We start from the raw sequence: 131,831 nt of genomic DNA, 5'->3' as shown, positions 1-131,831 counted from the left end.
CATCTGAATGATTCCAATGTTAAGCCAGTTTATTTTGTGGGGATCTTGTATAAGGGATGAATTTGTCTCTGTTTTTCCTAACTGGATGTAGAAAGTTCCTCTGGTCACAATTTTTCATCACATTTGAATTAAAATTCAAGCACCCAAGTTCATATTTCGACAAATTGTGCAGCATGATGATCATCTGGATGCAGGGTCCCTTGATTCCACACTCAGAGTCTCAGTGTCGCAGTGAATGAATTCACCACTACAGGCACCTTAGTTCTTGTATTTCAGATGTGATTTGATTACTGCAGGCAAAAGCAGTCGCTGTAACTGTATGCGCAGAGCAGCTGCAGAAGTGTCACGCACCAGCTCCCCACAGTCCTGTCAACAAGGAACTGTCATTGCTTTTCCTATTCCTCGCCCAGCACAAACCCACAGATCCCCTGCTGGCACAACAGCCAGCACCTCTGAGCTCTTCCCGGGGATCACAGGTGACAACAGTCACAGCACTCCCATGCGCATGGGAACTGATGATTTGTCTCTCAGCTCCAATTTAAATGAAGAAAAATTGCCATGTTTGCACCTTTATGAATAATATTAGGTTTTGTGTCTGAATAAAGAGGAAGGCAATAATGAGTCACTGAAATGAATTGTTTCCTTTTTCTGTCTGGAATTATTTCTCTCCTTTTTATACCCTACTTCAAACAATATTGCTGCTTGAATCAATGATACTAGCTAATGTACAGGATTAAAATACTGTATGTTTAGTGTGAAGTGTGTGAGTTCCTAATAACAATTTGGCTTGTACATTTTGCAATATATGAAGAAAATCCTGGGTTTAGGGTGTGCGGTGTTGTTTAGCAAAGATTTTAAGTCATTGCATATTGATCTTAATTACTTTCCCCATCACCATTTGGTATCTAGTTCTGCAGTTTTCCCTTGTTCAACATTTTCATGTACAGTTTATTTTCAATTTTCATTCAGATGAACAAAAATGTCAGTCCTTTTGCCAGGCCTGCTGTTAGAGATTTTGTATAATAAGACACTGAGAGCACTTTTAGTAACTTTACATTTACTAAGTTGGTCCTGTTATTAGCAATTACTGTAGCTTTTATCCCAGCATTTGAAATGCACTGCATACATAAATGAAGCCTAACCAGAAATCTGAAGACAGGGAAGTAACACCAAGGGATCACTTTATCCAGAAACTAAGTAAATAATAAGAATTTAAATGATTTACAGAAGTGTTATATATTTAAAAAAAAGGAAGCAAAAATCTAATGTAGAATAAGCAGAACGGATTGAAAGCAACACCTATTTCAGTTTCTTGATACTTTACATACAGGACATCAATATAGACTAAGCTGAAACAGGAGAAAAAGTGGATGTTAGTCTTAAAGACATGTATGATGACTGACCTATAGGAAGAGGTATGAGAAGCTGATTTATGTGGCTGGCAGCCAAGGAGTTGGCAACATTATCATGGTTTTAGCAAGAATAATTTCACACAGATCAAATATCGGGATCTCACCATTTTTATATACTATATGATTTTCAACACCAAGTAAAAGCCAAGGCTTATAACATAATTATTTGTTCAATCTGATTTACTCATTAAAAGATCGGCAGGTTAACTCCTCCAAGATACCTCTGGATACAAAGCAGATCATAGGTTGTGAATGGCTTATGGCTTTTTATGTTGTAGTCCTGGAAAAAGGACTGGTGTGATGGTCTGGGGAGGTGCTGCCCCTTGCAACCTGTTATAATTTGTCTGATCCTTCACTAAAATACATCACTACTGCATCAAAGTGGGCAGCGGCCATCCTCCTCTGTAAAAGCTTTTCAGTATCTTTTGTGGGAAAAGCCAGAAAACCTAGGAATTGTGAATGGCTCCTACACAAGTGTTTCCAATCCTGGAACTGATCTGGCTTTCTCAAAGAGCCTTAAAGGATTTAAGAAGCCAGAACCAGTGACCAACAGTCTGGTTGTAGCTACGCTCTGAATACTTGGGTCACGTCAGTCCTGACTCTGGCTATTGTCTAATTTGCAGACTTTGTATTGTGGCTAGAGATGCATATGGATCAAATGCCAATTAGCTCGTGGGACTAATGGCCCAGTTACTTGCTTAAACAGATGGAAGATTTGAAAAAGGACAAGTCACCCCAAATCTTTGATTGCCCCTTCCCCCACCCCCCATTTAGTCATGTTTTATTGCTGAGCCATGCACAGTTCTTGCTGTAGCATTAGGTGAGAACAGTGTGCTCTTACTGACAGAGGTAACAGCAGCTGTGAAAACACTGTAGCAATGAGCTTAGCTTGTTCCAGGCTGATGAGAGGGCAAACTTTTCAAAGATCCATGAGAACACTCTGGTTTCTAAGGTGTACTAAATCCAGTGCTTTCACATCTTCATTCCTAGTGTTGCCATTGTTAACTCATTTATGACAAAATTTGCTATAATCCCATTATGTTAAATTGACGTGTAGGCTTATTGGATGTGGTATAAACTGTACTGAATAAAAGTAGAAAATTTTAGAGCCCAAAGATTTATTTCACTGAAGCATACAATTAAGATGTAAAACTAACAATGTGACGTGCTGAAAATATAATGGCAATGAGTAGCACACATACATTTTCTAAAGTGCAAGAGTAGGTGGGACATCTGAAAGTGTTCAGCAAGGAGTTTGGATAAACAAAACTCATCTTAAAGTCTTTTCAAATTCATAAACATTATGCATATGAGAAGACTTAGATTAATGTTTGATATCTCCTCTAGAATGTTATCAAGAAAGTTTTAATGGACAGCTCTTTGGAGAACTAGTATTATTTCCTTATGTCCTGTTTCAATTAATTCTTTAGCCATGGGATTTGAGGAGCTGTTCTCCTATCTTCCTGTGGCATGTCAGTTTTCCCTTTTCATATTTGTTTTTTGGTTTTTTTTTTTTTTACCAGAAGAAAACCCATCACTGATTTTGTAGCCTCCTCTTGTGTCATATTCAAGGCTGTGTTAAGGATCATCTCATGTGTGATTCAGATTGGGTTTGTTCTGTGCTAATAAACCTTGAGAGTTTGGAGTACATTTTAGAAGAGTTCAAGATGAGCTTGAAGCTGTTGTCAAAACTTTCTTTCCCCAGCAGCATGTCAGGAATGCACACAGAACAGCTCCAAGGTCAGTGTTAGTGTCCTGCCTTACAGCAGAGGCTGAGCTAGGAAAGATGGAAATCTGCAGAGGGATCCTAAAACACTCCTTTCTAAATCTTTTAAGGCTAATGTCTCCTTTTCCTTTTGTATCCTGACAATATTGAAATTAATGATCTTCGGATTTAAATTTCACATGGAGTCAAGCTGAGAAGATGTACCTTGACTCCAAGTTTCTTCTAAATGCAAAGTTGCTGCAGCTTTTGTTCCAAGATAATCTTTGTGTGACTCATATGGCAACGCTCAGCAGGCCTGGGCTCCTGAAGATGTTCCTTTGAGGTCAGCAATTGTCTCAAGCAAATATTTGCCTCTTCATAAATCTCTGTTTGTATAGGCTGGATTCTATAGCCTCTCTTTTGGGCAGTACAAGATTATACAACAGCCATCATGCATCACCAGGGGAGGAACAAATTCTTTTAGAAAAGGAGAGTAGATACTCAGACTGAAACACAATGTTTTTTGTAGCCAAACTAAGTTTTAGATCAGTCAGATTGTCACTTGAAATAGGTAGAAATTTCAGGTCCAACATTTTAATGACTAAAGTAACATGTTGTGGGGGTTGACATATGCAGCCAGCGCACGTTTGAAAAGTGAAGGAGAAGTTTGAAATATTTCACTGAATGTATGATTACAGTGGTTGGGAAAGTTTATGTAAGAATATTTAAAATTATGACCATATTTCAAAAATTGTTATAATGAAATGTATCAAATTTGTTCAGAAGTCAATGTTGAGTTAGAATTCCCATTTAGCCATTTGTACCTTTTAAATATATATATCACTAGACATTTTGTATATGGAAAATTTGATCTATGATAATTGCAAAAGAATATGGAAAAGAACTGGCCATTTTTATTGGATTCTCTCTGGTGTGACAATACTTTTTGGCTCAAAAGAGAAAGTAATCATTCAATTTTTATTTAATACATAGCCAGAAAGTTATTATTTAAAAATAATCAACATAGCACTTTAGTTTGAGTTGGAATTTCAAGCAGATGATGATTTTTAGGGGCTTTTGGAAACTCAATGGGCTGACATAGTATGAAATATGCCACATCTAGCTAATTAATGTTGATTATTTTAGAAGTGGCCTCCATTGTCTAATGCCTCCTGATTGCTTTTCACTGCTGTACTGTGTATAATGAAACCCTGTGGCATCACTGGGCAGTTGAATGTCTCTATGTAGTTTATTTAAAGTGTTCTTCAGTTTTCTGGCATAACTTTGTATTGACTTAGACTGAGGCTGCCTAAACTTGACCATGGTGGCCAGTTTGGGATTGAAAGCGAATGCCATAATAATGGTATGTTATTATATAAATTACATTTTGTGTTATTATCTGTATCTATTTTGAGCATTTAGGACAGCAAGTGGCTGTCTGAGTGTTCACAGGGGTAAGGATTGAGCCTCAGTTGTAACAAGTTTCAGCACTACCAAATTTAATTGAACTACTACAGATCATATTAGCTAAAGAATGGTTTCTTGCAGCAGTACATGAACAATAACTCAATTTCATTCACGTGATAAGAAGCTGAGAATTGTAAGACTTGATGTCTTATAGCAAGGCATGTTATTTTACATCATGACACGCTACAGGCATTTTTAAATTCTGTAAGTTGAGGGAAAGATGAAGTTTCAGAAGCATACCAGATTCTGAGCAATGGAACTGAAAAACAGGATGAAGGGAAAGAATGGTGTGAGGAGTTGAAATTTCTTTCATTTTGTCACTGTTTGTCTGCAGTTTAGGGATAACCATTGCTCTGGACAGCTCCCATCCCATCTCATTATTGTCCCTATCAAACAACACTAACTCCTTGCAATTTTCTATTTAAGAAAATGGAACAGAATGGCAAAAGCTTTCCCCACTTGATATTTGCTGTCGTGTTCATAGGGCTCTTTCTTTAAACCCACAGGACGCCACAGTTAAGCTGTGAAAGTGGTGTTATTTACACTGAGCAGAGTCAGCCCTCACAGCCTGATTACAGGGCCAGTTAGGATCAGATTTAGATTCATCATTCAAGAGACAAAGAAAGCATTGGGGTAGAGACAGGAGAGATGCTATAGGAGAATGGTAATGGGAAAAGTAAAATATTTTAGCCTGTTACCCCCAGCCTCCCTGGCTGTCCAGTCACAGAGTCCAAGGTGCCTTTCCAGGCGAGGTGGCCAAGTGAGAGATAAAAGTATGTGGTTTTATACAAACTTCATAATTTGCAGCTGAACATTATTTATAGATATTAATTAGTTCTCTGTCTTTGCTGTGTTGTTATGAACCTCTGTTCAGTTTCTGACATATTTTTCATTAGGTTGATTCATAGCAAATTTTAAAATTATTTAAAAACTAACTGCCCTGCAGGAATATGTAGAGAGCAGAAAGTTGATAGTAATGCACAGCCTTATTGCTAGACAAACTGCACGTTGAGAATAACTGTGGTCATTGTTGCAGGTGGCTTTTTTTTCCTTTGAAAAGTTTTTCTGAGCTTAATATTGATATTGAAAAAGGTGATGCTTTAGACTTCACATTTCAGCTGTTGACATAAAGTGTGTTTTATTGTAAACTGAACTGAGCAAACTCTCTGTAAACCGTGTGTCTCAGACCTTACTCTTGCAAACACCTCCTCATGGGTCTTACCTCACCAAATTCAGCTCTTTATACATATAAGTGTGTTGATTTTCTTTCTTGGTGTAAATCAATGAGCTAGAAAGACGACTGCCTTAGGACACTGATGGTTTGTGCATGTGAGCAATAAAATATGTAATGTACCAGCATCCTTTCAAAGTGCCCAACCAGCTTTATTGGGACTTTTATCCTGCTCACAAAGTTTGCCTTACAGGCCCAGGTTTCAACACTGATAGACTTCCCAAAAAGTGGCTGGATTGTTTATTCCAAGTTAGCTAAACCCCTACATTTCTTAAAGAGGCTATTTAGATTTATCTTGGAATTTCAAATTAATTTTATAAAGGGTTTTTGTTAGGACAGAAAGGGAACATAATGCAAAAGCCTCTGAACTTTATGGAAGTTTTTAGCTGATTTCAATGAGCTTTGAGTTGAATTTTCAAGGGATGTTTTAGAGAATTAGCTCACTTAATTACATACCACATTTATGAAACTGATAATAATTTTTTCTGTCATGCTAAAAACTCCATGGTCTTCAGGATCAGAATCCTGAAATTTTTGGTGCCCAGTAACAGAGGTGAATTAGTAGCTCATAATTAATTTTACCTTTGTTGTTGTTCTTAAAGATCAAAATTACATGTAAAACCCAAGACACACAAGTGGTGAGACTAAGGGACTAAGAATGGGACTAAGCAGGATCAGCTGCTAATCATGTCTCCAGCACAGGTAACTAAACCCACAGATAACTCATTCCTTCACCTGGCTGATTCCTCTGTGTCTTAGGTATTTATACTGAGTGCTTGAACGGGAAAGGATTCTCTCTTGCTAACTGTTTGTAGAGGGTACAGACCCAGTTTCAGCAGGGTCTCTTGATACTGTAGTAATAAACTGTTAAAGCCTAGAATAATTGCTTTAATTAGATGGTTTAGCGCTGACCAACTTCTGACTGCAGTAGAAATGTATGCTATGCTGGCCGCTGTACTAGGGACAGAATAACTGGTTTGTGTCCTTAAGCTTTCCAACAATAGTCTTTTCAACTGGAGTTACCTTTATTTCCCCCAAACTGAAATGCAATACCAGTATGGTAACAAACAGAACAAAAATGCAAGCCATGTGTCTGTGTATTACTAAATTGTTTTATTTTGAAAAAAAACAAACTACTTTTTAGTGTATATTCCTTCCCCCATCCAAAATCTATTGTGTTAGGGGTCTCCACAGACCTTAATTCAGTCTTTGCATTCAACAGAGCCTCTATCATTGCCTTCATATTTCTATATTGCAAGCATAAGAGTAATTTTGTTCAAATCCAGAATTTTTCTCCTTTCTAGAAATTCTGGTTTCTGTCCATAGTTCTGTGTTTTGTAGAGTTAAAAAAAAAAAAAAAAACCTAAATAATAACAGTTTGTCATTTATAACGTTCCAATTTGGATGGATGTCTGAACAACCTGGCCTAGAAAAAGGTATTCCTACCCGTGGCACGGGGATGGAATAAGAGGAGCTTTACGGTCCCTCCAAACCCAAGCCGTTCTCTGATCCTATGATTTTTACTGAATTGGCATTGTCAATTTTTAATAGTTCAATGCTACAACACAGAATGTGCATCATGTTTGGTAAGTGTGGGAAACTGGAGAGAGAGACTCTTTGGTTTTGTCCAAAGATTTACTGGAATCTTCTGCTGCCCTTGTCTGTCTGGCAAGATCAGGGAAGTTCTTGTAGACAATTTAAAAAAAAATAGACTCAGGAATAAATAAATTATTTCCTTCCCCTAACAAAACATGAATAGTTTGTACATGGTTCTACAGGTGAAATTCACCATTAACAGTTTCCTGTTCTTTGGTTAAATCTTAAATGGGAATGGAGAGCTTCCAAAAGTTCTCACTCATGGTTCTTACTATGACCACTGATAATGGCTTCCCCCAAACGTGGGGTAACGTTCCCTGTGTGTGTGAGACAGCTCTGAGTGTTGAGAGATCAGTAGGTATTTCATAAAATAAGAGCTTGTTCTCCTGTACAAGGAGTATTTTAAAACAGTGGCTTTTAAAAATCTGTTTTTCTTGGGAGTCACTTCATTTCTTGATTTAAAGGTTGGATTCAGAGATTTGTACAGGAAGAACTGGTTTATTAACATGCAAAACCAGGCACCAGCAGACACATAATATACCTGTCTGAAGATATTTTTGAAATGTCACCTAAGATAGGTAATAGCTAATAGCTAGTAGAAAAATTCTGCAAAGGAAGCTAAGGTGTCAGAGTCTGTGTGCTAGAGAATGCAGCAACTCTGTGTGGTCACTTAGAGCTCTCAGTAAATACCAGGGAGTTTATTCCACTTCCTGAAGATTTGGGGCATGGTGAGCAGATTAACACAGGGAATTTCTGCTAAGGAATTGGTATGTTGTAAATTTTTGTCTCAGAGTAATTTCCAGTAATTTCCTGGATAGACAAATGCAACAGAAAATGAAAGGGAAATAAAGGAACAGAGAAAAGCCAAGCAAACCTCAGCTTGCAATCCAGACTGCAAAGCTGGAAAAAAACCCCAGTTTCCATCTGGCTGAACAGAAAGGAAACACGATCCATAAAAGTGGATATTGAGATCTCCTACAAGTTCAAACAAGGACAGCTATGCATCCTTAGAGAAACCATGACCAAACTTGTATGGGTAGAAATGTAAAAATAGCCTGCCAGCGACTTTGTGGGTTTGAGTTCATGTTCTGTAAGACAATCACTGGTGGCAGACAGACCTCCCCTCTTTGCATCTCACTAATCTACACAGGAGGTTCAAAACCTCCAGAAATATGATTTTGGCCTAGTTTCTCCTAGTGAATGGTTTGTGGGGAGGGCTTATACCTGGTCAGACATGTTAGGAAATAGTGGCAAAAAAAATTATTTGCTAACCACTATGAAAATGAAATGCAGCCCCCTCTATGAGATAGGTGGAGATTTTTGCATGTAATTCTGTTTTAGTGAACTGCAGCCTCACAAACTGCTGTTGGTGTAGGAATGGGACCATCATTTCTGCCTTGGTTCAAAAAGATTAGAAATGGCTCACATAAGCCAGGCACCTGAGCATGTCTTCATTTTAACTGTTGCAGTCTGATCTTTTCCTAAGTGTTTTCCAAACTAATTCCATAGGGACATGACATTAACTGGAGCAGGAAAACAGCTCACAGGTGGGTTCACTGTCCCTTCCTCACTACATCTTCCAACAGAGCTATCATCAGCATTTTGATTACAGGATTTTCTGCCTCTTAAGTATTTATTGTACTTTAAACTTTTATGTCATTAACAAGACTGCATCTATTTAACATAAGTGCATCATTTAGTATTTCACTGCTTGGGAGAAAAAATATTTTCCCATACTGATTGAAAGAATGCTAGAAAAGAGATTAATGCAAGTGGAGATTCCAGTCTTGTCTTACTGACTGCTATAGTGATGCTTGCCTACTTGTTCCATGAAATCAGGATCTGAGCCAAATTTCTAAGTGTTTTACAGCGTAGATTTTCACAGTTTGCAAATGGTAGAAATCTGTTGCTCTGAAACTTCTAAGTTGTTTTCAGGCTGTCAAAGATCAGAAAGAAACTAAAAACTGAAAAGCCAAAAACTAAGTGAGAACCCAAAGCCTGAAATTTTCACCAAACTGGAAAATGGGTTGAGGTTCACTTGTCACAGTGTAGAACATTGAGACTGACATTTACAGCAGAAAATACTCCTTTCCTGTTTAGAATTGTAAAGCTTTTAAAGTAAGGTTCTTCAACTTAATCATGGTGACTTCTGTGAATTTCTTCCAGTTTTCAGCTGCAAAATCATTGGGTCCCTGGAGAAAAAAAGTAGAGGCTTCTAAATAAACCACTTTAGGTTTTCAGAAATGACCATCTCCCAGTAAAGGATTCTTCAACTGGCATAATAAATTCCCTTTATATTTAGGCTTTCTCTACACACCAATTCTGTTGACATCAGTGGATTCTGTATATGAAACAGGATGAATGTACAGTGGAGAAATGTCCTGAACAGTAAGAACAGCTTTTCAGTAATTGAACTTGCATATAGAGCAGTGAAGAATTTGCATGATTACAGATGTTGTAGAAGATTAAATATAAAGGCACTGTTACCTATAGGAATGAAATCCATCTTGTCAGCTAGTTGGAAGACTCATGAGCAGGAATTTCCTGTTGTGGCCAATTTCATCCCTTCTTCCTCCGCCCCCATTACGTCTTTGCTGTGCCTCCCTCTCCAGCTCTATCCGAATATATTTTCACTACGGCACATTTAGTTATCAATCAACAGGAATCTCAGCTGCTGTTGTGCTTAGGGGACAAACTGTTCTTTCTTCATACTAACAAGGAATGCCTGAAATAGCCAGACACACAGTACTGATTGATGCAGCTACAGTTTATACACCTAGATTCAGACAGTCTGAAACTGCCAGAATTAATGGCTTATTATTAGAAAAATACTTCTGCTAGACTTATAATTTAAAACCATTTAAATGCCTCAGACATAGTCACTGAAGTTAAAGTTTTAGCTTGTAAAGTGCTTGATGGCGTGAATTAGACACATCTGCCTGTCTCAGGTGCATTTGCTCTTAGTGTTTTTGCTGTTTGAATGGGTTTTTTTCTATTTCCCTGGTGTGATATTTGGGATTATGAAGATTGATGCACATCTTTTTATAGATTAAGGTATGTCTCCATATTAACAGTTTAATTTGGGGCAACCTGGAAGAAAGAATATGGGACCCCAATAGTTTAGGATTCTTAATGTTTCTGCATGAACAGAAAATGACCAAACATTTTCACTTAACAGCCTTGAGCTGTGCGGTTTGCTTAGCTTGTGGGTGCCACTGCTCAGGGCAAACACCAGGAGGATCCTGAAGGAATCCTACATTTGCTGTAGTGTTGGCAAAAGCAGCAACCACTGCTTCTCCTGGATTTATTCCATGACATATACCAGAATTAAGGGCTCCAAAGAGAACCTGTTGGCAATGAAGGGAAAGTACCAAGTGAGGTGTGACAGGAGTAAGATACTACACAAACAGGGACTATGGAACAAGCAGCTCAGTTTTGCCACACACATGCTTTGCCTCTGCCTGGGACTCTTAACCTAATGGTGAGCCTTTCTAGTTTATACAGGGGAGTTTAGGTTTGTGGCTGGATTTCATCACAAAAATGAAGCATGATTTAAAAGCTATGGCAGCACAAAATGCAGAATATTGAGCTATGGGAAGCCTGCCCAAAGGCTGCATTAGCCTGAGTGCTCAGAAATAGGCCATGGGCTGCCCGGGAGGGGAAATCAGAAAACATGAGGGACTAAAAGAGGTTTGTGACTCCAGCTGAGATTCAAGGCTGTGTGCTGCAAAAGCAACAGTCTGAGCTCAGAAAAAGCTGCCAAATGTTCAGAGTACCAGGACACCTGAGCAAGGACTGTCCCCTTCCATCGTGTTGAGCTGTGGATGGCTGCAGCTTTGCCACCTGTGCTAATGCAGTACTCTGAGTTTGTGTTACTGTGCAAAATTGTCAGAGAAAATTATCACTGCACTTAAGGAAGCTTTTCACTGATGGAGTTCTATAAACTGAAAAACTTTTCTGGAATACAGAATACCTCAAAATATTTATGAAGGCTGATGGAGATATTTATTTATTTATCACCTGATGGATATATTATTATCATCCCTATTCTGTTGTAGCCTTGTCAGTCAGAACATCTGCTTGAATCATGTAAAACTTGTGAACTGATAAACTAAAAAATGGTGCTGTATGCTGAGAAGCAGATTTCTTTCATAAAAAGTTTATGCTTTAAAAACCTCTGGTTGTGTTATTTTAGCAATTCTCTTTTAGAAGAGGATGTTTTTCATGGTCCACTATCCCACTCTCTCTGTCATCAGTTAAAAAAAAAAAAGAAAAGTCTCTTCATTATTGTATTTTACTTTTGAACTGTACTATTCACCAGCTTTCAAAGAGAGAGGAAGAACTTAGAGTTGATGCAGGGGGGAATCAGAGCCTCCTGTGCAACCCTGAGATTGTGTGGGGCTGTGCCTGTGTACTGGGGGACACAATGTCAGCCTTCCAAATTGCTTGCAAAACCAGATTATTTTCCTGCTCTGGAAAAGGACATATTTTTCTCCCCTGTTTTTACTCCTGGTAGCTGAGCTCCGTGTGTTGGTCTGTAGGGGCCAGCAATCCCCACAGTGGTGGCTGTGCCCGGCCATTGTCCCCTGGTCTGTCAGAGCACTGAGTCACCCTGTAAGCAAATGTGGGGTGTTCAGTACATCCCTGTTCTCTTTCTACAAGAACTGCTTCTGAAAAGGTTCTTTGAACTCGAGCAGTGGTAGGAAAAACACGGTACTGATTTCACAGGTTATCCGAGGCAAAATCTTGTTTTGCATTCTCTAGATAATTTGAGGTATCCTTTATAACGAAGACTTTCAGACACCCCTCAGAAAAGAAAGCATTTCAGAGCCTTTTTTTACAGTTAATTCTGGTAAAACTCCTTTATATTTAGTGTGTCTTGGTGAATCTCAATACATGTGCTGTATTTCAATGAAACGTATATTTTTTCTCTATTTATTTACATTTCATTTGTTTCAGAAATAAATTCCTGCTATAGTCACAATATGCAAGTGTTTGTGGGTTTTTTTAAACCTGGCTCTGAATAGCTAATATACTTTTATATAAATTAGGGCTAAATTAATGACATGTTTACATTAGGAACATTAGGACTGTTTGCGCTGTCAAAGCACTAGGAAGTTCATGCAAGGACATATTTCTTATTTTTATTTAACATCACAAATTTTTTTGACTCAGAGTCTTAAGGTTAATAGGCATATTTATAAATATAACCACATCAATCTATATTGTGGCTCTCAGTAAGTGCTAGAGAAGAGTTGTTTGCACAGGAAGTTAAGACAAATTAACTAAAGATATGATTTTAAAGTATATTAGTTAAAGTGCATTAAAGCTTGGTGTGAATGTTCTCATTCAGAAATAAAGTGACTGTAGTTCACTTTACCTTAATGCACTTTAAATTCACACCTTTCAGCTAATTTAGCTTAACTTCCTGTGTGGACAAGCCTTAAGATTGTTCCCATTAAATGGCTCTGCTGAGCTTTATTTTCTACTTCTTAAATCCAAACACGTAAAATAGTCTTACATTCTAAAGAGACTATGTTTTAAAAAGAGAATTTGTTTTGAGTCCTCCGGTCATGAAATTTGCTTGAATGGAGTTGTAAGTGGTAAATTTTAAAACAAACTATATTTTGTAATTTTTATTTTTAATTTCAGTGAGAGATAGGATGTATTTATCAAGCAAAAATCATAAGACCCTATGGGCAACACACAAAATTATGACAAATCATACTATATGAGTCTGGATTATTTTTACTTAGTAACCTATTGGAGCAGAATAAAGAGAGTTTGAACTATTTTTTTTTTCAGGATTTCTGAACTTTTAAAGCTTTGGAGAAAAGATGCTGCACATGAACAGATCGACTCACACATGCACAGTGATTTTGGTGCTGTGAGGATGTGAAACTTTGAGTGAAATCTACAACCAGGGTTCTGCCCACAACCCCTGGTCCCTGACATGGCAGTGCACAGATATTTTCTGTTTAAAAAAAGCTACTTCCTTTCACTATTGTTTAGCAGTAATTTTGGTAGAAGTATTCCACCTTAAAGATAGATGTTTGATGACTATTTACTGCAATACCTTTGTGTATTTTAGGGTGCTTGAAGTACAAACTACTCATCATGTTACTCAGAATAGATTTGTCATTACTTTAGGTTTAGGTTTGTACCCTTTTGTTCTCATGTTTATTATCAGATAATAAATGCTTCTGTAGTTCCCTGTAAGTTGATGTCCCAAGCATTGCACAAGGCTGGGTGATTGAAATGGAACCAAAAACAAGGATGTGAATTAGTGGTTGGACCTACAAGGAGTGTTGGTCCCAATCCAGCAGCCTACCTGAGCTTCCACTTAATTTTCAAGTATTTAAGTGGTCTCATTTTCAGTGGAATACTGAGACTTTTGAGGTGTTAAAGAAAATCATGTGCTTAATGGTTTCCAGGGTTAGGGCCAGAATGCTGAACACATTTTAGGGTTTAGTACATTGCATTTGACTCTGCTGATGACATGAACTGTAACCAGGGAGTTTTGATCAGAGCTGGCACGTGGCTCAAAAGAGACTGTGGCAGCTGATAGCTAAGTATGTGTGTAATAAAAACTGTTATTCTGGTCTTCAGATAATGGTGACAGAGCCCCAGTTATCTTTTGCCATTTCGCTTACTGTTCACATTCTTAGGAAGCTGTGGTACAATCCTTAGAGCAGTCTTTATTAACTTTGAACATAACTTCTGTTCCGTCTTTGCATTGTTGATAAAAGTTACAAATGTTTGAGACAATGAAACCATCAAGTACCAGTAACTTCTGATGGCTTTTTCCATAAAAATCAACCTCTACATGAAATAGAACAACAATAGATGAAATTGTGGGTTTAAAATATGGGTAAACAATAGTAAGCAGATATGGTTGTGACCAAAGACCAACTTTTTCACACACTTCAATAAGTAAGATAAAATATATTAATTGGCGCTTGAAAATGCATTAGCATCTGATATGTAGTAAATTTACAAACTATAAAGGAAACAAGTCTTTAGCATCATTAATGGTTCATGTGTTTGTAAGACTATTTTGCCACTGGCAGTTAGGATTATAATATTGTTTTCTGTGAGTCTGACAGTGATGTATTGCCATATCTTGAATCAAACCACAGAATATTATGGAGGTAACATGTCTTAATAAACATAGGCAGGAAGTATTGTACAGATATTATTGGTGTTACAAGATCACCTACAGACCCTATCTCATTAGGTTTTGCCTGTAAGAAGGCAGGCTTGCTGTGCAGGGAGATGATGGATGAGGCTGGAAGGGGTCAGAGAAACATGAAGCAACTTGGTTACAGTCATGTAACAAGAATAGAAATGGAGTCTCCTCACTCCCAAGCCCAGTGTGTTATCTAATGTTAAGCATTCCACACTGCTGCTCCACCTCTCTGCTCACATGTTTCTTAAGCTCAACCATTGCTGGAAATTGAACCCCCTGTACCCTGCATGTGACAAGGAGCACCACCAAAATGTTTGGTGGATAAGTTGAATGAGCAGGTTTAGCACATTACTTAGTAAGTGTAATATCAGGTTTCTAATTTTGTCTGCAGAAACCATCATTCCAATTGTATTTTAACACCAAAATAGCACATCAGGCAAAATGAATTTGGCACAAATAGTGAGTTTATAATCTCTTTGTTTCCTCTCTACATATGATAGGAACAAAGTTACATTTCTAGTTACTTCCAGACAAAAGTGTTGTGTGTGGGAAAGACTGTAAATTTCTTAGGTTTCTGCAGCCAAGTATTTAGATAAAGGGATGACTGTCAAAGGAAACCTTTTTTTCAAGCTGTTTTAGCTTCAAGATGAATAATTAACTTGTACCAGCTTTTAAGTTTAAGTCATAAACTCTGTGGACTCTTATCCCTGGTACAACCTTTTCATCTTACAGTAAGTTATTTTGAAAAAAAAAAAAATTAATTCTATCATTCTGAATCAAGCAGTCAATATTGTATCAAGCTGTAGTGAGAGGAGAAGCAGTAAGATTGCTTCCTTTATGCTGCAGTGTGAGAGTAGCAAAGGGTACAGGAAGAGAAATGAACTATCCCACAGCTACAAGAAACATTGTCCATGCTGTACACATGGACATGAGTTCACAATTCCAGTATGGGAAAGTTTAGCTGTTGTACTTAGGTCACAACATACTTTAATGTTATTGGCATTACAGAAACTCAAGAATTTCTATTTGGAAATAATTATTCATGCTGGCATTTACTGTGAAGAAATATGGGATACCACACCTCCATATTTTCCTTTCTGGATCAAAACTTTAGCTTCCAATATTTTGACACATTCAAACGTTTATCCAGGTACCATGAGAGGCCAACTGGAGCATCAGCAACTGTGTCCATTGGCAGTTCCAGTGAGACAGTTCTTACAAGAAACCTCCGAGTGCACTCACTACGGCTATCATCTGCCTGCACTAGAGCTGGCACTCTCCAGAAGTTTTGGGCGGACCTGCCCTACCACATGTGCTTTCAATTCCAGGTACACTCAGTAAGTCACATCCTTCAGGAAGGACCCAACCCACTCCACAGGCTCTGTCTGGTTTTTCCCTGCTCACCCAGATTTGCTCCATTCCCCATGTGCACAGCAATGATCCCCACCCAGGAGGTCTGGCACGATGTTTCCCAGGTGTTGAGCTGACAGCACAGGTGTTGCACAGCACATCTGTAAGTATTGCAATCTGGATTTACTGTAGGAACCCCAAAGGCTCTGTCTCACATTTAGCTGAAGCACTTGCAATCTGAAACAGAGCACTGAGTTGTTATAGTATGGATGAATGAGAGATGAGGGAGGGAAGGAACACCTCAAACCTATCTATGGTGTCACAGAAAGTGCTCCTGACTCTCCAGCTTTATGTGCATGTCTCAGGTAACCACAAGCACGTGTGTAAATGCAGCACTGCTCCTCAGAACAGGAGATGGGGTCAGGGCTGGACACCCCAGCAGCTGCTGTGCCTGGGGCTGAGGGTGTGTCCAGCGTTAGTGCAGGATCCAGGGGCAGGTTTGCACAGGGCAGCGCTCAGGCTGCAGCAGCACCGGACACAGCCCTGCTCTGCAAACACTGAGAACCTGAGAGTGAGCTGCAGCTTGTTCTTCGCTTGCAGTGTTATCTAAGGATTATTTTTCTTCTGAAATACAGAAGAAAATTCTTTCCTGAATGTCCATAGAAGAAGAAAGATGACCTTTTTACGTATGGTAGATTATTTAATTGCTGGTGGAAATAATTTGCATTGTGTAGCCACTCCTATGCATGGTTTATTTGCACTGCATGTCCTATAAACATATCAGCTTACTAAATTCTCTGTTTACTAAAAGAATGTGGCCAGTATGTTCAGATGTGCCTGGTTTTTACTTTTTAAAAACGTCTTTGTCTGCACTTAAGAAAATTGATTTGCTTTAGAAATTACACTTTCATGCAAATTGTTGTCAGATAATAAATACAGCTTAAGTGTCAGCTAAAATACACCAAGGCTATGGCTCTCATATTTGCATTCTGTATTCCTTCACTGTCCACTAAGGCAAATTAATTACCCTGTGTTTCTTTTGCAAGTCAGTAGGAGGTAAATTGGTATTGTAGAAATGAAAGGGAAGAGTCTAAAAGAAAATTGTCAATCAATTTGTTAAGTTTTAATTCCTCTTTACTGTATTGTTTTGCAACATCAAAGCCTGAAAATTAAATGCCTGTCATTGCTCTGAGTATTGTCCTAGTGCTGTTGGCACAGGAACTGTTAGCAGTGAGAGAAAATGTCAGATGGCTTTTTGAATGGCAGCTAAAGGGCATCATGAGAACTTGAAAAATCTGTTTCCTTTAAGTTCTAAGAAATAATTCATTATTTGTAGAGCTGTTGAATAATATGAACTTCTTCTTTTTTTTTTTTTTTTTTTTTTTTTTTGAGAATTCTGGTATCTTGGTGTTTCCATGTGGGAGGAATTCCATTTAGCTGTTTAATGAAGATGATGTTGTGTCTTTTGCCAGTCTAGGTCATCTTCATTTATATTCAGTGGCCTTTAAGTGGCTTTATATATATAAAAAAAATGAAGTGTTCTGGAGTGTGTGCATTGATCCTACTCTTTAGACCTGGGTTTAGATTAAAGAAGTGAAGGATGAGGCACAAGCAAAGTGTGTGTATATAAAGGGGAGAGACACTAGGGTTGAAAGGAGCTGAAAATATTAGTAAAGCCTATTTTTTTTTTTAACTTTACATTTAGTGGTAAGTTTGGGGGGGTTCACAAAAGCCAAGTGGGTTGCTTCCCTTATTGAAAGGGTTAAAGATCTGACTGATTTGAGCCTTCAACACTAGTGCAAATTGAGAAATGTAAATCTGATCTCACAAGTCTAGACATAACTGTCAGCTACTTTTAGCCATTGTTCTGTATTGATTTTTTTATATTCTTATTTTTATTTAATGAACAGGTTATTTTTCTCTTCCTCTGTAATTCTGACCTCATTTAGTAGAATCTCAGTCTGGAACTCCCCTTTAACTTTAAAAAAAATCTCTTCCAAAACAGGTTCAGAAAGCAGTTTCCTGTGAATTTTTATGAGGATGTTATGAAAATTAGGGTTGCATTTTTGACCCCAGTTAATCTCCAAGCATCTGGCTTGCACTGTTCTGCTTGGTGATGTTTCTTTCCTCCAATATGACTTTGATAAATACTTTTGGTAGGCTGCTTACCCTTTGCAATTCAAAGCATTAGAGTTATTTACTACACTTCTGCAAACTTTCCTATTGTTTCCACTGTCCTTTGTATCAAATAAGTTGGAGACCAGCACCAGCTTTGCAGGAGATTGATTATGTGGCTGTTGATGGCTGCTTCTTTGGTAGTTTTGAATTTCAGTGCAGAGTAAGAAGAACTGTGCAAGTACTATAAAATTATATCTTTCTTGCTTTTATTTTCCCTTTGCACATGATGCTTTTATTAAGATGATATACTATTTTTATTTGCCATGAAATCTTAGTTCTACAAAACTAATTTAGTTCAGATGGAAATACTTGACATATGAATTTTTAAGAACTTTGATGTCCTACAGGACAAAATTCTTTTCACGCACCTTTAGTCGATGAGCTGTATTTTTACCATCAGTAATATTTACTTTTTTTTTTTTTTGTAGCATAGTAGTACCCCTCTGTGAGAAGATACCCATTGTAGTAGGCACTAAACCAGCACTGATCAACAGAACTCTTGCTCAGAAGAAGTTACAGTCTGAAAATTAACATAGAGAGGAGAGGGAAGGAAGGAGGTTTTTTTTTTTCTTTTTCCTTTTACAGAGGAAAAACTTGAATGGCATAAAGACATTTCACTGCTGTTGAAATCAACTAATTGATTCAAAGCCCACAGTCACTCTCTGTATAAGTAACAGGAGTGAAGACACCTAAGTTAGATATACATGTCTAAACCAACATACTGGAAAAAATTAGCATAATATAAACGTAATATAGTGTAAATATAGTATAAATACCCCCAAATACATCAGTTTACATAGGGTAAATCAGGATGTGACCATCTGCTGGTGGAAAACACTCTTCCAGTGGGAGTATTGGCAGCAAAAAAACAAATTATATTCATGGAAATTTAGAGTTCAGTGCCCTGATGATCAAAGAAAATTAAGTGTCATCTCAGGTCATTGTGTTCATCCTTAGAAATTTGTTGTAGAGCCTTCAAAGTTTGTTGACCCAGACACATTGTGGTGTGGTGGTTTTGTGTGTTCTACAGCAGGGTTATAAATACATAGTTTATAATGCTTTGGTTTACTGGGAAATAGCCTTTGGAAGCACAGAAAATGTGACCTGTGCAGTGTTTTCCTGCAGCAAAATCTTTCATTTACCTGTGGAAAATCTTGGTCTGTAGATCTCTCCTCTCTGGATACCCCCCCACACACCAGGAGATAACATGATGAAAATAAAATCCTGATGTTTTTCTAGGTACTTGTATAAAAAGTCCTTTGGATTGAATAATCTTAGAAGAAGATGGAGAGAAGACTCACTAAAACAAAGCACCCAAAATGAAAGGAGTATTTGGGAAACTTGTAATGTGTGTGGTTATGTCTGCCAAAAAAAAAACCAAAACAATGCTTGAAGACCAAAAATTATATATAATCTTTGGTTTTTGCTCCATCACTTTTAGTAGCCAAGCTGATGTAAGCCAGCTCATTCTCTGTAAAACAACAAAACTCCAAATGGCTTCCTTTCATTGAGCTATCTAAACTAATTTTGTATTTTTGAGAAAATTAAATGTCTCATAATTTGGAGAAGCTTTGCCTTGTTATTCTCTTGGCACAGATTACGACATAAAATAATTATCATTTGAAGATCTGTGTAAAATCTCAGAAGTTAATTTTCCCTAAAATCACTTCACTTAAGCCGTATCTCTGTACTTAACTCACAGATCACTCTCTTTCAAGCTCAGCAAGGAACTGCTTTTACATTATCTCACTGGATAACAGACAATCCCCAATAATTAATGCCAGATCCTCAGCTCTGATACTTTCATGGAAACCATTAGGCCAGTGCCAGTTTACATCATTTGAAGATCTGATCCAGCAGGTATAAAAATGAAAATGGCAAGGCAAAAAATATGAGCAATTTGATATCAATAAAAATGTGCATGAGGTCAGGGAGGAGAGAGTCTTTTCAAGTTTTCCTTTGACTTTTTACCCTAAAGAAGAGCATTGGTTTTTTCCAGTCATTGAGCAAGATAATGCACAGCAAATGATAAATTACAAAAGAAAATAATCTGTTGCAAAAAAACCTGGGCAGAGCCCCAAGTATTTGTTCCCAAAGTATTTATTTATCCCCAGCTGTATTTATGTGTGAATTCAATGATGTTTGTAAAACAAATATTAAAAATTGTAACATTTGGAGTTATGCGTGTTTCCAAAAAAAAGTTTCTCCTCTTTCAAAATTCAAACTTTGACCTTTCTGAAATTTCACTATCACAACTAACAAGGTCCAACTGTTTTTATTTTGCAATGTTTTCAGAAAAAGAAATTTCTATTCAGAAGTTGGGATCAAATTTCTAATACAGTAAGTTATTCAATTGCCCAGAAAAGAAGCTGTAATAGATCAGAGAACAGAGAACAAGTTATTGTCTCACTTGGAGTAGCAAATATATTTTGGCTTGCATTTAAATAATTGTTGCCATAACTTATGCCCAGAAAAGATATACTAATAATTATTTACAAAGCAAAAATTGAGACAGAGACAAATACAGAATTAACTCAAAGAGGGGATGTTTTCTTTTTATTTCACTGTAGCACTTGTAGAAAACCTTAAATGCAAATTCTTTTGAGGAAAATTACAGTCTCAATTATGAAGTAAGTGAAAGAAAAAAAGAAAAAAGAAAAAAGAAAAAAGAAAAAAGAAAAAAGAAAAAAGAAAAAAGAATAAAGAAAAAAGAAAAAAGAAAAGCTCAGTTGTGAGACCTTGTAGTGGTTTTGGTTTGTTAATTTAAGATTTTTTTTCATTTTACATTTTTTTTTTGGTTTAATGTATTAAAGAGTGTGGTAGGTTTTGGTGTTGGTTAATTATTAATGTATTTATTTTTTGTTGTGACATAGGATTAGGAGAAAGGCAAAGTAGGTTTAAAATTTTAAAAGAGCATAAAGAAAATTTATTAATAGTAATTAAAAGTAGGAATTAAAATAAACTTTTTTGAATTTTTTTTTTAATAACATTTCTGAATGTAGAAAATGAAAAGTTAGGATTGGGCCACCTGCTGTGGGGACAGCAGCACAAAGGCAGAGAGCAGCCAGGCTGTGCTTGAGCCCTTTCCCCTCGCGCTGGCCCTGAGGAGCCCATGGTGACGCCCTGGCTGTTCTGCTGAAAGGCACGGCTGGCGCCTACCCCAGCGGGGAAACTGAGGCAGGAGGGCTGGGAGGTGGAGCTGCTCCTCGCAGGGCAGTGAAACGCTGCTCAGTCCTCCTGAGCCTGCGTGTGACCCCGTCCAGCTCTGCTTTGCCTTCTGCTCTGCTTTGTCAGGAGCCGTTCTCCAGCCTTTTGCTGAGGTGGATGACAAGGATAACCCTGACTGGTGGGAGCTGCACAGGGAACCTGGGAACAGAGGCTAAGACATATTTTCCATCACAGTGGATCCTACAGAGGAGCAGTTCCCTGTCTGGAGTGGTTTGGGTGTATGCTGGGGCCTAGCCTTGTTATAAGGAATGGAATATATGGAATCAAATGAAATTCTATATGGGACAAGAAATGGGGTGGTCTTTATAGCAGGGTGGTCTTAAACTGAGGTTTAATGTATGTACAATATACAAACATTTTTGACAGACCATTAACACCTATAATCTTGTAAATATTTGCAATTTTCTAGATCATAAATATAGCTGCATAAGCAGTTCTTTCAGGACATCATTTATACTCCATTAAAGGTTAATTTACAAGTTAGTACCTTATAGAAAGAAGATATGTGTACTTTTATGTTAACTTTCTGTAAAGGGAGACTGGTGTCTCCAGCAGCAATTTGTAATTCTCCTGTGACACTCCCAGTGGCACTATTCAAAGCACTATTTGAATTCTTTTCATCAGCTCATGTTCACAGCAAACTTAATCTTCTGTTTTGAAGGTGCAGGGAGAAAGAAAAGAGAGGGAAAAAAAAAAAAAAAGGCAAGCTAGATCTTAGCTCTTGTGTCTGTGTTCCCAAGCATCCAACTGTTTGTTTGAACAGCCTCCCCTGACACACATTCTCATTTGTCACAGTGCTGATGATACCTGCTGCTGTCTCTGAGCCCAACTGAACCAGCCTGCCTGGGCTGGGGCTGGCTCGGGAAGGGGGGAGGTAAATAGTAGGGGATTGACTCTGTGGGCTATGACTTTATTCACTGTAATGGCATTTGTGCTTTCTAAAGATCAAAGGCCAGAAAAAAAAAAAAAGGTGGGGGCAGGGGAAGAGAAAGAAAATTGGTCACTGTAGACCTAGTCAGGAGCTTTCAGAAGTGCCTGTGAGAAATTAGGTGCCTCTCTTGTGCATTTGATCATCTAACATTGAAATCCTGGTGAGAGAACTTAGAGAAGGATCTGAAGAGAAAGGAGAGTAACTACTCGTAAGTCAGGACTGTTGGGGAAGAATGAACAAGGAAGGTGCCAAATTTAACTGGATTTTGATTTATTTTCTTTTTCTAAATGCCAACTTTGCTTGTTCAGCCTGGTAGTTAAACAAATGAGAGGCTTTAAAACTGCAGTTAGCTACAGAGTAAAAGGGGAAAAAAAGAAATCTGTTGTAAATACATATATTTTGTTGCCAGCTATTGGGATAAAAGAAAGTTTTCTCAAATGGTATAGTATGGGTTCCTAAAATGGTCTTTATGGGTTTATTTGCCTTCCATAGGATTTCCCACAAAGAAAGATGAAAGCTTTATGCTCATTAGTCACCATGTACTAGATGTTTATGTTCGTTGTTCATATCTTAATACTGTAAAGACTTCAGCAGCACTTTTTTTCCTGTTTCAAACCATTGTGCACACTGCAGAATGTTCCAAGCTTCTGTATTTCATATATGGAGTTTCTTTCAGCTGGTTTCATGTACAAAACAGAGGGTGGTCATTATGGTGCATTCACATCACACTGAATAGGAGTTAATGATGTATTCTTACTGTACTGTTTTCACTGAAAGTTCTTCATAAAAATTGAGGCTTTTATCAAAACACAATGATATCAACACTTGAGTAATTTTCTTGGGCTTAGGGATAAATTTCTGACTAAGGGATGTGAGAACTGGAAACTTTGACCACTGTACTGCAAAATTGCTTTTGCAATTTTCCAATCCATACTTACATTTCTTCTCTGAAAAAGGCAGATCAAGGAGTAACTAGAAACACACAGGCTGCAGACTGGAGTGTAACCTCAAACTAGTTATTCCCAATATTTTTAAAAACACATCCTATAAATCCAGTAGCACCAGCAGAGTTGAATGAAATTACTGCCTTCTTGAGGCCTGAACAAATGGGGATATATTTTGGTACAAAATTTAGTGAAGAGACTGCTAGTATGAATATGGCTGGAGTTGTACCAAGCTCCAGGACAGCACTGTGAATCCTGGTGTCACACCCCACTTGGAAATCTCAGTATTTTTTCATGACCAAGGGGGCATCTTTGATTATTTTGACAGACTCATTGATCTTGATACCAAAGAGCAGCTGTGTAGATGCTTCTGCTGTTTAATGCCATGTGCTGTGTGTCTCAAAAATCCCCAAAACAGGTTAAAGAGGCACATATTAAAATGGCAGAACTGCACCTCTCAGTCACACATCAGTCAGTGCCCTCCTGAGGCACAAAGGTTTTTGCTCTGTTAAATGGAGCGCCGGGTTTTTGTATGCAAATCACAAATGTGCGTTTAATTTATGTTGTAGTAGTTACCATAAATAGCCTTATTATAGTGGATGTTGTAAGTGGGTGGGCAAAACAAGAGTAATCATAAAGGAAAATCTAAAATTATTCATTCACTAGGGAGGTCATCAAAGAACAGTTTCTTCCTACAGTCACTGCTGAAGCGGCTCTAGGGAAGGAACGTGAGGTTTAATGGCTGTGTAGGTGCTTTAATATAATTTAAAAAAGAAATCATGAGCCTAAATGTGTGCAAAGCCTCACATTATTTGGTGGAACTGGGCCTCTAGGTCTATTTGCTGTTGCAGGCTGAAGGCAGCTGAAACAACTTTAATAAAAGCCTGAAAATGTAGATTAAAGCAGGATTCATTCTATTTTTTTTTTTTTCCTAGGATGGAAGTTATTTCAGCTACATTAGAAACTTAAAGGACTGTCTGTTAACTATTAAAGTCACTGTTTAATAATCTAGCAGACTTGCTTGGAATTGCATTAAAAATGTTTTATGTAAATTGCCTCAATTTTTGAAGCAGTTCTATGTCACAACATTATTAAGCTTCACAGAAGGTTACTTGAGGACACCATTTATGTGGGACATCTTTCTGCTGATAATTTTGTATATTTTATCATGAATCTGTCTCTTACATTTATCAAGCAAATGCCTTTTCCCTTTTAATTTACAGAGTAAGGAATGGATGTAAGAAAAGAGTTTTTCCTTGCTGCTGTGAGGGAAGGGAAATGTACCAGTGCTTATGAAATTACTGTTACAGTTTGTTTAGGGCATAATTAAGACATCAATCAGAAAGGATTGACTCCTTCAGTAGCAAAGTTAATAAGATATTAACCAGCACTTTGAAGCTTGATCCAAGCTATCATTCCACTATTTCAAAAATCCTCCAAATTCCTACCTTTATGGTCAGTGGTAGTGGGAAATAAGACTTTTTAATGTTTTCCTATAATTTTAAAAAATGCTTTATTTTAAATTCCAAATGCAAGAAAGCAATTTTGATCATTGCAATAAATTTATGGGTGTAAGTTATCACTGAACTGTTTTGCTTTAACCTGCTTGCAAATTGACAGTGCAGTGTCTTTCTGGGTGACAGCCAGCTCTGCTGAATAAGAGCTTGCATGTATTGAAGGCACTGACAACTCTTGCTGAGTGAATGCACCACACTTCTGATCATTCAATAGAAAGCACAAACAAAAGGAAGAGCTCCCAGAGCAGTTTGTCTCAATCCCTCTCTGAAGGACTGTATTTCACAGGAATATTGTCACGAAGATGACCATCAAAGGAGAGAGAAAATCAAGAATCTGATTTTCTGAGAGAGTGACACAATCTAACAGGTATCTAAATATTTGCTTTAGGAAACTTGATTCAACTTTTTAAAAGGAGTCTTCAATGACCTTATAACCAGGCAGCACAGAGGTGATAATTGAAGCATCTTCAAACTGTAATGAACAGCTGCTGAATTGCAGCAGAAAATTGCAAGTTAACAGTTGCACAGATTTCTTATAATAAATTACCTTTTTGTTACTTAAAATCTTCTGGACAGCTCTTTATCCATCTCTTTAATAAATTCGTATTATTTATATTTCCCTATATAATAGTTCATCCAAATGACTGAGTTTGTGGAGGCTTTCCAGAAAGACAAAAATCTTGAGATAAATACATGTATACCCATACTCAAGCAGAGATCCTGGATTGTTTGCTTATATTCTCAAGATCCAATAAATTAGTGTTGCTTTCATTGTTACACAGAATCCATGTAGTTTTGCTTCATTTAGCTTTTAGAAAAGCAGGTTCCTATTTCCTCTGGCACAGAATACACTTAACAAGGAGGGTGTCCTATTTTTTCAGTTGTTTATTAACTGCTGCTGTAATTGAAGAAATGTGATCAGAAGTTGCTTTTAGAATTCCCCTGAATGTTTTCCTTACCCTGTCACAAATCCATTCTAAAGATACATGTTAACACATCCTGCACCATTTCTTTTAAAGTTTTCTCATTTAATGATCCAGATACGCATCTGTAGGGACTTACACAATTATTTACTAAAACAGCACCTCACTTTCTTCTACTGACTGAAATTATATCAGTTTTAACTGGTGAGAATGATTTATCTAAGAATATGGCTACTCATAAGACAAGGAATTATTCCATCTCTGAAATTAAATCTTCATCTCTTTTGGTTTCTCTGTAATCTATCCTCTGTCTGTCTTTTGGTACTGATTCAGTTTTCAGTATCTCTTCCTGCCTTGAACTTTATCTTGAAGAAATTGTGGATGCAAGAGTGATTTCCCTTATTAAATCACTACTGCTAAGCCTTTGCAATTTTTAAAGAAAATGTGTTTCAGGATTTAAAATAAAAAAAATCTATCTCCAAACAAGTCATAGGTGGATGCTGCACATTTGGATTCCCCGACAGCTGCTGTGATGGTATCAGTGGAGGTTAAAGAGACTTTCTGCTTGGCTGTTCAGATTTCATACAAGGTGCCAATAAAGAACAAAGAGAGTTGAGTAGTGGGTATTAGCAAAAAGTTCAGCAGAACGTTCAGCCTGTGGCTAAGAAAAGTCTTCCACATCTTCTGTGCTGTCCAGCAAAAGAATTAAACCAAACAAAACGTGCTCCTGGAGCAACTGCCTGGCTCAAGGCTTGTTGTAGTTAACAGCGCTCTGTAGCTTTGGATGGGAATTTCTGATCCTTGACTGATCATATTCATTTCTCATTTGTTAAGGTGTTTTGACTATACTTTTGTATCATTTATTCTTAATACAGTGCAATTTTCAGAACAAGACAGATAATGCAAATGTCATTTTCTGACCTTTTTTAATCATAACTCATCAATTGTAAAGAAACATGATTTGGGTTTTTTTGTTTCCTTATCCATTTGTTCCTGGATTTTTAAAAAAGTGTAAAATCGGGTGTTATTTCAAATAGGTGATATTGTGTAACAGTTTCCTGCTTGTTTTGTCAGAGACAGAAGTGAAAATGAGCTTATATGGAACTAATATAACATACTCTTTATAGAGAGAAAATGGGGAAAAATCCATTGTAATTACTTTCAGATTTCCATTCCTTTCATACTTCACTCATAAGCTTAATTTTCTCACCCATCTGTGCATTCTAATTGGCTGTATTAATTATTTCATATTGAAAGAGACTACTTCATAATTAGTTAGTTGTATAATTTGAAGCAAATGCTACAGTGAATTGTACCATTTTAATTTGGAAATAATCTGCAAGAAGTTTTCTCAAAAGTGCTATTTACAGCAAATTATTTACCTGGTAGTTATACTTCAGGAATTGATATCTAATAATGTCTGCAAAATTATTTTGGGTATCTAATATTTCATTTTTTAATATATTCTGTCAGTCACTTTTTTTTAGATAGACATATATGGATGTATTAATTTTCAGGACAGTAATTCCTTTATTTTCCTGATTGCTTTTCAAGGAAAAGAAAACTTTTCTGAGAAGACACCTAGTTTTATAGGTGTTTACTTGGAAATACAGTTCAGATGTTGATTTGTGTAGACAGATAGATGAAGGAAATGAAAAGGAACTGACTCTGCTTTGCTGCATGCACTGGAAAAACCATATCTAGCAGGGAGACAACTTTCACTGCAAATTCAAAGCTTGCCACTGCAATCCTATTGGACTTTCTTGTATACTCGTGATCACTCCTTTATTTCCCACTTTACGTTTCAAAAGTATTTCTGGTATGCAAGTGACATTCAATTCTTGCACTGTCATCTACTGTGAGCACCATGTGCACATTTGGATATACTATCTGAATGTAGAAACAGTTTTCTTTTCCATTTTGACAGCTAATTGACAAGACAGAACAGCAGTAGCTCAGTACTGCCAAGGTTTGTTAGGGCTGATGTTTGTGCTGTGATTTTCTGTTTTGAACAGCTGAATCTTAGGGTTGAAGAAGGAGATGAAAGTATTTCTCATGTGCAGTGAGGTTTCATATCTGTAACCCACTGGGAGGTTGTCCCTATCCAAACCTAAGATCTGAGCCATCAGATCTGTGGGAGATATGCAAAAGGCAGTAATTTAGAGAGGTTGTTATTTTTTGCTAACTAAATAGGAGCCCCCATTATGGAACGAAGATCATATTACATGGAGCCATGGAATTTCACATAAAATTAGAGAAGATTAATTTCACTTTTAAGCCTGAACTCCTTATTTTTCATGAGGGCTGTATGAATGATTCTGGCTGAAAATACCAGTTGTATTATCCATATGATTTTCAAAAGCCTACTGAACAAAATGCTGCTTTTTAAAATGCCATTCAATGGTTCATAGATAAGTTTGTGGGAAAAACTCTGACCAAAATTTCTGGTTTCAATGGTGCATAACTATTTCCTTAAACTCATATTAAAATTATTTGGAATTCTATTAATCAGCTTTTCCTACTACTTATATTTAAAAGCTAAATTCTGGTATAAGTAAAGGGAATTCTATGCAATCTTTGTAGTGGTGGACTGGTACTATTAAGCTTGAATCTGTGCTTCTTTGAGTGTTAAAAAACACAACTGCTTCACTTGTCTTTTTGTGCGTCTCAAAATGTCATATTCTCCCAGCACAGCTTGTGAGCTGATATATCAGGGCATTCAATTTTTAGATTGCCTGTTTTCAGGAGAGGCTGGTAGTTAGGCTGGGATTTCTCACCCTTCTAAAAAATCATTATTTAAGTACTGCACCTCTTGGAACAATTTTTTTTTTTTTTTGAGTGTCTGGGTGTTCTTCAGAAAATCCAAAGAACTATATTATAAGAATATGATATCACAGTCTCACAGTTGTATTTAAACTGTGAGACTGTGACATAATAATGGGCTCAGTAATCAAACTTTCCTATGATATCAAAATACTAATACTCTAGCTTTTGCTGAAGTGTGGATTCATTTCTTAGTGTTAAGCTGGTTTTTAATATAGACTCCTTTAAAGAAAAATGATGGAAGCATTCATTGGCCACCAGATTTATTCTGTTCTAATTTCATGTAATCTAATCTGTAGGCTTTTCAAACACAAGTACCAATGTGGCATATCAGTAATTTGAAAATTCAGTTCCATGGCAACTTCTTGAAGGGGGGCGGGTGTAAAATAAAAGTTAGATGAGCCAAAATTGGACAAAATTCCAACATTTCTGTTAAGCCATATGATTAATGATAAATAGGCACTGGAATAATATTAATGTCCAACCCCAGCTCTCTCACAGGTCCACTAAGTAACCATTAGATAAACTCTCCCTTCACCCTCCCTACTTTCATTTTCCTTTTCCATCTATTTGCAATCCATGGAACTTCTGAGTGTTTGTACTTAGAACAGTAATTCCAGTACAAAACACCCATCTCACTGAAGTCAGGAAGAAAATGTATCTCAGACTTCTGGTAGAATATTGTAAAAGAAAGTACTCTGTCATTGAAAGCTTCTTTGTTAAAAATTTAAAATGGATTTTTAAATATTTTTTTCATGGCTCCTTTTTATCTATGATTCAAAGTTGTTCATACCAGCTTGGCTTTCACCCCCCACCCCCGCCCCCCCCGTAGTTCAATATTTCGCTCAAGAAAAGTCACCTTATTTGTACTGAACATCAGGCAACAGAGCCATCTGCACCAGCAATTCTTAGAACAAACCCAGTGATTCATGCTGAACTCTGCTTCTTCCCAAGTGCAGCTGGAATAACCAAATCAACCTTCTGGTTTTCATCCCATTTAGATAAAAGACAAAGCCAGACAACAAATTTATCCTGCATACTGATTGTGGCTAATTTTCAAAATCCTAATAATTATGGCCCCTAATTAAAACCAAAGTACACCGTTTTATTAGACAGTACAGGCAAGAGAACAGATCAGGTGCTTCCAAACTGCTGAAGCACAAGATTTTCTGTTAGAGGATTGTATATATTAAATTGTTATTCACCTCATTGCAAATCTGTGGCTTTATTTCCAGCTGAGTAGCAACACTGGATGTTGCATGGAATTTGTTGCAGTTGTGCCTGTTTAGTGAAATAAAAGTGAATAGAGGCCCAGAATGAGTTCTCCCAGAATGGTCTCTGTAAAGATACAAAATCTATTCTCAGTTGCAATCATTCAAAAGACCTGCATTGAGTGAAATCCTGCAAAATACGACCTAAAGCATATTATCTACCAATTCTTAAAAAGTTACAAAACTGATATCAAAATTGGTGTGATGAATGTGGGCATTTCTGTGTTTGTGCTTTGTGTGTGAGGGGCTGTTTTTGGGAGGATGCTTGAAGCTGTAACCAAGAAGAGCATCTGAAGTAAAACCCTGAGCATTTTTTTTCTGTCCCAAGGCTCAGGTGTCACACTGATCAGTCCTACTTGAAGGGTAATTCTCTTGCCAGCACTGAATATCTGTAAGATTTCACCTGGGCTCAGTGCTGCCTACAGCTGAGACTGGCTGCATTACCATGTGAGAATTCAGAGCAGGTTTGTGGGGAACTCATTACAAGTTTTCTATGACACACATTCACACAGACCATGCCCCTTAAAAAAACAATGCAGAGAAAAGGTACCCAGTGAGAGGTTTCACATTGCGTGAATTCAGTTAATTTTTCCTCATAGCACCTCATAATTTTCCAGAACAGAGATCATTAATCATCCCAAAGTGTGTAGAAGTTTGGGCAATGGCTGTAAGACCATCAAATGCTGACCCTGAAGGAAATTAATTACTAAAGGTGAAAAGCAAGTGTTTTCTTAAATAAGCCACCTAAGCTGCCTGGTTTTGCAAATATTTATTAGTACAATTCAGATGAAATCAGATCAGCACTTCTGGCTGCAGAGAGTGTTGTTTCATTGGACCAGAGTCCTCATTTCCAAATCCATATTCAATCTTTTAACACAGCAGCAAATTATATTCCCCATCTGTCTCCTGTGACAACACTAATGAATGTAATAACTGGATGGTGATGTACAAACACTTTTGAAGTACCTCATTTATAAAATATAGGAAGTAGTTATTTATAATAAGCTGTTGGGGAGTTGGGGCTGTATAGTTTTTGAAGTTTTTTTATATTTTCAGTTTTCTGCATGTAACTGAAACATAAGTGAGCGTGTGATAACCAAACATTCTTGATACAGGAAACTCTTAGGGCAGGGTGAGCCTGATATCTCAAAGGTTTCCCCAGCCAATGTCTCTGTTCTAGGACTAATAAGTGCTTTACCATTATTTGAAGAACAAAAGGTCCTGAGACTGAAGCAGCTCTGGCTTTGATTTGTCCCACCCACGGTGAATCTGGGCACTTGCCAGAGTCCTGTTGTGTGCTCTAAGCACCTCCTGCCCTGAGGTTAACCAGCATTGTTCTTTCTGATTTGAGGGTGAGTGAGAAGGAGTAAAGCACGTCCCAGAGGGTCTAGAAACAGGATGGAAGTTCATATAGACTTTTGTCAACACATCAGGATTTGGACTATACCACAACCCCTCCTTGAAGAATTGGCCTGATAGCTGTTTTCCAAGGACTTTGCTAAGTCAGAGTTTGAATATGGGAGATAAAGCCCACAATTTTATAGTCTGAGTCAGATTCTCTTTGACCCGCTGGAAAACAGAGTAAGTCATGCTGCAATGAAATAGTATGAATGAACATTTCAGCCATGAATAGTAGGAGTTTATTTCAGATTAATTTCTCACCTTTGGACTTGGTTGATGCATTAGTGATGAAGAGAGAGAAATGGGAAGAGGGGCTGTGAACTAAATTCATCCAAAAAGTGTGTGCTCATTAGGGAGCAATTATCACTTTGTATTCTATCTAGTTTGTGTGATGGAGATGGGACTTGTGGCAACATGGCAACACAGCAAGGCCAAGTACTGATGTTTATTGCTTAGTGAGAGGCTGGCATGACTAATTGAGAGGGAACAGATTCATCAGGTTTAGAGCTCAAGAAAAGTGATGGGAAGATATTTTCATGAACCGCTATTCTCACTACTACAGTTCTTAAAAGCCTCCATTACAGTAAAAAAGGAATTATTTTTGTTAAAGCATGATACAGATCTTCTATGTTCTAAACAGACAAGATTTGGTTGCACTTTTTACCTTTTAATTTCACTTTTATTGAAATGTTGCACTTGAGATGAAAACAATCCCATCTTTTGAATTTTGCCACTGTTTTTACTGTGCCCCACACCTCTTGTAAAGGATAAACAATCATATGTCCTTGTCTCTCTAAAGTATAAAAAGGTTTCAACAAATACTCTTATGTCCATGTGTATTGCCTCTGCAGTAAACCTTGGATCTTTGTGATTTGAAGCTATTATAACTTCTCAGCAGAAAATTAATGTTTAAATGTTCATTTGAACTCATTGTGAAAAAGAATGGCACTGGCAAATCTAGAATTACTTCACAACAATCATTTCTGTCTGGATCTTTGCATTGCTCCTGAGATGGATTTGGGATTTTTGCCGGGTTTGGGATTCCTCCGAGTTATTTTCATTTAAATTCAAATGTAAATGAACAGCCACATCAGACCAAATGACTGCAGTATGAATTCCAGCTTGTGGAAAATTCTCACAGCCAGGCTTCCCTATTGCAGCCAAGATGCTTCCCTATTGCAAAGATAACCTACAGGGCTGTTCACAAAGCTGGTCCAGGGAGACAGATCTCCTTATGGTTCTTCCTCTGATAATGCAGACAAATAGGCTCTTGGTTTGAATTGTTGTTATCTAGAACAATCTGTCTCCATCAGGATCTAGACAAATTATTCACCCCAGGTAATTGTTACCCTTTGAAAATAGCCCCTCTCTTCCTACTCTTTGTCCTCAGTAGCAAAGTTTTCCTGAAATGGTATCTTACTCTGGGCTTTTTTGTGGTTTGTTTGGTGGAGGATTTGTTGTTGCTGTTGTTTTTGTGTATGTGTTTCTTTCTAAATGTTTGATTTTAATATGTTAAAATCACTGCCCATAAACAGAATTCTGTTTTAATCAGGGCAAACAAGCTGCTCTTTAAGAAGTATTAGTGAAATAAACAGTGCTTGGGGTTCACAGAACAGCAGGAAGTTGTTCTTTTGTTACCAAACTTCTTTCTTTATTCAGTAAGAAAAATAATGGCACTTGTGTAGTACTTTATAATAGAGGCTCTTATACAAGTTTTGAAGAAAAGTGAATCAGTCATCAGAAACAGACCTTATATGAATCAGTATACTACTAATTACTGCAATCATACAAAAGTTGCAATGACGCCTATCTATATATTTGTATGTTCTTTTTGGTCTTTTTAAAGACTGTGTCACAAGCCTAAAGATGTCTTCAGCTTAAAAAAGAAGGTGCTTCTCTGGGATGGTGTGTGTCTGCCTCTGTTCATCTTTGTTCCATGCTCAACTTTGCTAAATTTCGTTTTCTTTTTTCTTTATTCTTTCCTAATCTAGAAATTGCCAGCCATGAAAAGCTTGTTAATTTCTGTTTGTAAAATGTTCTGGTGTAACTTGAATTAAATGTAGTGCAGCTGGGAGCAGTCATGGCTAAACAATACACGGCATAAATTATCTCTATCTGGAGTGTCTGACTAGATAACATAATCAACAGGAGGCTGACAAAATATCACAGCCGCCTGTTGTTGCTGACAACTTCATTATTTCCATGATGTTCAGATGGGTAATTTGTTTCTGAGGAACAGCAATATCTTCAGACACATCCGATGGCCTCATGTACTTTTATAGGCTTCCTGAAGCTGCGTGTGTTTGCACAGATTTGGGGTTTTTCCTAATCTGGGGAACAACTGCAAGAACCATCAGCAAAGAGCTCTGCTCTTCGTTGGTTTTGCAATAGAGCATTAGTCCCATATATCAGAGTTGGTGCACAGCTCCTGATAGGTAACAGCAGCTGCTCTTTGATTTTTTGGCTCAAAATAGGAAGGGCTTTGAGGCTCTGATGGACTTCTTATACTATTTTATTTCTGTTTACCTTAACTTACACCCCAAAAGATCCCAAATGACTCAGTAGTTTTGTAGCTCTGACAGCCGAGGCCCAATTCTATTACACTGCAGCTAGGAATTCTTATTCTCAGGATTTTTCCAAGTAAAAAGACTAGCAGGGGTAAAAAAGCCACTGTGACTGTATGAAAAACATGCCATATTTAAAGAATTCTGACCAGAATAGTCAGAAGTTTCTGCTAGTTCATTTAAAACCATATTCTGAAGTGCAAGCAGCAAGTCCACAGCTGCCACAAAGCTGAGCATTCCCCTCATCTGTATCCTTCCTCTCGGAGTCTGCAAGCCCCAGGCATGGGTGCATCTGCCAAGTTCAGCCCTGCAGAGAGCCTGGATGTGCTGGGCTCCAGGTTGGGCTGGCGAGACCATGGGCTGAGAGCTGTGGCTACAGAGGAAACATGGGGGGGCCAGGGCTGCCTAGCCCAGTTCCACTTGGTCACTGACATCACATTGCCGCAAATATTTCAGAATACTTGGAAAAATTATTTTCTAAGCTTAGTCCAAACACAATTATTTTTTCTTCACTCACAATTTCAGAATTTTTCAAGTTTGGTCATGTCTGTGACTGATCAACTGGGAAATATTTGTGTTTTTCATAAGCATACTGAATACTTCTGTGTCTTTGTGGATAATAGGTTATTTGCTATGGATTTAGATCCAGAACATTGGCTAAAGTAACTAGTGAAACAGTAAGACTCAAATCAATGTCCTTGAAGAAACACAAGAAACCAGGGAACAGGCCAGAGAAGAAGCAAGTTGGCAAAGAGGTATATGTGAATGATGATAGGTAAACAAGGAGCCAGAGAGGCAGGAATTGCCAAAACCAGAGTTGGAATTTACTACAGTACGTTGTATGTTTAAAAATGTGCAAGAAAGAATGAGTGTGGGGACAAAGAGACACAGACTTTTATGTGTTTGTTTGGGGGTTTTGTTTGATTTTTATTTTATCTTTCCCACTGAATAGTTTTGACTGCATGAAAAAAAAACCCACCCCATTATCTTGTTTGAGAAGAAGAGTCACTTTAACTACCTTTCAAGTAATGATTTTTAAAATGAGAGTGGATACAGGTGCCAGACAGAGTTAGCCATGTTACTTGGGGAGGGGGTGGAGATCCCATTCCCAGGTATCCAATCTGCTTGGCTCCACTGCTGTGACAGTGGATGGAAATCTGATATTTGAGCAATATTAGTTCCTTTTGTGGGACTGTGAACAGTCTAAAATGCAGCTTTGTCTCTTGTGATGGCAACAGCTTTGCCATTGTTGCAAGTAAAGCCAGACTTCATGTGAGTCTCTCCACTCCAAACTTCCCACCCAGTTTCTAGCGGGAAACCCAAATGTTTTTCACAAACACGGGCACGCTATGTGAAACAGGGAAACGCTGGGTTCTGGGGATGGAGGAGGTGCTGCCTGCTGGACATCGCGTCCTGGGGACAGGCGATGCCTGGGTGGCCGCCGCTCCGGGGACCATCGCAGGGTTTTGGAGAACTGGGTGGACGCTGCCACCTATCGATGGATGGAGCGCGAAACCCGAGACCTTACGCGGAGCTCCTCATCCCAGAAGCGTCCCAGGGTCTGGGAGGAACAAACAGAATTTGCTACATGGAGTTAATGGCCAACACAACGCTAAAAACACCTGTGGTGTGTAAAGCTGAGAACAACACAGGGTGAAGGTTTGGGGGACTAAATCAGCCAACTTGGGCAGCCTCTTTAAACAAAATGTACCACTAAATGTACATCTTCACAAAAACGTGCAGCTTTAGCAGCAGTAAGAGCAAGAGCAGCTTGTGGGATCAGCTCTCCTTGTGTGCTGCAGGCAGGGAACTTTCAGACTCACCAGCCATGGAAGGAAAACCTGTCGCAGTCAGAGAAGCCAGCAGTGTAAGTACAGCCAGCAAAATGCTCTGTGCAAAATGGAGAGTGGAATGCAAGGGCAGTAATAACTGGATGACTTCTCTGTCCTCTAATGGAAGCATCAAAGTCTGAGGATGGGCAGGTTTCTGCAGGAGATCAGACTAAAGGATCTCCTTCCATGTGCTTCATCATAAACCCAGGGTCTATTGCTTCTGTAGGTCTTTTAGTCTTCTTAATTTCCAGAAATGGATGTAGATGGCTCTCACAGCTATTTACAAACAATCAATAATAATTTTTAATTATTTCATTTTCATTATTTAATTTTTATCATTTGCTAAATGTGTGATTACTTCTTTTACCTTACTGAGCATTGTTTTGTGTCTTCTGGATTTTGAACAGGCTAATTATGAATTTATATTCATAGGTCAAGAAGATTATAAATATATTTTCTTGAGACAAAAAAGCTAATTGTATTTCACAGGAACTAGGCTTGAGCAAGAAAACATCTTGACTTTTACTAGTCTGCTAAATACTGTCTGAGTAGAAAAAGGACTAAGCATTTAAAAAATCAAAATGGCAATTGTAAAAGGGCTGCTTTCCACCAAGCTGAAGGGAGAAAGCAGAAGATAGAAGTATTGAACCACAATGAGAAGGTGCTAGAAATGTTTAAGAATAGACTGATTTCTGGAAATTCACTTTATGTTTTTCTCCTGAAACAGCTGGAAATTGAACATTCCTTTACAAGTGAGTTCCATAGGTGAGGTCTTTATAGGCAAAAAAAAACCTGAATTGGTGACTTTGACTTAGAAGAATCATCCCTATTTAGCACAGCAGTGAAAATGGAGTTCCTAGGCTTACATTTATTTTTAACTGATTTAGACATTTCAGATTTTCAGCATGTTTTTTTCCAGATAGTATCTCAGTGTTAGAGAGGTATTTGGTGGTTTTTGAAAGATTTCCAATTCCCTCCTGTTGGCAAGGAGCAGTGACCTCAGTCAGCTCTCTGACTAATGATCCTTGGAAGGAGCAGAACAAAAGAGGGAATCCTGTAAATGGAGGGCCTGTGATTTTCAAGGTACAGGAGGAGGATTGCTGTGCATAGAATATTATAATAGCACTTTCCAATTCTCTGCTGCAACAAAGCATGTACCTATTTGCATTTGATGTTCTCATTATTTGCATTTGATATTCTCATATGCCCACATGCCTGCTACATTACACACACATGTACAGGCAGGCACATGTGTTGATAGAAAACCCCCAAAGAATGGTTTGATCCATATCCAGATTGGTTTAAAAAATACAGATTAGCTTCAAGTTCTGTGGCATACAAACATCAGGCCCAGGACTACATTTTAGCTTCAGCTACTTGGGCAAAAGGATGCCCTTGGGTATAAGGCACAGTGTTCTTAGCTGAGGTTGGAAGTGTGGGAGAATCAAGCTGATCAACAGATTTTGGGAGGTTTCCAACATTTTCCAAAAATCACGTCTGAATAAAACCAGGGAAAAAATTTCAGCAGATTGTAAGAGTAGCTCTGGTATCTCCTTGAAATAATCCAAAATACTTTTAATGGTCATTGGCTACAACCCAGGAACTGGTGTGTTTTGGTTCTTTTCTATTATCCAATGTTGCACTGGAGTGTTCTGATTGCATGAATTTAACCCAGTAGACCATGTCGAAGGATAACAATTTTCTAAGTTGTTGTTTATCTTCATTTGTCACCTTCACTGTTTTTAGAATTCTGTACATGGGTATTTGAAATGTTCCACATTTGACTTTGTAACATTTTTGTGGGTTTCTGTGGGTTCCAGCATTTGCAATTTTTTGCCCTATAGTAAAAAAATGAGATTTTGAAATATCTCTATTCTCCTATTTTGGAAGCTACTAATGCAGACATTACAGGATCTGCTTTAGCATCTGCAGAGTGTGCTTTTGTTATCCATTTAATAATCTTTTTGAGGCGTAACCTGCTCAGGCTGGGAGCTTTCCAATGATGTTGCAGATGTCCCACAGCTATGGCTATGCCTGCTGCTTTTGTTGCTATGATTGCAGACAGCTGTAGTGGTAGCTTGCTTGGAGAAAGGAGAAACAATACATCACATGCAACAAGCGCTACTGCACTGTGATTTTTACCCCTTCCTCTCGCTGTTTTAGCATAAAACCAACAGCTTGAGGATGGCTGCATTAATGTCTTTTTGCTCATACTTCATGGCAAATTAATTACAATCACAGTTTTGTTTACTCTGGCAGTAATTATTTTTTCTACTTACACGCAGTGCAGCTGATCAATTTTAAAGGCTACAACAAGCTAAAAGCACACAGAAGTCATGGTATCTCTCACATGGAGGCTTCACATATTAGTCACTCCTACAGGTGCACAGGTAACTGGCACAGAGTTAAGGCACCAAACATTCTACCTGTGATACAACACTACTTGCTTTAAATACTGTTCTGCTCTGAGGTTTTAGCAGCAATCTTGGACTTCAGTAATTACTAGTAATAGGCTTTTTCATATCTGATCATTCATGCAGTGTAAGGAAGAGATTTACTCATTCTGCCCAGAGGCTGAGCCAGCAGAGACAGCAAAGCTAATGTGATTCATTGAAGGAAGAGTGGGGACAATTACCAGCAACTTGTTCACGTTTTGCCTTGGATAGCCTAAGCTGGTAAGTCAAATTTAACTCTTTAATGCACATATTCCTAATTATTAGTTTCAAGTATGATTGATTCATAAACATACAGTGTTGAGTGGTTTCTCAGCGGTTGTGTTTTCCTAAAATCCTAAGAAAATGCTTTTACAGCTATGCTGTGCCCCACCAGTGCACCTGTCTACAGAGTGTAGAATATATGTGCCACAAACAGCAGAGAGTGATCTATAATTTAGGTATTTCTTTGTCTTTCTCTGCAATATGTTTTTGAGGGACATGAATATTAGGTCAGTATTTGACAATTAAAAAGGGAAACAAACCCACAAATCTTTTATAAAGGTAACTATTTTATATTCATTTGTATTTGAATTTGGCTTTTAAAGGACCCTGGTGATGGGGAATAAAATGGTTCAGTGCTTAGGTGCAATTAGAAATCTGATAACAAAGATGAAGCTGCAGGATGTGTAGCATGAAATATGTTTTGGGAGACTTTGGTCCCTGGTTTGGTTCATAGCTATAGCACAGTGACAATCACACTGGTTTGATGGGTACTTCCAGGGCAGGGCAGTAACTGTTTCCCCAGAGATCTTCTGCAAGTCTTTTGTGCTCTTTAAGTCTTGGAAATGAAAACTGCTGTTAATTATGACTGGTTATAAGGGGAGATGCTGTTGTTATTTTGTCTAATCCTGCCTTTCTCAGTAAAACCTGGTGCTGTGCTGCCTGTTGCAGTGCTCATCTTGCTGTGGGGGTGCAAATTAGATCACATTAATTTGGGAGGGCTATTCCAAACTGTATGGAGAGGTCCTTAGGTCATCCTGCCTTGGGTCAGCTTTGTGCAGAGGCTTCCATAGGTGAGAATATCAAATGGGGCTGTTCTGCACATCTTCTTTTTCTAAATTATTAGTCTTCCATGTGCTGTAAAAAATTTAGTTCTGACAATAACACATCCTCAGGCTAAGTGCATTTCAGCTGGGGGATTTGTTGTTTCAGTCAAGACAATGTACATTTCAGGTCTTCACCTGATTGTTGAGGCAGGGATATGGCTGTAAAAGAAATCAAATTAATAACTTTTTAAAGGAGGCTAAAACTGCTTTCATTAAATAGTTTATTTCTGTAAAAAAATAACAGCATCCAAAAAACCCTATGCTTTCAATCACAGAATCATGTGAATTGAGCTGTCTCTTTTCCTTATTTCTTATTATGCTTTTCACCCACAATTTTGCCCAATCTCATTTCCTTTGCTCTACTGTGAGTCATTTCTACAGCCTAATAAGATCCTACTTCCAGAAAGTTTTGCAGAATATTCAACTTGCCTTTTTTTTCATTTCATACCTTGTATGTGACTAGGAAGGATGTTAAGTATGATAATCTGCAGTAGCATTTTGCACTTTACTGTTTCAGTACACTGGTGAAAAAATGCAGCTCGTTCACATCATGTCGTTCCAGCTATTGCTTTATTGTTCCACATTTATTCCCTGGACTTGCTTGGGATATTGATGGTGAGTATACAGGGAACACATCTATGTTTCAAGTCATTTGTGATTCACCAATTCTGTGTGGATAGCAAAGATGCCATCTGTTTTATTGTTGAATAGCTGTGATTTCTAGAGTGTTTACTTAGCTTCTCTATAGATTCACCTGCTCTTGACTTCACAGAAACATTGATGAGATTATAAAAGATTCTGTTCTCTTCTTCCATCAGCGTCAGACTATGGATCTGCTCTGGCTTTTTACTGTCAATGCTTCCATGTGTGGCAAGGGCATGCCATGGTTACTGTCCTCAGAAGTTGTTGTTTAGGCGGTTACTAACAAACTGTTGTTTTCTTCTGAATGGATAAATCCTGGTTCATAGACCAGATCAAGGTGGGAAGGACTCCAGCTACCCCAAGGAACTGTCATATCTGGAGTCAAATTATCTTTAGTCACAGTCCATAAGAACAGTAACCCATACCATGGGAAACAGACTTGGTAGTTAACTGCTCTGAACCTTTTCTGGGTTAGTGACACAGATTAGCACCCCAGTGATGCCTAAATTTGCTTTGGTTCAAAGCCTACACCAACATTCTAGAATGCTGTAACAGAGACTCCAGTTTCTTTTTACAGTGTACGCATTGAAACAGAGAAAACAGCCCTGCCAGCTGTCTGAGCTTTGAATGTGTATTGGGAGAGGTGTCATTAGAACACCTCGCCCAAAGACTCTGATTTCCTGGAAAACTGTCCAAGAACTGACAGGTGCTTCTCCTTTACTTGCTCAGGTTAGTATTTTCTCATAAAAGAAAATGCTGCTGTCAAGCTGTTCTCTGTAGAAATTTGGGATTCTGGAAACAACTTCTCCCTTCTCAAGAAAAGCTTGAACTTGATGACTTTCAAGAGATTCTGTGAAAAATATCTGGGCAACTGAGTTTAAGAAGATGGAGGCAAATACACTTTCTGCATTAGTGAAGGCTGAAGAAGAGATAAGGCTTTTTTTGGAGTCAGGCTGGCAAAACTCCATTTTTTTTTTTTTTGTAATTATTTAAATCCTTGAGAGTATTAAAGTCAGCAAGCAAGTAGTTTGGTCTAGTGAGACAGGGGGAGGATTTTATCAGCCTAGAGAACACTGACAGAGGCATAAGCCTTGTTAGCTTTAATACTAGGCATTCTTCTTTGTTTAACTAATATCACAGTAGGTAGGAGAAGTCCTACTAAGTAGATGTTCCTAATTTATTTAATTTTTACTTACTAAATATCTACGCAACCCCTCAGTAAATTCCCATATTGCTTTCATGAACCTTGTAACCTCTCTTGTGCCATTCAGATGTGCTGAGCCTGTTGCTTTTCAAATAAAAACCCATAATCCCAAAGCAGACAGTGCAGCAGACTGACCTGCCTTTGAAGTAAGAATTGGTTGGGTCTACTCTTCTTTGTCCTCATCTTGAGGGTGGTCAGGTCTGTGTGGCAAATGCAAACTGTTCTTTCTATCCTGAGTTCACTACCAACTGTGTATTAGTATTTGTGTGTGGTATTGGTATTCAAAATTTGTAGTCTTGGAATCAGATTATTTTGGGAAATTGAAACTTCCTTTACAAACATGCCTATGGCATTCACTGGCCTATTTTTATTCCCTATTTGGGTCCGTGTTTTGACCCATACTTTACTGACGAAAAGAAGTTCTTGAAAACAAAGGTAAAGGGAGAAATTTATGTGGGACAATGTAGCACTGTGTACTAATGGAAACTGGAAGCGTTACTCTAAATAACTAGAGAATTAAATTATTATTAAATTTGGTAACTTCATGAGTTTCTTTAAAATTCTAAAAACATAGAAAAGTGGGAGGTGGATAATCAGTTTACTCCATAAACTCAGAGAAAAACCAGTCAAAAATCCTTGCAGTATTGCTGCCTCCTGAGTCCCAGAGAGCTTCTGATCATCTCCACACTTGCACATTTATTTCAGGAGTGTAGCTCACATAATTCCCTTTTGATTGCACACACTGTTGTTCAAATGTAACAAAGTCTTTTCATCCCATATACCAATTGTGTTGACTCTGTCTCTCTTCCTTCAGAGACTTGGTCTCTCTTCAATACCCCAGGAGCGTGGAGAATATGTGAAATTACTTGTAATAAGATACTTTAATGCTCAGAGTGTTGCTCACCACAGTGTACAGTGAGAATGGAAGATGTAGAAAGCTTAGGAGATCTGGGTGGTATCTTTAATCTTAAGGACAAATACCTGCCAAAACCAGCCTCAACAGCAGGGTGAGTGTTTAGTAAAGAAGGCTTTTATTGCAAGTAGTCATTAAAGTCTGGTCCTGCCATCCAATTTTCTCAGAAGAAGGCTGAAACCATGAGAACAAAAAGGAATTTGTATCATAGTACAAAAAAAAAAATATTTCCAGAAAAAAATAGTCTGAAAAGGTAGCCAGATTTTCTATTACAACTGTGAAGTCTCCTAGAGAGGCATTCTGCCTTATATATGTGTACACACTCATCAGGGGAAAAGGAATATGTGAAGAAATTGTGCATTTTTGTTACCTTTTCACTTAGAAATCCATAGGGGTAGTTTCCTATGCCTGCAGTTGGGTCAAATCTGATTCTTAGTTTCCCTTCAGAAAGGCAAAATTATTTCCACATAACATACTTCCAGACTTAAATATTAATTAAATTTTTCTTAATACAGAAAAATTACTGTAATGATGGAGCATAGAAAGTACTGTTTAATTACGAGATAACATGTAAATCCAATTAGGTGAGGCAGTCAGAGAGAGGCAGCAGTCCCTCTTGGAAGGGTTTGTACTCTAAATGGGCAGGGCAAACACAGAGCAGGATAAAGTAACACAACAAATAGACACGACCAGTGACTGTCCACTACATGGGGAAGTCACTCAGTATGAAACTGTCCATAGCAACATTGACTTTTGGGTGTCATTTTTTTCTGACACCTGTATTACCAGAACTCACTCTGCAAAAACATTGTTTCCCTCATTAATTGCAGCTCCTCCTCCTTATACAAATTAGCAAATAATTCTGGGGTGGTCTGTTTTATTTTTCCATCTTTAATTCTCTGTCTCCATAGATATCCATGGGTCTAATTCCATAAAGAGCAATTTGCCATTAAAAAAGCCCCAAATGTGCCTTTGTGCAGAAACTGCTTGTGAAAGTGATTTTAGGCACAGCAGCCTCGCACTGTGTGTTTCAGTGACACACTTCTGATCAATGATGTTGGTCTAGCAAAACCTCACTAAATGGCTGCTGTTTTCCTTCTAGAAAACCCTGGCTGAGAATGACCCAGCAAATGCATAACTTGAGCCTCCTGCAGAGCAAAAAGCACAGCATGCCCTCATCGCCCAGCGCTGCCAAGCGGCTCTACCGGAACCTGTCGGAGAAGCTGAAGGGCAGCCATACGTCCTTTGACGAAGCCTACTTCAGATCCCGCTGCGACCGCCTCAGCCTCCGCAAGGCCTCCATGGTAATGCCCCATCCCACCACTGCCACTCCACTCTGCCATTTGTCTCCTTAACCAGCTGGCTTTTAATCTGTGCTATTCTCCTCATCTCGCTTTGTTCCCTGACAAGTGCCGTGTGTTCTTCCCAGCCTTACCGCTAATGACCCTTTGTCAAAACAGAGTTTGACTTTCTTGAAGGGTAAAGACAGGTTACCTACTCAAGTGGTGATGCTTTATTTTAGGAGTAAGGCTGTAACTTGGCACTTACATGACAAAACATGAATTAAATCTATAGATGCAAATGTTTCTCTTACAAGAAAAGAATAAAACATATTTTGAGAAAGGTGAAGATGTCTTGTAATAGAAGTTCCCATTTTTCCAAACGACAGAGCAAATGCAACTTTCAGGCATGACAGATAAATGCAAGGCTATTCCCAGACTGTGGTGATGGTCAATAGATAACACTACGGAAGAAAGAGATCACATGTGAAAGAGTCTGGCCTGGGTACCCCAACCAAATCCCAGCCAAGCACTCTGGTACCAGCAGAGTAAAATATAGAAACACCTTCTGGAATTAACCCTCACAAGGGTTCCTGCTGCTGCAAGTGCTGGTGAATTTATACAACCCCCAGTGCACACATTTTGGGGAATGGACTTTGTCTCTGAAATAACAGCCCAATGTAAATTCAGTGTACAAGATAATCTTTTCTACTTGCTGGAGGGAGATGAACCTGCTTGTGGATATTGTCAAAACAAAATAAATCCCACTTTTCCCTAAATAGGAAAAACAAACCCATTCTTCAACTTCTCCTCTGAATTATTTTGAAGGAAAGAGTTTGTCTCCTTTCTGAAGAGCAAAGACTAATGACATTGAATGCATCAGGAGATGCCCCTTGTGACCAGCACTCTGCTGCACTCGATCAGATGCTTGGTGCAATGCAGGACTGAACTCAGAGTATGGCTGGGCCAGATAACAAAAATATTACATTTTGTCAGAAGGAAAAAGGACACTCGACTCCTTTAATACTCACACATTATGTAAGAGACATATTATATAAATCAGTGCAAGAATTGGAAATTATTTTTAGTTCAATTAGCTGATGATGTCCCTGAGGATTGTGCTTTCCTGAAGTCAGAAGACCCTTGTGTGACCTGTGGAGACTGTTGTCTCTCCCCTGTGAAGAAAGACCATGACCTGAAGGAAGCAGGGGACCATGGCTGCTTCCTCTCAGCTCTTCCAGAGCCAATAGATTCTTGTTTTGTAAGAGAAGCCTGAAATTCAAACAAGGCTTGTGAGCTGGAGAACAGCCTTTTCATGGTAGCCAGCAGCTGTGCTTTTGAGGCTGTGCATTTCCAAATGCCTTTCAGTTTGTAGGGATGATTTGAATTGAGGTGTCAAAGTATGAACTGTGGGGAAAGATTCTTTAGATTAATTTTTTTAGCCACTATCTTATCTTATTTTTTTTTTCCAACTTCAATTTCAAGCATGACTGAGGGAATGAAGGAGGAGGATAAACCAGTGCTGAGGACATGCCAGAGCAGATTGACATGTAGGCTGAATGAATGCCAGTCTGTGAGCATATCTTCTGACCAGTGTTTATCTAAATACACCCTTCACATTACATATTCCTTCAAACATGGGCTCTTCTGTCATACTTCACTAATAAGGAGAGAAATTGCCAGTGAGCTGAGCCGAAGGATTGAGGAGCAGGGCACTGCTGCTGGGGGCCGAGTCCTCTGCTAAGTCCTGAGCCAGTAACTCAGAACCTCAGATCTGTCCCTTTTCACTCTGGCTCTGTCAGCAGTGGGAGTGCCTATTCCAGCAGTCACCATCATTAGGAGACTTGATTTTATGTTGTGTAGATGGGGATTTAATGGGACACAGACCTCTGTACCAGTGCTAACTTTTTTCCCCCAGCCCACTACATTGTCATGGGAGTGTCACAGCTTTTGTCACTGACAAACACCCAGCAGAGGAACCTCCAGGTATCACCAGTCTGGGGTCTGAGCTGGTGTCCATAACAGGCAGTGAATAGACTCACACTGAACTTGAGAGGCTTTGGATCCTATTCTATCCATTCTGCTTGTTGTTTTCCCAGTTTTCCCTAGAAATAAACAGCAAGAAAACTATTAGTGAAGGGGTGGAAATATTCCAGGTCAAGTTGCTAGCTCATGTATTTTCTAATCATTGAGTTTCTGTGCCACTGAGCTAAGTCAAGGAGTAAAATCATGTCTCCAGACAAGTGAACAACATTTGTTAGAATTTGTTTTCTTTCAGCTTTGGCTTGTGAAGAGTTTTTTTTCCACTCTCTCTTGCTGTGCAACACTTTCCATTCAGTAAATTGTTGTCTTGCTGCAGACATAGCAATGTCCCAAAATAGCTTTATTCTTGAACTCATGTTTATCAAAACAAGTCTTTGCAGAAACTACTTTACCACTTTTTCCAACTCCAGTAGTACATAGTGGACTTTTTCAGTCAAACTTAGAGCAAATAGCTTGAAAGGGGCACTTCATTTTAATTAAGCTACATAAGATTGCATTTCTAAACACTCTGGCACTGAATCACTTACTGGAACATGGTTATTACTTACTGCAAAGCAATACTGTGGTTCTTTTCAGTATATACATTTGTGCATCACAGTAACACCTAAATAAATTAATCACATAGCACATCTGTCCAGCTAATAATTAGAGGCTGCAGGATTGAGTCAAGGAAAAAGCAATGTAAAAACTGCTCCTAAACTTCACCCAATCACTTTTAAATGTGATTTTTTCTTTGAATTTAATGCTTTTGTCCTTACAGAGCAGAAGAAAGTTATCTAGTAAAGGTAAATGATGGCTCTTGTTGGTATTTGTGACAATACTAGCTGGATTAAAATAGAGCACTGGGGGGTAAAAATATTACTCCTTATACCTGTTTGGATTTCTTATCCTGAGGCTGCAGATGTCTGAAACATGCTGCAATACTAGAGAGTCTTCTACATGGAATGTGATAAGCTTTTTGCAGCAAACTATATAATTTTCAAATATATTTCTGTTTTCTGTGTGAAAGCAAATGGCTGGGGAAAAGTTGGTCAGGTGTGTAGAATGTTTTTCTGGACTTGGAGAGCTGGGCTGGATGCAAATTTCCAAATGGGGCAGTTCACTAGCATGGGTGAAGATGTACTAGATAACTTGCTGCCTCTCCAGGATGTTTTTTGACTGTCTAGCAGAGTTTGATGTGCTCTTCTATGGATGAGGGATGCACACATGACCAGTTAGGAAGGCCACATCACAGCTGCCATGATTTTGCACTCTTTGAAGTTACAAGACTTGCCAATGTATTTCAGCCTATTTTGTGTCTGAATTGCTCGTTTGGAAAACCCGGTATTTCCAATTGTTTGGATTGGATGAAGTAGCTTATAATAGTCATGCTCTGTTTCTCATTTAAATAAGTGCAGTTTTTTCAATCAGATTTCTAATGAAATGAAGAAATAGAAATTTACTTTTATTTTTTCCCTTTTGGTGAGACATTCTTGCCACCAGGTCAGTTGGCAACAGAGTTTATGATAAATTTAACTTAAACATATGCTTAGATTCTGCTCAGCAACTTACTTAGGGTCAAAATTTCACAAATACTTCAGGTATTTCATTTGTCAAGCAGAAGTCTGAATATGTGTTTTCAAAGGCACAGCAGCAGGTCTAAATCACAATAACTAAATCAAAAATCCCCAGTTTAAATCAAAACTTTAAAAATAATCCTACAGCAATTTGACAGGTAGGTAAAATCTGTTAAGTGATGCGTGAGTGTGTGTGTGTATTTAAAAAAGACAAAATGCTTTTGTCAGCCGTAATTTGGGTTAATTTCAGCTATAATAGTGAAGTAGGTCATCTCTCTTTTATTATCATGTAATAGCGAATTTTTGGTTTATATAATGGAAGAAATTTCTCAGATGTAGTACAAGATTTCCCGAGTTTCTCACAAAATTGGAATTAAAGCCAAATAATAATATGAAGCACTTAGGGTAGCACTCTACAAACGCTAACTCATTTAACTTTTGTGCACATATGTAAAGCCAATTAAAAGATAATTACTTATTCTGTTTTTAAAAAAAGGAAAACCATGTGTGTATGCAGTGCCACAGAAGGGAGAATGTGAAGAGAGAAATAACTACCTTCCTGTCCTGAGTGAGCACCACAGCCTTTCACTCTGTAATATTATCAGCTTTACCTTTTTGTTCTGCCCCTAGACTGTTTCCAAAAATGAACTTAAAAAGAAATGCAGACCAATGCAGTCATTCCGTTTCTCAACCAATTCTCTTTGTAATATGTTCTTGATTAATTCACTATTAAATAAGTAGATTTTCATAGCTGTGATCAGTTACAAGAATAATTATCTTTTGCTTGTTTTCTGATTAGATCAAAATGCAGATGATTCTGAAGCATAATTATCCTGTACTCCCATAAACAACACTGTAGAAAAAGTTCCAATAAGAGTAGAAAAAGAATTTGAAATGGACTTTAACAGTGATTAAATCAATGCTGTTTAGAATGCTGATGTAGAAGAGTTGGTGAATGTGTTTCTAGTGGCAGGTGTCCCTGTCTGAGGCAGGTTGTTGGCACAAGTAGATATTTAAGGTCCCTCCCAGCCCAAATCATTCTGTGATTTTCTGATTTTAAATTTCTAATAACTTCCATGATAAAAAGACTATCAGTTCACAATTCTGCATCATAATAATGAAGTCCCATGGAGTGAAGAGCAAGCTTCTTTTTCCACTGTTGTACTTCAAACATCAGTGCTCTCTGTATGCTAATTTTGAGTGCACAATACAGTGACATACAGCTGTTAAATCAATATCACTGTTGAGTGGAGCTGAAGACATACAGAAGTATTAGAATCATATCAATAATTAAAATATTTTGTGATTATAATTACTTTAAATTATTTTAATTTCTAGCAAGACCACTTCATCCTTTCAGGGTACAGGCAAAACACCAGAAAAAGTATAAGGTCTCTGATATCAAGACTATAAAGGTGTTACATAAGCAAGACAGCAGGTGTGTGGAGCTACTGGAATGATAAGAAGTATTCCTGCATTGCAGTAAAAATTTCTGACATTTTTAAAGTTTTCCCTTATAACAAGAGAAATATGTGCTGTCTTCTTTTCTAAAATTTTCTAGACATGCACTCTGCCTAATGACAGGGTATGTCCATACAAACCATTTTTGTCTTGAACAGAGGGGTTAAAAAAAGAATGGCGAATAGAGCTTTTTCTGAGATTTTTATCTTATACCAACCCCAGAGTGTGGCCTAAGTATTTGATTATAAAATTAAACCTGAATCTTATCATCTGGAGAAAAGTCTAAACCCTAACAATGTGACAGAACCCCATGATCAGCAGTGATGTTTAAGTTGTATCTTTTATTCTGCATGGAAACCTCCAGAAAAAAAGTAATTCTCCAGCATGAGCTGTTCTGTACTTCAGTATCTACAAGGTGATTCCCAAGGCAGCACTACTGTCCCAGATTTGCTTTATTGTTGCATAGCTCATCTCACCCTTAAAATATCATCTTAACATAAGTATCTCATTTCTTTACATTGGCAGTTTGGGCACCTTCTGCATGCTTGTCCTCCTGTTCTGACCCCCAATATTCAGCACAGATGGGGTCTGTAGTAAAACTTTCAGCAAACATCACCTTTGCTATTTCTTAGTGTGGTACAAATATTTCACATGCAAAAAGTAGACCAGAAGATCCCTGTCAGGCCTGAAAATTTCGGAAGACACTTTTAACTTCAAGCACACTGAAAAAAAGCCCCTGTAGAACTGATTAAATTCCAAGGTGGAGCTGGGGACTGCAGTTTCCAGAACTGCTTGGAAACCCTTAGTCCATGTGTTTTACAAGGAGACAGAGAGATGTTCCAGCAGGTCAGTGTTGTTTCACTGAGAGCAAACTTGGACACAGGTATGCCCAATAAAACTATTGATAAATTGATGTTGTAGATGTCAAAATGTGCTTGCTACAAATTGATATTTAAAAAAGAAAATGAAGTTTTAGTGTGGTTGAAGTGTTAACTTCTAATCACAGTAGAAGATGGTTTCAGTTCAATTGAATAAAGAGTGTATTCTGTGATGAGAATTTTCTCAGTGGTTTTGGGACACAGGGAGCTGGTTTACACTGTGTATCTGAATCTGTGCTCTGAGCCCTCCTTGCCTTGCTGGGCCTCTTGCTCCTGCTAATTCATTCCAAAGAGGGAAAAACCCTATCAGGTAATTGCGGCAATGGGACCCTGGGAGAGAATTTAAAGAATCTTGGCAAATAACTTGTCATTACTGCAGGCTCCAGAAGGATGTTCTCATAAAAGAAACCTGCAGGCCCTGCTACTCTCCTGCACCTGCTTCTCCCCAGCTCAATTAGGAAACAACAGGGGCCTTTGTATTGTGCCATTCTTTTATCTCCTTGACATTGGTAAGGAAAAGGTTCAGTGGTTCTCCCTGCCTGAGAGTTAGTGCCGTGGAAGTTCTCATGTTTGGCTGCTTGTGCTCTCTGCTGCTCAGACATGCGCACTGAACACATTTTTTCAGTTCCATTTCTACTTCTGTTTTTAAGGCCTACAAATTTCAAAGTTTCTTGTACTTACAACTTAAATGCAATAATACAGGCACCTAGAAATAACTGAGATGGTAGAATGAACACACCGGGTCACACTGGAACTGGGAAGGTTTTTCTGCAGAACTGCTTGTTTGATTTGGATTTTCATCACCTGATTGTAGTTTTCTGCTTGAAATTTTGAGTTTGAAAAACTCTGCAGTCCAAGGCTCTGCCAAAATTGTAGTGTATCATCCAGTTTCATGCTGCAAATATAATGTTGCTCATATAGTTTGATTACAGGACAGATGTCTAAATAAGAATGTGTTTGTTTCATATGGGTTTGAATCTCACTTGAATCTTCCCACAGACCTGAAGCAATTTCAAGCACTCCAGGGGTAGACCAAGCTCAGTTCTGCTGCAAACATTTGCCATGCTTCAAGCTGAGCCTAAGTTGGGGCTGGAGGAGCAATATTTTATTTTGAGGAGCAATCTCACAAAACACAGATTTTCTCTATTTTTAAAGCACTAACATATGAAAAGTTTTACTGAATTTCTGTCTTTATTGACACACAGAATTTCCAGTGCAATGAAGCTATGTTTGAGGCCGTAGAGCAGCAGGACCTGGATGCTGTTCAGATTCTTCTTTATCAATACACCCTGGAGGAACTGGACCTGAACACACCAAACAGTGAGGGACTCACTCCTTTGGATATTGCCATTCTGACAAACAACGTCCCCATTGCCAGGACCCTTCTGCACGTTGGGGCAAAGGAAAGCCCACACTGTAAGTAAAGAGCACAAATTGACTTAGATAATTGCTTGTATGAAATCAGTTCTGCTGTTGTTAGTGAAAATCAATTATATGACACACAAAAATTGCCTGGTTTTAGCATAAGGATGATTAAAACAAGAATGCTGGAGGATATTTGCAGCAATATCTGCTCATTGAATATGTGCTCAGTAGATTTTTTTTTTCTCTTTCTCAGATGCACCAACTAATCAATCAGGTTGAGCTTCTAATGTGATTAACACTGGGGCAGCTGGGTTAATAGCAATTTTGAGAAAAAAATCTTTAAAAATATGGCAACAGGAACTCAGTGATTCAAAGATCATGGTCTGAAATGTAGAGTTTGTCATCAAAAATCAAAGGATGATGGGTTGTCTAGACTTTGTTTTATTTTGATTATCCTTTTGATTTTGGCTATGCTTCCTTCAGGAGGCCAGTTGTATTGAAATCTATCACTTCCATTCCCCAAAGACCCCTCACTACTGGTCTTCAAATGGCCTAAAATCCCACTTAAATGAGAATTTCAAAGTTCTACAGAACCAGAGAAAACCGAAACACAAAACAGACCTTCTCACTTTACTGGAATACCAATATTGCTTATAACTACATATTGTAGTTATAAAACTTCTTTGTATTCCTTCATGGGCCTTTTTATGCCCAGTTTGTGGGTTGGAGGGTGACTTACCAACCCAATTAATCAACCATATACCATGACACAAACTCTGACGCCTTACATGGGTCTAAAAATACCCCGATGTAAGAGAATTTGTTTTAAACTGTCAATGCCTATATTTAGGACATTCCCAGCAAGGCTATAATGAGACTGTGTTTGAGGGGTTCGGCCACTGCAGACTCTGCCATTAATTTGAAGTTAGTTAAATTAACAACATTTAGTGCTGGCATGTCAATCTCACTGCTCCAGGAAATTGCACCTTGAGGCTACTAACATTGCCAGTTTTTTCACTGGAGAGTGTGTGTGCATGTGCATGTTGAGTTTTTTTGCCAGACCCTCAGTGTTGGTACACCTTTATTGCTTTTCTATATCCACAGCACTTATATTATCATTTATTCTGGCCTCCTTTAACCTTCCCTGGAGATTTTTGCATAGTGTAGCTGCTCAGTGAAAAGAGTTTTTTAGTTTTATATTTATTTGTTTATTTTTCTGTCATGGTTCATGAGTGAGGCTTTAAAAAAAAGTGTGACAGCATTTAGAGTACATGATTGACTGCTGAAGCAACATTCATTAACCATGACAAATCTAGAGGAAAACACAGTCGTGAGTGTTCTAAACAGCAGTAAAAAAGACTAAACTAATTTTTCATTGACCTCATCTGTAAATAAATGCAGTCTGATGGCGAGCAGGGGCAATCATAAATTAGTATTCATTTCCTGTAATTAATGCAAACATGCCTATGAACACAGAGAATATGAATATATAACCACCTAATTTCCATTTCAAAATATACCCACCAAATTTCCACTTCACTTATCTTGACTTTTAGTTTTTCTGATTGAAATAATGGAGGAAACATTCCCAGTAAAAAGCAGTCATTTTGTTTGGGTTTCTTACCTGAAGGGTTTGCAGTGGCTGTTTGAGGGTGAAATGCAAAAAGTTATTTTCAGCCCTCAGAACAAAGGATCACAGCATCTTTGTGCATGGCTTCACTCTTGTGGAACTGATGGCAGTCACCTTCTATTTTGTCCAGACTTTCTGCTCTGCTTTTCGTACTCAACCAACCCTGTTCAAATTAAATCCTGTTTGTATCATCTCAGGACTGCAGGAACATGATCCAGCACCCAGCAGGAGCATTTTCATTCCTCTGTGGTGGGCAATTGAGCAAGACTTCTGCAGGCTGAATTGGAGGGTAAAATCCTGACTCACCCAATCTTGGGACTGGACACAGCATCTCTTAATGTGATTAGAAGTGTACAAGACAGATGCACAGAGCTGGGGGAAGGTGAAATAGAGGAATTCCTCGTTCCAAGTGCAAACAAAAAGCTTCCTTCACAGAAAACCTCTACTCTTTCACTGTATATATTAGCTGTAGTGATCCAGCTGAAATCTCATTATAGCCTCTAACCTAACTCTGTAGAAAAGAGGATCTGGAGGACAGATAGCTTCCATCTGTATCACCTGGATTTCTGCCTGGAACAGCAGCAGATAAAGCAATAGAAAGTAAAACTATGATCTTCATCTCCACATGGAACTCAGATTATATAAATCTCCAACAGGAACGCAACATCTTTTAAAAACAAAGTAACTAAGATCAGAGAGTACAGCATTTAAAGTATTAATTTAGTTGGGGAGAAGACAAAGTGTTATCTTTTCAGTTACTATCGTTCATCACATACTCATGGTTTGTCTTGTTCATGTGAACCCAAATAAAAATAAGATTAAAATTCCCACTGGCTGATTGGACATCAGAGACTCGACAAATGTGGATCTGAGCCTTGATTAAACAGATAGAACCAGATCCTTAGTGAGAACTTGAACCAATGCCAATGCTCAACCACCTGAAGCTCTGGCACATAAAATCTCCTTCCTCAGTCCTGTTGTGCTATCAGATGTGTTGCATGTTTATTGTAGGCATGGATCCAGGAAACCCTATCACCTCTGGCCTCCCAGTAAACAACAGTTCTGAGGATACCAGCAGGTTCCAGAGAGCCTGGCCATATGTCCCTGATGTCCATATGAAGAATGATCAAACTTAAGAAAGATGGCTTCAAGCCAGCTTCTGAAAGCAAAATCTTAGAGACAAACATTCTTCAAAAACAACCCTTTGGATGTCAGAGGTGTTGAGTAATTCTTTGCTCTCCCGTGGCTGTAAAGATCCCAGGCCACTTTTCATATCAGTAGGGTTATTCTTAGACTCTGCTAAACTCTGGCTGTCATACTGTTATGAGAGACAGAGGCAAAAGTTAAAATGAGAGGTTCAGGCTGGATAAAACAAACACCTTTTTCGCTATAAGGACAGTGAAGCAGTGGAAAAATCTCCATCCATCCTGGGAAGTTTTCAAGACCAGACTGAATAATACCTGCAGTAACTCAGTCTGACCTCTTGGCTGAACCTATTTTGAAGAGGATTGGTCTAGAGAAGGTCCTTTCCAATCTAATTTGTCCCATATAATCCCAGTTTAGAAATAACACATTCATATCCACATACATATTTGGTCCTGTGGTGTTTTGGCGTCAAAAATCTATGAGAGTCTTGGTGCTTTATATGGTACAGTTTGATATTTTCAGAAATGTCTGCTGCTCCTGACTTGTGCAAGTGAATGATGGGTTCAGTCTGTGTAAGATTCCTGCTGTTCCTGAGAAAGACTTGGGGCAACCAAGAGCCTGCCTGTCTCTACTTAGCAGTTCCTCACTATTGCTAAGAAAAGCCACATGTGCCAGGGCACTGATTATGGTAAAAAGAGGCCCTTTAAATTAAGGCTCTCTCAGAGCTCTTCTGCAAAATCACCAAACACCAAAGAGATTTTCTGTGATTTCAGAATTCCTACTCTTGTGCACTCTTTCCTGCATATTGAAAACCAAATCAATATCTGCATTTATTTTCAAATTAAACTTCTTTACAAGTCCTACTTTCTAAACTGCAGATTGAACCATTTTACACTAAGAGCAACTCTGAAAATAGGACTTGATTCACCACATTTCACTGTACAATCAAGGGGCTTGTTTAGGACCTTGGGCTAAAATAAAACCTATTCTGGTTTGTAACCTATGTGATCTTAATTTTACCTTGATGTAGCTCACAGTAGTTCACACAGAAAACCTGAACTGCTAAACATCAAATGAATATTTTTCTGAGCATGGGAGGAAAAAAATCTCCACATAGCAAGCTGCTCACTGCCTGTCAGAGGACTAATTAATTTCTCTGGATAAAACTGTGGCACAAAAAGCTGGAAAGAGATCCATTCTCTACCAGCCATGGACTTTAAGCACAAAAAATTCTTAATTTTGCTAATCACATGTCTTCTTGTTTGTTGAAATTTATATATTGTGTTTGTAACCAGTTCAATCACCTTTTTTTAATGTAAGTTTATGATACTATACTGAAGCAGAGGTTGGAGAGAGAGGTTATTATTTTAGCTTGGTTTTCATATTCTGACTTACAACAGATATGCAATTGCAGTCTAATTAAGACAATTTTAATCATATGAGAAATACCAGAGGGAAAAATGTGGCAAATTTATTCATGTTGTTAATGACATTTAAGTGGCCAGATCTTTAAGGAAAATTAAAATAAATGCAATAATACAGAAACACTGTCAGAACACAACCCGACACCCTGTTGTTCAGGGTGTTGGTAGCAGTCAGATGAAATGTGACTGCAATGTGACAAGCAATGAAATGTGACAGGCAATTCTCCTGTAGTGACAAATGTGGTTCTGTTGAAGCAGTGATCCTGTAGAATGGCTCCATTGTCTTCTGAAGGTCCAGTGGTAGTTATGGAGGTCTTGGCCTCTGAGAATCCAGTCGGAAAAGGCTTCTGTGGTGTTCCAAAGATCAGATTATATCCAGGTAGGAATGCTTGGTTCCTCCTCCTGAGCGGAGCATCTCCCAATGGGATGATGTAATTTTATCAGCCATGCAGTGAGACTCAATGGCCCATTAACAGAAGATATCCCTCAGAGTTATCAGGGATGAGTCATGAAGGAAATAAGGAACTCTGTCCCGCCTGGTTTTAACAGCTTATGAAGATGGTGATAGAATACACACTTTTGGGTACATCTTACATTGTAACCTAAGATGTGTTCTGAGCACGGCCAAAATTTTGCCAAGCACTTCCTATTTCTCTCTTTTCCTGGCAGTTGTGACCGTGGAGAGCAGGTCTGTGCACCTGAGCACGCTGGTGCAGGAGGCCCAGCAGAGAGTGGCAGAATTATCAGCACAAGCAGCGAGTGAAGGGCTGGGCACAGAGAGCGCCGAGAGGGAGAAGCAGCTCAAGGGCTGGGAGTGGAGGGCCAGGCTCTACCAGCGCATGAAGGCCGGCTACGAGCATGCCCGTGAGTATGTTGCATTTTTTTCAACTTGGAAATAAAACTCAAGGTAATTTTAATAAGGAGGTAATAAAAAAGAGGATCTTTATTTGAAGGCCTTCAGGGGTAGCTGTAGAAAGATGTCCACAAAAGACCAACCCTGCAGGGATGAGTATATTTTTATAGATTTTAGAAAATTAGCATAATGCATAAAAAGCACCAATTAGGAGGATAAGTGGTGATGAGATTTCCCCCCCCCCACCCAGGTCAAGCCCCTTCTCTGGAGTGCCCCCCTCAGCACTAGCTGTGCTCTATCCATGAAATGGATCTCAAGGAGTTGTTCTCAACCTTGGTTCCCAGGAAGAACCAAGACAGCACTGGGGCCCTGCACCTCCTGGGGCTTGGAGCTCTGGAATTTGTTTTATCTTTCTGCTTAAGGAAAGGATATGGAAAAGTACTGGGAAAACTAGCTACTAATACAATAGGCTACAGAGCTCCAAATATATGTGTGGAGAATACAGGGAACATATAAAACGAAAAAAGGCAAAAACTACATCAAGTACAGGGAAACCGCAAAATTCCAGGCAGGAATCTACAGCTGATAACCCTCTCCAAAGATGCTGATCCTTGTGGCTCTGCTGTGAGCAGGAGCGGGAGGAGGTAGGGATGGAGAAACCGAGGCACAAAGGTGAAATAGCCTTTCCAAGAGGGAGAAGGAAATGGGTGTTAGAACAATAAAGGGCCAAATATCTGAGAGAAACAAGCACATGACTCCTTATGCTGCATAAAATTAATATGACATCCAATATCCCAACTCTTCATTCAGGATGCAATGATTCTGCCCTGCTTGTCTCTTTTCACATTTACTCCTGGATCTCATTTAACATGTTCAGAATTTATAACAGGATGCTATAAAACAACATATGAATAGGCAGGAAGAGGGATAGAGACATAGGCCTTTTCTCTGTTGTAATTTGATTATTTTTCAAAAGAACTTACTACTTTGGAATGGGATTGTTCTAAATACTTGATCAAGCAGTGAAATTTCATTTTGCACATAAACATTGTGAAAATTTAACCTTAATTTTGATAAGCACTAATCTTAATCTTGGTATCCATTTCATCACCACAGCCACAAATTGAGTCACTTTAAACAGTTGTACAAGTGAGTCTGTATCCAAATTAAATGGAATTTGGGCCCAAATGAAGGAGTAAACAGGCCTGAATTGTTTCTAGACACATGGATTTTTTAGCTGTATCCTATGTGATGAAATACAATCATTGCCATTAACATTTTAAAAACCATCTTTATATAAATGTACTCACAAATAATTTTTGCAAATTTATCGTATGTTAAGGTTATTTCTTCAAGACAGATGTAGTGCTCCTTCTCTTAGATACTAAATACAGGAAATACAGAAATAGTGAAAGTTAATATACTGAGTTTTTAAATCAATCTCAGCAGTAAGTCTTGATATTTTTGTGTTTGATTTCTGAATTGATCTGATTGATATTCTGCAAATTAAACTTTTTTTTTTCCTTTTCTTTTTTTAAACAAAAATGTTAGACCTCAGTTGACAACTGTATTTTGGAACTGTTACACCAAAACAATTGTGGAATTTGCAATTTTTGAATCCCAATAACATAAAAATGTTTTCTGGTTTTTGATAAATTTGAGTTTGTTAGTGAAACCATCAAGGTTTCATTAGCTCTTTGTGGTTTTGTCCTTTCCCTCTCCTCTTATCCACCCCAAGAGATTTATAGGGGCTTTTCATTGACATAATTAGCATGGATCTGTTTTATTGGGTTACATATATGCAGGAAGATATTTTTAACCAAAAAGGAGCCAAAAAACATGATAGAAACAAATGGTGTCTGCAGGATATTGTTAGTAGGGTCACTAATTAAAATGCTCAAAAGGCAGAAAACACAAACACCTACAACCCAAAGCTCACAATTGCAGGGTGATTTTCAGTGGGTTCTTTGAAGACTCAGGAACATTGTTTGAACAGGATTTGTTGTGCTGAAGAGCTGATGTTTTCTCTTCTCTCCCAGGAGCCCCAGAGGCGCCAACCAATGTCTGTCTCATGGTAACGAGCAGCACATCACTCACTGTCACCTTCCAAGAACCCCTCAGTGTCAACTCAGCTGTGGTGACCAAGTATAAAGGTACTGGATTTAGACATCTTTCATTCCCCTTAACAATGTACAAAAATTTGAGGGCTAAGTGGGAAAGGTATTTATCTACAAGAGGTTATATTATGATGCAAGTAGTGTTTAAATGTAATTATTTTCCCAGTAAACAGACATAGAAGTGGAATTTTCTTGAAAGATTACCCAAGGACAAAATTTTTATTAAAAAACAAAAAGAAAAAGAAATTAACCAAAAGCTTTCTCCATGAGTGCTTTGAAGAAGTTTGCTTGAGTCACTGTGGTTAAGACATCAGCTCAATGACTGGGTTGAGATGAGCAGTTACAAAACACAAACTAACTTTTGGTGCCTGTGGGCTCCTGAAACCATGTGTATCCTTGTAAAAGCCAAACCCACACCACCATTCCTTAAAGGAATGCCTCTGGAAGCTGAAACTTCTGGCACCGGCATCATACAGCCCAATTAATTAGCTATTCCAGGGCTGCCACATCATTCTTGGAAGAGTGATACATTTGGGGTGGCACCAGTTAGTTGCAAAGTGGAATGAATAAGAAAATGCTTCCATCTGAATAGCCCTGTTGAATAGAGATGGTTTTAAAACAGAATTTTTGTTCCACAGGAAATTCCTACATTAAGAAAAAAAGCAAGTTTTATTGAAGATTAAAACAAAAATGAGAATTTTTAAAATTTCCTGTTTAAAGGAACTTTCAGGTTTTCTACAGTCTTTGGAACAGTATGTTCTTCAGTGTTAAGCATAGCAATCCACAGTCTCCATCTTCCAGTGGGAGCATGAATGTTCCCACAGGTCAAGGGACTGGGGATCTGAAGCCTCCTTGGTCCTGCCCAGGGGAGTCAAGGAGTGGGAGCCTGAAAGTCCTCTTGGTTATTTCCCCCAGTTTCTCCCTTCATGATTCCTGCTGTGTTTGTTTCTTTGTATTAATCATTGAAAACTCCTTTCAGAGGTGCCTAAACCTAAAATTTCCATACTCACAGCCAGCACTGTCCTGGCTGCGTGGTGGGGAATCTGTTTCATGTTTCTATGGGCGGTGTCCCAGGGATGGTTTCAAGAGGAGAGATTCAGAAAGACCCCATCCCTCGAGGGTCCAGCAGCTCAGGGAGCCCTTCCAAAGGTGGGACATGCAGTGCACAGGCTCCACTGGCATCAGCACAAGCTCCCAAAGCACTACAGGAGCTTATTCTGGGAAAGGTACATTGTCTCTTTCCTTCCTCCTCCTGCTTCTGGTCACAGATTCCACTCATCACTGGCTGTGCCCAGCAAAATAATTTTTTATATTCTATGAAAAAAAAAAAAAAAACCCAACCTCCCAGACACTACTGAGGCCATCAAAGTGATAATGCCCTCATAGTCTCAGTAGAAGGCAAATTACTGTATTGCACTTAGTCAACTGTGCAGTGCTGCAGGAAGTGTGATTTTCAAAAACATCAAAGCCCTTTAGAAGCCTAAATCTAATTTTTGGCAATGGGTTGTGTTGCCAGGGAACTAAATTTCATTTAAGAGCTTCCCACTGCCTGATTTACTTGTGAAAACAATACTTGGGCTCCTAAAACACCAAAATTCTCTAGAAAATATCAGTCTGTTCTTTGTAATGGTTGTATTTTAAATAACCCTGAAACATTGTCTACCTTCTAATTATAATGATTCTTGGTATTTTCACAGGAAATCAAATTCCCAAACAGAGCTAATTTTGAAAAATAATTTTGTGAAGGTTGCAGTACTTTTCTCTTGGGTATTCATTTGGGTTGAGCCTGGTTTGTACCATGTCAGTGGTGTCCTGTTTTTGATAAACACAGCATTCAGAGAAATTTAATCCAACCTGACCTAACTTTCTGATCAGACCAGGTAGCACTGCCTTGTATTTTGAATTACCCTCACTTGTGATCATTTTATGCTTTATCAAGTTGACAGTTAGTCTTGCCAGAATATTCTTTTTAAATCCTTTGTCCCAGGAGACTTGTATATTTATGGTTAGATAAAAAGAAAGATCATTAATAGCTCCTTTTGGTGACTTTCAGGAATTAATTAAGCACTGGTTGTAGAATTGTTTATTGCAATATGGAGTGAGATTCTTTGTGCTACTTTGTGGGGTCATAAAATGAACCTTTCAAATGATCACTTGCAAGAATGATTAGAACCAGCTAGCAATTACTAGCCCTGAAAGGAGAGCTTGATAACAAAGTGTGAGGATCTTTTTTAGTCAGATATATAAACCTCTTGTCCAGAAAACCATTGAAGCATTTTGCTAATTCAGGAACAAAACAAAACAAAACAAAACAAACAAAAAAAAAAAAAAAACACAAAACAAAAAAAAACAAAAAACAAAACAAAAAAACAAACAAACAAAAAAAAAAAAAGGCTGCTAATGTGTTTGTTTTTTTTTTTTTTTTTCCCTCAATACTTTACCATTTCTTTTTCTAAGCAAATTAAAATTCTGGAACATTTGAAACTGTGTTTAGGGAATACCTGCTCATTAACAGAAATTAATAGTGTTTTTTTCTCTGGACCTGAACTATAGGGAATAAAAACTGAAATCAATTCAATTCAGCTTAGTTTAGTTCCCTAAAAACAGTGAAAAACTGCCAATTCAATTTATCTTGTGTCATCTTTTTTTTTTTTTTAATATATTATTTTACCCAAAGCTTTATTTGCCCAAATGTCTTTTAGAAACTGGGCTTGGAACATTATCTAACTGTCCGCTGTTTTCCTGTGTGTGATCTTTTCCCTTGTTAGCTGTATAACTTAGAAATAATCATACAGGAGAATAATACTTTGCACTCACTCTCTAACCACTAAAACCATCTCACTTCATTAGGAGATTTAATTTTAACCACACACGGTGAATGGGTATTGACTTTGGTGTCCCAGCTGGATGGCAGCTCAGTGACTGCATTCTGTTCAACCATTGCTTTAAGGAGCCAGAGTATTCTTTACTTCCTCTCCTGGATTGTTGTTTAATGTTGCAGGCACCATCCTAATGGCTCCCTTCAGTTTCCCTCTGGAGAAGGCTGCAGCGTGGTGGTGGCTGACGAGAAATGATTCCTGAGTATATTGTAACTTAGTAAAGTGTTTTGAGGCTGGAAGCAGACAGGCATGGCATAAATCAATAATAAAAGTAATAATCTGCTCCATGCTGGAGAAAGACTCCAAGCCAGAGACACCTCACCCCAGCCAGTTTTAGGAAGGATGTGAAGCATCACTGTAATACTGAGGAAAAAACCCTGCCCTTGGCTAATTGTGCCCTAGAGCCAAACTTCACATCCCACCATGGAAGTACTTAGGACCTGCTTTAGTTTTACATCTTTGGAAACACAATCAAAACGTTCCACGTTAACATACAAAAAAACTTGCCACAGTTTGAAGCCAGGAAGAGCTTTCTCTTTACACCACCACACTGGTACTGCAGGATGTTTTGTTATCCCAGAGCTGCACCACTGCAACCATCTCAATGAAAAACACTCCACAGCAGCATAATCCAGACAGACAGCACTCAGCCCCCAAGAACATTCCACTGGAGACGAGCAGCAAGTGCTTGCTGGGCTTTAAGAACTGCTGTCTTTTACTAAGCAGCTTTTTTTGGGTTCACATGTTCCACACAACACATACACATAAAGAAAGCAGCGTTTTTTTCAAAGAAAAAAATTAAAAGTCATGTTAGGTAATTTTGTCGCATTTATTTTCTGTCGATTTTAAACCTGATTATTATTTTGCTTTTACAGTGAATAAGTACAGATAAACCTCCTCTTACTGCATGATTTTTTTCATCCATTTCCCATGAGAAGTAGTCATAATAATGCTGTGATATCAAAGTATAGAATAAGGAAGGAAAATGGACATAGTGCTGATCACTACCTACTGGAAAGGATCACCATGCAATGAAAAATCTCTGTTTATATTTTATTTACAATTTTTAAACAAACATCTATATTCTCTTTTGAAGAAAAAAAATGAAACAGCTTGTATAACCCAAGTTGAGCTAATTTATTTTAGAGCCTGGAACTATTTATGTTTGAAGAGAGAGGAAGAAAGACATGTTTGATGTAGCAAACAAAGCTAATCTTCTCTGTTTGGTTGTAGCTGTGGATGCCAAGTTATTTTCCAGATTGTGATGCTGAGCTGTCTGGGCCACTTCAGCCCTTGTTACCTTTTTGTTTAGTTTGGTCTTTTGGCAGAGTATTTCATGTTTGTTAGAACTTCCCAGCTGCCTTCCAGGATTTCTTTTGGCTGAAGATTTTTATTTTCAGTCAGTGTAGCTCTTCATAACACAAAACAAAACAAAACAGGTTGGCTTAGATCAGGAGAGAAGAAGTTATGTTTTGCTTAAATTTTGAGAAAAGGTCATTCCCTGCCTCCTTTCTTCCAAAGCACTTTATGGTCCATTTCAGATTTTTTTTTTTTTTATGAGAATAATTTTAATTTTCTTTGAGTCCCTGTTTCAGTCCTGGCTGGATATGCAGTAGCCCCAGGATGTGGCTGTCACACAGCTTCATGAAAAGGGTCAGTTCCAGTCCAGAACAGAGCAGTACAATTTACTGTTGTCACTGGGAGTCTCTGTAAAGGATGGTGGGACCTGCCTTTGCACTCAGGGTCAGCACCTGTGCTGAGGAATGAGGAGCCTGGGCCTGTTTGAGACCTGCCCTGGAGCTCAAAAGAAACCTGGATCTGGGATTCTCAGCTGGCTTCTCACCAAGTCAGTGGAAAATTTACATTAAAGATTTCAGTGTGAAAAACCTCCAAGACTTCACAGGAGTGATCTATAAATTTTGTGTGATTCTGCATGTTTTATTCTTGGGGGTAATCCTTTCACAACCAAATAATCTCATCTTTTTGTGTGGGCTTCTGCTTGTCCCCATGAACACATACAAAGAGCAGATACCACATTTTTTAATTATGTACTTGATATGTTTATCAAAAGTTGGCCTTCTATGTTTGACCAAGTTTGGATTTGTTCCATAGCAGGCTCCCTGCAGTGATCCTCAAAGACCTAAATATGCAGATACATTGCTATATCTCTATATCTCTATATCCATATCTCTATATATCTTTCTCCAGTTTGGTGGCAAATATCAGATCATATAGCAGTGTCAGAGTGGAAGGCAGCAAGCCTGTGCTTTCTTTGACTTCTAGAAGAACCCTGGTTATGGAAATTAATGCTTGTGGAAACGAGTCTTATGAAAACAAAGTGCTTTAATAATAATACCTCTGTGTCTCTAAAGTAGATGCTGTGTCACTGCTTGATTCTGGTCCAGTCCATAGTGGAATTGAGCAGCATTCAGCACTTGGTCTTGAACCCTTTCCACTTATTATTCAAAGTTTCTTTGCATATTCTGAAATTCATTCTCTCTTTTTTCAAAACAGTTCTTGCTCCATAAAAAGAAAAGAGAATACTTTTCTTTGTAAGACATTTGAATTTATCCTGCTGAATAGGTGTGGTCTGATATTTTTTACAGTAGTTCATTTATGGCATTTTATTAGGTCTCCCGGGCACTTTATTTGCACATTACATTTTGGTAGCTAACAGGACTGTGCAATTTGACTTCTATTTTTATTCCTAGCCAGTACAGAAATGTATAAAAGTTAAAACAAACCTTTCTATTTCTAGCTCCTGTCAATGTCTGTAGTATGTGCTGGACTTAACATAAAATTTAAGACCTTCTATTATTTAAGTTTGTTATGTATTTAAAATCACCTTTGAACATGAATCACGAATTAAGTGATGGTGTAATTAACTAATGTAGCTAATCAAACACCGGTTACTCAGCTGAATCATTCTTTCCTCCTGCTTTGTGTTTTATAAGGATTTTGAATAGCAGCTCAGGATGAATAGCTATGAGAAAACCCAGACATACAGTCTCTACTTTTGTCTGCCTTCATTTCTGAGGAAAAAGGCTCGTATCATGATGTTGTTGAATTTTAGACACTGCTTTGCCTTTTACATTTGCTTTGACTTACCAAAATTATTGAGTTTTGGGGGTTTTTTTAATTGTTTGTATGTGGCTGTTACAGCCATTTCATAGGTATGGCACAGAAGAGGTGAATTCCTTGTAGTCAGTGGCAGGAGTGGGACTCAAGACCTTCAGCTTCTGTCTTGAAGGAGGTCCATGATTTAGCAGCTATTTTGATTAATGGATTTGGGAATGAAGACTCACTGAAGACTTAGACAAAACCAGAGTGTCTTCAAAGGGTTTATGGCAAAATTTCCCTGCTCACAGCCTCATCTTAAGTCTTCTCTGGCCCATCATGGACTTTCTTGGACCATTGACAAGCATCAAAGGTCTGGGTCTTATTTGCCTCCCCAGCCAAAGCCTGATCCTGGTCTAGTAATCAGATCTGACCCCCAGAACTGATGCCTGTCTGTAAATTTGGAATCAGGTCTTGGGATCTGCTGCAAGCTGCTACCTCGTGTATTGAGCCTAAACTGCAGGGTTTCCTGCCTCCATGCATGAGATAGTTCAGGCATGAATACCTCGTCAGTTTGTGCACAAGCACACAAATAATTAACTAATGAACACCCAGCTGGCTCCCCCATGAGCTCCTTCTTAACCCATGCCTGAGCTCAGTCAGTTCACACCTGAGCACCCACTTGGCTCACTCCTGAGCACAATGATGGGCATGGATGGCAGTTTCCAGTAGCCAGGGGCAACTGAAGGAGGGGAGGAGGTCAGGAGAAGCCGTGTGCTGCTCACAGCTGGCCTGGCCATGTCTCAGTGTGATGGAAAACCCAGCAATGAGTGAAAGCCACAACAGAGAGAAGGGAAGCTGACAGCAAGAGAGGGGGAGGACAAGGATATTAAGTTCAATCTAGGAAAGATTGTGGGAAGGTGTTCACTTAGATATTTGTAAAATTATATTCACTTTCTTCTCACTTTGAATGAATTGTTAGAAATTTGTGTTAATTGGCAATAAATTAAATTAAGTAAAATCTTCCCAAATCAAGGTTTGTTTGCCTACCATGCCTGTCTGCATTGCTAGGGAAGGCAAAAGTTCTTTAAGTTACTGTAGGGATTATTTTATAAAGAAATAAAAGCCTTAAATATGGTTAATCAACGTCTATGCAGCAAAGTCCCTCTTCATATCACAGAGGAACTAGAGGACAAGGAGTGGAATCCCATTAAAGAGATTCCTTGAATTAGCCTCTGAGTATTTCCTTCCTTTGTTCCCCATACTGTGCAGTGCTCTGCTTTGCCTCTTAAATTGTGATAGATTACTTTTTTGTGCGCATTTTCCCAGATGCTGATTATTAACTCGATTTTAATGTCATGTTTTGGGCTGAAGCTGAGCCTGCCTGCCCACACTTTGCACCGATGATCGATCCTCGTGCGCGAGAGCTTCCCGCGGCCCTGGCTGCACAGAGCGCAGGAGAGCAACCCTCCCACTGGGAGGGGAAGCTCGCAGAATCCAACCCAAGCTTCTCTAGGACGTGAAACCTCTGCATAAGAACCCCATTTATTCTTCAATCCCCTCTCACAGTTCTAACACATGCTCTCTCCCACTTTTCTTTCCATGGCCACAGTGGGGTATGTTTGTCATTTCAGGGCTGAGAAACAAATCTTGGCTGTTATTATAATCCATTATAGCTTTCTAACCACTGGCCCACATTGGAAGGCTGCATGTGCACCCACATGGCACATTTTCTTAGTTATTTATAAAATGTTAGGAAGAAATGTAATTTTCACTAATAGAAGAAAAAATTCCTTTCTTGTACTGGAATAGCTGGCCTTATTGCAAACAGATAAAGAATTGCTGGAATTTAAAAAATGCTAATCAAATACTTGAGAAAAAAGATAAATTTTATTTTTTTATATTCTCTTGGTGAGAATTTTATTAAAATTCAGCAAAAAATAGTATCTTATAAATCATTTATATACTGCAGATTTACTTTAAGATGAACTAGTCATGAAACCATGATCAAGCAAAGATGTGTCTTTGGCACCCAGCCTGCTGTCATAATGGTTCCCATAAATGTCAAGACATAAAATAGAGTATTCTGGCCTGGGTCAAATGAACATCCAGAAACAGGGCCACAAGAAAGGTTATTTAACATCATTGGTTATTATTAGCAGGCGTAAAATGCAAAGGAGCCCAGAGCTGTTGGGAAGAAGATTTACTGCAAATAAAGTATTTGATTATTAAAAAAAAAAAAATCTCTTAAATAAGTAGAGTGAAGATTTATAGCCGTGGAAGTTGCAAATGAAGATGTGCTCTCTAGGAATGGTCTAGATATGCTTTTTTTGGTACTCTGTCTTGCACTGTTCTGTCTTGTTCTGCTGAGAGGCCTTTAAACCCCCTGCAGCTCTTTCCCACCACACCACAGTGATGCTTTTTTTGCCTCAGGTGGGCACAGAGCTGTTTGTTTGCATATTTTTTCATTCCTCTTCAGCCTTACTGATGCTTCTAACCCCGTACAAAGAGCCTTGGATAAGTTTACAGAAATAACTGAGACGATAGATAAGATCCAAAATAATGAACACTAGTATTTAGAGCAGTTTGGAGCTCAGGTTTTAATTTAAGCTGTACCTAGAAATCCAAGTCCCAGGCCATGACTGTGTTTTAACTTCTGTGTTTGCACAAACTGCTCAGTGCCAAACATTTGTTTTTTCCTAATGGAAGCATTATGCTGTCAGTAGTCCCTACAGCTGGTATGACTTGTCTTTCTCCTATCATTTCTTGGAGGATTTCCAAACATGAGAGAGGCATGAAAACAGCCTGAACTGAAAATCTGAAAAAATTGGGTTCCTTTCTTAAATCAAGCTGGAGAGAACAGTTGAAAACAGGAAGGAGGAGCTGACCAAATACTGCAAACAATGTTCTCCATCAAAGCTGGATACACAGATTCCTGCTTTTCACTAATGTTCAGGTCCCTTCACTTGTTTTAGAAATATTTGTTTAGGGTCTTTCATCCTGATTTTATTCATATGCATGGCAGTGTTTAATGACCTTAAATCCAGCTGCTAAGACATTATGAGAGTAAATCATTAAAATTTTTTCAAGATCAACAAGCAGAAAAAGATGGCGTGAAGTGGTTTCTGGTGGTGCTCTCTGTTTTGTATTTCAAAGGAAGCTAATAAATAACACAATTATTTGTTTGGAGGCCCTTGGAAACACAAGATAAGACCACCATCAGCCCAGGCCCTGGACGTGGGAGGAGGGGAAGGAGACAGAACCTTTGCTGCTCAAGCCTGCCTTAAAAGCTGGAGTGACAGAATGCACTGCCCAAGGTCACTCAGCAAGTCAGTGGCAAATGCAGGAATAAAATCCAGAATCCCAGCTCCACACACTACTCTGCAGACCCCAACAAGCAGCAACAGAACTACTGTCCCTCAATCTAATTAATCTACTCAGCAATTCAGTAATATAAGTGCAAGGAAAAACAAATGTCAAGACAAGAAACAAATTCTACTGTGGCTCAGGCTATTTACTTGACTCAAGAGAAGGTGCTTTCCTGAATGAATGTACAATAGGGTCAGGAGGTGTTTTGTGTCTTCCCTTTGCCCTTTATCTGTCTGTCTATCTCTCTGATAAACTGTTAAAGGCATGTTCAGTATAACAGAAAGATTTTGAGTGGAAAAGAAACAGGTGAAAATAAATTTCTCCCTTTATTTTGAAGTGCGTGAATTGAGTATTAAAAAAAAAAAAGGAGAAAAAAAAAACTTGGCCACAAGTGAGTTACATAACTTAAGCCAGTCTAAAATTATGTGCCAGCAATTTACATGAGTTTTATGTAACTGTTTATACTGCTGTTTATTTAAAAATTACTACTTATCTTGGCGACCGCAGCAACACATCGTGCATTTGCTAGCTCTGGAATACAGGGCACCTTCATTAAAACACATAGTCACCAATATATTAAACACACAAAAAAGCCCTGCTCTGACATAACATGAAGTGTCAGATGGAAAGCCGCAACAGCAAAGACATTCAGCGTTCACAACAAAGCAGCCCTTTGGGGTGTTCAGAACAGGACTGGAACATGCTCCATCCTTAATTCACCCAACAGCTTTCAGGTCCTTTACAGCACAGTTGGTGCAGTCTACAAGACCAGCTCCTGTTCCTGGGCTCTTATAAAGGACCCTCTTCATCCTCAGCTTTCTATACTTGAGCATGTTTATAATTCAGCATTCACATGCTGAGGTGAGGCAGCCTTTTGTTCCTTCTTAAAGTCCCAAGGACTTCAGTGTGACACAAATGGTTGGTAATTTCTGTTTGCTCTCTCCTAGCACTCTCTCTCTCACAAAGGAGGCAAAGATTTAGCTAAATCTTCATGATGGGTTGCTCATGCACAAATTAGATAATTTTTAGGTCCAGTTCCTTCACCAGGGTAAGACCGTAAGTGAGTGGCTTTGTATTGGTACCAGGAAGAGGTGCAGACATCCCAAGGCCAGGCAGTGGGAGCAGCACTGGCCTGATACATGGATTTTGCCCTTGTTTTGGGGTCTGTTGACTGAACAAGGTGCTCTACCCCTCCTTACTTCATTTTCACTTTAATAAAATAGGAAAACTGGTGTTAATGTCCTCCTGGGAGGTTTCTAGCCCAATGAATCAGTATAGCAGAATATTATGTATTATTTTTAGATGACCATTACAGTAGAGCTGAAAACTGGCAATGCAGAGCAGGAGATATAAACCTAATTGATAAATTATTTCCATCATTTTGCATTTCTTTAAAGCTGTATCATGTCATCTTCTCACTTGAGTCAGTAAAATCATGGAAGGAAAAGTTTGTTAAAATTGTAAGTAAGCAAGAAAATTCCAAAACTTGTTATGAATTTCTTTATGACAGATATACTTTGAAATGAGGGGGAAAAGAAGGCACTATTCCAACACAGCTGTTGAAAAAATATTAGTTTTTCAGTTATGGAAATTTTTATTGAAACTGGGGGATGGGTTTTTTTTCCAAAATGAGGTTTTTAAATAAATATATTTGAAAATTAAGTTTTGAGTAACTTTGGGTACACCATCTTGTTAGGTAAATGTCCTTTAAAAGGAGGGTCCTCAAGCATGATAACCATAACCTGATCCACAGGCTAATATCATATTCCTGTGTTTCAATTCCATGGGGCTCAGCCACCACTGGCTAAGCTAAAAAAAAAAAGCAAAATGCTGGCTGCATAAGGAAAGGCACAGCTGAGCCTCAGCCTGGCAGCCACTGAAGGATGGGATGGTGGGGGGACCACGGGACAGCCAGGGTGCACCTCAGCACCTCATGGCAGGACGAGCACTGGGACATTGTGTGGCAAGCACATTTCTCTCTCTCTCTCTCAGGATTTTTCATGGAGGTGTACACAGAGAAAGAAAGAGAAAACAATTTCTATTTCTGCTCCTTGTTTTTCCTGTGTGGAATGTGTTTGGAGAATTGTTTACCTGGGGTGATTGCTTGGTTGGATTCTGGTGAGGATTGTTTGAGCCTGATGGCCAATCCAACCCACCTGTGTCTGGACTCTCAGGGAGGGTCACGAGTTGTTTGTTAGCTAGATATGGTAGTTAGAAAAAGAAGGTATGTAGTTTTAGTATCTTCCTTTATATCGTATATTAATGTATTATAGCACAGTTATAATAAAGAAATCATTCAGCCTTCTGAAATGGAGTCAGACATCATCATTCTTCCCACTGGGTTCACCTACATTTTACAATAACATTGGGACACTCCCAAGGCAGCTATTGTCCCTCAGGGGGCTGGTACACCCCAGTGTCACCCAGCACTCAGGGGCTCACTGACACGAGCTGGGGCAGCAGCTTGCCCTGGGAGACCAGAGCAAAGCCCTGTGATTTACTATCACAAAACCTCTCAAACTTCCCTGCTGCTCCTGAGATGGCTTTGAGGATCATGTCAGCCCATTCTCCCCTTGGAAACTCGGCATCTCTCCCTGAACTCAGCAGTCTTTGATTATTTCTGAGAACAAGCTGCCATGCTGTTGCTAGTCACAACACCAGTATTGTGGTGTTCCTGCTGGTCACAGGCTTGCAGACAGGTAGGATTGCAATTCTGCTCAGATTAAGGCATTAACTCCTCTTCAGACAGTGTGCCAGCATCTCTAAATATTGGCAGCACTCCTCTAAATGCCAAATGCCAGTGGAAGGGGATCCACATCAAGGACAGGGCTGCAATGTTTGTTTGTGTAAGCTATCCAAATTTAAATATGCCTCTTGAAGTACCAGGTTATGTCTGGGCAGCCTCCAGTCCATAGAACAGTTAAAAATTTGGGAAGAATAAAAGCTGCTTAGAGCTACTTCTCTCAGCCTTGGCTTTTGCTTTGTGCTGCATGAAGTGTGACCCAATCACTGCCCCTCTCTTGGAGCAGGACACTCAGGCACACCTGGGGATTCCAATGAAGGCAGGATTTGCTGGCAGAATCTGTCCTGAGTGACACTGTCATGCTTGACATGAATCCTTGAAAAGAAAAATGGTGTCTGAAGTGACTGCAAGCCTGTTGACAACACGTTCAGCAGTTTGAACAGGGTTTCTCCTTCTGGTTTCTCCTTCTGGAAAACAGAAAATATGTCCAAATCTGCAGCACGTGTACAGTGTCTGCAGTGATTTAATACCAGTGGAGGTAGAAACCTTGAAAATCACAGCTTACAATAGAAACTCTGACAGGCCATCAAGTTCAATGTTACTTTTAAGTATTCCTATAATTAAACTGTCAACAAAACCCCACAATACAGTACTGCAACAGTCTCTACATTTTCCTACTAATATGCAGAGATAGCTTCCACTAAAGGTGGCAGTAATTAGGTATTTAAAACCCGTGGAAAATTAGAAAAATACACAGTGAAAAAATTCAATGAAAATATAAAAAACCAATCTTCTTTTCATTGCAGCAAACACAAAAATGTTGCAGAGCATGCTGTGCAATCACAGAAACAAAGTGCAATCATAGAAAAGAAGTGATTAGGGGAGAAGGGAAAAATAAGTTGTGCTATTGATACTTGGCTGTTTCAGAAAAATGTGTTGGCAGTCAAATGTTATGTATGCTGAACAAGAAATTCTCTGAAGCCGTTTTCTTTTAACGTGAAAATACCAGTATGACACTGCCAGAAGATGAAAATTCCACATGTTGAAATTAGAATACCTATATCCTCTGATCTATTCTAAATTATCAACTCCAATACTAATGAATGTACAAATAGAGTGTCTAAAAACTATTCTGTGAATAGATTTTAGGAAATAAAGGAAAGCTTTATATTGAATTCTTTGGTGTAAATCCAGGAAATTCACGAGATTTCCCAGTTTCTACTGTAGAATAACTCAAGATGTTAATTTCACTATGGTTTTGATAGGTTTGCCTGGAAGTTTGAATCTGAAGGGCCAGGTCACTAAATCCCAGAGGTATGACTCCAGGATTAACCAGGATGGCACCTCTGATTAATAAGGAATAATTTAAGAAAAAAAGGCTGGTTTCCTGCCTGCAGACATCTGTTCCTCATTTGCATGTATCCTTTTTTCAAAATCATCCAGTAGTATTTCATGGTCTGCTCAATACTATTTTATGTGCACAGTAATATTTGCAAGTACTGGGGAAGAGTATGGACAGGAGGACTGCTGATTCCATAACCCCTGAGTTCAGCAGGAACAGGAGTGACAGGAGCACTTTGGTGAAGGTGCCCATCACAAATTGGGCTGAAGGAAAGATGGGAGAGGTCTGTCAGCCCAGCAGCACTCAAATCCCTCCAAAAGTGGATTCAGCTTACCATGTTCTGGTAGAGCTCTGTAATTGCAGTGACCAGAGCAGCAGCAGGCCTGGCCGGGAGAGCCAGAACCACTGAAACCAACCAGGAGGCTCTAGTGAGTGTCTGGTCCAAGGAGAATATTTCTATCCAAATTAGCCAAGGGTAGTTTGTGGGCACGAGGAGCCAAAAGGACTCTTTGCCCATGCCCACCTGTGCAAATCCAATCAAGTCAGTGCTTTTTGTTGGTTAGGATGTATAAACTGCCAAAGAGCATTAACAGTTCCAATTCCTTCACCTTCCCTGTTCCACTGCTTCTCTGTCTTTAAAAGGAAATTGCTGAAATTAGGGCAATGGTGACTCAAAGTAATTTGTATTGCAGTCTATTTTTAAGCATTCTTTCCTGAATAGGTTTTGAACTATATTTTGGTTTTATCTCCCATACACAGAGATATAATTTAATCACTGTGTATTTGCTATACATTACTGTTAAACATGACTTTTAGTACCCACATGGACTGGGAAACTGCGAGGAGAAAAGTTAACCTGTGAGTGATTCAAGTCCTTTGACTTCTTTGCTTGGACTGGTACCTGACTTGATTTTCTCCTGCTATTTGTTTCTAGTGGAATGGAGCTCTTCAGAAGACTTTTCTCCTTTGGCTGGTGAAATAATTACGGATAATCTTCACTCTTTGAGGTGCTCCATCACAGGTCTCAGGACGGTGAGTTCCAGAGGACTCATTTAGACCTTCATGGCCTAGTCCCCTCAGTGACACAAAGACATGAGCATTTGCATCACTACCCCTTGGAAATCACTGCAGAGACTTTCTTGTAGCAACATGTTCCAGTGATTGGGCACGATATGTCTGGTAGCCTTAATCCAAAAGTCACAAGGGAATAGAACCATTTTTTGAGTTATCATTCTCAGGAGAAACTGGGACAGACTGGAGCAAAAGCTGCTGTTTTCTGGATCACAGGATAATCAGTGCAGATCAAAGGCTCTTGAGAAATCTAGACCTAACTCTGATGACTAATACCTAAAATAAGAACTCTTTCTCTTCTCCTTCTTCCAGAAATGCACATGTTTATGGCGATCATTCTAATTTTTGTTATTTGTCCGTGTATATCTATTTTACATCAAACAGAATTGGATCTCAAAACTTGTCCTCAAATCTTTGTAGTTTGTTTAAATTGATCATGGTGTATTTAAATTATTAAAGCTATTTAAGTTGAAAAAAAAAATCTTTGTGAGGCACTGCTTTGCAGTTGTTACAGCCAAGATTTTGAATCCAGTGATAGTTTTGACTCCAGTTATTTCCATTTGCAGGGCCAAAGATATTATGTCCGTGTCTCAGCATACAACATGAGAGGATGGGGACCTGCATGCAAATCTACTCCTGAATATGCTTCTCCTTCAAGTAGGTTTGGTTTGTCTACCCTCCAGTTTGCTTAGTGATGTTGGAGTTCACAATGTAATTGTCATGCCATCTAGGAGTGAAATAAATAATAAAACTCAACTCCTTCCAACCCCCCAAAATTAGGCAAAATAATAATTGATGCATATTTATGTCTCAGCTTTTATTCTTCTCCAGTCCTTTGACAGAAAACTGTTTTCTAGTCATTAGCACTTTAAAAAATTAGAAATATTTTAAACTTCATTTCTCTTAGGAGAGTTCTGATATATGCAATTTCATTTTTCAGTAAATTAATGGATCAAAACCTGATTCTGAACTGCTACAAGCAAAACACAAGTATCTCATGTAGTTTTATGCTTTACCTTGTAGCATTATAGATCCCATTCACTGGACCACTCTTACAGTATCCTGTACATAAAATACTCCTGTGTGGACACACATGTTGGTAGGATGTAGCCTGTAAATGTTGCAGAAATATCAAAAAGAAAATATTCCTTTTCCAACCTCTGAAAGGTCTTCTCAGACTTCATTAGGGCTATGATTTGTCATTTTTAATTTTTAATCTATAATAATCACATTGTATTGTTAGTTGCTTTTCCAGACTTCGTGCTCCCTGACAAACTGGCTCAGTGTATTACAGCTCCCCTCGTATTGATTAATACAGTAAAGTGGGACTTCTCTTTTTATTGCATTAACACTAGTTTTTATTAGGCTAATGTAGCAATTTAATAACCTTGCATGCTAATGTAAAAAAATATAACAAGCTGTACCTACTCTCAGTAGTCATAATGGAGAGGGTTGGATAAATAACCTTTTTGCATTTCCATTGTCCCATTTTGCTTCAATTTTTTTCTTGTGTTTTCTCCAGAACAATACCAGAACTAGGCTAAAGAAATATTCTGCTTGAGAACAAAAGTGGGCTACAATCATGGGAAAAAAATCTACTGTGAATAACTGAATAACTTGGTGATGTGCAATTACCTTGACTATAGCCAGGTGTAACTACACAGGACTTGGCCCCAGAAACCCAAAATTTACATCATCTGGGGGACAGATTCTTTCACAGTAGCTGCCAGTTATTCAGCCAAATATCCCCAAAGAAGGAGCACTCCTGGCAAGACAGGTGGTATTTAAGACTGCAACTTTGTATGATGTGAATTTTGCTTTCAGCATATTGCATTCTATTCCCTTTTTATAGTCCCCTGCTATTAACCTTCTGAAATCTGACATTATGTTCCAGTTCCAAAGATTTGGGATGTGAAGGAAATCTTCCTGCAGATTTCAGTGGATCAGCACAAAAGCCATGGAGAGAATTCTGTTCATTCCTCTTGTACAGTATTTCAGGGTGCTAAGAGTACAGAAAATCCTGTAATTGCTGGGTTTAGGGCCACATGCTTAAGCTTTACAGTAAGACCAGCAGAGCCTAAATGCAAATCTTTTCATTAAGTAATACTCACATTAGAGAGACAAGATGTTATTTACCATTGGAGTTACTGGGGGCAGAACTTCCCTATTCACATGACTGCCTTCACTGCTGGCTGTGAAAAGCAGAAGATTTGTGCTTGGCAAGGAGGCAGCAAGCTGACATTACACCACTGCTGCATAACAAAATATGGCCCTGAGCTAAAATTTAAATGGGAATACATTAATGCTCTACCAAGTTGTCAGTAACAGCAGCCATGAGATTATGCAAGGGAAAGGAAAGCTTCAGGGCCTGATGCTGATCCAGTCCAATCCCAGAGCATCAAAGGCTGCTGACGCTCTTGGAGATGTGTCTGTGTGTGATGATAGGGAGCACTTGCCACTGTCCTCCTGTTTCCCTCACACACAGCAGCAGCCTGTAAAGTGGTGGCCAACGTTGTGCAGCTTCTCTCTGAAATCCCAGTAGACAGAAATATTTCTAGGTTTATTCATGATCAGGTGAGTGATGGACAATGACAGAAGCTGGTCTGGTTTCTGTGTCATTTTTAAGGTAGTCAGCAATCTGGAGGTTCAGAAAGTTTGGAAACCACTCGGACAGAGAAATCATGAGGTTGTTTGAAACTCTACCAGTCTGATAACACCAAAGCACTTTGAGACTGGTGAGTTCCAGCTGGTCCCTCCTGGCTGCTCACAGGAGCTCTAAGGACATTTTCCCCACACAGAGCAGTAAATGCAGCTGGCCCTGATGTCTGCAGCAGCACAGAGCACACAGGACAGCCCCTCTGCGGCTGTCACACTGCCCACAGGCTATCAGGATACCAAATGTCTTCTCTTTCCAGCCCTTCATGGGGTTTACTCTGGCTGCTACACTAAATGTAAATAAATAGGTATTTATATCCCTGGCATAGTGAGCCCATTGGAAGGAATGCTTGACTCCAAACTTGCACTAGAAACTGGATCTGTATATTTAGTGAGTGAGCAAACTGCTGGTGGCTATGAGTACGTACACGGTGTCTGCGCCAGCAAGATGGGAGCATGTCTCCTGTGCAGACAGATCTCTTAATACCTTGATCCACCATTCCTTTGGGCCAGCAAATGGGTGCAATGAGCTTTTCTCATTATAATCAAAGTACAAAAATAGCCAAGTCTGAAATTAAAGAGCTCCTTTCTGATACAATTTCTTTCTATTTGTGATGAGTTTGATTTTTTAAATGAAGACTGAGATTCTCATTAGCAGCAAGTGAGTGAAAACAAAGTCTGTTGGAGGTTGAGTGTGTGTGGGACAAACGCAGCAGGTTTTTGCCTTAGGAGTGCAGTGCTGAGCAGCCCATGGATACAGGGCAGGAACTGCCAGCGTTTGTTCAGGCCTCTGCTGGGAGCAGATCTCCAGAAGTGATTTTTCTCCAAGCATGTTTCTCTGGCTACAGGGCAAGCTCTGGGGGTAGGAAGATGTTCATTCTCTGCTTTGCAGAAGTGTAGGAGAGTTGTGGAGCCTCCTGGTGTCGGCAGGAGCGGCAGAAGGAGCATGGTGTGACCTTGGTGAGGGGCTGGGTGCCAGGACAGGCTGAGAGCAGCCCTGACTGCAGCACCACAGCCCATTCATGGAGAGAAACAGCCATGGTCAAGTCAGTCACTACAGGAGCTTCTCAGAGCTGCTTGTGAGCTCTTTGTTAATAACCATTATGATTAATCACCCAGCTGGCACAAGGCAAAGAAAACTCAGTGTACAAGTAACAATAGACTTAGAAACTACTCCTGCCTGCCGAGATGTAGAACACCTCTAGAGCCGAGAAGTACCAGAGGCAAGAAGATATTTTTAGACCCTCTCCTACCTTTGTGTTTCATTTCTGTTTATTTCCTTTGTTCAATAGACTGGAAAGACTGCAATGGAAGAGAGCCTCGGCACAGGGGACACACGGAGGCCCTGGAACGCCTCCTTCAGCAGGTCCGAGCAGCTCATCAGCACTATAACTGCAGAGGTAAGGATAAAGAGCTGTGTGGTAGGGCACCAGCTGAAGCCTCTGTGGCGCCTGTAATTTTTAGCAGTTTTCTAACTAGGTCATACCTTCTCATTCATCAGGAAAAGAAAGATATTAATATTGGCCCATCTGGAATCACTTTAGCACACTATCTCACTCTTAACCCTTGAAATTAGTTGGATGAAAATGTCTGAAGGCTGCAATGTGCACACACAGAGTCTTTCTCCCTCCATACCCTACACACCTATTGATTTGTTTTTTCCGACAAATGAGTTTCACACAGGATTCCACTAAAATGTTTCAAGGAAGACTTTTTTATTTTTTCATATAAAGAAATATTTTAGACAGTTAACAACTGGTTTGGATCAAAAGGGAGGAATTGGCTGCCTCCAAATGGAAGACACTACGTGGATGGCATGCCAATCCATAATGAAAAATACTTGCACAATACAATGGGAAGATAAGATTGCTACATTTCAAAACAGAATGGATCAAAACTAGGAGAGAGTTCAAATCTCAGCCAATCTTCATTCATGAGAAACAGACTGCGCCTTTAATAGCTCAAGAGCCAAGGCAACATCTTGGTATTCTTTTTGGAGCCTATATAAAAACTCTTGTTCTATACGGCTTGTTGAAAAGTACTATTTATTTTCTTAAAATAAACTTCTAACTGGAATAATGCTTCATTGCAAAGGGACTTACTTTAAACGGAAAAGTTAAACTATCATGATGTTTTCATTTTTCTTCACCTAGTATGACTGATATGTCAAGTTGCATCAATTGATTTAAAATCATAGAAATATTTTGAGCTAAAAGCATCTGGCTGAAATGAAAAGATGCAGCCTTTGTTCTTTATATGCATATTTGTAACCATCACACTGATCCACGGTCTGACACAACCCATTGTAACCATAGCAACTTAAACTATTCATCTATGATGCTTGGAAAGGAGATATTGCAAGGAAATGTTGTTTCTCTAATTAAAATTCATGCAAACATTATCACTTGCAGGTGGTCTTGGTACTGAAAATATAGATGATGTATTCTATCTCTTACATGGCTTTTTGTGCTATTAAAGAAGGGGTCTTTTGTGGTAGTTTTTCCTTTCTGGAGTTAGTGCCTATCTCAGCTATTTCAGGCCACCCTTCCAGTCAACAGGGACTAAGTGATGGAACATCTGAAAATATTCTTAGTATAAATTGTTTTACTGACATAGCAGCCCAGAACTGAAGCAGTTATAAACATCCTGCAGAAAATACTTCCTTTTGACATTCTGACACCAGTGCCTGCTCTTATAAAATTCCACTACTCCTGAAATTAACCCCAGTCTCAAAACTGACCAAAGATCACTTCGTTGTTGATTTCCTAACACCTTTTTCTTGAATAATAAATTACAATACAGACAATGTGTTTAGCTCAGAACATTTTCTTCTGTGCCTGAAAGGCTGTGGGACCTCACATGGGGCAGTATCACACCAGAGTCAGCTTGAGCAGCACCCTTGCCTCCAACCAAATAGAAATCTCATCATTGCTTGTAATGCTAGCATTACACAGTAGTATATTTTGGATAAATCAGCATAGTATCATCATAGGAGAACCTTTGGAACTTTCCTTAAATATATGGTGATGTCAATCCATTTTATTTCACTAATTTGGTAAGGAATCAAAACAAAGTTTGCAGGAAAAGTAAGAATTCTATCACTTTGACTCAGAAATTTTATTCTGATATTTATCAACCTCAGTGGAATCTGAGGAGTTTGATCAAGGATCTGAGATAAGCTTCTCAGAAAACCCCAAATAACAGCTTTTATTTCATGTAATACAGAGGCTTGATCTCTATGCTTAATAATGTAAATTACCATGATTGACTGACAGGGTGGAAGTCAGCCTGGCCCTGCTGTTGACACACAGGCTGAGGTCCCAGGCATTTTTCTGTTCTTTGCCATGATTCCTTTTATCACATTCCAGTTAATGCCAACCTTGGGATCTCTGTTTGCCCCATTTGTTGTAGAGCTGTCAGTAAAGAGCTGGAACGTTGTTGGAGGAAGATCCTTGACTCTGCCTACAGCGCTGATGAGCTGTGAGAGCAGAACCAGGTTCTGCAGGAATCAGAGCTCAGTGGGAGCAGAGCTGGGATCCCAGGCACCCCGACTGGCCCACAGTGATTCCTGTGTGGGATGTCCCGCTCGTGCCGCTCGGGCTGGCTCAGAGGGCAGGACAAGTGACAGGAAGGTGGAAAAAAACTGAGAGTAATCAATCAAAATGGTCTGAGATTATCTGAACAACGGAGACAAAAGCCTCAGAAGCCAGAGGAGCTGGAGGACAAGGCTGTGTGCTGCTGCTCCTGCGGGATCTGGGAGGAGACATTGCCCACATTCCAGGCAGATCCTTTGCCCAAGTCTGTTCATTCAGACTCTGCCTTTTGCCCTGTGCTCTGCATTGCAGGGGCTGGAGAAAACAAGCTTACAAAAATACCAGGAAGAATACACTGGAATGTACAGTGAGTTTAAGAGCTTTTGGAATTAGATCAGCTGTTGCTTTTGAACCTGCTCTGTGATATGATGAAATCTCCTAGGGAATTACTTAGGAAGCTTTGCTTTCATATGTTTAATCTTCTGGAAAACCCTGATGATTACAAATAACAGTCATCCATTTGTCTTCATAATTCCATGCTACAGACTATCTTAACTGAGTTACAACAATTGTATGTCCTGGCAACACTTCAAATATATTTTTAAGTTTTTTTTTTTTCTTTTAGATCTTTCTTTCTAAACAATCCAGAGTGGATTAAGTAATTGTATGGCGCTTCATTAAGAAAGGAACCCAACTTTTCAATAGAATTCTTACCAGATTTTTTCCCTCTGAAATTCAGTTGAAATGTATTTTAATAGACAAGTCAGAGACAAAATAAAAATGTTCTCATTTTAATTTGATTCACAAGCAGAGCACATCGTTTTAAATGCATTTAGCAAAGAGAGGGATCTCTGATTCCACAAGGCATTTAAAATGTTTAGATTATGATTCTTTGTGAGAATATAGAAAAGTAGACTTCAGAACCAAACTATAGACTGAGAAATTCAGGTTGGGAATTTGAGAAGAGATCCCAGATGCACACAAGCTTGAGGGAATGGTTCTTATTCTTCCAATAAGTTGCTTTTAAGTATGGGTTGTAGTTACGTAAAAACTGCAAAGAAATCTTTATACACCTTCTACATTCAAAGGGAAAGGCTGACAATGTCATAAATACACCTTTTTATTTAATTGCCTATTTCTGACCAGGTTTGAATGCTTCTGATCTAAATCTAATCACTGGAAATTCTCCCGTCTTGGCTGCTATGTGCTCCGTCCCAGGCTTCTATTAAAGGAGCTCACAGCTCTGTTGCTGTATCATTTGTTAATATAAACTTACTGTGTTGCTACTGGTACTTTTCTATGATGGTTACTCTATGTTATTTATTAGTTAATTAAGTAACAGACAAAGTTCCATTTCCTGCAGATCCAAATTATCCCCTAATCTTCGCTCCATGTTTTCTGGCTTCTAGACACACAATACTGTAAAACAAAAGCAAAAAGCAATAGAGGAGAGTTTACCATCTCCATCTAGTTCTACATTAATTCTTTTGCTGTTGGCTTCTGCAAAGCTGTGGACTAAACCCAAACCACTAAATAGACCAATAACATATATTTCATTTGTAATGTGCCCTCTTATTTTAATGCTGCAGTCTCTTGGTGTTTTATACAAAATTTTGTTGCTTTGCCTTCAGTAATTTCCTCCTCCATTCCCTCTGTATAGATGGAGGGAATACAGAAGAAAATCATTAGAATGAAATTTATATTCCGAAATTGATCTTAACCTTGGAAGAATGAAACAGTAAGACAGGAGTTTTCATGTAGCATTTAGTTTACATTACTGCAATACACTGAAAAAGGCTCACAGTAAAATAACTCTTATCTGAGGAGATATGGGTAGAAATACGAATGAATATTTTTAAGAGGAGAAGAAAACAAAGGAGTAGTCATGAATTTGGATGAGTCTGTTTAAGCTGAAGAGTGCACTGCAGAATATGCCATGGAGAACAAGTTTGCACTGGAAAGACAATGGATTTGATGATCTAATAAGTCTCATACATCTGAACTGTATGATTTCACCCCCAACAGAACCTTGTTCTCTTTGTACTCGCTGTTCCACAGAGCAGTAATTATTGCTAACAATGTGTCTGCTTGCTGGGGCTTTCAATGTGCCAATCGTGGTGCAAATTTATTCAGAATTTAAAATATGCCAAGCACTTCCACAGATGGGATTGTGGAAACAGCAAATTTAGATGTTCTTCAAATATTCAAAATTAGAACTCACCAGGGAGACACAGACAGGCGCCTCCTATTCTGCACCAGAGGCAAGTGGGAAATACTCTGAGAACACCTAAGCAGGTGATCAGCAGCTTTCAGCAAGTGGCTCTTCATGAGTCATGGTTTTTTTCCCACTGCAGAAGGATGTCCCTCAAAATGTTTCACACTTCTCTCTGGATGGGGGTCCATGCTTTATCCAAATAAACAGTCAGATCCTGGAAAAGTGAGATGTGCTTTCACAGTGATATTTTTTGTTTTGTCTTTCTTTTCATATCACAGCAAATATCTGAAGAATTAACTCCATTTTTCAAAGTATTTCTGCTGTTTCTCTTACAACAACATTAAACAGCACAGACATTGCATAAACCAAAACCAAACCCAAACAGTGTTAAATGCCCATTGCTTTCAAATCCAGATATGAATAACAACTGCCAGTACATTATAAAGTCCTGCATGTCCCTGATTGCCATCTCTTGGTGTCCCCTCCAAACCTGCTACAGGCACACAGCTGTTCACAGCTGTTACACAGAACTCATGGCTTTCAATGCTCATGGGAAAATATTTCCTTGGTTTACAAGGCCATGCATGAGAGAAGGGAAGACATTTTGTCAAAATCATCAAAGTGGAAAAGAATGCAATGTATAAAAATTTAACAATATTTTCTTAGAACATTGGGACAATTTTATAAAATTCTTCTGTTGGAGAGCTGGCCCAGAGATGCTGGCAGGCACACAACAGGTCTCAGCTTTGACATGAAGTGAACAAGAGTTTAACACCTCTTTCTTGGACTCCAGATTACTAGGGAGCAAAGGTAACTGTGGAAGCTCTGAGGAATACATGAGTGGAAGTTGTTGTGATGGAGAAAAAACATCCAAGCAACAGCAGATGCATTTAATGTGATATACAGAAAGATGAGGGTTAACCTGGTCTCCTTAAAGCTTTTCCTTAGGTTACACTGGTGATGCTGGGATGTCAGTGTCAGCCAGTGCACCAATTATTCACTTCTTAGAAGCTTAAGCTACATGTGGTAAGAAATTCAGAAATTACAACACCCAAAAATGTTGACTGATGATTCAAATGCCTTCTTGGGTTTTTGAGACCACTTGTAAAATTCCCATCCTTTCTAAACATTAAGAGTGTGCAGGGCTGGTTCAAGCTTGCCTCAGAGCAAAAGAGCTTTATCTTGTCTGAGTTTGCAGCGAGTAAGGAAATTGTCTGCTGCTGTGTATCACTAAGTTAATGAAAACACCATCAAAGGGTTGCATTTGAGCATCTTTCTAAATGTTGTCTTTTGAAAGGAATGTAATGGGCACTGACTGAAATTTAGTACTGTGGTTCAAGAAACAAAAGTTTTTCATGAGACACTAACTGAAATTTAAGAGCTGGGTTGGCTTTGCTTCTTTTTCCCATTTCAGAAAGTTCTAAATTACAAAATGCTGGTCGCAAGCAATCGGTTTCCAGAAGCCTGAAGCATCTTTTCCATTCATCAAACAAGTTTGTGAAGACTCTGAAAAGGTTTGTCATTCCTTCTCTATTCGAGGCATTCTGAATTTTGGCAGTTGCTGTTCTGTATTAGAGAAAAGCACCTCAGAAATATGTGTGAATATGCCACTACTGATGAGACAACAATTGGTCAGAATTAATTGATAAAATCAGAGATGTGTAAGACTGGTGCAGCTGACAGGAAAAGAATGCTCTAGCTTCTACTGAAATCAACAGAATTTTTCCTTGTTACTTTTGGAAGTGGATTCAAATTGTTACAGAGTGAAATATTCTATGCAAACCCAAAGTGCAGCGACTGAGCTGTTTGAAAGCACTGCCTCTGTTGCTGCTCATTAATGAAAGGACAACATTTATTCATTCATAGTATAAAGCACAGAGCTCAGATAACAGTTGAATAGTCCACTGGCAACACACATAGAACTCTGACGTCCCCAGCTGGGTTTGCAGCCCACTGTGACCCAACTCTCAGCCCTGATTATTTGTTTTAGCAAATGGAAGTTGCTTATTCTGGATTATTTCTTCTTTCATTGCCAGGAGTTTTCAATTTGCATTTTCTTCTTTGTATTTTGGTAAGATTTTGATTCTTTCAGAAGAGCTGTCCAGAGTCTTTAAATTCCCTGCAGTAACCACTTAACATATGTAACTAATTGTGGGGGTAAATATTGAAAGGAATTATCTCTATAAACAGGTTTGCAGATATGTTGGCCAAATTACACTCAATTATACCAATGTAAATCCATAATAACCCACCTGATTTCAATTGAGTTACTTCAGATTTTCTCTGAAGTAAAGGAAGGCAGAACTAAGCACATTGATGATAAGTTTTAGTAAAATTTCTGATTTCTAAAAGGCGTGAGGCCTCCATTGTGTACTGTGTACTCGGGCAAAATTCTCACTGAAACTGATGTCAGTGGCTCGCACAGATTCATAATCTCTTAGATTCATGTAGTCTCACATCATCTAAAGTGATAAACTTCCCAAATATTTTTCAGAATTCAATGACTGAAGATGCATGACCTTGTATTACACAGAAGTTTAGACCAGATGATCCACTTTGTCTCATCAGAACTTAACATCTATGATTCTTTGACTAAATTTGGCATGGATGTGAATCGACATGAAAGGTGTTTGATAGTGTTTCCTTCTCTCTTTAGGGGACTCTACTTATCTGTTATACTTTTTTACAAAGACAATTTGTTAGTAACCAATGAAGATCAAATCCCAATTGTGGAAATCGATGACTCTCACAGTAGTTCAGTTATGCAGGATTTCCTGTGGTTCACAAAGGTAATGGGAGTCTAATTTCATCTATTGCTTCTGCAAATTTGTTGCTAGCAATGCATAGGCCTTAGCTCACCACTCTGAATGTATGAAATAATGTCAGTAAAAACCTGAATGATGAAATGCTTTATCACTCATGTGAAAGGCAACTTTCCCAAACCAGTCACGTGGATTAAATCCTGACTGGGCCACTGACAGTGATACAATTAACTCTTAAGGTATGATCCTAGATGAGTGATTGCTATGTGGGTACTTACAGGTTTTATGGACATTTAGAGCAAGAGCCTAAAGAAATAACCAGGGGTTTTAAATTTGGTATTGTGGTTGTGCCATCACTCAGGTTGTCTCACGCTACTTTTTTTATACCACAAAGAACAGTAAATCAGTTTTGCACAATAGTCCAAAACCAATTGAAATGGTTTCATGATGTTTACAGAATACCTCCTGTGTAAGTCAGTATCTGTGCCATGTTTATCCAGTCAGCTGATTGCCATCTGCAGAAACACAAAATGTGCAATATCTATTGATTTTTCAAGTCCAAATTGCATTTTAGTATCACTTCTGCTTTTGCAAATGCTGAGAACAAGAACTGGTTGAAGTGGATCTGTTTTTGCAGTTGTCTTGCATGTGGGATGACATCAGGTGGCTGAGGCAGAACATGGCTGTGTCCGTGTCCTCATCCACAGCACTCCAGGCCAGGCAGAAGATGCTTTCAGCAGCAGCACAGCTACAGGTGGGTGCCATGGCATATTTCTGGCTGTTAGCTCAGTGATCTGCAAGGGACAGAGCTGCCAGCTGTCCCTAGGACTGTTCTTTGGAGCAGCATTCTCATCTCCAGTGAAATGAGGCACTGAGCCTCTCCTGCCAGGAAGGAAGGAGTTATATTAGAAGTAAAGACTAGGAATAACAAAGAAAAGAAACAATAGGAAGAAAGAACAGACAACAAAACAAAAAAAAAGAAAAAAAAAAGGAAAAAAAAAGAAAAAAAAAGAAGAAGAAGAAGAAACAAACAGATATGAACCAGTAAATAATGATCAGGCAGAGAAGCCTATGAGTTTGCAGATTGGGAATTCAAAGTTATAATCCTGATATTTGCTGCTCAAAAGCTTCTTATAGGCCTATTAATTATTAATCTCTTAATGAAGCATTTAAGGTCTGTTCTATTCCAACCTCTGCTACAGATGCAACCTGAGTGTTACTGAACAGGTCACTTAAATCCTTCTGTGTCTCAGTTCACTACTTGTTATGCAAACAGAAATTACACTTTCTCCAGCAGAACATTTGTACCTTTATTGTAAAGCTTTGAAGCTGGGTTAAGTTGGGTTTCACGACAATGTGAAATCTCTAGATGGCAGGCAGACACTTTCATTAAAATAGTTACTTTTGTGGGAAAATACATTTTCAAAAAGCTGTGTGCATGGTTCTTATGGAAAAAGTATATACAGGCCTCACTTTCTTCTACCTTTTGTTGAAGTCACCAAAACTTCCCAGAAAATCTGTGGTGCACTCCTGGCATTACTGCAGATCCTCATTGCTGGACACTGTGCTGGCCACACGTCCCCCCAGGGGCTGTGTCAGCACAATGACATGGTGTGCAGCAGCTGGGAGAGGCACGCACTGTGGGGCCACTGCTAACAATATACACAGGGGTTCGTTTTACACCTTTTGGTGAGCATGCTGTGCAGGAGAGCAGCCTTCCTGGGCAACACCTGTCTGCACTGATTTCCCCAGCGTGCCCCGAAAAGCCAGCCTGCTGCACCTTTATTGGAGGACCACCTATGTTAAGCAGCAGCTGCTTGTCAGTCCTTTGAGCTGTCACTATAGCAAGTTTTCACTCTATCTGCTGAATATTCCCCCAACAAGCTGGGCTTGGCTCAGCTCAGGTGGCACACATTTAGCTCAGCTCCATCTCCCCTGTGCAGATCCCCTGGAACAAAGAACTGCCCAGGGAGATACCCGACAGCCCCAGGGCACCGTGGTTTTATTGGCTACCAGAGATGCAAAGTGTAGAGCTTGAAACACAGAGGCACAGCAAATATGCCCATGTGATGTACTCCCTGCTGAAGTTTTACCAAATTTATTGCCCTAAATGCCTGTTCTGTTTGCTTGGTCCCTGAGGAGCACAGGGATTGTCACCCAGCTGCCAACGGTGTGTGGCCTAGTGGGATCCGCCAGAGGAAGGCTCTCAATAAAATTTATATGGTTGAAAACTTTTTATTGAGGCAGCTAATAGACTGATTCTGCAGGAATTTAGGACAGAATGTAAAAGATAGTGATGACACAGCTGCTCAGGGACTGGATCAGTAGACTCAGAGACAACAGGGACTGCAACTTTGCCTGTTGTTACCACCAGACAACTAAAGCAAACAAAGCACAAGTGATGGTGTAACAAGCTAAGCAGACACAAAACTTTTTTAGGGCATGAATCAGTCCCATATTGATTTTAGTAGGTCCCCCATTCCCTGTGCTGGAATGTCATTCACAACATAGTGACAATAAAGAACTGTTTGTTTATATCTGGGCACATTCACGTGCTGCAGTGATTAATATGACAATTAGATGGCTAAGGACTACTGCCAGGATCTGGAGACACAGGGATTAGCACAAAATGTACACTCAAGACACCCAGAGCCAGTCAGAAAAGGAGACAAACCCCAAAAGGCAGAACAGTTAAAAAAGGCAGAGGCGATGGGCTACATAGACACCAACAGTCTGCCCTGGAAAGAGATGCACAAAGCTGAAAGAGACAACTTATACTGCCCAAACCCAGGCACTCTGCTGACTACTGAGAGTTTATGAACAATTTAACAATGCTAAAGTTGATAAGTATATATTGCCTGCTAAGTGCAGATAATTAATTTCTGTATAATTTATCAGTTTACAGTGTCATTAATTTAATGTACAGTACTTCCCCAAAGATACAATGTGCTTCATTGTGAAGTCAAGTTTTCCTTTTACACTACCCTTTTCCCTATCCAGCTTACTGTAGATCTCTTGAAAAATCACAAAGTAATGAGCATATTTTAAATGTTATGCATTTTTCTTTACAACATCTGGGAATCTCTTCAGTGGCTGGTCACTGGATTGAGTGTGTTTGCACCTATAAGCAGATGCCTTACTATGTGAGGAAAGGGATTTTAACCAAAATATGTATTTTATATGGAGTCTTTTAAAATTACTTTTCTTTAATCCTCACATATTTTCCCGGAGAGCTTTGCCTTGGTAGTTTTGTGAGTTTCTGCCTGTTTTGTCTAGCACATTCTTGGTATCTGAAGTAAAAGGATTCATGTCTCTTCAAGTCCTGTGCTTCACAAACACACTCCACAGTTTAGCTCCAGAATTATTTACATTCAGCACAAACATGAGTGTCTCTTGCTTTTGTTGCTGAAAATAATCTGAATAATTTTTAAATGGAGAACAGAGAATGGAGATTATAGTTACTGAAGATAGCAAAAAAATATTTAAAGTGTCTGTTATGAGTGATTTGGGAAAAAAGGAAGAATTTGATATGATTTCTGACATTTGGTTGTGGGAAGGTTCAGATAAGCATCCAGCTCTTAAGCAAGTTCAAATCAAAGGAATCACTAGCACACCAACGGGTGATTTCAAAAATCGCATCCTTAATCTTTACATGACTGGGCAAAACTAGGAAGTTTGGCCCAAATAAGTGAATTTCTTTACAGTAAATAGGTGAATGAATTTGCCTTTTACAAAGGCATTGGGTCATAATAGTCTTTCTGAGGTTCTCCATTACACGTTGGAGTAAACACTGCTGGACCAAATGCCTCATAGGATCCACAACTCAATCTACAAACACAACCTAAGGGAAAACATTTCCTTTTGTCACTAAATGATATGACTGTAAGGCAAGGGTTTGAGAAACACAATGTGTCTCATACTCAGTGAAGCCAATAGGACTGATGTCAATGAGCACAAAGTTACATTTCAAACGATATTCTCCTGATATGTGATAAATAACTTTCATTTTGTATTTGTTTTCTAGAATTTGCTGGGAACTCACAATTTAGGCAGAGTTTTTTATGAGCCAATCAAGGATCGACATGGCAATATGCTGATAGTTACTGTAAGAGAAGTGGAGAGTCTGTACTCATTTTTTAATGGCAAATGGATGCAGGTATCCAAACTACAAAGCCAGAGGAAATCCCTTTCAACTCCAGAGGAGCCAACAGCATTAGACATCTTGCTTATAACAATCCAGGTAGTGCTTTGCTTCTCTTACTCTGTGTTATTTGCTTTTGTAAAGCCTGTGCCAGAGCCCTGATTTTTGGAAGCGTCTTGCAGAATTTTAGGCCTTAGTCCAGTGCCCAATAAAATTAATGGCAAGGCTCCCATTGAGAGCAAAGACTTATATTACTTCCAGTGGATCTGGGATCAGATCCTTCATATGCAAAATATCAATGAGATTCTGAAGAAATTACTTCAAAGTCCTAGCAGAGAATAGTAGTTTCTATCAATTTTGGGAAACCAAGCTATGGAATTTTGTAGCAAGGGATATAAAAAAGCTTTAAAGTTCTCTGGGATGTTCTTAAGCACCTATACAGACACTTAGAATTTCTACACTCTGTAAGGTTTTTCCATCCAACCTTGAAAAATAAATCTAGGTTTTAAACTTTACTGTTCTACTTAATAAGCTTGTTCTGTGGGGTTCAGGGTTCCTTGGAGCCTGGTATAGCTGCTAAGGAATCCTTTACTGAGCATAACCCTCCTTTAATTTCTGCATCACATGCTCCTAGACTTGCAATTAGAAAAATGCCAAGGTAAGGACTGATCTGAGAAGCTGCTTGGCACACTCAGCTCAGTTACCATCCCTGAGAGCCGTGAGGGTTCAGCCCTTCAAGAATTATCTCTGAACACATATTAAACAGAGACAGTTCATATTAAGATTAATACATGTTTTCTGTAGGTAACAGCAGCCAATCTCCCCAAAACTGTTGCACAGTTACCCAAAATACAAGCCAAATCATTGTCTTAGTCCCTTCTTTAGCATTGTCCCTGAGATGCTGGCTGCTGTGCTTAATTTTTGAATTAGAGCATTTTCTTAGGCACAGACTCTGCTTTTCATACCGGGAAGTGTCAGGCAATCAAAATATATGTTACCAGGTTTTAGGAATGTTAAAAAATTTCCAAAAGACAATAAAACTTACCTGATCTATGCTAGATTTAATGTATTACAATGTGTTAAAGGTGCAGAAAATTGTCAATCTGGGCAAAAGTTTTATATTAGGAAAAGCAAACTACAGTCCTGATCAGATTTCCGCAGAGATCCTAGTGGAAAAAATGTTCCCCTAATGGTTTACACATTCCTATCTAATGCCCACCCTTTCTTCTATTACTTGTTTAATCATCGAGTGGGTATTTTGTTCATGAAGTGCTTGTGAAAATGAGGGTCTAATTGCACTGGTCAGAGCCAAGCATAGCACTGGCAGATAATTTGATGGTTCCAAGAGTAAAGGCATAGGGCCAGGTGTCTTAATCCTCACCCACTGCAGGAGTACACATTTCTCAGGATGGATGGCAGCAGACATCATTTTTCAGGTAGTTTTGGAGAACTGCTATACATAGCCTAAAAAGGTCTCCTGGCCTCAGCAAATTCACCATCAATACTAATTTCTTCTAAGCTCTATTTGTTGATAAAGATATTTGTTCAGAAAATGCTGCCACTTGTTCAGTTTTGCAAACTACCAACCCCCAGGCTGACAGAGATCTTCCTGTTCACAGCAGGTGATACAGAGCAGTTTTTGGAGAGATGTGGGCTGGGATCTCCTTGGGGACAGTCCTGGCTCCTGCAGCCCCTCTCTCCCAGTTCTTCCCCAGTGCTGCTCTGCTCCCTCTGTGTAGTCACGAACCAAACCTGAACCAGGGAACTGCTCAGCTGAAAAACAACTGCTCCTTTTCCCAAGTTGTTTTTCAGAGGAATCAGTTCCCTGACCCGGCTCGCAACTGAAATGATCAGACGAGAGGCAGACGTGGGGGTTATTTAAGCCAGTTTAAACACCACAGTTGCAGAAGATTGAAACCTCAGGTTGTCAGAGCCAATTCCTGCATGACACAGAGACCTTGGAGATCCTGTGTATGGCTTTAAGTGAGAAGTTGTCCAAGTGTACCCAAACTACCAGAGATTATTCATATGCTTAAGCATGTGCTTAAATGCTTTTTGAATTGGGAACAACGGCTGTAAAAACATTTGTTGCTTTTTGCTCCCAAACTCTTCTGCTTATGTGGAAAAAAATATGAGATTTTTATGTAGGACTGTTTCCCTTAAAACAGGACATACTTTCCTATCACAAACGAAGTCAGCAGCGCCTCCCTCCCGGCTTGTATCTGGGTTACCTTAAACTCTGCAGCTCTGTGGATCAGATCAAAGTGCTTGTGTTGCAGAAGCTGCCCAATGTCCTGTGTCACGTCAAAATCCGAGACAACAGCAATGTCTCCAAGTAAGTGAATGTATAGATATACTTATACAGAGAGAGAGAGAGAACAGTTGTTTTAAGTTTGGAACAATTGATCTAATGTTAATGCCAAGGCAATTCTGCCATTGCAAAATTGTAGGTGGCAGCATGGTTTGGCTCTGGTGTGTGGCAGAAGGGTTTGGCTCCAGTGTTTGCCATCCCAGAGAGCCCTGCTGAGCTAAACAGGTGCACCTGAGTTTTCCCAGCTGTCTGAAGACCTATCCAGAATACATGGATAGGGGCCCATTGGTTTCTAAGGATGGTATTCCATGGTTATTCAAGTTCTGCACAGGGGCAATGTTCAGAAGATTGTAGCCTGCAGCCCTGACTCAGCCTTCAGTGGATTCAGTGCCACCCTTTCTGTGGATTTTCACTGACTATGGGTGTTGATGTGGGGAATTTTTCTGTTTATTCTCTTGTGCGATGTCTGTTTTTTTCACTCTAAACCACAGCAAACACACAGCAATTGAAAACCATATTTATAAATGCAACTAGCCAGCAAACTTCTGTGCTCTGGGAAAGCCATTTTCCCCTTGTCCACTGCTTTCCTTATCCACTGGCAAGGGCCCTGTTTGTACTGCCTGGTCCTTGCCTAGTGGGAAACACATTTTATTGACCATTTTCTGGAGCTTTTTGATCCTGATTCATTTCAGCAGTCAGCTGAGAATTTTGCATGAGGAAAAAAGAACTGGATATGTACATAGACAACAAGGATATCCAGAATGTAGTAGTGAATACTAACAACAGTGTTGGAAGAAATATAAAGGCTAAGGCTTCAGAGTTTATAGCAATCCCTGACTCTCCAAGTTTAAGATCGGATCTTTATTTGGGAACAGATTACACCACAACTATTACTTGTCTTGTAGTGGGGTTTCCTGTACATTTTTCTTTTAATGTTTGATGCTGGCTGCTATTCAAAACTGAATACTGGGCAGGGTGAATTAGGGATTGGATCCAGAACTATCATTTCCATGTTTATCAGGTCTCAGATAGAGACACATGGAGGAAAGCAGGAAGTTCTTTGGCTGCAGTCAGTAGAAGCTAGTCCTGCACAGAGATCAAACTTCCTGCTAATTGTAGCAATTTCAAATGCATGTTTTTTAAAACATTGTGGTAGATAGGGAATGAAGAATGTGAAAGAGAAAACCTGAAATGAGAAGCCTTACTGAAATATTTCAAAGGCAGTTGGACTTCCAGAGGAATGTTCAGCCTGATGTACATGTGCTAGGAAAATAAAGCTTTTCAAAGCTCAATCAAGATTGCACAAGTTTAGAATGTTTTGGTATATGAGGATTAAACTATCAACAGATCCCAAATGCACATGCACTGAATTCCTGCTTGTGCATTGAACTGTTGTTATATTTCTAATTTTAACTTGACTCAACATACAGAGATGAGTGGGAATGGATCCAAACACTTTCTGGCTCAGAATCCGTGGAAAGTATGGATCATACTTCAGACTGCCCTACTCAATTGTTCTTGTATGAGCTCCAGACAGCAGTGAAAGCTCTCCTCAAACAGATCAATCTACCTCTGCATCAGGTATTTGCCTTTGTGGGATTTATCACCTTTTTAAAACCCCATTCTTAAGAATGCAATGAAAAGCTACAAACTGTGTCACTGAAAAGTAGGGATTCAGTGTCAGGGTTGCAAGAAAAGCAAAGCAGAGAAGTTTTGTATTCCATTATTCTAAGGGGGAACATCTTCAGTAAAACAGTTCTTGTCCTGGACATGTGAACATTCAAGGATTAAGAGGCAAAATTCATCTGCCTGTTATTTTTTTCATCTTTTAGCTTATTTGTGCAACTTCAGGCAGGTCCAAAGAAGAACTTTTGCATGAAAATAGTAGTTTTGAGCACCTTTACGAGGCTGACAAACAAAAAGAGGCATTTTTGCAGACAAACACAGCAAGTGACTGTTTTCTGGGAGGCTTCGAGTGAGGCTGTAGGAAAGGCCCACTAAAGACACAGCATTTTGCTGTTCTTTTGCACGCAGATGAATGTATCCCTTCTAAAACACAAAGTCCCAGACCTCCAGATTTCTGTGGGTGAGGAGAGGTGTCTGGCTTCTGGCTTTACATTTAGGTACAAGAAATGCATATGTGAATAAATAAAGTCAGGGAGAATAATCTATGATGTGAAAGATCCATCAAAAAATAAGCTAAGAAGTTTGTTTCTTGTTTACATGAATTCCATTTTATTTTGGTCTGCAAAGGTAAAGAGGTCTTAAAGTAGAAGTATATCATCTTTATATTCACTTCAAGATATGTTTGTCCAGCTAGAAAGATGTGGTCTTAAAATAAATTAATCTGGTTCTACATTTCTTGATTTTGAAAGGTTTAGGCTTTGCTTTTAAAAAGGAATCCATCAGTGCTTCACCTTCTAGCCAGGGAAGAGCCAAGTAAGACTCAAGTAAATCCAAAATTAAGACAGATGGTGTGCTGCCTTGTGGTCAGTCACTCTAATTCAATAGGGCTCTGTACAGGTCTCCATGTTACTGCATTTGCTTAGAGGCTATATCTTTTGTGCAACTTTTTTTTTTCTTATAGACTTAGGGACTAAAATATTGAAATCACTGTGCAGTATGTTCCTGAGGCTGCAGCTCAGCCAAACATCTGAGCTCATCCATTGTGCCTGAGAGATAGACATCAACATGACCTTGCAGTTAAACACAGATACAAATGGTCTCATGGCTCAGCACCAAACTTTTATGCTAATGAATTGCATTTTTAATTCCATGGATTTATTTATGTATTTTTATTATTTTTGTCGTAACCAGGAACAGGGACAGTGGCACTGGGGCACAGCCAGGGCAGAAGGCAATGCTGCACACAGCAGCTCTGAGCAGCCTCAGGCCACTTCTGCCTGGGCCATTTTCTCTTGCTGCAGCACTTGTTAAACCTTTTCAGTGCTGTGTTGAGGGAGAGCTGCATATTTCTTTTAACCAACCCTAAATTGAATCTTAAAGGTTTTTAATTGAATCCATTTTCATGTTTTCACATAATTATGCAATCATAATCTTGAAAAGCACATGGCATGTGATCATTTTCTGCCTAATAAGAAACATAAATGTTGTTTTCAGGGGGGTTGTGCCTGTGTGTGTTGTTTTAATGTGGAACATTGCAGCTTTAAATCTTTATTTTATGTAGTGACATGAACCCACATTTAGCCACCACCGCCCCCCCCCCCCCCCGCCCCAAATATTTACGTTTTATAAAAATTCCAAGCTTGATGTTGTGCAAATTTTCTTTAATGTTTTATATCATTTGGGGTGTTGTTTATATAAGTGCCATGTTGTAATTCTCTCCTATTCCTTCCCCCGCGCGTGTCCCTGTACAGGCTAAGCACTTCCGTCTGTACACACAGGAGGTGTTGGAACTGGGTCACAATGTCTCCTTTCTTCTCCTGCTCCCCGCCTCAGACGACGTCTGCACTGCCCCAGGACAGAATAATCCTTACACCCCACACTCAGGATTTCTTAACCTCCCTCTTCAGATGTTTGAACTTGGTATAGTAGCTTGCTTCACCTAGAAATATTAACCCAGTCTCCTTATAATAAAATCACAAAGTTGTATCTGTTTTCCCCCTTGTCCCAGTGGAGAGTCAATAAATCACATGATGGCTTTGGCAACAACACTCCCTATAACGGTGTACAAGTTACAGAGGGAGCAGGGCGGTTAAAGCATGCACTGTAACCATCGTTATTGAAATGCAAAGCAGAGAGCAAGGCCCACAGTTATCCACTATGTGTCTGTAAGCTTCTTTGCAGGATGATGTTCTTTAAAACACAGAACCAAGAGAAATTGCACATGACACAGCAAGGCTAGAGTGTGACAGGAGATGAAAAAAAAACATCTCTCTAAGTTGTCACAAGGATAATTGCTGATTCTGTAATGGGGATTTATGCAGATCCTGATTACAGATGGTCCTACTCAAGGTCTGACTCCTTCACAGCTTTGTGAAAGGTCTGAACAGATTTTCCCATGTGAGGGGCATCTTTTTCCCTTTGATACCTGGAAAAATGCAGGAGACTGTCCTATTGCTGTGGTGCAGCAAAAGCCTGTTGTGAAAAATGCCACAGCATTGGACTAGGATCTCTTTCTTTGGAGAGCACATCTTGTGCTGTAGCAGATTCAGCTCTCTTCTTCCACTGCACTGCTGACTGGGCAAGAATTCCCCAAAACAGAGTTTTCCAGCTGTTTCACCGAAGGCATAAGATGCTTTAGCTTCAAGGTCCTCTATTTCTCAATCCTTCTTCTTTGGTCCACAGAGAAAAGAAAAGGTTCCACATAAAAACAACTCATAAAGACTTAATAGTTCTTTTTAGAAAGAATATTAAAATGCTGGGGCTGCTGAGTCTTACGCATCAGTCTGCTCGGTTTCCTTCTGGCCTGTAAAACTGGGGATCTTTCTTTCCTCTGCCTTCAAGAAGAGAGAAAGATATGAGCCAAAACTGATCGAGTCAGTACACCAGGAGCCACTGCAGGAAAGGCCTTAGTGGCAACTGTGTCCCTAGTGATGTCCCTCTCAGATGTTGTGGCACCATTACCTCCCTATCTCCTGTGTATCAGTGCCAAGTGCTGCTCAAATCATTTATGTAGGAGATTACATATTGGAGTGTCTTGCCTTGCCTGTGTTTCTGCAGTCACAACTCATCCATGACCTACCATCACCCAGCAACACAAATCTCATTTGGATCAGGCAGGGATACAGCACTGGATTTATGCCACATCAGCCACAGCACACTGTGGTGCTGTGACAGCTCTGGGGGTTTCTGCTGCCTCTGGGAGGACAGATGCCAGCTGAGCTGCCATACAATTATGAGTGGAACAGCCACACAATACATGGTGTAGTCTGCCAAGGAAAAAGTTACCCCTTCAAAGGAAAGCTAATGTAAGAGTTAACTCAGTGCTTTGGGTAACATGGCCATGGCTGCAGTGCCCTAAAGCCAGATTTTTATCTTCTGATGTGCCACCCTGAAGCCTGTTGGCCTCTGAGTATGGAGCACACCATTTCTCCTGGTGAGAGGGGCCTGCTGCCTTGCTATGCAAGTTAATGCACAGAGCATATTAATCTCTGATGCAATTAATCTCCTCACTAGAGGTTGTGCAGACTATTTGATTCTCATTAGGTGGAACACAGGCCAGGGGCAGGAGTGCCTCTCATTTCAGGGACACAGCCTGCATGGGTCTGACAAATCAATAGAGCCTGCACGGGATGCTGTGGTACCACAAATGTGCAACAGAGCCATCTCCCAAAAGGCATTCCTGTGGTGCAGCCCTCTCTGTTCTGCAAGGTTGCTGTAGTGGGAAAGCAGTTCACGGTGGAGAAAACAGTATGGAAAGCTTAATTTTACTTTTGAGTATTTTTTAAAGTAAGCAATCCCCTGGCCAAAGGCAGATGACATTTCAATATGACTTATTATATATGTATCCCTGATGTTCTATAAAGTGACTGTGATTCACATCTCAAATATTAGAAGCTTCCATTCCCCATTAGCTGGTGGCTACCAACTATATAATTGCATAACCACAAAAGACTACGTTGAAGTAACATTTGTTAAAGTAACATTAAAGGGTCTGACTTAAAACCACAAAGGCTCGAAACTTCAGCACTGGAGCCGAAACCGCAGCTGTAATTCACTCAAGAGTCCACCACATATGGCATATGTACTGGAAGACCACACACTATTCACACTGGATCCCTGCAATATCTAGACATTGCTGAAACCAGAAGGTAGAATTCATTCTTTCACTCTTTTTTGTGAGATTTCTGTGTTCAGATTAGGCCTTTATTGTTAATGCTAAAAATGTTTCTGTGATTGGATCTCAGCTGAACAAATTCTTCTCAATTATTCTAACCATGTTGTTTGTAAGGGATAAGTAGACATAAGACACTGTTTTCATTTCTTTTTTTAAATATTTTTGATGAGAAGAATATATGCATTTTACACCTGGAACACCCTGAAAAATGCCCAGTCCAGGAGAGCAGCAGCAGTAAATCTGACTGGCACTCGCTGCTCTAACAAGATCATGCTGTATGTTTGCATTTACTGCAGCACCAATGAATGGGAAAGTATTTCTGAAAACTTGCTCTCCCTCAGCAAGTTTCAGTACGTCTGCACTGCCATTTGGAGAGGTAACTGCTCAGTTTTGCCTGAACAGTTGCAGGTTCTGGAATAATGTAGCTTTAACACACCAGGTAAATTAACATTTGCAAAGCTCCATGGCACTGTAGCTATTCTGTTTCTGTTACCTCTGGTAAAGAGGATAGCTCTGTGCTGCTCCAAAGTCAAATTACACAAAGCAAGAGGTCATGTCTGAACTTTCTGTGTTACCCTTCTGCAGGAGAGTTCAGAGGATGATGTGTAGTAACACCTAAAAGAGTTTTAATTATTTCCCCCAAACTGTGATATCAGTGCAATGCTTTTCCTGCTGAGTCATTTACATTGAAGTTCCTGATTTAAGCCAGCATAGCCCAAGAGAAAGTTATCAGCCTTCAAAATTATTTTTTTAATTGTTTCATTCTGAAATACTCAATTAAAAAAAATTAAATATGAGTTTCATTTTCCATCCTTGCCACTATTTTCTTGATAAAAGAGATGATGAGCTATAAAAGCCTCAGAAATAGCCTTTCTGATTAAAGCTATCAAGGGCAAGATAGCCTCTGGAGCTGCATAGTAAGGACCTGATTATCCCTTTACTTGGATGCAATTAGAAATGACTCTTGAAATCAGTGAAGATACAGAGTAAATCCGGTATAAATGAAAGGAGAACTGAAGCCTGTATTATTCATTTCTAGCTTAAAGAAACCCATCCAGAGTTAGTTACTATATTTAATAAAATTTGCGTTCTGAAAGCTAAGGATTTCATATTTCATAACCAGAATGTAACAATTTTCCTTTGCGCTTGGTCTTTTCACAGCTCATTTTTGCTGTTACAAGGAAAAATTTATAAGCCTGTATTGCCGCCTTTCTGCTGTCATAGAGCTGGACTCTCTGAAAACCCAGCAGTCCCTGAGGGAAGCAATTTCAGACAGTGAAGTCGCTGCAGCCAAACAAAGACACCAGCAAGTTATAGACTACATACAGGTAATAGTCTGTTTCTGACTATTCCAAGGAGATTTTAAGGTGGCTTTCTTAAAAATTGCATGGGGCTGTAATTTGAAATCTAAATGGAGAATTATTCACAGACATCATAAAAAGAGCAGTTGTATCAAAAGTGCAATTCTGTTTTTATGAAATTCAAACCCAGAACATGCTTTCCTTAGTTGTTGCTTTTATAGAAGGATTTTTATGGGTAAAATCAAATGACAGTTATACTAGACTGTTATAAAGAAATGTGTCAGTCTGCTTGTAAAACTCCCTCCCATCTAATGTGAGGTAAGCTAGCACCATGTCTGGGCATTCGTTTGTGTAAGAGTTTTTCTTTGTCTGTATGAACTGGGGACATTTTTCACCACGATAATGTGGCAATTAAAAAAAATTGAAATGAAAATTCAGACTAGGTTGTGGAGACAATCTCCACCAACGATATCACACTCAGGAACACAGCTCTGCATTTCAGATGTCAAGCTGACCCCAAAAGCAGCTGTGAGCCTGGCCAGCACCATGCAGTGGCACTGCTTCAGTCCTCCAGTGAAGGAGGATCACCAGTGTTACCATAATCATCCAATTTGCTTATTCGCTGTCCTTCATCCTGATTTTCCTCTACTGCTCCCAAATCAAGACTTTACCTACTCAACTCAGGGCTCTTTGAACAGCAACTCCATTGTTCAGCACAGCAAAGCCTGTCCTTTTGCAAATGATTTTGACAACTGGTTATTTATAGATAAAGTTCATTACTTTTGCAGAGTATATCTATGGGCATGGTTGACCTGTCTTTCTACAAGAGAGATGCAAATAACTTTATAGCTCTATATTCTTAATATTCAAGGTATCTTCTGCTGGAATAGGGGCCAAGACACCATTTATCCCATTGACAAGATGTCTGGCCCCCCATAGTTATGAACAAAAGGATAATATTTCTGTTTCTCTTTGTTCTGCATGCAGACCCCCTTTGCCTTGTCCACTTGGAGCTTTTGGCAACCTGCAGCAGGGTAGAGAGGGAAGATCCATTGTACTTCCACTCTCAGACACCTCCCATTCTCACACTCAGAAAATCTATCTTTCTTGCAGTCTGTAGGAGAATTTGGAAAATTTTCATCCTTCACACCAAACCCAAGCATTTTTATATTAACATGCAGGTACTGTATAGACAGTTCTGTGTTCCTCTTCTCCGAAGTGTTTGAGTCACATATCTATGCTGGGAAAATATGGGAGAACATTTTAAACCTCAGTGTTTTGTGCTGAATTATTGTGACAGTGTATTAGGCTTGTCAGGTTTCCTCTCAAATGAAAACCAGATGTATTCCACCTATTGGCAAAAATATCTCTGCCTACCACATACCACAATCTTCAGTGGTGACCACGAAACCGCAAGAGCATTTGTGTGATCCCAGATCTAAGACAGTGTTGAAGTCACTACACAAACCAAACATTGTAAAGACCAAGGGAGTCTATATAAATGCAGTTCTGAAAAGGAGTCAGAGGGCAACTGAAAAGTAAAAATTATTGAAAAAAACCCCAACCAGAATGTAAGGTACTTGGAGTACCCCAACCAGAATGTTACAGAGAAAGGAAAGAAATCTACAGACACTTAAATTAAAACTGAAGTTAAACTGTTATTTATATCATGTAATGCTTCAAATGTTCCTAAATTGCAAAAGAACCACTGTTCATTACAATGTCCTGCAGAACAGCACCAGGGGGAAAACCAACAGGATTTGCATTTTAATAAACTGCATGCAGGATGGTTCTTGTTTGGGGTTGAGGGAGGATCACAGAAAGGATGTATAAAATCTCTAAAATCAAATAGGTGAGATGTTTGCTAACTGGAATTCTCTTCATGGAGCTACACTGAAGTCTTGAAATTATGCAGGATTATGAATTAATCTCTGAACCATTTGCTATTCTTATTGATGTATATTCTTAGCTCAAATTAACTCAGTGGCCAGACTTGCACTGACATCATTGGAGTCGGTATTTCACCTTTACATAAAAATGGCCATACTAGGTCAAAACCAAGATCCAGCTGCCCAGCTATCCTGCCTCCAACACAGCTCATCAGGAGCTACCCCAGCAAATCTGACATCTACAGTATCCCTTGGGAGTAAATATCACACTTCGAATATGTATTTTGTGAAGCATCTCCAGCTAAACGAAGTCATCTTCAAATATCAGTCTGCAGGCTGTCTGACCCCTCTGGCACTCCCTGATCCCTCTGGCACCCCCCTAGCAGACAATTGTCACTGCACAGAGTACCCCTCACTTTTGCCTCTCCTGACCCAGGACTGACCCAAGACTATCACTGCATTCTTGCAGAATGTAGCTTGTGTAACTGCAAATCAGCTTCCCTCAAACACTGCAATATTAATAGGAAGGCTCACTTGAAATTCAGAACCTTCTGAAGGAAAAGTACAAGGCATATTCTGGAAAGGACACTGCAGCAGGAGGGTATTTACTCACAGCTACTGTCATTTGATGGTTGCAACATTTGCTCAGCCATCAAAGATCTTGAATGTCTTGAAGACGATGTTAAAAATGTTGAAAGTGTTCCATTATCAAAACACTCTTCAGACCCACATTAAACAGCATCTTTCTTCTCTGCAGAGATACTTAAACCTACATCCTGCTATTGGTTTAGGCACTTGTCTCTTATTGCCATCAAAAGGCATGTCTTAGAACTGCTTTTGTGTAGATTTATACTTTTAAAATGAATGCAGACTAAAATGGTAAGGGAGAGACTGCAGTTTGGCTCATAGCTGTGCTTCTGCCCTCCATTTATGTATCTGCACATAAGTCTCATAAAAGTCTCACTTTTATTCCAGTACAGAATCAAACCAACTTCCAGGTTGATCATATTTTTACTCCATCAAAATACAATTTTCATTTTCTTTCCAGGTCAAACTTTAGGTCTGGATTCACCCCTCCTAAAAATACACATTCTTAATTGAGGTACCTCTCAACCAAAATCATTTCAGACCTCCTCAATCTGAATGTTCTTTTGGGGGATCATGCTGCTCTCTCTTGGCAGTGACTACAGACTTACTTGGGCACTTGAAAAAGTACATACTTAAGCAGAATTAATACTCAACTGTATTTTGTCACAATTGTTCTCTTCACAGCAAATTGATGAGATCTGGAGGGACATGAGATGGATCACAGAAGCACTGCAGTATGCAAGATACAAGCAGCCAGCAGCAGGCCTGCCCATAAGGAAGCTTGTGGATCTTTCAGAAGAACACTCTCAAAAGAAAATGAGCTCCACCTCTTCACATCTAGATTGTCTTCCTTCACCTCCCCCCTCTCCTGAGCCTAGAATCCAGAGGAGAAAAGCTGTGAGTGGTAAGAGAACTTTTCTTTGTTCACCAAGCACTCTTTGAACTCATTTTTAATTATACCAGTTCTTGTATGTCTTTTCATAAAAGGAGTAAATTTTTCCCGTACCTGTCAAGGTATTTTAACAATCACTTTACCAATCATTATTTTAACGATCATTTTACCATCATCACTCAGTATACTAAGATCCTTCTATGATCTTTAGAATCATTTCTTACTTTCAGCTACTCAGAATAATTGCTCATCAGCAGCCAACTTTGTCACCTAACTGTTCAGATCATTTAATGAACAGGTTGGAAGGGACAAGTGCTATCACTGGCTTCTCCACAATGTCCAGATTTCCAGTAAAACCCATCCATGGTGAAAGCTGACTGCTTCATTTTTTGCCTACACCAACAATCTGCTCTTTTATATGGAGGGAGCTTTCTTTTTGTCCCAATTACAGCTGCAGAGCCTATGGTAAAGAACATTATCAAAAGCTCTTCAGAGCTCTGACGATGGCTTTGTATTAACTGTGCACACATTCAGAGTTTTGCTAGACTGATGAGACATGAGTTGTTAGCGAAAGCTATTGACCCATTCTCATCACTCATGTATCTATTATTCTTCCCCACAGTTTTCATTAATTTGATAGAATCTAACTCAAATTTTTCCACAGTTTTCATTTGCCATCTTCTATTTCTCAGGTATTACAGCCATTTTCTTTCCAGGCTTTCAGTGTTCCTCTGTTTTGCAGCAATTATTTCTCATGCCCCTCTTGCTTTGTTTCAATAGAGCAAAATTTAGTGCCAATAGTCCAATTAACTGCTATTTTCACACACCTCTCAGAGTTTTCAGTGTTTTAGAGAAGCATTTTGAATTAGACAAATTACACAAATAAGTACCCACCTCACTGACCATTATTACTTCACTGCATAGCCAGAAAATTAAACTGATGAAAGAAATGGATCACAGAAAATAAAGATGAGGCAAATGAAACAGCAACACCCATTTTGCTAACGGAATAAGGACTTTGGAGGAAAAAATAAACCATCATTCTGCAGAGCTGTCTTTAAGCAACAAGTAAATGAAACAGTAAGAAACAAAAGCTACAGATGCTACATTAAACAACTGCCATGATCATTACAGTAATAATAATTTGGGGGGTTTTCAAATTGGCAGTTTTATACAGTTAAGGAAAATTAATAAATCTCTTCTGATTAGATTTCATGAGGTTAAAAGAAAAGAAACCTGAAGAGGCTGGTGCTCTGCTTTACTCCATTATATAGTGGTGTTCCTTCTCAGTACCCCTCCCTGAGCTGTTTTTCTCCTGTATTCCAGACCATGAATACCGAATAATCTTTGGCTCTGGTACAGTGCAAACTGCAGTTTTATCTTGTCCTGCACACCCTGGATTCATTAGCACTGGGCTCTGTGGCAATTTACACAAGCTCCAAGTGAACAGTCAGCACTGTATAAAATCCATGTTTAATTCCTGGAATTTAAGATAAACTATTCAGGGCAATGGAGCATCAATCTATTCTATCACACATGCCACTATACATTATCTTATTGATCCTTCTGAAGCCAAAAGACAGCAGCAATTTCAGTGCCAGTGTGAGATTTGGTGCACAAATTCGCATTTCAATTCTGTGTGTCTGTTTTGGATTTGAACACACAATGCACCTGATGACAAAAAGGGCAGTTTTTATTTATCAGCCTCCATGTTGTGCCTTGAGCCTCTTTCCACTCTTATAGTTGCACACTGCTCACCATTACAGAGATATAAATCTAGAGTAACTTAACTGACAACTTTAATAAAAACAGAACCTGGATTAGAGATTTTCTCTCTCACAAATCTCCATGTCTATAAAACTTAGTGAAAGCAAGATAAAAGAAAACAGATCCTCTCAGAACTTAATCCCAATTAAAATTCAATTTTTTCCCGTCTTTAACCTAATAAATTAATTATTTCTGATTTTCCTAATTCTGCCACCACCTGTCTAACATATCTGTGGCTCCTCCCTGACAAATCCTCCCTGACTGCCTTTGCTGTCACCTCGGCTTGTGGCAATTTCACAGAGGAAACACACATACATTTCCAGCACTGGAGATTTAAAATTAGGACAAAAAACACATAAATGACAATTAAGCCATGTCTCTGCTGAGCTTGTCTTGTGAGTGTTAACCAGTCCTCCTTGCAGACTCCCAGCCCTGCTCAGATGAAGAAGGCTGCTCCGAGGTGTTCCTCCCAACTGACAGCGACTACGACTCCAGCGATGCCTTGAGCCCAAGGGAATTAGACCTGATTTACTCCTCGTCCCAGGACATCTCCCAGCAGGCTGGCAGCGGCCTGGGTGGCAGTGCACCCAACGTACTCCAAGCCCACGACATGAAGCCCTGCCTGGCGCTGAGGGAAGGCCTGACAGAGTGTGGTGCATTGGACACCAGTGCTGAATGTTGCACAGAGCAGATGAGCAGTCTGACAATGTCAGGGCTTACACCGAAAAGCACGGACAAGTCCTCCAGCTCCAAGCAGCCATTGGGCTTTTTAGGGAAAAAAAAGTTGGGGAAACACCAGCATTACAACTACTTCAGCTGGCAGCACCGCTGGCTGCGCGTGCACAGTGAGACTCAGGCGGGCTCTCTGTCAGAAGGTATCTACACCCAGCATCTCATGAGATCTCCAGATTTGTCTCAAGAACCTACCTCCAGCGAGCAGGTGACGATTGCCCTCGATGGGTCTCGGAGCACTTTCGTACCTCATGCATCCAGCCTTCCAGAGGATGAGAAAGGCAAGTATGAGGAAGCAAGGCAGGATGTCCATAGGATACATGTGCAGCCTTATGAAACAACATTTCTGGATGAAGAGGGTGAGTCCTGGGCAATGAGCACGGAGTCTGTAGAACACACGGATGTGCACAATGCTATGCAACAGATCACGGGGCCAGAGGAGCAGTCAGATTCTGCTGTCCCAGAAGTTTTCAGCAGCACTCTTTAACCCCAGAATCCTGCACTGCTTCACTGCTTCCCATCACTCTACATGAGATATGAGCATTGTGATCATAAAGGCCATATTTTCAAAACCACTGGTAAAAATCCAGCTGCTGAAATGGCAATTTGTGCCACTCTAAAGAATCTTAATCTTTTGACTTCATCACAAGATTTCTGGTCTCACAGAGGTATCATCTGTCATGAAGTGAGCATTATGATTACTGACATCTGCAGGTTTGCAGGTAGAGTCATAACGGTCACCATATAACAATGTGCAATTGAGTAATCAGGTTTTGCAGGTCTCTTCATGTCCATGTTTCTTTGAGCATGCAAAATTTTAAGCATGAGTGGTTCTGCCTGCAAGTTATCAGAAGTTGTAACATCCTTGGTGTCCTTACGTTAGGACTGTGTCCTAAAAGTCTATTAACCTGTTTCCCACCACCTCCTGCAATTTTTTCTACTTTTCAGCTTTTCTTGAATGATTTTAGGTTGGATATAGCTGAAATACTAACTGGTTTAGTAACACGATAACCCAGAGTTTCTAGCCACCTAAAGAAATCAAAATTCTTTCAAGATCTAGAAAATGTAATCAACACCATCTCTGAATGCTGTCAGACCCTGACATAATTATCACAATTGTTTTTTCAGGAGCTTAAATTTCAAATTATTTAAGTAGCAAGTTATTTTAAAAGCTCAGGAGATGAACCTTTGAGGTCAAGAACAGGCAGAATGAGGCCAGGTTCTAGACAAATAATATGCAGGGTGTATGCGAGATTGAAGCAAAGTTTTTCTTTTCTTCTCCCCACAAAACAAAAGCACATTTTGTTGTGCTGGCATCACTCTCACACATCCATTTTTCACACATCCTTCTGTTTTATTCCTGAATATTCACCATAAACTCCAGGGGTATTTGATCACTATGTCTGAAGCTGAGATACTCTGGCAATTCAGATTAGGGAAACTTGGCGTGCAGTTTGAGTGTAAGATTTTTCTTCTTTGGGCCCCAAATAAATACTAATGTGATAAGGAGCTTGGGATCTTACTGTATTGTGTACAAGCAAATTACAGTGTGTCAGGATTTTGTCCCTTGCAACCACAATAAGTACTACAGAAGATGATCTCAAAAATGAAATCTATATTAATAAGAACCGTAACACTGGAGTTACTAAGAAATGAACTAATGTGTAGAGAAACCCCAGCTGTTGCACAAGCTTTAATTTTCTTAAACAGTTCTTGAAGTTTAATTTTATAGGCCACATTCCTGCTGGTTAAATTCCCTCACTCCATGTTTGTGTAGCCTTCTACCTTTCAGTTTTCCAGCCTCCAGGTGGATACATTCTAAGGCCCCCAATAAAGAGATTTGAGTTAAATAGTTGAGTTTACAAGTCCTTGAGGTAAAGGTAAGGATTTGGGCCCATGATCTGTGGTCCTTATTAAAATAGCACTTCCATAACCCCAGTGTTATTAAAATCCCTGCGAACTCAATCCATAAATTCAAAAATAAATGTTATTCACTATTTTATGCTTGCTCAGTATGTGGAAACCAAGAAGAGTCTTTGCAGTGATAGGAAGGGCAAAAATTTTCTATAAGGCAATTACATTTGTAACGTCTCTTTTTGGGAGCAGGAAGTTAACTTTTTGCACCAAAAGTACTCATTCATTACCTGATCCAAAGTGAGGATGGAAAGACTTCCATTCACTCCCACAGAGTTTGGATGAGACCCACACTGAAAATTCCTGTGGGTGAGAAGATGCAGGGGGAGCAGCAGTGTCAGTGCCCATCTGCAGCTAGAAGGGCACACATGGTATGGAACTGGGGATGGGGAATGCCTGACTCACCACAGAGACAAGCAGAGATGTCTGACTGTCACTGAGGGCACTCACAGCTGGTTAGATTCTGTTTATTAGCAGAAGGCTTTTCACCAGGGAGAAACAATGTAATGCTCCTGTGCAGAACCAAAATAATAAACCACAGTTTTCTGGTGTCCAGCACCTCACCTGGGCTCCCCTAATCTGTTTTGCCTCTAAAGAAAACTGCCATAAAACTATTAAAGAATAAAATAACCATACACTGAGGCCATATGGTTTTGCAGGAAGTGATAAGATAAGACAAGATGTTCCTAAATGAAACCCACCTCATTTTTCTTTGGCTCATCAGGAACAATGAGGGCAAGAAGTAGCAAAATCTCCAGCAGAGAGGCACACACTGCTGGTGAGATAAGGATGTAAAAATCTCTTGTCTGCTTCTGCTGCTGGACCATTCCAGAAGCAGTCATGTAGTTAATAAAGGACTGAATTCTCTACTTGTAGGAAGGCCTTGACTTCATCATAATCTTCTGTACTGAGATGAAATTTGACTCTGGGGTTGCAAATACTAGCCAAAATCTATCCTGTCCTAATTTTAACCTTGCTGTGGAAGTAGTGTTTAGGTGATGGCCAATGGGATGTGCTTCCTTGATCTACTGCCTCCAGACTGAAGTTCTTCCACAAACTTTAATAGTCAAAGTACTAATTGATAGTTCTGGGTTTAAATACTTCTGGCTATAAAGCACTGACTTATCTATAGGTAAAAATACATGTTCTTTGTTCAAAATTGCTATCCCTACCTATTTTGGGTCTCCTCAAAAGAATAGTAGTGAACACTCAGAGACAAATAAATAGTAGAAAGCAGTGCCTTTCAAGTATTGCCATAATACAAATCACAATTCTTCTGCAGTTCTCTTAGGAACATCACACACACATTTCACAAGCAACTTCAATAATTGAAAAGAATCCTGGAAAATGCACAGCACAGCACTGTTAGCCCCACTCCATAGAGTGACTCCATCAGTGACTCTTCTGAGTAGAGCTGAGTAAAGGCTCACAGTCCAGAATCAAATTAAAATTAGGAATCCAGACATTTAATTACTGGGAACGAACCCTTTCTCCAAGCTGAGCTCGAGTGCCCCTCCAAGAATTCTTGCACAGAGCTGGGCAGTGCCACAGCTCAGAGCCTGCACCACACCAGCTCCAGTGGCCAGCAGACAGATCATTCAAAGGAGCCTGTGCCCACTTTGCATCAGTTGAAGCTCTCCTCTCTAAAGGGTACTTGGGCTTTGCAACTTCTGGGTCTCTCTTACTCATCTATCTGGTACCAGAACTTTTGTCCTGCATTTTTCAGGGAGTATATTTTCTCCTGGTCTGAACCCAGTCCCTCCTATTTTTAGCCATGACTTGGACTGGCTAGAAAAGAATATAATGCTTTAATATTATGATTCCACAGAAAGAAAAAAAAATGTAGACAATATCTCCCTGTTTAGTGGTCTCAAGCTTTCCTGTTTCTGCTGGTAGGAAGTGAGATATAGGTAAACTGCAAGGTTTACACTCAAAATTCCTTGCATCCACAGAAAGGCAGTCTGCAAATGGACAGTTTGTCTCTGCAAATGGACAGTTTGTCTCAAGGTACCTGTGGCTCAAACACTTATTTCCCATGCTTGTATTTTTTACTTTGTTTTAGAGACTAATTCACAATTGTTTTTTTTTTACATAGTAAGACAAAGAAATCTATAAAATAATGCTCTTAAATATAGACATTAAAGGGGGAGAGGGGAGATGGAATATTTTATCCTGAATATTCATGTGCTTTGGAAAGAGACAGTGCATCTTTAAATTCTCCATGGTATGAAGAAATGCATTAAGTTGCTGGTCAACTCTTTTAAGGTGTTTAAATGCATGGCTCATGACTGTTATGTAAAATCTCAATACAGCCTTACAAATAACAAAGGTATAGTGTATTTGAAAATAGGGTACACAGTTTGGGAACTTACTCTGAATTTCTCTAAGGTGTTGAACTTTGCCATCAGCAAAAACTGTTTTCAGTAAACAGGCCCTGAATTTTCAGACAATGGAGATTTCATCAGGTTGGGTCTCTGATTTTTCCACTACAGAAAAACATAAAGTAACTAGAATGGTTTACTTGTAAGTATAACTTATCTTTTGATCGCATGAAGTGGAATTCATAAGGCTGAATCGTGCCCAGAAGTGAGAAGGGGAGCTGTTGGCCCCATATATTGTTTGCATGAGGGCAGGGCAGCATTCCCCAAGGTGGACCCTGGCACACTGGAGCTGGCAGCAGGGACTGGGCAGCAGGGCACCCATCCTCCCTGGAGCAGCCCCCAGAGCCCTCTTTAGCTTAGACAGTTCTGCAAAGCCAGGAGGCGTTGTCTTGATCTGACTGGGCTCTGGAGCACCCCATCCATCATTGGTGGATGCCGGAGAGATCCCACCAGCTTAGAGGTCACCTCTCCTCAGTGCTGGTGTCTGTGAGCTCTGACCCAGTAGCTGGTTCTCAGCCTGGGTTTTGGGGTGAATAAGAGCCAGGCTAGAATGCCTTCCTCAGTCTTCACACCACAGCATCCTGGGCAAGATTCAGCCTTTACACCAGTCAGCCTATAACAGGGGAAGGTGTTACTAAACTTGGCTGTCACTAGGCTACAGAAAACCACCTATGTAGCTTTTCAAAAAACTAGGAACGAACTTTTTATGTTTATTGTTATTTTAATTTTCTTTCTTGGGAAAGCAATGTGAAACTGATCTGACACTGGAGAAGCTGGTGTGGCACTAAACCTTATTACTGTGAACTGTAGTAACTATTGAGCAGATTTGAAGCTGAATGCACAGACTTTTTGTGGTATACTTTATGTAAAGGTCTGTTAGGGCACAGTCCTGTTGTCCTTGGGTCTCACTCCAGGTTCTTTTGCACCAATGTAAACTGGTAGTTTCACTGAACCTGGGTCAGGTACAGACCATGTACAGACCAGCACACCCTGACACACAGTTCTGTGTCACCTGAGACCTGGACCAGTGGAGTCATCAATGAAAACAGCACATTTATGCTGGTGTAAAAAATGATGTGTGTAAGGAAGACAAAAGGTGTTTGATCTCAGAATATTCCCCTGGAGGTCACAGGGATGGCTGGAGCCAGGCTCAGAGAGTGAGCCCACCACACTGTGTGACACCAGTTGTACTGGAGGAAGCCCTCACTGCATGATTCACTATTGCTCCTTATAATAGGGACCACATTTCTCTCCCATGTTATACAAATGAATCCCCTTCTGAATGCAATGGGAGTTCCAGTCATTTTGCTGATAAAAACAAAGACTTAATAGGGTTACTGGGGACTTGGGGGAGGGGAAGAGGGGTTGTTTGTTTTTACCCCTCCGAGAAAAAGTCGTTTAAGTGAAATGTGCGAGGCAGCGTTTAATTGCTTCCTGCCTTGTTTGTACATAGCAATTTGGCTGTTTATTGGTTGTCTTTGTTGAGATTTTTATTGTAACTTGTTTCTATATATGCAACCAAGCGTATGTTAACGTTTAAATTTTGGTACAAAATAATGCACAATTTTATGTGCTCTAGAACTTTGTAAATATCTCGATGAACGTATGCTGTGCTAACTGTGTGCTTGGGACTTGACACAATACTTTCACGCATATGTACCTGTGAATGGCTTGAAAAAAATCAAAATATATATTGAGGATGGCCACGAGCCAAGAGTAAATGAGTGCCGTATGACTCATGCTTCTTTAATAATTCCTGAAAGAGGCATGAATAGTACATAAAATAGACAATAAAAATAATTTTCAGGACTACAAATATTTTTTATAACTTCAGATATTAAATACTATTTTAGAAAAAAAGAGATCAGTTGGTAAAAGAAATCTTGCATTTATTTGAGTGAATCATTGTCATAAAAATGTTCTTAACATAGATTTTTTTTGTTTGATCTAGTATCATAGAAACTCAGCTCTTTCAAGATTTAGAAGACTTGAATTGCTCTTGCATTCCTACCACTCTTGTGATCTTCTAAATTTATGCACTTCAAGTCTTCATTAATAAAGAAATGCTGGTGTGTACACTCAAATAATCTTAAATACCACATGCACTTGTGCATAATCTTTAAACAGTATTTCTTGGAAAATACTCTGTTTGACCATCATCAAGTACCCCCATATGTGAACTTTACAGTCCCTGGAAATCTGAACGTAGTTTGTGTTTCTCCCTGAATTCTTTTATTTTTATTGGAAAGTAACTTTTTCTAAGGCCAAGCTTTCAAATCTGGTCTCCAAATCTTTATTTTAATTCAGAAACCTGAATGAAATAGGCATGGCTTCCAGGTTTGTGGGTGAAAATACCCTCCCACAAAAGACAACAGAAATTGAATTTTTTTCACATATTCTTGTAACAAAAAAGCAAAGCAAGACACTTCTAATGCAGTGTGGAACTGTGTTACTGTACGTCAGTAAGGGAAACAAGAACAACTCTGTTTTGAATGCTGAAGTCAAACTGGAAGAGCTCTGCTCTGGGTCACAGTTTACCTGCTTTCACAGATTGACAGGCTGCTAAATGTGTTTTAACAGTCAGATGATGCCATAACTGGAGTGTCATGGCCAAGGTCACATAGACAGCTTGTGGCAGAGCAGGGACACAATTTCCTGGTTAGCATCCTCCCAACATCAGCATCCTGTGCACAGGTGTATGTGGCAATGTCCACTGTGACCATGGTCTGTATTTCAGCTGTAACATCCCCAATTCAAGCTTCAAAAATAACAGCATGCCACTGGACTAATATTGGATGTTTTCACCTCTGGAAAATATTTTAACCAAAACACAGCCAAAGTGGAGTTAAGTGGCAGAGCAAAATAATTCTCAAAATGTAAGATAAAACATGTCTGTCATTTCCACTACCTTGATTTTTAATTCCAAAACATTAAGATTGGTACTATGTTTACTAAGTCAGTAAAAGAAAAAAAAAAAAGCAAAAAAAAAAAAAAAAAAAAAAAGGCAAGTAATTAGTCATGTACAGTGACCTAAGAAATTAACTGGGGATAACACTGCAGGACAAAGCAGGATTTTTGTGCGCATGTGCTTTAGTTCCTCTGGTGCATTTTGCATGTACCATGCATTTTTGGAGCCTGGTTGTTTGTATGTTTTGCTTGCCCTGAGCTGAGATTCTCCTTTCCCTCAGAAGATCAGTGAGTGAGCAGTGCAGCTCCCCCAGACGTTTCCAACACGTCTGCCATGAAGGACAGTGCTGTTCTGTACCTGCCTCTGTGTTCTCTGCTGTTTTACTGAAAAGCTTTTAAACCAACTGGAAAGAAGTTACAAACTTTTCTGGGCATGTTTCTGAGTCGCTCGTCTGACAGCAAAAGATACCCATTTCACTGTTCCACTCCAGTGTATTGACCTATATAAACTCTCATCTCTCTGACCAAACTATTAACTTATTTTTTCATTCTGTCTTTAAATAAAAGCTTTGGGTTTTATTTGGGGTTTTTGTTTGTTTTCAAAACACACAAAAAAATCTTCATTTGTAAGCTTCACTGTTCTCTTCCCCAGGCTGCTCTTCTTCTCCCCAGACTGCTTTTTTCAATCTCTCTCTTCAAATAAATATATCTTTAGCAAAAGGCTATAAAAATGTTTCTATTTTCTTGAAGGTTTTAACTAATAAATATTAATTAATTGGTGCTAATTAATCAGTAGGACTTCTTTTTCTTGCCTGTGAGAGTAACATCTTTTTATTCTGACTGTCCAGTTCATCTTTATTATACCAAAAACAATCAAGTAGAATCATCCACTCTCTGCTCACACACACACACAATTACAGAAATAAGAATAATAAATGGAGCAGCAACTTTTAAGCCTTATAAACTAATATTAAAGAAATTTAAAGACAAACAGCGTTTAATACCAGTGAATATACATGCTTCTTCTTGAAATATCAAAATCACTGAATTTGGCGATGTCAGCATTTTTTTTACTGAATCGATGGGATATTTTCAAAATAGATTCTTTCAAAATTTCAACCAAATTTTATTTCTCACAGGGGAAAAAGGCAGTGCCAAAATGTTTTGTCTGGCACTCTTTGTTATCACTTCCTTATAATCCTGAAGCAAAATATTTCAGGTATGGATGACTTAAATGATGATAAGTAATTCTGTAAGAGTTGAAACACCCTCTGTAAGAAACACCAACATCTGCTACTACTGCTGATTTTAGTGGCATTTGGGAGTGCCCCTCACTTCTGAAAATTGGGCATTTTGTTGAAACCCTTCATCCCAGAAACATGGCTCCTGTTCCCCACAGCCGTGATCATTTCTGGACCACAGAAGATTTTTCCACAAGAAGATTCTTCACAAGAAGAACCTGCATGGCCTTTGTCTTTTCCCATATTGTTTTTTTAAAATATTTGAGAAAGGAAAATATTGTTCTGTTTTTTTCACTTATCTTCTCTTTTCCTGAAATGGTCACAGAAAGGAGCTAAATCGAACAGTGGAACACCCAACTCGCATCGCTACACATGCTTTGAACCCAGCCACAGCAGAACAAGGATTTTTTTTCGGGCTTTTTTCTGGGGCACACTTGCTTCTTTCCCCCTTCTATGCCTTGTAGTTTGGTCCTGATCCCCTGCTCTCTCGTGGCTCCATCCTGATCCCTCTCTTCCTCGAGTCTGAGTCACAAGAGCAACAACCCTGCCTGCTCCGACCTACTCAGTGCTTCAGCTGTTAAGGTAAAGCCCACGCTCCCAAGGGACTCACGTTTGAATACAACCCCAGGATTGTCAGGGCTCTGGCTGGCAGTGCTGCTGAGGGGACAGTCTAAGGCTCTATTTTAATCTTCTGGAGCCCAGCCAAGGACTGGAACGGAGCTGCCAGCAAGAGGGGGGCCCTCCTGCTCACTGTGCCTGACCTCCCATCAGGAGAGGTGCTGGTGTGTTCCTTCTCAAACTACTAGGGCTCTTTCATTGCGCCTGACCTCCCATCACGAGTGCTACCAGGGATCCAGCTCCGACTACTGGGGCTTAACCCTGGCCCGGCTCCAGCACATGAGCCGCACGCTTCTTGTCTCCAGATGTAAGATGCACTGAGCGTAAATCCAGACTCAGCTGCAAGCGCTGTTTCAGGTACATTGTAGAGCAGCCACGGAGCGACACTGACTGCTCGTCCTGCCTTAGAGAGCTGGATGCATCCCCCGCATGCTTTTTCAGCTTTAGTTTGGGACGATGCAAACCAGCATTTCACGTGCGTTTGTGGTCCCAGCCTGAGTCTGGTTCTGCAGCTTGCCTTCAGATGCACAGTCCTGTCCTGAGTCATACTGGCTCCACAGCCCATCCCCACAGGCAGTGACGAGAGACCCGGCTGTACCATGGGCCAAAACCCATACACAACTGCAAAGCTGAGCATGCCTTACCCTCTCCTGGATACCCAGAGAAGGGAATCTTATAAAAACCCTGACAGGGTGATGCCCAGTTTTGATGCTCAGCACTGCAGACCTCTCCTCCAACACGGGCAGCAGAGCACAGCAGCACTGTCCACCTAACTTACCCCCGGTTTGCCCGGAGTGCAGGACACCAGTCCATCCTGGCTTATCATAAATCACCGCATCACCCTCTGTGCAACGTGACACCCCTTGTAACACTTACTTTTCACTGAAAGATAAATATATTTTTACCAGCCTAAGTCAGTGTGTCCTAATTAACTTCAAGTGACGCTCGCCGGGTCAGTTCTAGAGCTGCACAGCTTTACACCAGATTTAACACCTCGGCAGCCCGGAGCCTCTGATGCCGCTGCGGTGACCGAACCTGCGGCAGGAGGACAAAGCTTTGTCCTGAGAAGGCTCGGGTGGGGCTCGGTACCGGACAAGAGCTCAGCCTGCCCTTCGCTGCCCCGATGTCCCGCCTATGTCCGGTGTCGCACAGCCCGGGGTGTGCTCTGTGACTGGCGGGGGACAGCCCGGGGCTCACTGCCTGCGCCACGGCCGGTGTGGGGACAGCTCGAGGATCGCTGCCCGGGTGTCCCCGGTGCCGCCGGCCCGTCCCCCGCTGTCCCCTCACGCCCGCCCAATATGGCGTCCCGCGGGCGCCGCCGCGCCCCCTCCTGGCCAGCGCCGGGCAGTGGCGGTCCCGCGGGAGAGGTGCCGCCCTCAGGGGAGCGCCTGAAGCGGGGATCCTCCAGCAACCCCACACGCGAGGGGGATCCAAACCCCTGCTGGTACTTCCCGCAGCCCTGCCCGAGACCCGGCAGGTCCCTGCCCCAGTCATGCGTGGATCGCGGCCTCTCTTTCGCCGCCGGCGCCGCAGGTGTTGCCTCGGTTCTGTGAGGTGAGCGAGCGGTGGCCGCGGCACCGGTGGGATGGGACAGCGGCCTTGGGCTCCACACACAGCGCCAAACACAGGCCTGAACCCCCCAGAACTCGCAGCCATCACCACCAGCCTTCAACTCGCTGTACAGGACTTTGTGCGCTGCCCTGGGCTGAAAGGTTTTTCCATAAAAAGCGATCAGGAAGCACCACTCTAAGTCACTGGGAAACGACTGATGTGCGAAAACTTGCAGGCGTTGTTCTTGGTGGATGAGTTTTTGGCAGCTGCGTGTCACCCGGGCTCGGGAGGATGGTTAGCACAGGGATTCTTGGCTAAGCTAAACTCATAAAGATGCTCTGTTTGAGTGATTGCATCACCGCAGGTTCCTGAGTGACTTCAAACTCGAGATGCATATTTTAAATCTCCCCTGCTGTTGCTGATAATTTGTTCCATATTTACCATATTACTTAGGACTTGCAAATGGGCCGGGTTTTTTTTAGAACGTAAATGTTAATTGAATTAGATGGCCATAGCCACAGCAGGCCGAGCTCATCCCTGGCCCCTAATGCCACGGCAATCCCTGGGTTTAACATTCAGGATGAATTTAGCACTATTGACTTTCCCCCAACATTAATCCTTGGTACTTGAAAAGAGATGGAGCTGCGTAAACTCAGATGGTAACAATTTCTGATTGAGCTTTGTGCTGGCTTTGGATCCCAAGGTTTTCAAAGGATGAGGCTGCTGAAACTGTATTGCTTGTTCAAATTTATATTGGCATCGATATATACAGTTCTGGACCTACCCAAAGACCACAGTTCTTGTATCTGCATCTGTCAAGGTAGGACTTGGGTAACAATATTGGTAAAATAAAAGGCTTAATGCAACAAACTTATAAAAGCACATTTCCTCAGCTGGGGTTTTTATGGTAATGTTCTTCCTTAAAATAAATCTGCAAACTACCCATAGCCTGAGAAAAAGGGGCAGCTCAAAAGGAAATAATCTCATCTCTGGTATCCTACATCCTGCAGAGATTGCATCCAGTGTCCAGAATAGCATTGTTAAAATCATCTCATAAAATGACATTTAAGGTGCCATAGTTACCATTTATGGAGAGAATATCCTTTAGCATGTGATGATAGCTTTTACTTTGGAGCAAGTATGGTGTAAATAAGATCTGCGCTGTTGGGATGTGCAAGCTGATGGGAGAGCCATTGTTTCTGGGACATCTTTTAATTTCACTTTCAACCTGCTCTACATTATTTGCTAAATCAATTTACAGAAAAAAAATCACTTCAATCAATGTTTGGGAAAAGATATTTTAGTTCTGGCAATTAATTTTAAAAAACAAACTGAAGATTCATGTCAGTGAGAGAGTACAGCTGTCATGAGCCTTAGCTACCTGAGGCTGATTACAGTCCAAGTAGACAATAATATAGTTTCAGCTTCCATATTTAAAATCTCATTTGAAGTGTGAAATTAATGCCTTTTTCTGGCATTTTTCTTGCTAGATGCCTCCTCCATTTGTGGTTTATCCAATTATTTTATTTTTAATTCTTCGCCAAATGAGCAGATTTACCACATACAGATCCCTATTAATGCATATTAATGCAAGTAGTAAAGTATTTCATCCTGTTCTGGAAGTTAAGACTTCAGAAAGGTTCAGAAGGATCAGTAAGGATTCATAAGAATGATTCAGGGCTTGGAAACCATACCTTAATGCAAGATACTTAGGCAACTCTTTCTAGTTCACTTAAACAAAAGGTGACTAAGAGCTATTAGTTCACATCCTGTTCAGTTTATGAGGAGGGTTTGGATCATAGAGGTGTCCTAACACAGACAAGAAATTCCCTTCTGAACCCCAGTGTCAGGGTACTGGAGCACTTTGGAGTGAAATAGAGTACAGTTAACTTTTGGAGAAACTTGCTGAATATCGTTTTGCCCTTTGCACTCTTCAGTGTGAAATTTGTGTGGAAAGAACCTAGTGTCCCCATCCCTCTGTACATTGATGGACATGTTTGCAGCACAATTTAGCCAGTGCTGCTGGTGTGGCAGTTAGTATCTCCTGTGCTTTAATCCATACATGAGGGGTTTCTCTGCTAGGTCAGGTTGTCATCACTCAGCAGGGACAGTTGCCCAGATGGTGACCTTGCTATCTGTGCAGTGCCCACCCAGGTGTGGGAGCATCTCATCCAGTTCTCTGTGCTAACTTCTCTCCAGTTTTTTGATTTGTCAATCCACTGAGACCTCTGGAAAGGACATTGGGAAACTATTGGAAGTGTGATACTGACTTAAATTTTCCAGCCTGGCAGATACTTAGCTCTGGTTCTGCCCTGTGCCCTCGAGGCTGGCAAGAAGGCACAGACTGAAAGTGCAAGTTAACACACTGTGAAGGTTCCTTTAGTGTAAATTGAGGAGGGCAGGCAAAAACACATGTAGGAACACCAAGGCTACAAAATAAATTGGGACTCTCTGCATCCAGTTCTATCAAAAACTGGGACAGAACTTCACTAATTGGAAGAAGTGATGGATACTGGGAGTCAAGTGGCTCCAACAGGAGTGTTGTTTCTGGGAGATAAGCAAAGGTAAGACCTGCCTTTTTGGATGCAGCTTGGCAGGAGTGAAAGTTGGCAGAGCTGAGCCAACAGTGAGCTCTTTAAAAATCCCATCCTTGCCCTTTGAGTTCTCTGGGTACTGCGTTCCCGTGGGCTGTGTGACTGTACACAGCAACACATCTTTAAGTACTTCCATACTGGGTTTGAGTATTGGCTCATGCTCTTCTTCAGTTGCCTGTGGGTAGGTTTATAAATTATGTGCTGAGGCTTATTTCGTTTATGTGGTTTCTTGAAATATGCTTAAACTTAGGAGATATTTAGTCAGTATCTTTGCCTCTTTAAAAACCTTCTGCTGTGTTACTCATATATTAGTTTTTGGGTTTTACAGAACCTCTTCAAAACCTCTTGACCAGAAGATCAGTAAAGGTCTGCTGGCCACAAAGCCCACCATCCTGCTGTCACCATATGCTGCTTGTCAAGGTGCCTCTTCTTCCCTGGTTCATTAATTGAACATTGTTGGCAACAGTGAGCAGTTAAGTAGCTAAATGTCTGTTCAAAGAGTGGCCTGTCAAGTTATCAGTGCAGGCATATTTTTGTAAAGAAATATGCAGCTCAACTTGTGGTGGCCATTGAGAAGCTGAGCTGCAAAAACATCAACACCACAAGGACACAGTATTTTTCTCCTGCTTACAACACAGTCGTTTATTTTGGAATTCTTATGCCAGCTGAGGACTCCAGGGCAGTGACAGCAGAAGAGTTGTCCAGATGCCAGGGAGAAGAGAGAACTGTATATGTACTCCTGTCCTGAAATGGTAGAGGGCAGGGAGAATAGCTGGGTAATGAGCTGAAAGAACACATTCCCATAAGCTTTCCAAGGGAATCCACAGATTGCTCCCACAACAAATACCTGCAATACTTTGAAAATATGTACATAATGAGATTGCTAAATGATGATTGCTAAATTCCCTTGTCTTCCTGTACCCTTTGCAGAGATCTGCAGATTCAGCACAACCTTTATATTAAGATAAATGATTGCCTTTCAAATTAGCTGGGAAAGCCATAACATAATAAAGTGATTGTGATGGGAGCAATCTCTGTGCTTATGGCCAGAGAGACAGTGGGCTCTGACATCAGGGTGGCCAAGCAGCAGACAAAGAGTAAACAAATAACTATAATAGAGACTTTGTTTGGGGTTAAGTGGAAAACTCAAATCTTTCTATAGTGTGTCTTTCTATAGTATATGGAGACAGGTTTTTTTTACCTCTTACTATGGTACCATTTCTGTGTGGAGACAGCCCCTCCAGCTCTCAGCATTATTTAAAACTTTTAAATTCTCTGGCAGTTCACAGCACTAACTTTTTGAAAGAGACTGTGTTCACCAAAATATAGGACGCACAGTCTGTATAGTGTTGTGCAGAGGCTGTGCAGAAGTTTCTCCTGGTTCATATCACAGAATCGGATGCTTTTAAGCCTTCTTTTTAAAGGCTTTTTTCCTGTTTTATCTGGAAACAAAATGTGAGCATAGGTGCTGAGGTACAGGTGTGCTGAGGCAAACCAGAAGATAGTTCTGTTTCATTCTCTTAACTTCTGTCCTGCCATATGTTACCTCAAAGGTTTAACTTATGCTATAAATTTCTGAGGGAGCAAGAATGCCTTTTTCTTACACATTGCACAACACCAGAAATGGCTGGTCCATGTCCAAGCTTTTAGGTACTACGATAAAATAATTAATAAATCTTTCAAATGATATCTTTTTTTTTTTCTATTCCCGTGATTGTCATGGGTGTGATGTTGTTTTATGGCTAGAGAACCAAGACATAGATGGTCTCCAGTCAAAGTTATCAAGTATCCCCTAATTATGGCTGTGCTTATTCAAACCACCTAAGAGCTGGTATTTCATACCAGGACTTTATGTGTTCAAAGCCCAGTTCCAGTTGGTTTGCACTGCAGCTGTTGTGAATGCACGCCCTGCTATGAATGGAGCCCAAGTGAGGCTGCATAGCTTAAGTGTTGTTGGAAATGAGACACAGACATTAAGTGGCCATCTGTGGAAAGTTTTCAGTTGCTTTCATGCTACTGCACTGGGACTCGTGGCAGAACCCAGGGAGAGAATTCATTTTTCTGTGATGATGTTCACTTCCTGCAAGTGCTGCCTTTATCTTCCTGCAATCTTCTGCTTGGATCAGATCATCTAATTACTGTAGCAAATCAGGGAGTCCTGTTTCTGCAACAGTTTCCTTTCACTTTATATCCATTGTCAGGTGCACCCGCACCAGCACAGAGGTGAAAAAGGAATGCACACACTGACTGTAGAAAGAAGTGTGGGGAACAAATGGCACTTGCTCAAATAGTGAAAAGCTGTAACATGAAGTGTGAGAACAATTCAGGGCTGCTTCTCAAACAATAATGGCACATGACAGAGCATGGTCCAGTATCAAAGACACACCAAGACAGTTCAGCTTCATTCCTTTGTATATCACACTTTTGACTAAAGGTAGTTGAAGGCCCTCTGTCCCCTGAGTGGGTATTTGCAAAGCAGAGATAAAATAGTGAGAAGTTTTACAAAGGCAGCAATTATATTTCTAATTGATGAGTAACTTCCACTGTAATGAAATCAGAACATGCTATAAAATCCATGAGGCCCTGTGGTCTATCCCTGCCAATATGATACTCTACAAAAGATAGGAACTGGCCCTCTTCTTGGTTTTGCTGTTTTGTGACCCTGAGCAAGCTGATTTGGTACTTTACTTCCTTTTATGTTCTCAAGTTTTGTCTGTGCTATCTGTTGAGATGATCAAGAATGCACACCCTGACCTGCTGTTCAACACATGCCCAATGCCCACTGCAGAGGGATCCTGGTTACACTGCACTGACATTCACCTGATACATTTCACTGGAAGAGCGCGGTGGCAAAAGGACCTGAAGGAGCTGAACTCAACAGAATAGTCTCTGAGCAAACACTGAGTACCCACAGCATGGTGCAGAAAATTGACTGGTTTGTATGAAATCCGTTGGATTATTTTACCAATGGTTCTGATAACAAATCTCTTTGCAAGACTACAGCTGTCCTTGTATACTACTGTGTATGTGTTCTTGCTGTTTTGAAAATTTTCAAAGCAGCCTTTTTCAACATTCTTAGTCCATATTATAATAGCCTTATCTCCTTATACAAAATGGCTTGTCTAGTGAATGACTTAATTTAAACCAATCAAATCAAAGTCAACCTTCATTATGAGCAGCAGCACATGGAACTGCAGGATTTTAAAGCAGTGACAGGGATTTCAGAGCTCAGTTTTCAGTTCTATAATAGATTTGTGCAACCATCTCTTCAGTTCAGGGGGTGACTGGCTGCACCTCTATCAGCAATGAGCCATGCAGCCCAGGTGGAGAACAGTCAGGTTGTCCTGGGCCTTGGGAGAGGGGGTGAGATGGGCTCCTTTAGCCAACCAAATCTGCCTCTTCCCACTGTAGTTTTGCCACTGGTTTGAGCATATCAGGGTTCTACTGAGTTGATAATATGCCAGGACAGTGGTTCAGTGACAGGAAGCTGTTCTGAGGAGTTTGTTCCCCTTGAACATTCATTGGCAGCATCCCTGCTGAGGATACCTGTGTGTACAAGCATGCACACTCCCATCTGCTGCTTTTTCATCAGCTAGGCAAACAGGGATCTCAGGGAATCAAGAGGCTCGATTGCTTTTTTTGCTGTCTTTTGGAAGGCTCTGTTGCCCCTTAAAATGCATGTGAGGTTTTTCTGTTACTTCACAGGCTTCTTGAATTAAACCCCTTCCGATGTCAGGATCTAAGCTGCAGGTTCAGGCTCTTACCTTTAAAATCTGTGCATTAAGTGCCTTGTGTCTTACCTGGTATAGCTGTTGAAATAATCAATGAACATTCTTTCTACTATTTACATTTATCCTTCCAAGCTGAGAGATCATGCACCACTGACATTGAAAAGGCTGAATGATTTGCCCTGGTTCATGCTTCTGAATAAAATTGACAGCTATGAGATGGAGATGTTCAGCTCGTGTTTTAATTTGCTGCAGGAAAGATTTATCAGACAGAGGTGAAGTCTTTGACCCAGTTTTGTCTTACTGGGGTCTCTCTGTACAAGCTACAGAGGGAAAGGAGGGGTCCCAAGCACTGATATTTTCAGGTATTTCTTGCTCTCCCAGTTACAGCCAGTGGGATTTTAGGATAACTCATAGCACGGAGCTGCAGCCTGAGCAGAGGTGTTGCAGGGCTGCTCAGGCATCGCTGCAGAGCAGGGCTCGGGGCAAGGGGAGGCCGGGCACCTCGAGGTACTACATCCACTCTCAGGGAGCAGTCAGGGAGCAGAGGATCCCTCAGGATGCTGCCGGCTGCAGCCCGAGTGGCTCTGTCGGGTCCAGGAGCTGCTCAGAGGGACCACGGCTGGGGAAGCGCAGGGCAGGCCGTGGGCTGGCAGTGCCGAGGGCTGGCAGAGCCGGGGCTGGCAGTGTCGGGGGGTGGCAGTGCCGGGGGGTGGCAGTGCTGGGCTTGGCAGTGCTGGGCTTGGCAGTGCCGGGGGGTGGCAGTGCCGGGGGCTGGCAGTGCGGGGGATGGCAGTGCCGGGGGATGGCAGTGCCGGACTTGGCAGTGCCGGGGGGTGGCAGTGCCGGACTTGGCAGAGCCGGGGGGGGGTGGCAGTGCTGAACGCTGGCAGTGCGGGGTCTGGCAGTGCCGGGGGCTGGCATTGCCGGGGGCTGGCAGTGCCGGGGGATGGCAGAGCCGGGGACTGAGAGCCGGGGCCCGGCGGGGTTGAGCCGGGCCCGGCCCAGGGCTGTTCTCCACGCAGGGAGCCGGCGGTCCGCGGGCCTGGGGGCAGGGCGGCTGTCTATTTTTAGTGAGGGTTTTATAGAGTGGATCCCTGCGGTCTGGCTCCACACTGAAATATTGTCCTAGTCTCAATGACATAAACACAGGGCCAGCCTGTGATCCTGGCGCCAGCTTCAGCTTAGGGAATGTGAATGAAAGTACCAGTGGGGTCCAGGCAAGGAGAAGAAAAAAATCCTGACTGTAATTACAAATAAATCCCAAACCCTTTCGCTCTCATGGCTCACTTAGTGCAGCAAATAGCCTCTGATTCTCTACAAATAAGTCCCAGCTTAGTTACTGACAGATCTACCAAGAGGCAGTTAATGGAATAATGACTAAGGGAAGCTTAGGGTAATTTACAAACAGTTCCCGGTGTTGGAGGGTGATTGCCCCCACCTCGCCCCCCTCCCTGCTCCCTTCAGGTCCTGCAGCGGTAAGCACCAGGCAGGACCTAAGCCTAGGCATAGCAGGGCTCTCTTCAGCTCCTCAGGGAAGGCTGCTATTTATTTATTTATTTATTTATTTATTCATTCATTCATTCATTCATTCAAGGGATCTCACACAAGAATGATGACTAGCAAACTCCAATACCTGTCTCCCTAAGGACAGCAGTTTAGATTATGGTCTGCTGAGCAAGGTTATTCCTACCTTCTTTTTTGATGAGAAAAGTAGGAAGATCTTAAGTGAAAATGACATAAAAAGCCATCCCTGAAATGAGATGCTTTAAATGCAGCATTCTTCCTTTTGCTTCTTTTTCTGTTACAAAGGCATGTCTCTTTGAATCCCTTGTCTGAGCCTGTTTCAATACCTCGTATTTGAGTTGAAATGCTCACTTTGTTGACCAAAGTTAACCCTCATGTTCAAAGCAGAGAGAACTCTTGTGGCACTTCGAGAGTGGTCAGTGCAACGCTCTTTTTTGTTCGATTTTGATATTTTTGTAAATCAGAACAGGATCATGTGTCTTTGGAACACTACTCTGTCAAGAATGGGAGAAATGGGAAGGCTGTTCCTGCATGGGAACAATTGCACATGCATAGACACATGTAAAGAGAACAAATAATAGTCAAAATATATGCCATTGTGTCTGGCATATTATTGAACTGCTGATGTGTTTATTATGAGAATACGTACTTCAAAAGGTGATGTGGATTCAGGACACATGCTAGGCAGCAAAGATACTCAGCTGAAGTGTTATTTCAGTGATGCTTGAAAGAAAATCATCCTGACCTATGTCTATGCAGGAAAGCCCAGCTGCTTGTTAGTCCTGTGATGGGTTGTTTTTTCCTTCCTGTGCCATCCTAGTCTTTCCGAGTGTCTGTGTTCAAAGGAGGAGGGTAACAGTCACTTGTTAATTTTTTATTTGAAAGAATAACACAAAGTTCTTATTCGGGCTTATCAGAGGAACTTCACTGTACATAAGCAAAGCTGTGCCATGTGCAAAGCAGTAATTCATGACTTCTCTGTGTACTGTGGGGCTTTTTGTCTCATATTCCTGCTATACCCTCCTATACCCCCCGTCAATTCTCTTTTAGATACTGTGGTGTTATGGGATGTTGCTCAATATCCAAAAGCTTTTAACTCTATCCTGTAATTGATGTTTTGGGTAAATTGCAATAAAGGAAGGATATTTAAAAAAAAGGGGGGGGGGACAGGGGACAACGAACAACCAACATATTTAATGAGGATGAGTAAACACACCCAAGGTGTAACTGTAGATATAAGAAAAATAAAAGCAGCTGGGGGGCTTCTGAGACATTGTTTGTCTTGAAAGTGATGAGAAGAGTCACCATCAAAAGACTTGTTTTACTACAGTCATGCTTCATTATGGGCAAGGAGAGTGTGGGGAAGGGGAGGGGTGGGGGTTCCCTACGTGACCAGGTTGCCAGAGGAGAGAACCTAACTCGTTTGCATGGCCTAATTAATCCCTGAACCCAGTCAAAGCCTGAGTCAGAGGGAGAGAGCAAATGTCAGATCTGTGTCTGGGAAGCCTAGATTCATTGTTTTACTCACCTGGGTCCTTTGCCTTCAAGACGCAAAGACTTGAAACTCCCAAGCCAAAGAAACACATCCCAGAGATTCCTACTGAACATCAGCAGATTTGAAATCAGTATCAGACACAAATGTCTGTTTCTGTATTTGAATTAATTCCATAACCCCATAAGTGTGCCTGTTTCATCATTTGTGAGAGAAAGGGGAAATCATTCCATGTGCCACTAAAGGTACAAGTTTCTTTGAGAAGTCTCCTATTGAACATAGAGCTTTTCGCAGCCAGCCCAGCCACTGTGGGTTTGTATCTTGAGACATTTTGTAGTGGCTGCAGAGATAATGCTATGCACACAACTCTGGCTGATCATTGTGATCCACATCTTTTTTAAGAGATCGGATTCCCTGAAGGATAAAGCATAAGAAGCTGGAAAGGAGTGATAATACAAAATGCTGAGGAATAACATGCAGTTTAATCTTTTTCTAGTTACTAAAGCTCCTTCATCCTTGTACATTTTCTAGCCGGAGCAAATTTAAAGAATCTGTAATAAAGCAGTGGTTCTGAATTTGTGGGACCTTCTGCTGTTGCATTAATTCTTGAGGCAAAACCCTAGTCAGAAGTTGTTTTATATACAGGCTAAATTCTGCTCTTTTATTACACTGTAACCAGGATACTTCTTGTGAGCATAAAACGCAGCCATCCTACACTTAGTCCAGGATTTCTGAGTCATATTTGGGATCCTCTTCCCTCTGGCTCTCTGATCAGGATTAGACCCTGCCTCTTGGACTTTGTACTTCCACAAAACCCATGAGTCTCTTGGAACCTTTTACACCAGAGTCTGAGGCAACATTTACTGAGTGCAGGGGACCTGGGGGCTCAGGACTGAGTTGATTGAAGTACTTTTAAAATAAGTTTCAGTTTTCCTTCGTTCATAACTAACAGGGTAAATATGATGTAATTGGATTTATTTTTTTCCTCTTCACCCCCACTGGAGCCAGGAAAATGAAGTAGTTGAGAGAAAAGGGGTTGTCATTTTCAGTCAAGCAGTCATTCATCCCGTAGCATTAGACAATTAGCAATAAGACATTTGAAGGGCTCCATTGGTGCTAAAAGGGCGAGGGGGTCTTTTTAAATATCAGAGGTGAGAAATGTTATGTATCAGGGTTATTCAGTAGCTGGCATCAATGAATCACTCCCATGCACACAGGGCTTGATTGGGGGAGGTTGCTGTATTTTTCGCTTCATTGAATCTTTGTCCCTCAGTTGTCTTTAGCATTTTATAAAAAAGGAATAGTAAAAACTTGGTTTATCTCAATAGATGTTTCTCTTAATGACCAGGCTGGCTAAAATGAATAAATACATTCCTACTTGCCATGTGTGTATATATGTAATATATGCTGCCACAGGGAGTTTGTTTGGATAAACAATGTTGCCTGTGTGGAGATTCAGATCCCCTTCAGGAGCCATTGCTTGTAAATATAAGTGTCATTTTTTAACATAAAAAGTGCCTTGGTTTCTGTTTAATCTTTTCCAATTCTGCCGCTGGCTTCCCTGCCTGTAATGAATTGGTCTGCACACTGTGAGATGCTGGTCTCTTCTCTTGACTGCTGAGATGTTAGGATTTGGCACAAAAAGTAGGATGTTTAGGTGGGGTAGAGGAGGGGGAGGATTTAGAAAAACTTTCGGTTTCCTCTGTTGCAAACCTTTTGCATAAATAAATAAATAAATAAAGCTAATTCCTCCAAGTCGGGTTGTAGCCAAGAAAACTCCGTTCTGAGAGATTCAGATTTACGGCAGAAGACACTGCTGAGAGAAAAAGCAAGAAACAGAGACAGTGGAGTTCCACCTCCCATGATATATAGAGCCAAGGGAGGTATAAATACCTGTCACTTCCCGGACCCTCTTTAAAAAAAAAGACAAACACCCAGGATCCTGTCTCTGGCTGGCTTGCAGCAAGGCGCCCTCATAAAAGCTAAGATAAACAGTTTATCAGCAGATGAATGCACAAGCTCTGGTCTAAAGACAAAAGTCTATACCTTAGGAAAAATGCAGAAGCAAGAAGAGAGTGGGCTGCGAATCAAGGAGGCACAATGTTTTAGGAGGAAGAATGACATGCAATGAGAAAAATACAGTAATTATTTAAGGACATTTTTAAGGCGATGGATGCATCTATGTATAGCTGTACTTAAAAGTCTAAGAAATAACTGGTTTTTATCTTTGGGGTATCCTTTTTTGGGGTTTTTTTCTTCATTGTTTTAATGCATTAATCATCTTAGGATTTACTCTGCTATAAAACATTCATCCCAGAGCTTAGTTTCAAAATACATTATTTATATATTATTTATCACTGTAGACACGGGTTCTTAGCCAAATGTATCCTTCCCTGTCTCCATTCTGATAGGATTTCAAGGTAGAACTTTGCTCTCTCAAAGTATGTTTTACCTTCCAAAGTTTTTGATTCAAAACTGTTTTCCTTCAGAGCAGCTGATCACCTGCCAACATTGTCATCCTCAGCACAGTCCTTATTCTGTGTATCAGAAAAGGGGCAGGGAAATTGTTAAGGTACCTTCCTCATGAGGGAAGAGGGACAGAGCACCACATTTCAAAGATCCAGTAGGATCTCCCTGAATCTTTCCACACTAAAGAATGTAGTTTCAAAGTAGTAGAATGGTGATTTTTTACCTGTGGTATATGGATTCCAGGGAAGGTCATACATGACCCTTGATAGCTCATAATGTAGATTTGTCATCTGATATATTTGGACTATGTAAAATGGCTGCAAGCTGTGCATCTCCTTTAGAATTTCTTTGGGGATTCAGTTTTTAAAGAAAAGATAGAAAATAAGTTCTTTATAGAATTTATACAGGTGTATAAAGGAAGAGGAAACTAGCAGCTTGCTAGGTAGGACCTAAGACTAAAACTGAAGTGGTTTTAATTCAGTTGTCTGCTCTTTCAAACACAGGTTTCCTCTATAATTTTAGTAAAACAGGAGTGTCTTCCCTCTGCATTCTTCCATTGATACTGGTAGCATCTAATCAAACTCTCCAACACTTCCATGAAAGGGGCAAGGATTAGCATTCCTGCTCTACAGATAAGGCAGAGCTATGAAATGTGCTGCCCAAAGCCATATGAGAAATTTGCGGAGCAGAGGACTCATTTGGTTATGCTGTTGCTTTTCCCTTCCTTTCCTTAACAATCGTTTCTAAAAAATCAATGGATTTTTTAGAATGAGAAGCAAAAGGCAATGAGAGCATGATTTAAATAATCTCTAAGTGTAAAGGGATACAAGAATAGTTATAAGGAAGCCTCCACTCTAAGGAAGGCACAGCTTTGCCAATCACACCTGGCATAGTTCTTCTTCATCCCAGTTTTGCAGTGTTTTATTACTTTCTGGAGTCCGTCTGTGGTTTAGAGTAGGGCATGAGACTACTGCTTGCAGACCAGGCTGATTTGAAATCATGGGCTGAATTCAGAGGGATGTCCCTGAGCCCTGGGTTGGGTGAAGTAGGTCAGGCCATTTTCTGTTAGTAGATTTAACAGGAAACAAATCTATTATGAATTGTTTCTGTGCATCCTCGCTGCTGTGGACTGAAGTCAGCTGCTAATGTGTTTTCAGAGCTGTGCCTCCAGAGCCACACAGGCTGCATTCCTCTTCTCTCCTCATCAGCGATGTCACCCTGAAGAAGTGGCATCTTACTCTTGCCCACACTGGCTTCCTGTGTGCCTTGAAGGTTGTATTTGTTTTGTCTACTGAAAAAACACATTTTTACTACTGACAGCACTCCAGAACCACTAAAACTGAGGCGAAGGGAGTTGTTCTACTCTGCTTCATGCATCATTGCCAGTAGAATGACCAGCTAAGGCCTCTGTGAGCTGCTGGCCTCTCTCCCTATCCCAGGAAGGGCTGGCATCATACAGAAACCCTGGATCATGCCCTGTACCTCCAGGTTTCATTTACTGCTGTTTTCAGCAAGCCTTGGAATAAACCAATTTCTTTTCCTTCTGACCCAGAGGCCTCTGGCAGAGTTACTGGCAGCTCTTTCCCAGCCCTTCTGTCAGCCATTCCATCAATAAATTCTTGGGCCACAAGTGACTTCTATCACTTCTACAACCCTCAAGCTTTCATGGCCCCTCCAGGAGCCCAGTGCACCTGAGGCAAGGCAGACACCCGTGCTTGAGGAATTACTGAGCCCCAGCCTGCTCTGCTCAGAACGGATCTGGGGCTTAAAGAGGAACAGAGAGGCTTAAAGAGACTCATTCCAGAAACATTTTGTTGTACAGGTAACTCAGTTGAGGAGGAAAAGGTCTTGTCTTCCAGCCCTTGTTTAGGGTCACAATTCTGAATGTGGAATCTTAAACATCTGGCATGGAATAGATGGAACATAAGCCTTATTAGCTTTGCTTTTTAGACTTAAGAGACTGGTAGTTAAAGAACTGGTTTCAAATAGCAGCTGAGTAAAACTTAATTTATTATTAAAAAATAAATACAAGCGATTAGATGCAACTTCTGAATTTTTGCTTCTGTTCTGTTTCTGAGGTGGGGCTTCTCACTTACATCGAGGGACAATTTCTATGCCAAATTTCAGCAACTAAAGTTTACCAGGGTCTAGGTGGAGGTAGAGACCTCAACTTGCAGGTGAAAATATGTAATAAAACTCCAGCAGATCTTTGACTGACATTGTAGCAGCAAGTGTCACTGTGAAGCTCTTTCACAGTGTTGACCTTAGGTCAGTTTTCCATCTTTTTTATGTGATTTTTTTCACATATGTATTATTTATAAAATGCCCTACATGTTCTGGAATAAAGCAAAGTTAAGAGTTCTTTTAAAGTGAAAATTGGGAATGAGAATAGTTGAAAAAATATCACTTTTATTAAAACTACCCAATATTGGTAATATGATCTATGTACTACTTTCATAATGAACTTAATTTTGAAGGTTAAGATTTAAACAAATGCATAAATAATTTAGGTGAAATGGCTTAGCTTCAGTCTCATTAAACTTAGGCTCCTAAGTACCTAAATAGCCTGCAGGAATGGGACTCAAGAACTTCAGGAAATTTTACTCAAACCATAATAGAGCCTTACAGCCATACTGCCTGCCACGCCGTGTAAGTGCTCTTTGCGAGACAGTAATTCTGCCATGGAAGTGGCACTTAGTACCAAATTTTAAATTGTTTTATGTATTTCCATTGAGGCACTTTCCATCTTTCCTGTATGGATTAAGGGCATAATTGGAAATTGCGTTTCGGATTAAGAAGTCTTAGCGAACTCCCTAGAAAATCGCTAAGCAAGCGCTCCGGGGAGAGCAGCGGGGCCGGGCAGTCTCCAGGAGCATCCGCCATGGGAGCCGAGCACCCGGGCTCGTCTCGGGGGACGGCAGGTCCGTACGCGGGGTCCCACCCGGCCGTAGCCCCCGAGGTGCGCGCGGAGCCCGCAGGAGCCGCCTCCTCCCACCCGCAGCACCCCCGGTGCTGTGCCCGCCGCTGCCCGCGCTCACCCGCGCGGCGCGGGAGGCTCTTCCCGAGTTTCTCCGGCGCCGAGGGCATCCCGCCGCTCCGCGCTGTCCCGGTGCCCCCCGGCCCGCCCGCGGGCAGCCCCCGGCCCGGCGCGGCGCCGCCAGCAGAGGGCTCGCTCCGCCCGGGAAGGCGCCCGGCGGCCCCGGCGCCGCGGGCAGAGCGTCCGCAGCGGCCCCGCGGGCGGGCAGCGCGCCCCGCGCCCATGTGCGCGCCTGGGCGGGCGGCCCCCGGCGGCCGCGCAGCGCAGGCCGGGCCGGGAGGACGCGGGCCGCCCGCGGAGCACCGGGAGAGCCGCTGCTCTCCGCGGGCGGCCGGGCCGCGCTCCTGCGCGGGACGGGCGGGAGAGGCCGCGCTCCGCGCCCACGAGGAGAGCGGCGGGGCGAGGCGGCGGCCCGACGAGCGGGCGCCCGGCCGGGCGGAGCTGCCGGCGGCTGCCCCGGGCAGGGCAGCATCTCCCGGGGCGCGGCGGCTCGCGTGAGCGGCGGCGTGTGGAGGGCGGGGGGAGGCGGCGGCTCCCGCCTCAGCCTTCCCCAGCAGAGGGTGCCTGCCGGTGGGAAGGGGGAAGCCGCGCTCTCCTGGACTTTTGTGGGAGTGGGGGTTGTGTTGTGTGTGTGGGTTTTAAGGGGGGTGGGGTGGGTTAGGAGAGAGTCTGTGGTTTCCATGGAGATGAAGCTGAAAGTGCAGGAAATTTAAAGGCTTTGGGTCCTTGCAAAGCAGACAAACTGGTGCCAACGTGCGTGGCTGCTGTTGCTGCTGAGGAGGCTGCTTTGCAAACGGCGGAGAGGAGCGGGGAGGAAGAATCGGCAGCTACTTCTTCCACACGCAAGGGCAGACAACGAGGAGCGGCAGCAACAAGCAGAATTCGGAACAAAAAGAGGCATCTCCCGTTCCCGGGAAGGGCGAGAAGAAGCACCAGCAGCAGCAGAATTTTGGAGCGGCTCCACCAGGAGAAATTTTATAGAGAAGCCTGCAAGAGAGAGTGTTTGCGGGGGGCTTGTTCTCCGTGCTTATCAGGGGGCTGTCTTTGCTGGTGGTGCGGCGAGTGGAGATCGTGATCCCCTTCAAAGACGAGCTATTTTGGATATCCCCGTACAAGTTTTCTGATGTATTTGCTTGCACCTTCTTCCCTTGCTGTTTGGTGAATCCAGCCCCCCTTCCCCCCCCCCCCCACCGGTCTCCCAAGGATGGATCATTCCCAGTGCCTTGTGACTATATACGCCTTGGTGGTTCTGCTGGGTCTTCGGCTAGAGCAGGGCGCCTGCCAGCACTATCTACACATCCGACCGGCTCCCAGCGACAACTTGCCCTTGGTGGATCTAATCGAGCACCCGGACCCTATCTTTGACCCCAAGGAGAAGGATCTTAACGAGACCTTGCTAAGGAACCTCATGGGTGGACACTTCGACCCCAACTTTATGGCTGTTTCTTTGCCCGAGGACCGGCTCGGAGTGGACGATCTAGCTGAGCTGGACTTGCTGCTCAGGCAGAGACCCTCGGGTGCGATGCCCAGCGAAATCAAAGGGCTGGAGTTCTACGATGGGCTGCAGCCGGGCAAGAAGCACAGGCTGAGCAAGAAGCTGCGCAGGAAGCTGCAGATGTGGCTTTGGTCCCAGACCTTCTGCCCGGTCCTATACACGTGGAACGATCTCGGCAGCCGCTTTTGGCCCCGGTATGTCAAAGTGGGCAGCTGCTACAGTAAAAGGTCTTGTTCAGTCCCCGAAGGCATGGTTTGCAAACCTGCCAAGTCCGTGCATTTAACGATCCTGAGGTGGAGGTGCCAGCGCCGGGGCGGGCAGAGATGCACATGGATACCCATCCAGTACCCCATCATTTCGGAGTGTAAATGCTCCTGCTAGGGCTGGCACTTCTCTTCGCGCCCCTTCTCCAGCGGACTCACGTGGACCTTTGCTGCAACTGAAATAAAAGACATTTGCTTTCTGGTTAACGTTGTAATGCACTGTAACGTGTAGGAGAATGTATATTGTGTGTATATATGGCACCGGTTTAATATACTATTAAAAGGTCAGTATTATACGTGAAATAATCAGCGTCTACTGTATTTTCAAGACTATTACCCTGATCGTTGCTAATGTATTCTTTTTTTTTAATTTATATTCCAGAGAGAAGTTACTTCGGTTTGGCGAAGTAGGTTTTTTGTTGGTGTTTTTTTTTTAATAAAAGGATTAAAAAATACAAACCAAACTTTTTGATAAGAAAACTTTGATAATATTTTCCATTATTCGGAAAGCGTGTGTGTGAGGGTTTTTTTTTTTCTTTTTCCTTACGGACTTCAGATTTAAAATAAAAATGAATAAACGCCTAGAGCACAATGTTATTGTAAATAGAGAGAACAGTTCGAATGACTTAATCCTATGTAAATGAAGAGTATCTCCTATTTATTCTTTATATCCTTGTAGTAAAAGTGCAGTGCAGAATTAAAGTCAACCACTAAAACACGAGCCGTTTGGATTCTGTTTGCTTTTTGGTTTGGCCGCCGTCGGGGGGGCTTTCTTCTCTCTCCTCCTCGTTCTCCACGCTCAGCAGGACGTTTCGTGGTGGCAGGGGGAGGTGGGAACCTGCTCACGACTCTGTTAGAGGGGCTCTGCGGCACCTAGACCGCCGGAGTGCCGCGGGCTCCCGCCCCGCAGGATGGGGGGCGGCCGGCAGGGGGGTCCCTCCGCTCCGCTCTGCGCTGTCCCCCGCGGAGCCGCTCCCGCGGCCGCGCAGCCCCGGCGAGCTCGGTGGCAGCTGCTCGGGGATTTTTCTTTTAACCGCTTGACATTTCATTTACAACGGGACACGTGTCTTTCACACCTACCATTGTGGTGGGACACTGCTGAAACTTGACCCCTGGGCTTTGGGGGGTTTCAGCGCAGACACGTTGTTAGCCTGATCCTGTGACAGCCCCGCACACCGCCCGGCCCGGCCCGGTTAACTCTTTAGGCTCCCGCCAGAGCCGGGCCGTCGGCACCCTAATGGGCTGCCCGGGGCTGCGGGGCTCGGGGACTGCACCCCCTCCGTCGAGCCTCCTCTCCCCAGGCAGCCCGGGGAGCACCGTGCCCTGCAGCCGCGGAACACCGCGCTGTACCGCCGATGCTGCCGCGGGGAGCCCGAGCCCCGCCGCCGCCCGCTCCCGGCCCGCCCCCCGGGGCCGCCCCCGCCCGCTGCCCGCGGTGCTGCGGAACGGCCCGGCCCGGCCCGCGGGGCTCCGCGGGACCCGCAGCTGCCCCGCGGCTCCGTCGGGACCGGGCCCAATTAGAGACGTGTTGGACTTTTACGTGCTGGGAGAGCCGGCGGTTCGTATCTCATAGATACCAACTGCGAAAACAAACTCTCCACGTGTTCTTCAAAGGCTCCCTGACAGTGCAGAAAGCCTTTTCCTTATTTATCTTGGAGCCAAAAAAACTCTCTTCTTTTTTTTTTTTTTTTTTTTTTTTTTTAATTTCTCCTCCAAAACTCGGAGGGAATCTATGCTAATCATTTTAAACCCGTGGGTCTTTCACAGAGACTAGCCAGCCCTGCTTTCTCTAACGCTTAGTTCGGTATCTCCGAATGCATATTCATTCCCTCGCTCAGTTTCTCGGTGCGTTTTACCGCCCGTCTCTTTGCTCTAATTTCAATAGTTTTGGGAGGGGGGAAGAAAATCAGATCTTGGGACATTTAGGGTATTCATTAACCTAGTGAAGAGGA

The 131,831-nt window shown here is 40.4% G+C and overlaps 2 protein-coding genes across 2 annotated transcripts; both read left to right on the top strand.

Annotated features, from left to right (window-relative positions):
- The first annotated feature begins 42,979 nt into the window (after positions 1-42,979).
- On the top strand, positions 42,980-103,149 carry ANKFN1 (ankyrin repeat and fibronectin type III domain containing 1). The gene is made up of 17 exons (XM_053960490.1): positions 42,980-43,166; positions 50,286-50,496; positions 55,315-55,509; positions 57,538-57,651; positions 71,940-72,037; positions 72,643-72,733; positions 76,024-76,131; positions 81,894-81,993; positions 83,136-83,268; positions 83,879-83,995; positions 87,266-87,481; positions 89,551-89,717; positions 91,124-91,274; positions 93,071-93,239; positions 96,655-96,821; positions 99,956-100,175; positions 102,353-103,149. Exons 1-17 carry the CDS (start codon positions 42,981-42,983, stop codon positions 103,147-103,149), a joined length of 3,240 nt encoding a protein of 1,079 aa, XP_053816465.1. The 5' UTR covers position 42,980.
- A 25,671-nt stretch (positions 103,150-128,820) lies between these two features.
- NOG (noggin) lies at positions 128,821-130,600 on the top strand. Its single transcript, XM_053960406.1, has one exon. It carries the CDS (start codon positions 129,326-129,328, stop codon positions 129,995-129,997), a length of 672 nt encoding a protein of 223 aa, XP_053816381.1. The 5' UTR covers positions 128,821-129,325; the 3' UTR covers positions 129,998-130,600.
- Positions 130,601-131,831: the final 1,231 nt, after the last annotated feature.

This window comes from Vidua chalybeata, chromosome 19, assembly GCF_026979565.1.
Source record: "Vidua chalybeata isolate OUT-0048 chromosome 19, bVidCha1 merged haplotype, whole genome shotgun sequence".
In the NCBI taxonomy this organism is placed as follows: domain Eukaryota; kingdom Metazoa; phylum Chordata; class Aves; order Passeriformes; family Viduidae; genus Vidua; species Vidua chalybeata.
Note: the sequence above shows the minus strand (reverse complement) of the source record. Positions and strands in the feature narration are given on the sequence as shown.

Coding starts and splice junctions, on each gene's coding strand:
- NOG (XM_053960406.1), top strand. CDS start 129,326: ATGGATCATTCCCAGTGCCTTGTGACTATATACGCCTTGGTGGTTCTG.
- ANKFN1 (XM_053960490.1), top strand. CDS start 42,981: ATGACCCAGCAAATGCATAACTTGAGCCTCCTGCAGAGCAAAAAGCAC. Junction 72,734..76,023: donor TGAATATGCTTCTCCTTCAA/GTAGGTTTGGTT, acceptor TTTGTTCAATAG/ACTGGAAAGACTGCAATGGA. Junction 76,132..81,893: donor TCAGCACTATAACTGCAGAG/GTAAGGATAAAG, acceptor TTCCCATTTCAG/AAAGTTCTAAATTACAAAAT.